The 144,179-nt window shown below is 38.5% G+C and overlaps 2 protein-coding genes, 1 long non-coding RNA gene, 1 other non-coding gene and 1 pseudogene across 6 annotated transcripts in view; 3 read left to right on the top strand and 2 right to left on the bottom strand.

Annotated features, from left to right (window-relative positions):
• Positions 1-3,506, top strand: part of Kctd12b (potassium channel tetramerisation domain containing 12b) — an 11,233-nt gene extending 7,727 nt beyond the window's left edge. For both annotated transcript variants that reach the window (XM_006528778.2, NM_175429.4), the window contains one exon: positions 1-3,506. This exon is cut by the window's left edge and continues 1,038 nt beyond it. The gene's annotated coding sequence lies outside the window, so the exon portion shown is untranslated.
• A 27,777-nt stretch (positions 3,507-31,283) lies between these two features.
• Gm8534 lies at positions 31,284-32,053 on the bottom strand (annotated as a pseudogene).
• A 33,315-nt stretch (positions 32,054-65,368) lies between these two features.
• Positions 65,369-120,646, top strand: Gm39543. The gene is made up of 3 exons (XR_878282.1): positions 65,369-65,424; positions 65,890-66,053; positions 120,570-120,646. It is a non-coding gene; the product is annotated as a predicted gene, 39543 (long non-coding RNA).
• Gm25793 lies at positions 112,066-112,172 on the top strand. The gene has a single exon (XR_003953243.1). It is a non-coding gene; the product is annotated as a U6 spliceosomal RNA (small nuclear RNA).
• An 8,578-nt stretch (positions 120,647-129,224) lies between the features above and the next one.
• Cypt3 (cysteine-rich perinuclear theca 3) lies at positions 129,225-130,067 on the bottom strand. 2 transcript variants are annotated; one of them, NM_001310716.1, is made up of 2 exons: positions 129,778-130,067; positions 129,225-129,615 (listed from the first exon to the last, which is right to left on the bottom strand). In NM_001310716.1, the coding sequence occupies exons 1-2, from the start codon at positions 130,045-130,047 to the stop codon at positions 129,361-129,363; spliced, it is 525 nt and encodes a 174-aa protein (NP_001297645.1). In that variant the 5' UTR covers positions 130,048-130,067; the 3' UTR covers positions 129,225-129,360. The 2 variants fall into 2 exon arrangements, with proteins under 2 accessions (NP_001297645.1, NP_775543.2); NM_173367.3 differs by having other exon boundaries at positions 129,225-129,606.
• Between the last annotated feature and the right edge of the window lie 14,112 nt (positions 130,068-144,179).

Genomic DNA, 144,179 nt, shown 5'->3' with positions numbered 1-144,179 from the left:
ACTTGAACCTTTGTTGGTTTTGTTCTTATACATCATTGCAGTCCATCTGTCTATCTTTTTTGGACTGTGGAGTGAAAGCTGTGCATCAGTATAGATAGTAGAGGTAAATTTCTGGAGTGAATGCTATTAAATATAACCACTAAATTACATGTTTTGAGAACTATTAAGCTATGACTTCCAAGTTGTTTCTCAGTAATAACCCACACTGAACTTGATTATGTACCTTGCTATCTGTATTTGTCTACATAAAATCCTGTATAGCTGGGCTGAGATTATAATAGGTAGTGTGAATGTGCTTTGCAGATGTTTTACCATGCTTAGTGGAAAAACTTGACAGCACTCCTCTAGGAGGTTCATAGAAAGGTGGACCAATTCAAGAATTATTAAGGACTTTTGATAGATGCTAGACAAACAATTGTATGACTATTATTCTCAGTAATAAAAGGCTTAGCACTCAATTTGCTTTTGCATGAAAAAGATAGTAAGGAAGTATTTCATAGCTATTACCTCAGTCATAAGTAGCTGTGCCATTAAAAAAAAAAACTGTCCTAAAATACCTTTCACTAGAATTAAATGCAAATAATGTAGGGAAGAAAACAATGGATAACCTTGCTTTGTGTAAGTATATACATGTATTATAGTGTAGTTTCACTAGTCAAATAATTAGCTGTATTTATCCATTGTTAACTTGTTTGTGTTGGTTGATGCTGTGAGTGTGTGTTTTGCTTTTCTAGAGGTGGGGATGGGAGAAGAGGAGAAGAAAGAAGAAAATAACTATAACAAAACAAAACACCTGAGATTTATCATCTGACTCCCTGCCAATGTCTTTGTAATCAATCAGGTTGGAAGCAAGAATTTATTCTTAGATGAGAACATTGGGGACCTAAGTGAAGGAATTATAAAAGACCACGAACTAGTCAAGAAAAAGGGTTTTAGGGCTCATTTTAGAGGATCGTCCTCACCTCTGTAAAAGCTTTTAGCAATCAGGTGGTCAGGCAGCCTTGTCTTTTCTTTCTTCTGTCCTTAACATGCGCCATGCGCCTTTATTGCTTGCATTGTCTTTTAACGCCTTTTCTAATCAGGTCTTTTTAAGTTTCAAAGAACTAAAACTCACGTAAAATGGCTTGAGAAAGAAAAAACTGTTCATATGTCAGTGATGTGACTGTGTGAGCATTTTAAGCTCACCTTTTATTTAATCTTTTTTTCTGTTGAGTTTAAAGGAAATATAAACAAATTAAGTCTCAGAGGATCTGGGGAGCTGTCAATAATTGATATTCTATCTTCTCTTTCAACGGCTGTATGATTTTCTTGTGGTCATCTTCAAACCTCATTGATTCCATATTTCTCCATGCCATTCACATTCTTTCTCACAATTTATAGGAGACCTAAACAGTATGCTAGCCTTTCAGTGAACGTCAACTCCCAGGCATATTCTCCATATTTAACTTCTTTTGTTGTTAATCCCATTTTCTAAATCCAAATTATCTCTGGTCTAAGACAGAAAGGCTGAGTGGTTGGTAGCTCTGTGGCTTGGACAGACAGTTATTCACATTACTACATGGATTATCACATAGTAGGCATACAATCAGTACAGCACTTCAGATACCCTCTGGTCACTAAGTCCTTTAGAGATCAGTTGAATACAGAAATTAAGATGCAGCACATTTTAGATGCTCTTAAAGAGATGTTCCACATTTTATTTTTGTACTATTCTCATGGTTGTTGTCATTTCCATGCTCTCCCTATGAAGTGAAATCTTTATATTAGCTTACCTTTCTGTAGGTACATTTACTAGCCTTAGCTCCTCTGGCATGTTTCAAGTATTACCAAAGTCTCAATTGCCCCATCTGCCCAGTAGATAAGTGGTCACCATTTATTTAAAGTGGTGAGTTAATATATTCCATAATACCGAAAGTGAAGTAGCTGTGCCCTGGTGACTTACTATGTGATGTAGTTGTCTACAGTTTGATCTTTCAGAAATATGGCTAACTTTTTAAAATAGAGGACTTATAATACCATTTTTATTTTTTACTCTGTCATCAATTTCCATTATTCTTGGTTCAAGATTATTTCTGAAACACTAGTCATTTGCTATTCAAATGACTTTCTTTTCCACTCACAAATAATTTAATGGAGGAAATAATGAAAAGAAATATAAATTCTCTGGGGTTTGCTGTGTTAAGTGCTAAGAAGGCATAAAACAGAAAAATTCATAGACTAAACAGGAGGCAGCTAAGAATGTGACTGAATATTTGAGCTCAGCTGCCTTAGGTTTTTAGTGAGAGAGGTGCTCATCAATAATCACACTTAGAGTTGCTAAGTTTCTTGTTGGCAAAAGAAGAAACTGACTTTTTTAAGAAAAAAAAAAGCCGTAATTGGTTCAAAAAGTTCTGAAAGTATAGAGAACCATATCTGATGTTACACAGCCATGAGCAATATCCAGAATTATTGCTTGTTAGTGGTAATCTGCTATGATTCTTGGGTATTTGCTTGCTGCAGCTTGTACTATCTACATTAATGGAATTGTACACAAATGCTGAAACCTCTAAAACCTCTCTCTCTCTCTCTCTCTCTCTCTCTCTCTCTCTCTCTCTCTCTCTCTCTCTCTCTCCTCTCTCTGCCCTAGAGATGTTGTACTCAGAAGCAAATTGCTGTAGGTTCAGAATACCAATACTCTTTAGCTAGACTTGTGGCTCCCAAACTTTAGTTTAGCTCCTTAACCGTAGGTGACTCTGTCAACCTTTTGTTACCATGCTTTTCAGCCCCTAGAGTCTCAACTCCTATCTTCAACTTATCAGAGTCTCTTGCTGCCTCAATACATCTGCCTTCCTTCATAGTGATACACTATCACACTGTCTACCTTCACTTTCTCTATGGAACTCTTAGTTGCCTCTTGATATTACAATTCCAATCTTTGGGAACCAGGGTTCTTAGTTAAGGGTGACTCTCTAGAATGTTGCTATCACCTCTTACTTGTCATTGCCACTGCCAAGGCTAAAAAGCAAAATATAAATACAACCTGTTCAGCCTTCTCTATGAGTACAAAATACCACAAGCTGGTATATAGACTAATCACTGTATGGCTACACTCATGAAATTTCAACAACGTGAACAGCTGAACAAGCTCAACACAATGACAATACCAGTTGCCATGCCTGACTGGATTGGGGAAATCTTACAAGGCTCATCACCAGATGAAGAACTACAGGCAATTAATGGCTGCTAAGAGAGGCAGAACTAGTCTTCTTCAGGGACAGAGCCCTGATGGGTTATTCAATCCCAAATACTAAACACAAATACATACGACCAATACTAAATGGACAGCAGAGTGTATTTCTTTAAACACATGTGTATGTAAATAAATATATATGTAACAATCATAATTAAAAAAGACATTGTGAATTTGAGAGGGAGTTGGGAGGAATTGGAGGAAGAGGGGTGGAAATGATGTAAATACAGTACTCATGTATGAAAAAAATCAGAATAATAAAAAGTATATAAACCCAGTCTATTTAGAAGTCATTACTGAGCCTAATGTTGTAATACTGGAATGGGAATGTACAGTATACAATAAGAAACCTGTCAGGCTGTCAGAGTAATCTAATATATATAGACTGAGTGCTCTACTGTGACAAGACAACCAGTGACAAGGGAAGGGTCTGGGTGCTGTCAATTGAGATCAAATCCCACCCCTCAGCTTATTGAAAGAAGTTAAAAATATCTGGGCATTGTGTCACACGCCTTTAGCCTATGCACTGGGGAAACAGAGGCAGGTGGATTTCTGTGAGACCAGCCTGGTCTATTTAGTGAGTTCCAGGACAGCCAGAACCTGTCTCAAACAAACAAACAAACAAACATGCTACAATAAAGACCCAACACAAAAATAAATTCTTCACAGTATCGAATAATGTTTGTCTATCTACCTACCATCCAAGTGTCCTTATAGATGGAATTGATTCCTGAGCTCGGTCTCTACTTTCATTTTTTAAAGTATTTCTTTTTTCTTTTTTTCTTTGTTGTTGACAGGACCTCACCATGTAGTCCTGGCCGTCCTGGAACTTACTATGTAGACTAGGCTGGCTTCAAACTCACAGAGATCCACTTGCCTCTGCCTCTTAATGTAAGAGTCCAAAAATTACTGAAGGAAGACCCCAAACTCAGATAGTATGCAAAAAACAAAGACTTTATTCTGCAGAAACAACCAGCATGTGGGATTAACCATTCTCTAAAATGGCAACCCCAGACAAAGGCATGCAGGCCTTCTTATAGGAAACCAAGGGAACTCTCTAGAAGGATTAGGTAATCTAAAGTTTCATTGGTGGATACTAGGGGTCATAGGTGGTCAGTGGTCTACATTCCTATGTTATGAGCATTCAACCCATCTGATAAGATAGGGCTGCCCAGCGCAGATGGTCCATTCTAAGGTAAGATATCTCCCCATTTTTTGTGATTGTCCCCAGGATGTTCTTTGAGAGAGGGTTTTATGATCTTGTTTTAGATTTTATGGTCAGTCCCTGAAGCTAGTGTCTTATGACTTAGTTTCTGGGACTTATGATCTATTCCTAAAGCTGTTGCCTTACAGCCTTTTTTTGAAATCAGGCTTCATTCTTAAAATGGAGATAAATGGGATCCTTAAATGAAGACAAATGGGGTTTATATTGTCCTTTCACCAAATGATGAGATTAAAAGTGTGAGCTACCACATCTGGCTAGATTATTTTTAATTGCCATACAAACTATCAGGTTTCACTATGGCATTTCTTTGTTTAAGATTTATTTACTTATTTATTTATTTATTTACTTACTTACTTATTATGAATGAATTAATCTATATGTACACCTGAATGCCAGGTGAGGGCATCAGATCCCAGGATAGATGGTTGTGAGCCACCATGTGGTTAATGGGAATTGAACTCAAGACCTCTGGAAGAGCAAACAGTGCCCTTAACCATTGAGCCACCTCTCCAGCCCCTCACTATGGTATTTTCAAGCATAATTTGTTTTTCTTGATTCTCGCCTTCTTTCCCCCGCCCCTGCTCTTTCTTGCACCCTTTTGCCCTCGGGAACCTCCTTTCTACTTCCATGTAAAATGTGTTCTATCATTCTTCCCATCTCCTCCCAAAAGAGGAAAAATCTATAAAAGAAGAAAGACTGTTAAAGGGCTAAACAGTCCTGAAAGTGACAAATGTCTTTGCCTTAGACCCTTCAGAGAAAGTTAACTGGAGTAGAAAAGGCCAAAGAAACCCACTTGCTAGCTCATCCCTAGAATGTGAGCACCAACATCTACTTTTACTGTTAATGGAGGAAACTGTTTTCCAGTTCTCTCCCTCTTTGTCTTCATTCCTTCCTTCTTTTCTTTCTTTTTCTTTTCCTTCCTTCCTTCCTTCCTTCCTTCCTTCCTTCCTTCCTTCCTTCCTTCCTTCTTTCCTTTCTTTCTGTACTCATGCATGCATTTGTGCATGTGTGCATGTTACTGTGGATTGACCCCAGGTTCTGGTCTTGCATATTAGTTTCAAATTTTACCATAGATTCAGGAAAAAGAAAAAGAAAAGAAAAATGGAGGCAGAATTAGTGTTGCTTTACCACAATAGCAGTTTTGCTCTTTTGAGCAGAAATCCTGTAGGCCTCATTGTTTGGTTTTAAGTTAGTGGGTCTCAAACTTTCATTAGTGAAAATCTAAAAGTAAAACATTTTTGTTTATTTTACAAACCACCAAGAAACATGTATGGGCTACTCCATTTATATAGAGTGCCATATCTATGACTATAGAATCCCTGAAAAACTTTGAGAATCATATGAGCCTATGGAACATAGTTTGGGGTTGCTTTGAAGACTAATGATATGTGTTCTAAGAGGGCAAAAGTGCTGATTTGAGAGAAAATGCATGCTCAGTTTAATGAAATATGTTTTTTTTAAAAGCCACAAGTTTTACTTCTTTCAATGAAAAGGAATTTGGTAGTTGAAACAACTGACATATTAGAGTCTCAAGGAGAAAAGAATCGGTTTTACAGACAATAATTTGACCTAATGTGTATCTTTGATTTAATATCAATTCTTAAGTGTTGGGCACTGTCTCGAGTACTTGTGCTATTTCATTCAACCTCAGAAAGAATCATGAGAACCTGGTGCTTGATTGAAGTACCATTTGTGGTGTAGCATTTTTTATTGAACTCTGATTTGGTGCTCTAAGCTTTTGTCTATCATTTAATTTTAGTGCTTACAAAATACCTTGCTATTTGAATTCTTGATATGTCTTCACACCTCATGATCCCCCTGTGAATCAGTTGAAAGCTAAACCTTCAGTCTAGGCAAGGAGACTATGAAAACACCCATTTTATTATTGTTAAAGCTGACTCAGGGAATGCCTTTCATACATATGGCCACAGTGCAAATTTTTAATTCTTCCCCCTAAAATTCAGTGTTTGTGCTCAGGTTTAGGCATAACAACTAGTTCTGTGGTCTTGTAGTGTGGGCAAATTAATTTTGGCACTGCATAGACAGGATGTTTTGAGAAAGAAAACAAATAGGCCATATAGTGATCATCTTTTCTCCACTATCCAAACCTATAATCATCTCTTTCCTTATGAGGAGGGGTGGCTGAGGGAGTGGAAGAGAATCCCTTCTAAAAGAGGATTCGAAAAACTGTTTTAAACATACTAGTAGGAATTCTAGTAGAAGGAGAGATTGGTTACCTCTTATAACTATGAATCATATATTTTAATTTCCATTTCCCCATTGAGGAAATTGTCCAAGCTACTTGTTGAAGGTCATAGAACTTATGTGAAAGATGTAAGATGGCATGCCTACTTATTCCAAAGCCACATGATTTTACAATGTGTTGCAAGTGAAAACTAAATGAGTTTAAATTAGCATGTATAGGATTCATATGATTCATAGATTCATCTGCACATGAGAGAAAGTCCAAAATAATAGTTTAAGATAGAAGTATCTCTCAGTTGTAAAAATTTAAAGTCAACTCTAAACTGGAATATTACTCAGTTCAACAAAGAGGCCAAGAGCTAGAGCATCTTTTGTCTCATTGATCTACTACAACTGTGGCATTTTCTTCCCCCTCCCTGGCCCAAGATAACTACATCGGAACTTAAGTCCATAGGAATGTGAAAAAATAATTCCTGGAAAGGAGCTGTGGCTGATTAGCTGGTTCAATGATTGGAGGTAGTTTGGAATGTTACAAGTTCAGAGTAAAACTATCTTGAGTTCTCTTTACTCTCCCCTCCTCCCTCTCAGTAGCCAGTTATTGCCCTTCTTTATATCTTACCTAACATCTTTATGACTATTAGGTAAATATTTTGGAATGTACAAAAAGCACTAGTTTCCTCTGAGCAAAAACCTAACAATGCTCTCCGATAGTATCTGACGCCTGTAGTAGAGCTTTTCCTGCTTTTCTGATGGCTTACCTCCCAGATATAATCTAAAAATGCGTTTGGTAAATACCTTGATTCATATTTTCTTATTTTAAAAACTGCATGAAACTCTTACCAAGATATAACATGACATCACCTGAATCTGTCTCTGAGCATTAGTCATTCATATTAGACTCCAGAATAAACTATCCCTTTGTCCCTTTTGAGGCAAGAGTTCTAGTTTTACATTGTCAGGAAGGAGGAAGAAGGGTCTCTTGATCTTTAAGAACAAATTTTTGAAATGAGAATGGTGCCATATTTCTATGATCCCAACAACTAGAAAGGCAGAATCAAGAATCAAGGTGAGTTTGAAATATGTAGCCAAATGCTACCACAAAATAGGAAGTGATACTCTCAAGAATATATGATTTTGAGATTCTACACATCATAGATGCTGCATACAATATTGTCAAGAATCTTGTTGTCTCAGACTACAGGGGAATCTTGGAAGTGTAGTCTTGGGTAAAATGTCTATTTTTTTTTACATTTTTTCATTTATTAGGTATTTTCTTCATTTTCATTTCCAATGCTATCCCAAAAGTCCCCCATACCCTCCCCCACCCACTCGCCTACACACTGACTCCCACTTCTTGGCCCTGACATTCAGGCATATAAAGTTTGCAAGACCAATGGGCCTCTCTTTCCAATAATGGCCGAATAGTAGGCCATCTTCTGATACATATGCAGCTAGAGACACGAGCTCCGGGGGTACTGTTTAGTTCATATTGTTGTTCCACCTATAGGGTTGCAGACCCCTTTAGTTCCTTGGGTACTTTCTCTAGCTCCTATACTGGGGACCCTGTGATCCATCCAATAGCTGACTGTGAGCATCCACTTCTGTGTTTGCTAGGCCCCGGCATAGCCTCACAAGAGACAGCTATATCTGGGTCCTTTCAGCAAAATCTTGCTGGTGTATGCAATGGTGTCAGCGTTTGGAGGTTGATTATGGGATGGATCCCTGGGTATGGCAGTCTCTAGATGGTCCATCCTTTAGTCTCAGTTCCAAAATTTGTCTCTGTAACTTCTTCCATGGGTGTTTTGTTCCCAATTCCAAGAAGAGGCAAAGTGTCCACACTTTGGTCTTCCTCTTGAGTTTCATGTGTTTTGCAAATTGTATCTTGTATCTTGGCTATTCTAACTTTCCGAGCTAATATCCAGTCAAAATGACTAAGATAAAAAAATTCAGGTGACAGCAGATACGGGTGAAGATGTGGAGAAAGAGGAACACTCCTCCATTGTTTGTGGGAGTACAAGCTTGTACAACCACTCTGGAAATCAGTCTGGCACTTCCTCAGAAAATTGGACATAGTACTACCCGAGGATCCCACAATACCTCTCCTGGGCATATAATCAGAAGATGTTTCAACTGGTAATAAGGACACATGCTCCACTATGTTCATAGCAGCCTTATTTATAATAGCCAGAAGCTGGAAAGAACCCAGATGTCCCTCAACAGAGGAATGGATACAGAAAATGTAGTACATTTACACAATGGAGTACTACTCCACTATTAAAAAGAATGAATTTATGAAATTCCTAGGCAAATGGATGGACCTGGAGGGCATCATCCTGAGTAAGGTAACCCAATCACAAAAGAACTCACGTGATATGTACTCACTGATAAGTGGATATTAGCCCAGAAACTTAGAATACCCAAAATGTCTATTCTTACAGGACAGACTAGTCTGAGAAGACTAGAAGTCTTTTTCTGGTTTTTTTTTTTTTTTTTTGGTTTTTGTTTTCATTCTTTTGGGGGGGGGGCTTTCTTTTTGTCCCAATTTTTTATTAGGTATTTTCTTCATTTACATTTCAAATGCTATCTCGAAAGTCCCCCATAGCCCCCCTGCTCTCCTACCCACCCACTCCCACTTCTTGGCTCTGGTGTTACCCTGTACTGGGGCATATAAAGTTTGCAAGACCAAGGGGTCTCTCTTCCCAATGATGGCCGACTAGGCCATCTTCTGATACATATACAGCTAGAGACACGAGCTCTGGGGGTACTGGTTAGCTCATATTGTTGTTCCACCTATAGGGTTGCAGACCCCTTTAGCTCCTTGGGTACTTTCTCTAGCTCCTCCTTTTGGGGGCCCTCTGTTCCATCCAATAGTTGACTATGAGCATCTACTTCTGTGTTTGCCAGGCACCAGCATAGCCTCACAAGAGACAGCTATATCTGGGTCCTTTCAGCAAAATCTTGATGGCGTATGCAATGGTGTCCGTGTTTGGAGGCTGATTATGGGATAGATTCCCAGGTACAGCAGTCTCTAGATGGTTCATCCTTTCATCTCAGTTCCAAACTTTGTCTCTGTAACTCCTTCCATGGGTGTTTTGTTCCCAATTCTAAGAAGGGGTGAAGTGTCCACACTTTGGTCTCCGTTCTTCTTGAGTTTCAGAATGGCTAAGACCAAAAATTCAGGTGACAGCAGATGCTGGCAAGGATGTGGAAAAAGAGGAACACTCCTCCATTGTTCGTGGGAGTACAAGCTTGTACAACCACTCTGGAAATCAGTATGGCGGTTCCTCAGAAAATTGGACATAGTACTACCAGAGAATCCCACAATACCTCTCCTGGGCATATATCCAGAAAAATTTCCAGCTGGTAATAAGAACACATGCTCCACTACATTCGTAGCAGCCTTATTTATAATAGTCAGAAGCTGGAAAGAACCCAGATGTCCCTCAACAGAGGAATGGACACAGAAAATGTGGTACATGTTCTCAATGGAGAACTACTCAGCTACTAAAATCAATGAATTTATGAAATTCCTTTGCAAATGGATGGATCTGGAGGGTATCATCCTGAGTGAGGTAACCCAATCACAAAAGAACTCACATGATATGTACTCACTGATAAGCTGATATTAACCCAGAAACTTAGAATACCCAAGATTACAGTTTGCAAAACGCATGAAACTGTTTTTTTTATTTTTAAAGTTTTATTTATTTATTTTATGTATGTGAGTACACTGTAGCTGTACAGATCGTTGTGAGCCTTCATTTGGTTGTTGGGGATTGAATTTTTAGGACCTCTGCTTGCTCCAGTCAACCTTGCTCGCTCTGGTTGGCCCTGCTCGCTCAGTCCCTGCTTGCTCCAGCCCAAAGATTTATTTATTATTATTATATAAGTAAACTGTAGCTGACTGCAGACGCATCAGAATAGGGCATCAGATTTCGTTACGGGTGGCTGTGAGCCACCATGTGGTTGCTGGGATTTGAACTCAGGACCTTCAGGAAGAGCAGTCAGTGCTCTTACCTGCTGAGCCATCTCACCAGCCCCAAGGCTAGAAGTCTTAAACACACACAGGTGAAATTTCTATTCTTATAGAAGAACAGACTAGTTAGTTAGAGAAGACTAGAAGTCTTAGACACAGTTGTCAGAGCATGAATTCAATGAAATTATGATTAGTCAAATATTTAATCATTTATTCATTCTTTCAAAAATTCCCACCAAATACCTAACATCCAATCATGTAGAACAGGTCATGATCTTCTAATCACTTCTTATAACTTCTAGGGTCTTCTTGTTACTATTCAGTAATAACACAATTTTGAATTTTATTGAACTTTATTTCTCTCACAAGACCACTGTAAGCTCCATGAGAGTAGTAGTTCATTATGTAAGGTCTATACAAAAGAGATATACATAAGGGATTGCAAAAGGGATAATAAATTCCCTACCTAAATGCCTGAGTCTCTTCCATCAGGACTGGGGACTACGTGATAAAAAAAAAGGCAAAATATTAATTACATTCTACACACTTCTATGCTTAGCAACATCTGACACTAGAGCCAAGCTTCTGTAGGAGTTAATATGTTGATAACAGTATTTGTTTTTCTGGGCTGAAATCAAATTAAGGATTTACTCTTTCTGGATAGGAAACATACAACTATGCATGACCAAACACAGAGCATGGAGTTACTGTACAAGCAAAGAAAAAAAAGTGCCCATAGATTAAAAACTAGCAGAAACATTAGACATAGGATAAGATTGATTATACATATCCATATGAATGTGAGAAGCTTTGGGCATTAATTTATAATGAGATAACTAATCAGAAAAGACTACAGAGTCTATAATTTTATTAAATCTAAATGGAAATATTAAATGTAAATAGCATTCTGTGGAAAATTTTACATCTGATCTTATTATAATTTCATAGGTCTCTGCTGTCAAAGAATAATTAAATTGTGACTCAAATTACTTCATGATGGTTGAAAGTTTAAAAGAAGATGTATGCCTCATTTAAAATGTTACCAGAAGAATCCTATTAGGCATTATTAAAAGGCCTGAAGTGACATTTGAGTGCTTAATTCATTATAGTGTAAAAATCTATGTTTGAGCCTAAAACATGATGCTATATAGAAGATAAGCTCTCAATAGTTTGATTATGCCTATCCATCTGAATGTGAAAAGCTTTGGACATTAATTTATAATGAGATAACTACTTAAACAAGATTATGAATTCTATCACTTTATTTAGATCTGAATGGAAAACAACATTATAGTACAGGATTGCATGGCTATAGAATTTGGGTTCAAGATTTACTGTGGCTTAAAGACTGCTGGATCTTTATGCTTTGTATAGCGCAGATCTGACCATTTTAAGTTAATTATTATAGTGCCTTTCAAAGAATCCTCTTATTTCCTATTATTTTTATTGTTTGCTTTTATCTTGCCACGTGACCCCTGCTATTTCTGTCCCTGATTCCCTCACATAGTCTGAATCTTGGTGTGTAATTGATTTTTAAATGATTTGATATTTTATGAATTCTTTGAGGATTTCATATACTGTATTTTGATCATACTCATTGCAATTTGTCTTGTTAATTCCTCCCAAATATGCCACCACAACATTATTCAACCAACTTCATGTCCTCTTTCTAAAAATTCAGTAACCCCATTGTCTTAGTTAGGGTCTCTATTGTTGTGATGAAACACTATAACCAAAAGGCAAGTTGAGGAGGAAAGGGTTTATTTGGATTGCACTTCCACATTGCTGTCCATCATTGATGGAAGCCAGGGCAGAAACGCAAACAGTGCAGGAACCTGGAGGCAAGAGCTGATGCAGAGGCCATGGAGGGATCATGCTTACTGGCTTGTTAGCTCATGGCTTACACAATCTAATTTCTTATAGAACCCAGGACCTCCAGCCCAGGAATGTCCCCTCCTACATAGAACTGGACTCTCTGACATCAATCACTAATTAAGAAAATTCTGTACAGGTTTTCCTACAACCTGGTCTTATGGAGGCATTTTCTCAGTTTTTTCCTCTCAGGTGCCTATAGCTTTTGTCAAATTACCATAAAACTAGACAGCATACTCATCAACTCTTTGTAACCTTCACATACTTCTTGCTGTGGGGCTATCCACTAGAGAATGGTGAGCCTACCAGGAGCCACACCCTTAAAGAAAACTGACTCTCCTGCCCCAGAACCCATCAATTGTTCATAGCTCCTCAGCTAGGAGTGGGGCTCATTATCCCCTTCCTAATCTGTGCTGGAATGTTGACTACCTTGATTGTATGCAGACAGTCACAGCTATTATGAATTTTTTTGTGTGTCTTGTCATGTTCAGAAGACACTGTTTCAGTAAGGTCCTCCAAGACCTCTGCCTCTATCTAGCTCCTCTTTAGAAATAGTCCCTGAGCCTTGGGGTTATATGTGACATTAATGTCCTATTTGTGGCAGAGCATTCCTCAGTCATGTACCATCTGTGTTTTGACCAGTTGTGAGTTTCTGCCTAGTCACCATCTACTGTACAATGAATCTTTTTGATTAGGCCCAGGACCTGCACTAAACTACACACAGAGTGATTAAAATTTAGAGGACTCTTTGACATATCACTATTAGTTTTCTAAACATATGTCTGTTTAGAAATATTACCAATAGTAATATCCTCACTCCAGGGGCTCATGAACTCCCAAACCTTGGGTTTGTGGCCACATTTGTAATACCAGCCATGTATTCCTCCTATAGAATGGCCTCTAAATCCAATCATAAGGTGGTCAGCTTCCCTCATAACATTTTTACAACTATTTCACTCATGGACATGTCTTGTCATGCTGGTCATTATTCTGGCTCACAGGGTTCACAGCTAAGTAAGAGTGTTCATGATTTTTCTCTGACAGCCCAGCAGCATGCATAGCACCTTCCAGTCCTATGAAAGCTAGTCAGAAAGGAGGAAGCTTCCTTGTCAGTACAACATGTGCTGTAACCATTGTGTATGGTGTCTTCAGCAACAGGGCATTATAATCAAGTTCTGCTGGACAAAAAGAACAATGACAATAGCCTGTGTTGTTTTGGGGATCTCTGGAACAACTATGAACAACTCAAGGGGAAATATGTATGCTACTTCTGACCATGGGATTTTTGCTTGGCACCATATTACTTTGGGAATGATCAGTGGCCTGCTCTTCACTTTTCAAATCAAAGTACAATTCTGGCTATGTAATCCTGGGGTTATTAGCATGTATGAATGTTATGGCCAGGGAAAGAGTGTTTCTGCAACTAGAATTATAGGATGAAGTGAATATAGAAATGACATATATGAGCATGAGAAAAATGTCAATGCTGGTTCACAGCACTCTCAAGTAGCTATTTGGTTTGGATTTATAAGACATGATGTTAAATTTGACTGAGAAAATAAGACTGGCCCAAGTGGGTCAAAAATCTTTGCCAAGATGATTACATTCTTTCCTTCTAAAGCTCAGGCTGAGAATGAGTCTGGAACACAAATGAATACACTACAGAGTAAGGTGCAGGACAGCCAGGGTCACACAAGGAAACCCTGTCTCGAAGAACAAAACAAAACAAAATTCTGAATATAAAGCTTAAAGATAGTTTGAGCACGCTGTCTGAGGGTAGAGATGATGGCAGGTTTTTAGCTCTTTCTCCCTCTGGGAAAGTTTTGATCTGAGAACCAGGTTATCTAGGGATGTGTAAGTAACTTCAAATTCTTTGATTTAGAAGGAAATTTGAATTGAGACAGGACAAACTGCCTGTGCCTTCTCACAGTCAAATCTTGGTGTGGACGAACTTCAATGTATTGTAATGAATTTAAATTCCATTGCCAAATGCAAAATTATCTCTCTATTTTCTCAGTTACTTTCAGCTAGGAAAGCTGAAGGGTATTATTATCTTGGGGAACTGGATAATTTGTTATGAAACTGTCAATGTCTCACAGAATGTCAAAACTCAAATTTAAAGTAAACTTAGACATGATCTAACTCAACACCCTTACTTTACTTAGAAAACTATGGTTTCCCGGAAGGTAAAATTGATAGAGCTATTGGTAAAGCTGGGACTAGAATCTAGCCTTAAGCTCATCTAGATCGATCCCCCATCCATCACCTTGCAAATATTTCATGACAATAATAGAAAGAATGCTATCTGTAGTCCAGGATCATTTAGTTACTTTTAAGCTATTATTCCTTAGAAATTACATTTATATTTTCATAAATACAACTCATTATTTCCTGCTCTTGTATAGGCTGTAGCAGAGGACTTTAATTCATTCCTAGTATCCATGTCTGGTGACCCACAAATGCCTTTAACTCCAGTTTTCCAAGGGATCCATCACCTCTGGCCTCCTCAAATACTTGTAGTCACATGCACATATCCACAAAATGATATACGTGCACATATACATAATTAAAAATAACAAAATGAAAAATAAAAAAAGAACTTAAGGATCTAATGGGTTAGTATTAAAACAGCCCATTTGAGACCTTCCAAATTTTTACATATACCTTTTGATTTTAAGAACACTTTCATGTTCATGGGAAAATGAAGTGTAAATACTTGTCCCTTGTGTACACATACAGCTTTTCCTGTCACCACTGTACTGCACCAGAAAGATGTACTTGCTACAGTCAATAAACCAGCCCTGATTCATCAGTATTACTCAAAGTCCATAGACCACATTAGAGGTAAGGTATTTTCTATAGGCTTTGACAGATGCATAATTTGTGACAATAGTATCACATACAGCAGTTCTCCTGCCATACAAAACTATCTCATGCTCCAGGTAATTTATTTCTCCTTCCTCCACAACACTCTGGAAACCATCATTAAGTATATATATGTGTGTGTGTGTGTGTGTGTGTGTGTGTGTGTGTGTGTGTGTATCATATATCACCATGTTTATTTCTTATAGATTGTCAAATAATTGGAATCGTATGACTAAAAGCCTTTTTAGATTGGCTTCTTTCCTCTGGCACTATGTATTTACAGTCCCCCACCTCACCCCTACACCATTTCACAGCCTGACAGTCTATTTCTTTGTGACATTCTCCATATTGCGATGAGGACGCTAAGTAATTATGTGAGCCAGGCAAGAGACAATTGCAGTTCCATCCTTCTTTTAAAGGTCCAGCCTCACCTTTCAGGTTGTTTGAAAAATATCTTGCTCATGTACACATATTTCAAATTCAATGTTTTCACAGCTGAGCTTTTACACTTTATGCCACTAAAGGTCTCTCTTCCTCCAAGCCAGAATTGTTTACTTTGAATTTCCTGTTTCTGTTGTTGACAGATTTCTCTCCAAAGTTCTCTTTAGCTTTCCTTGTACCCTTATCAACTGCAGCTTTTAAGTGATTGGTGTTTGCTGATTGTGTCTCCAGAATGCCTCTCTTTGTTTCTTTCTTCCCACCATCACAGCAGACATTTGAACACACTCTTTGTTGCGGATAGTTATACCAGCACAGCTACCAGTTTTCCTATTTCCTGTTTAGTCCTCCATTCTTTCAGCCTTTAACTCATCTTCCAGCTGTCTAAGAATAGTGTTCCTGAAATCTCACTCTTCTGTGTCATCTTCCAGCTCAAAACATTTTTTCAACATAGAAACTGTTTCATGTTGTTCCATTGAGTACAAGCGTGTTTGGTTTATTCATATTCTTATTGTTATATATCCTCCATTATATTGCTATTTCTGCTTTGGTTTGTCCCCTGTTTAACTTAGTAATTATATTTATTATAATAAACAATCAAGATCTTAAGAAACATTCAAATCCCTACAGCATTCTTGTGCCTTTCATAGATCAAGTCATAAAATTCCTCAAATTAGTAATCTCTTGTTTCATAGATCAAGGAAGCAATCAGGGACTAAAAAACCCACTGCCATTTAGCAAAGCTGTTTGTGTTTACCAGAGCAAGATAACCATGAAAGTCTTCATCATTTTCACCACTCATAAGTGTACAATTCAGTGACATTAACTGTGTTTACAATGCTGTGTAGCCACCATTATTATCTGTAACAAAACATTTCCATTAGACTCAACAACACAACAACAACAAAAAAAATCCCATGCCCCATTAAATATTAACTCCACTTCCTCCATCTTATCTTCTCAAACTTACATACTGTCTACATGCATCTGCCTATTTTATATGGCTCCCTTAAGTAGAATTATACAATTAAATTTTCATGGATTACACCAATAAGCAGTCTCAAGTATTGCTGATGCGTATCTCAAACACATTTCAGGAGTTTACAAAAAAGTAAAGCATGAAACTATCATATAAAACAGAACATTCCATGCCTGGGTTTATGTCCAAAAAAGAACTGAGGTACAGATTCAAATATCTGTTCAACAAGGTTTCCCCCATACCCATGTCTTTCTGTTTATTTTTCAATTTGTATTATTACTATTACCATTATTGTTATTATTATTATTATTAACATTGTAATGAATGTGAAGAAGTATCTCATTATGGTTCTCATTTGCAATTCCTAAATGATTGGTGACGTTAACCATGTCTCCATGTGCTTCTTGTCCATCTGTGTTTCTTATTTTTCTTTCTAAAATTCACATGTATTATTTGAGAAGTTTATATATGCATACAATCTATTTTATCATACTTGTCTCAACTACTCCCAGACCTCCTGCCATGCCCTACTCAATCCAATTAGTGCTTCCTATACGTGTAAGGATGTAAAGCTTTGCAGTAGGCAGGGGTATTTTCTATATGTCCTTTTAAGGGAAATGTCGATTTCATTTTTAACTAAGGCTTTTGTTGCTGGTTGAGGGAAGAGAAATTTTACATATTCTAGGTATTAATCCTCTAGCAAATATAACTTATAAAATGCTTTCTCTGGGAGTGGGTGGGTAGGGGAGTGGGGGGAGGGTATGGGGGACTTTTGTGATAGCATTGGAAATGTAAATGAGGAATATACCTAATTAAAAAAATTTTTTAAAAATGCTTTCTCCCCTTTAGTGTTTTTGGTGTCATTCTTTAAAAGCATATTTTGATGCATAAAAGTTCCTAATTTTAATGAAGTCTAACTTTACTTGTGTGTGTGTGTGTGTGTGTGTGTGTGTGTGTGTGTGTATGTTTCCTGTTGTTGCTTGGGATTTTGGTATTGCAGTCCCTTTTTAAAACAAAACAAAGTATTTTTACTGTAATCTTCCCTTTCTTTATATACTCACAATAGATTAGTTTGGCTCCAGAGACCTAAGGAAGGATAAAGGTCAAACAGTATTCTATGTTGAAGTGGCACTTCCTGGAGTAAAAAACACTGAAACTAAAAATAGAGAAGAAAGGCAATGAAACAGAACACTAAAAACTTACATCCAAAAGCTAGGAAGACTTAAGGTTAGTTTCTTACCCTCTAACATTCGGAGAGCAGAACATCATTGCACATATTTTCAGATAAAATTAACAATGCCTGGAAATGATTGCTTGAATTCAATAAACATAATTTGAATTTTGCCTCTCTTTAAGGTATTTTGCTTGGTAAAGAGCTAAGTGAATCACCAAAAGGCCACATGGCTGTTATACTAGGAGACCAGGAAGTTGTTTGAAAACCTTTGACAATTTTCCAGGAAAAAATTAGTAATGGACTCCAATATTATCTTAAAGTATATAACATCCTGATGAAGTGCAGTGTTCTTCCTATTGGTTCTGTAATTTAATTTTAGATGCAACTACCATCTTGCATTAAAGACCTCATCCTAGTGTCTCATCTGGAAAATTTCTAACAGTTACTTTAAACTTGTCTTAACAATCTGAGGTTAGAAATTCTTTTCCTTAACTACAAAGTCACATTGCTATCTTTTCTTCTTGCTATTTGATCCAACCATTTCATTACTAAATGGCAAATAAACAGGTTTTAAACCTGGATCTACCTGAACTTGTGCGTGATAACCTCTCCACTTTATTTTAGTGCCTGTTACTTGGTTTCTTTGTTTCTAAGCATTCCTGATGAAACTGTGAAGCCAAATTAAGTACTATTTTTTCACAATCACTCTTGGGACTGTTTTCCAGCCTGACATGTAAGTAGTTTCTGAGTGTCATTTCCATTCTCTTTCCCTCTCTCTCCTTCTCCTTCCCTCTCCTCCCCCCACCCACATTTTTTTTTCTTCTGAAACTGGTTTTTCTGTGTAGCCCTAGCTGTCCTGGATCTCACTCTGTAGACCAGGCTGGCCTCAAACTCACAGAGATCTGCCTGCCTCCATCTTCTGAGTGCTGGGATTAAAGGGGTGTACCACCACCACCTGGCATACATTCTCATAACATTTTATAACAGCTGAACAGACAGAAAATAAAAATTTAAAAATCCATCAGACAATTAAAATCACAGTGTTCTCCCTAAATTTGGAGAATAGGCAAATTTAAATAACAACTACTATAATGAAAACCTCTGCAAGAAAACAAATCCCTGAGTGGGAAAAACTGAATTGTGAGCAAGTTGGAGAAAGGCTGTAGGGAGTACTATATTCATGTGAGATCCATGATTAGTTTTAACTTCAGGTGGCTGACCAGGAAGTTCTCCAGGAAAGAACAGATTTGATTTTTACCAGAGGAAGGGAGCAATAGTCATTTGATACAGGTTAAAAGCATTATTTTCACCCGGACAAGGCCCCAAGAATAGCTCATCCAAATCCTAGCAAACTTGGAAGAAGAAAAAGACAATTTCCTGTCTTATGCAACTGCGGGGGGCGGGGGGAGTAGGAGGAGTTGGGAATGTGACAGCCTGAACCAGATCACTAAAAGATTGAGAAAGGAAATGAAGAATCCACATGTGTGTTAAAGGTTCTGAAAGCTGAGTGACTGAGTTAAACTTGGGGATTGTGAAATGGTATGGATATAGTGCCAGAACTATTTGGGGGTACATTTATTACTACTTTTAATAAACATTTACTACCAGTATTGATATTTGTTCTATCTCTGTATCCTATTAAGTAAAAATTTTGGCATATGTTGTTCTCTTTAGCAGGCCACTAGCTTCTACTAACTCTAAAGTCAAGGATGTTTTAAAATAAAAAACTAAACCAATAGAAGAGGTATCTTCATTCTACTATAATAAATTCAATTTAATTTATTCTGTGACTATCAAAGTTCATTGCCACAGACCCTTTTGGTCCCTGTTTGCGTAGAACAGGTCTCTGGTTGCAGGTGGACAAGGAGTTGGCGAATAAATGACAGACAGACACGCAACACAGGAGATTGTGTGGAATCTGAATGTAACTGTCAAGTCGAGCATCAAAACTTTTTATACAGAAGAATAACAAGAAACCAGGCGAGATACATCCTCCGAGTTACAGTGACACAAAACCTAAGGAATGTATACATCAAAAGAAGGCGGGGACCAAGCTGCTGCCACTAAGAAAGGAGCCAGGTGTAATGCTAGTTTATTGTTAAGCCCACCACCAGGGGTTCTTAGTAAATGCCTGATTTATGCTGTTTCTTTGGGCCTAGTGAAGAAACCTGTCTCAGGGGGATTCCCTAACTCTTTCATGGTAAACCCACCTATTCGCTAGGCCATTGTCTGGGTAAGACTGGCTATTGTCTCAAGTAAACACTGCAGACCAGCCCTGAGCTATTCCGGCTCTGTTCTTTGTAATACCTAATTAGTTTCACCATCTCTACTAGAAGTAAATTTGAATGTTACTGAATAGATAACCTTCTCACTGAATTCCTACTGAATTCCAAGTTTGTCAGCTTCAAGGATTTTCTAGGATGTTGGAACACTGGTGAAGGCTTAGCTATGTCAAAATTCAATCTTTAAAGGCACTTATAATAAAATAATACTAAAAGAGAGTATTAATAAATTTAGTATAATAAAATAATACTAAAAGAGAGCACATGAATCCATCCACCAGACTAACTCGGGGATAGGGTATGAGTATACGGGTTATGAGAACGCCAAGGTTCCAGGAGGTGAGTTTCTCTGGAACTCTTTGCCTAATGAGTGCTTCCAGGCTTCTCGGCCTGCCAAACAGACTACACTTGAGTGTGCGTTGCATTCCACGTAATCTCTTCTATAGTAGAAGATGCCATTTCAGGGTAACATAAATATATATTCCACACCCATGGTTGTTTATATATATATGGCTGCAAATAAACTATCTCATATTTGCTTTGAAGTAACAGCTGTGGTTTACATTTACAAACCTAATAATAGGACTACAGAATGTTTCTCCTATATATGTCTATATAGCCAATATATCAACAATACTCCAGTATTACAAGAGTGAAATACAACTAGAACAACTGGATAACTTGGACCTTATTTAAAAAGCATGCTACAGTCTTATGTCAGATAAATATAGAATTGTTCCAGGAGACTCTGCCACAATAGCCCATTAAAACTGTAAAATCTTTTTAAAATTATATATAGGGGTAAAAGCTCATAAGGAGAGCATTATTTTTGCTTCCTTTTACATTAGTTTATGTGTCATGTGAATCATGCATGTTATGATTTTAATATCAGAAAAAATAATGAAAATATTTTAAGTCTGTTAAAATAGAATTTACGTGTAACAATCATCACAGAACATGTTCCATGTTTCAAGAATTGTGTTTTACACATATTACCAATTGATTGGATTTAAAAACTCTATTAAGTAATCCTAATACTATTTCTTCATAAAATAATTGAAGAAATTAAAATACAAAGAGATTAGCCAGTCTTCTCAAGTATGCATAGCTATTAAATACTTTCTAAGTATTTATAGTTTGCTATATTGTCAAGAGGAAGTATTTATATAAACATAAACATATAGATATTAGCAAATGAAGATATATATTAGAAGAAGAGGACAGGAATAGAAAGTATTACGTTTACACATTGTATTCTATGAGGGGTACTTGGGGTAGAAAACAAGGCACACAAGTCAGGGTTCTCTAAAGGAACAGAATTGAAAAAAAAAAACACTGAAGGAACTCTAGCCAGCCCTGACATGGCCAGCATGGCTCTCTCAGGCCTTGCCCTTCTCCCCCATTCCTTCTGCCTTGCTAAAAACCATTAGATTACATTCCTGATGCTAGCCACCAAGGTCTGTTCCCTTATTTGGCCACTTCCTCCTACTGAGGCTGACTTCCAGGGTCCAGCTACCAAAGTATTGAAATCCAGCAATCAAAAAAAAAAAAATTAACATGCCCAATTAAAATGAAGCACTTCACTGGAACATGGGGTTTCCCATTTTACCTTTATAAACTGCCATTTGCCTATGAGCCTGTTGGTTTCTTCTCTATTTAAAGACAGTCTTTTGTCCTCTGGAACAAATACCCTTCCTCCCTCTCCCTTGTTCCCTTCCCCTTCTCCCCTGTCCTCTACCTCCTGTCTTTGTCTCTTATTCCTTGTCCTTTGTCTCTCTGGGCAAATAAATCTCCTTTGTGCTATGAACTTGGCCTTGGGGTGTTTTGTGCCTATAGCAACCCCTTTAAGATTTACTTATTTATTTTATATATGAATGCTCTATCTGCATGTATGTTTGCATGACAGAAGAGGGCATCAGAGCCCATTACAGATGGTTGTGAGCCACCATGTTGTTTCTGAGAGTTGAACTCAGGACCTCAGGAAAAGCAGCCAGTGTTCTTAACTGCTGAGCCAGATCTCCAGCCACCACCAGTCCTTTAAAAAAAACACCACACATGCATGTGTGCTGGTGTGTGTGTGTGTGTGTGTGTGTGTGTGTGAGAGAGAGAGAGAGAGAGAGAGAGAGAGAGAGAGAGAGAGAGAGAGAGAAAGAATTAAGAGGAGATTTATTATAATGACGTATAGGCTGTGGTCTTGGTAGTCCAACCCAACAATGGCTGTTACAGAAATAACACTAATCGTTATCCGCTAATTATTTTCCATTTGTTGCCAATTTCTGCAAAGAGATCCTATTGAGTCATTCTTTTTTTTTTTTTTTCATTTTCCCTTCTATTGAAAATAGTTTTTCTCACACAACATATCCTGATTACCGTTTCCCCTCCTCCTACTCCTCCCAGTAGGTCCTCGCCACTTCTCCCTTCTGGATCCACTCACTTTCTCTCTTTCATTAGGAAACAAGCAAGCATCTTGGGGATGATAATAATAATAAAAGGAAATAAAACAGAATAAGATAAAATATAACTAACACATTGGAATAGGACAAAACAAACAATCAGAAGGAAAAGAGCCCAAGAAAGGGCACAAGAAGCAGATGTAGACTCAATCACTCACTTGTTCATATACTCAAAGAATTCCATAAAAACATTAAACTGGAAGCCATAATATATACATAAAAGATCTGTAAGGTGAAATCAAAGGGGTGTGTGTGTGTGTGTGTGTGTTTGTGTGTGTGTGTGTGTTTGTGTATGTGTGTGTGTGTGTGTAAAATAAAATATAGGGGAGCAGCAACATGGCAGACTTTTAGAGCCGGTGTCCCTCTGGAGGCTAAAAATGGGAATATGCCCTGTTGGCTTAGTGCATCAACCCATCATGGGAGGAATTGATCCCTGCTAAACTGCAGTTTATGTTGCAGGTGCAACTTTTTCAATGGCAGAAAACACTGCCACAGTGATGGACCCAGAACATCTGTATTGGTGCCCTGGTATTAGCTATTACTCATTGGCCCTGGAACATTTCCTTGATGAACTAGCAGATGAGGCCAAAGTTGCTAGAGCCCTCTTGAGAGGGAGAAAGTTTCAGGAACCTAAGTATATGGACCATCTTCAAACTGCTGGAGCCCCAGTACATGTTGAATGATGCCTGGTGATCTCACAGCATTACTGCCTTACTAACTTTGGACTATAATTGAACCCAAGAAGCCGGAGACTGTGTATTTGGGCACTGCCAAAGGCAGTGCTCATTTCTTCAGCAGTTTGTACAGTTACTCAGCCCTTCTTAGTTCCTTGTTTGAGAGGGATGCAATCTTGCCTTTCTGCAAACTTTGTGGTTTACCCCTTCACCTCCCAGAGGTCCAAATGTAAAGAGGAAGTTATGGCATATTTGCAGAGTTGGAACCTAAAGTGGATGGAGTTCTCAGGGTCACTTGTATATATTATCGTATCATCTGCAAATAAAGATAAGTGGTTTCTATCTTGATCTTACTCAGTCGTCTTATTCTAGCTAGGAAGCTAAAACTTAGAATACTATATTGAATAAGTATGGAAAGAGATGTCTCATTTCTGATTTTAGTGGAATTGCTTTGAGTGACTCTCCGTTTAATTTGATGTTGGCTGTGGGCTTGTTTTAAATCACCTTTAGTATGGTAAGGTGTGCCCTTTGTATCTCTAATATTTCCAGAACTTTAACATGAAGGGGTGTTGCATTTTGACAAAGGCATTTTCTGTATTGAATGAGGTAATCATGTGGTTTGTTTCTTTTAGTTTGTTTATGTGGTGGATTACATTTACTTATTTTCATATATTGAACATCCATGCATCTCTAAGATGAAACTTACTTGATCGTGGTGGATAAACTTTTAGATGTGTTCTTAGATTTGGTTTACAAGTATTTTAATGAGTATTTTTGTACACATGTTCATAAGGGAACTTAGTCTGCAATTTTCTTTCTTTGTTAGGCCTTTATGTGATTTGAGTATCAGGGTAACTTTGGCATTGTGAAATGAGTTTGGCAGTGTTCCTTCTGTTTGCACTTTGTGAAACAATATGAAGAGTATTGGAATGAGTTCTTTGAAAGTCTGGTAGAATTCTAAGCTAAAACCATCTGGCTCTGGGCTTCTTTTGGTTAGGAGAATTTTAATGACTGCTTTCACCAGGGGTTATAGATCTGTGTAAATGGCTTATCCAATTATGATTTAACTTTGATAATGGTAACTAATGAAAAATTGTCCCTTTCTTTTAGATTTTTCAATTTGATGGAGCACAGGTTTTTAAAGAATGTCCTTATAGTTCTCAGGATTTCCTCAGTTTTCGTTATTGTGTACTCCTTTTCATTTCTTATTTTGTTGATTTGGATATTCCCTCTCACCCTTTTAGTTAATTTAGATATTGATTTGTCAATGTTATTGATTTTCTCAAAGAAACAACTCTCTGCATCATTGATTCTTTGTATTGTTTTTATTGATTGATTGATTGATTATTCTATTAATTTCAGCCCAGGGTTTGATGATTTCTTGTCATCTATCCCTTTTAGGTGTGATTTATTCCTTTGGTTCTAGAGCCTTCAGTTGTACTGTTATGTTGCTAGCATGAGGTCTCTCCATTCCTCTTTTCTTTTATGTAGGCACTAAGTGCTTTGAACTTGCCTCTTAAAACAACCTTCATATTGTGTTCCATAAGTTTTACATTTGTGTTGATTCACTTCTACAAAGCTTTAAATTTATTTTTCATTTATCTCATGCCACCATTTTTTTTTCCATTCAGTTGTGAGATGCTCAGCTTCTGTATGGTTTTAAGGTTTCAATTATTACTGTAATTTTTGATACCCAGCTTTAATCTGTTGATACCTGTCCTATCTGCATGCCAGATAGGATGCATGATGTTATTTTGATTTTCTTGTGTCTGGTGAGATTTGTTCTGTTTCTATGCATGTGATCAGTTTTATCTAAAGTTCCAGGAGTTGCAGAGAATGTATATTATTTTGTGTTTGGGTGAAATGTTCTGTAAATATCTCTTAAGCCCATTTGGTTTATAAGGTCTGTTAGCGCCTACATTTCTGTATAGTTAGTTAGTTAGTTAGTTAGCTAGCTAGTTATTTAGTTAGTTTTCTAGATGACCTGCCTAATGGCAAGAGTGGAGTTTTGAAGTCTTCCACTATCAATGCATAAAGGTCAAAATATGATTTAAAGTGTAGTAGTTTTTTTCTTTATAAACTTGGGTGCCCCTGTGTTTGATGCATAGATGTGATAATTGCAATATTCTCTTACTGGATTTTTTTCCTTTGATGAATATGTAGTATCCTTCCCATCTTTTTCCTATCTGTGATTTGAAGTCTATTTAATTAGATTTTAAAATGGATCCACAAGCTGGTTTTTTAGGTCCATTTACTCAGAATATATTTCTTGATCCTTTTACCTTGAGGTGATATCTATCCTTGATATTGAGGTTTATTTCATGGTACAATTGGAAAATGGATCCTATTTTCACATGCATTTTGTTAATCTGTTTCTTTCTATTGGGGAATTGAGACCATTGATGTTGAGAGATATTAATTAGCAGCTTTTGTTGATTCCTGTTATTTTGTAACTCTTTTTTTCTCTCTCTCTCCCTGACCTCACTCCTCTCTCTCTCTTTGTGTGTGTGCATTTGTGTATTTTTAATAGTATCCCAGATTTCCTAGATGTATTGTGCCAGGAGGTGTGTGTGTGTGTGTGTGTGTGTGTGTGTGTGTGTGTGTGTGTATATATATATATATATATATATATATATATATATATATATATATATAAAACACATTTTCTTTAACCAAGTTATCCATTTCTTCTATTGTATTCTATTGTATCTTCAGTGCCTGAGACTCTCTCTACCATCCTTTCTATTCTATTTCTAATTCTATTCTTGCCTCTGAGGTTACTGTTCAAATTCCTAATTTTTTCATTTCCAGATTCTTCTCCGTTTCTATTTTCTTTATTAACTCTAGTTCTGCTTTCAGGTCTTAAATGGTTTTCTTCATTTCTTTCCACTGTTTGTGTTTTCATACATTTCTTTAAAGGATTTACTTGTTTCCTCCTTAAAGAGCTCTATCATATTCATAAAGGCTATTTTAAGACCTTTCCGTTGTGCTCCAACTATATATGGATCACTCAGGGCTTGCTGTGTTTTGTTCTCTGGTTTATGTTGCTCTCCTTGTTTTTTAGGAGGGTATGGACCACTGTGCTTTCCTGGTAAACTATGTTTCTATCTATTGGGGTCTGACACTTAGACTTTGGGATAGGCTTGGAGAGGGGGCTGATGGAGTCCACAGGAGGGAGAAAAGTAGGGTCTACAAGGATCTGCCTGGCCCCATGGGAATGGGAACAGAGAGTAAGAAGAAACCACAGAATGTAATCTGCTACAGAGTTGATGAGGAGAGTGGGGGGACTGGTTGTGGAGGAGAGGAAGGAGGGTGAAGATCTGAAGCTTGCCTGCCTGCTAACTTGCTTTTCTGGACAGGCTCAGCTGGTGTGTTCCCAGGAAATTCCTGCTGGAGTTGGGGGATGGGATGACAGGATGAATGAGGAGAACGGTTGGAGGAAGAGACATGCTTGATCTGTTGGAAATGGGGGCAGAGATCACGGGGAGGGTGCAGCAGGTTCTCTGCTATAGAACTGTGGGTGAGACAGGGTGGGTGGATTTGGAGGAGAGGAGAGAGAGGTGAGGATCTGCCATTAGCCTACCTATTTCCTTGCTACCCAAATCACTCATTTTTCTTTAAGATTTAGTCTTGTTTATGTATATGTATGCGTGTCTGAGTGAGTGTATGCCACATGTGTTCTGGTGTCTGCCCAGGCCATCTGAGGGCTTTGGATCTCTTGGAACTGGCATTATAAGTGGTCATGAACCTCTTGAAGCGGGCTCAGAGAACCAAACTGAGGTCCTCCATAAGGGTAACAATCATAACCACTCAGCCCTGCCAGTTGAGCCATACTTCATGTGTACCTGTGGTTTGAGAACAATGATTTATGTTGTGTGAAGCCGCCAAATTAGTGGCAATTTGTGGAATAAAAAATCAGTATCTTTAACATAAAAGTCTGTTCAAACATTAGTTTGTTAAGTTGTAGCCACATATTGCTAATATTCCTAGCAAACAAATCTTAATCGAAACCATTTAACTGCTGGGCAGTGAATTGCTGAGTTTGAGGCCAGTCTGGTCTACAGAGTGAGTTATAGGACAGCCAAGGCTACACAGAGAAACCCGGTCTCAAAAAACAAAAACAAACAAACAAACAAACAAACAAACAAACATTTAACGGATTTTAAATGTTTCAATTGTTTTAAAAATAGTATTGTCTTTGTTTGGAGAGAGAAAGAGACAGAACATAAAATTGGGTGGATAGAGATGTGAGAAGAATAAGGGAGGATTTGGGCTTTTAAGACAATTCTGTCTATTCTGTCAACCTATCTGAATATAATGCACAGTTCACAATTGCTTAGTAGCTACTCTTCAGTACAAACTAAGTTATCTAGTTACAATTCTAATTAGCGTAAAGCTGTTGGAAATCACCAAACAAAATGACCCTGTATGCAAAGTATATAGAGAATGATAAGATGTATGTTAACAAGGTAAGTTTCCAGGTTTATGTTTTGTTCAGCAAAAAATTGAATAGTTTTAAAAAAAGAATTATTGGTTACCTAGGAACAAAAATCAAACATACAGAATAAGAATAAAAATGAAGGTTGTACAAAGGTTTTCAAGAGAAGGAAATTGGAAAATTTTCTTTCACAGTTAAAGTTACTTAAGATAAAATGAATTCATTTATAAGATTTTTGCAAAGTTAGCCTTAGTTGCAAGGTTGCACACACACAGGTATATTTCCTAGTTAACTTTCAGAAGAATCATCCACCCCACAGAGAATGCTAAACATGTACCTTTGCAGCATTTGTCTTCACTTCTTGGTAATTCCACGCCTGAGCTATTACTCCAGATAACTATCCACTAAGGCTTATAAGGATCAATTTGACTTTTAAAGTTGTGATAAATGACTAGAATCTCAGGTTTCTTTTTGAAGTTTCTTCATAGGCTGGAAGTTTTTTCCTGACTTCTTGTACTCTACAGATTATTCTCTAAGTTCCCTGGCTTGAAGTATTTTTTTTCCTTGCTGGCTGTGATGTCTCTCTTCTCTATTACTTCCTAATTCTCTTTATTAAAATAAAAATTGTGATGACAAGTTTAAAAATAGAGACACTGTTTTAATAAAGAGAATTGTAGAGTACACAGATAATCTTAGCCCCTTAGAGGTTGTCATAGGAGGGTTGTGAATTCAGGCTCAGCCTGGGCTGCATAAAAGACTCTAATAAAAACAAACAAACAAAAGGTCTTAACATCAATGATACTGTTTTCTGTTGTTGCCTTAAAACACTGACTAAAAACAATACCGGAAGGAAAAGGGTTTTTAGTGTCCAGATTGTAGTCCGTCATGGAGGAAAACCAAAGCAGGAATTCAGGCAGAAACCAGAAGGTGGGGGCTAAAGCAGAATTAATTCATGGGGGAAAAATCCTGTTTATTGGCCTGTTCCACCTGGCATGCTCATCTACCTGTCTTACAAAGCCCAGGTCCACCTTCTTAGGGATGGTACCACCTACAGAAGACTAGACTTTCCTACATCAGTTAGCAATAAAAGAAATGTGCCACAGCCATAGCCACAGGCTAATGAGAAGAAGGCAAGTCCTTAAGTAATGTTCTCTTCCCAAGTGACTCTAGGTTTGTGTCACTCTGAAGTCTGAATCTAATTCTGACATTCTGTATCTTATCAGTGTTGACACACAAACATGTCATTCGAGATCATAACCTTTCCATCCTTGTTTGTTTCCAAGAACAACCTTTCCAAACAAATACTATATACATTCCTCTCCAGGGTCTAACCTAGTGAGTCTGCCTGACCCTCCTTTCCATACACTCTCCCCAACACCCCAGATCTAGCCCAGGTTGCACATCCAGTTTCCCAGCCTAATCTGGCCACACCTGCCTGTACCATAACCAACTTCTAAGAATCTGCCAGTACCTGCTCTATCTACTCACCAACTCACAGGATCCTCCCATGCTACATTCACCCTCTCTACCCAGCCAGATCTACCCCCACACTCCAGGCTTTGACAAGGACTCACAATTTGTAAACCATCTCAGTCTTCCCTGCTTCTGCCCAATGCCAATAGCCAGCTTTGTGACCCATGAGGTGAGTAAACTGAGACAGGCAGTCAACAGGGGAGCCACTGACAGGGCTCGGTCCAGATACTGACAGGAGCTGCTGCCTGTGGCAGCCAGTAATTAGAGAAATTATTAAGCAAACTTTTCTCTGATGGAACAAAGCCTAATTTACAGGGCCTGGCACTCTCTGTGGCCAGCAAAAACTCTGAACTCCTTTAAAATAAAAGGAAAGAAAAAAATTCATCCAGACAATACACATACATACACACTGAGTAAATGAAGCAAAAGGCAGACTCCAATAACTTCATACATACATACATACATACATACATACATACATATATGCATAGACAGACAGACAGATATATACACATTCACACATAGAATGAATGTAGCAAAATTCCAGCAAGCAGGCTCCAAGCATTTCACATATACACATATATACATATACACATATGCACATATACACACATTCCTGGTGGGTGAATGGAACAAAGTTCCAATAAACAGGTTCCAAGCATTTCACATATACATATACATTGTACATTATACATATTATACACAATTGGTGGATGGGACAAACTACAACATATACTCAGACAAGCTTTACATACATACAGATTTTATGGATGGAACAAATTCGCAACATACTCTCACACAAACTTTATACATACACATATACATACAAAAATGCATATATGCATATATATATACATATACATACATGCATATATACATACACATGTACACACATACAAACATACATATACACACACATATATATGTGTGTATGTATGTGTGTGTATATATATACATATACATACATATATACACACACACACACATATATATATATATATATATATATTACAGTCTCACTTGGAGGGTGGAAGGAACAAAGTTCCAAAATGATCTCACATAAACTTTACATATATACATACACATAGTTAAACTTTGTGTGTGTGTGTGTGTGTAGTTGATGGATGGAAGGAACAATGTTCCAACAACTTTATTCTTTCTCCTATGGTTTATATATCCCAGGAAAATCTTTCAAGTAGCATAAAATTGCAACATGATTACATTCTAGTTTTCTTCTAGTGAATAACTATGAAAAACAGTATGTGGCCCAATACTTTTACAAGAAATAATATTATATAGTACAAGTAAAGAAAACAAATTATTCCCAAGAACCCACATCCATTTGTAACTAAGCAACTTGTTATAGATTAACAAAGTGTGAGCAATCGAAGTCGTTTTCTCAGCCAGTTTCTCTTACTGGCAGGTGGCAATTTGTAGAAAGGATTAATTATTTCAGAAAGGATTAATTATTATCTATATGTTAAACTAATCTTATGGGTGGGTATGGGGGACTTTTGGTATAGCATTGGAAATGTAAATGAGCTAAATACCTAATAAAAAATGGAAAAAAAAAGAATCTTAAAAGAATCACAAATCTTAAAAATATATAAAATATAAAAATCAGTCATATATTCTTTAAATCCTCAGAATGCATATCTATTTATCAGCAATTCTTATTAAATCATATCAGGAAGCTGAGGGCAAAAATGGATATTAGAAATCAATCATCACCAGTCCAGCTTCGGTGAAAGTCACATCAGTCAATACTACCATTGTTTTTGTTCCCTGACCATAAATTGTCTGTAGCTTAATTAAGAGTGTGCCTTTCTGAACTTCAAATTGTTCCCTATAGTTTTCTACATTAGAGCCAGTAGCAAAACCATCTTAACCTAGCTTCACTAACAATTTATTTTTCCAAATGCTTTCTTTTTATTTTTTAATATGCCAAGCTGTGACTGTTTACTAACTGACCAGATTACAAAAATACCATGGGTGACACCTTAGTTCATCTGTCTAATAAGCATGTTTATCTGGTATTCCATGTTGCCAGCATCTCAACCTTCCACAAAGTGAGTTGTCTTTTTCTTCATTCCACCTCGTGGAGAAGATAATTTGAAGGACCACAGGAAATTATTCACTTCCTTGAAGCATTTCCCAACTGTATAGATCTCATGACCTAGATCCTCCATGCAGATGATGCCAAATTTACCAAGAGGTTGAGCAATCAAAGAATCATCTGTCAAGGCAACCCACTTCTTATTGATTTTGCCATAGCCTCACTTGTAGATGAGCTCATTTACTGACTTCAGGTTAGGGTACCCCCATGCAGTGTACGGTTTCACAATCTGCAGCATGTTATTTGAAGCCTTGTTGAGCTTAACAAAGGTGCCATTGAAGATCTGTCGAAGACAAAGAAGCTGCAATACTTTGCGGACCTTTGGCTCCATTGATACCTTGGATTGTGATGACAAACGCCAATTTTGGTTCTGTAGACACATAGAAGTTCCCAGCTTTCCTTGCCATCCTGGCCATCTGAATCTCAGTGCGGTACATCTGCCTGTACTCCTTGTTGCTTTGCCTTCTCATAGCTGAGCTTCCTCCTTGCCTTTCACAGTGTCTTCAGGACAAACTTCTTCCTCAGGTGCTTCACCTTCAACTCTGCGAAATTCCTTTGATTTTTCTTACGGGTTTCTGACACAGCAGGAAGCTTTTTCTTAAGGGTTTCTGGCACATTGGCAACCTTCTTTTTCTTCTCTAGGACAGCCTCCATGGTTCTAATCGGAAAAGAAGAGAGCTTCCAAATGCTTTCTAAGGGTAGTGGTCATAACTGAACATAGAAATAACATTTCTAAGTTCTTTCCTAGGGTGATGATTGAAGCATTAATCTGTTCCAGCAGCAGTACCTGAAAGAGATCAAGCATTATTACTGTGAGTGCTAGAGATACTGCCCAGTGTGGGGCTGGAAGCCCCCTTAGAGTGTTCATACAATTCTTAGAGGGATGTGAGGGTAACAAGTAGAGCAGAAGTCCATAACAGCATGAAGTCCTCAGGGCACATCGTTCTCGGGGCCATGTCTCAACCAAGCAGCACCCATCATGGCTATGTCAAGCAGTGGGCTGTATCTCATAAGTTCTAAAGCCATTTTCATTTCTTCTGCATGACCATGGCTAAGCCATTTCCAAACTATAAGCCCAGCCCACCCACACATTCTTTTTAATTCTTCAACCTGTTCTGTCCACACCAAACATAAAACTAACAAACGAAGTCTACATGCCCAGATCTCATTGCAAAAATACAAATAATATGAAAGATCAACCCAGTATCTCTGCTCCAAAACCTGCCTGTCCTGTAGAAATGTTTGCCAATGAGAATTACCAAGATGAATATCAGTACACAGAATTTAAAGGAGCAATCATAAATTTCATTTAAAAATTCATGAAGTTTAAAGAAGACACAAAGAAGCACCTCAGTGAAATTAAGGAGAAGGAACTAAAGGAGAAAAAAAGAAAAAAAAAAAAAAAAGACCTGAGTGGTGCCCAAGAAAATATAAGACTGATGGAAAGGACTACAACAATCCAGGGCTTGAGAATGGAATTCAATAAAGAGATAGAAACATCAAAGAATACTATACATAAATAAAGATCAAACTGAAAAACGAATTACTATCACAATAAAAAGTACAGTATAACTTTCAAAGTTCAAATCGTTAAGAATGTCAACACTTTAAGATCCATTGGGCTTGGTGGCACATGCCTTTAACTCCAGCACAGCATTCAGGAGAAAGAGGCAGACAGAGCTCTGTGAGTTCAAAGTTAACCTGGTCTACAGAAACAGTTCAAAGACAGCCAGGAATAAACAGAAAAACCCTGTCTTGGAAATAAAATAAAATAAATAGAAGTTCAATGTCTCTATACAACTACAAAATCTTTTAACTGTGAGCAAAATCAAAAGCAAGTTACTAGCCAGGCATGGTGGCACACACCTTTAATCCCAGCACTCGGGAGGCAGAGGCAGGTAGATTTCTGAGTTTGAGGCCAGCCTGGTCTACAAAGTGAGTTCCAGGACATCCAGGGATATACAGATAAACCCTGTCTCAAAAAACAAAACAAAAAAAAAGCAAGTTACATGCTTTGTTGTTCCAAAAAGGAAGAAACCGGGCACAGTTAAAAATCAAAGCAAAGCAAAATGAACACCTGAAATGTAAATAAAATCCTATAGCCAATGGCTTAGTTGGCCATCAATGGGAGGAGAGGCCTTTGGTATTGTGAAGATCATATGCCCCAGTACAGGGGAATGCCAGGGCCAGGAAGCAGGAGTGGGTGGGTTGGAGAGCAGTGTGGGGGGAGGGTATAGGGTATAGGGCTTTGGGGATAGCATTTGAAATGTAAATGAAGAAAATATCTAATAAAAATGCTTTAATTAAAAAAAATCCTATAGCCCATTGTCGAGCATCTTGAACTCATGATCTTTTGGATTCGAAAGGGCTTGAGCAACTCTACTTCTCCAGCTCTGCCATCTGCAGCACACAACTTGTATCATAAAGTCAGGCCTGCTACACTCACAACACCAGCCTTTGTCCTTCATGGTGGTCCCATGGTCTTAGCATCTTCACTATTCTAGAGTCTGTACTGCAATAGAGGCTGCCCCTTCATGAAAGACCTTAACTATCTTCCTCAGGAACTCTGACTTAACTAGATGGTACCATGATTCAACTTCTATTCATGATCCTTTCAACCCTGCAGTTTCCAAACCAAAACCAGTAACATAGAAGAATCCTACACATTAAAAAATGTGGTTGCCAACTTGAGATGCAACCTTAGTTCCTCTGGTGCATAGCTTCTTTGTACTGAGCCTGAGGAAACAATTCTGAGAAGATTTCAACTCAAATATGCTATCTTTTATTAATCACAGATAACTAATTTTAGCTCCAGCTAACCAGAATCCAATAAAACTAGTAAAGCAATGGTTCCATTTCCACAGGCTTTTAATTCAAAATATCACACAAATGGTCCTCAGTCTTTCTTCTGAAACTCCACAGGTCAAACCTCCATTGTCTACATTTTTCTCAATATCATTATCTTCCAAACTCTCATAGAACCACCTTGTAAGCTCTAGTAACTCAATGGCTTTTCCAGCTTAATGTTCCAAATACTCCCATAATCTTCTCTAGAGCAATGTGACAAAGTCTATCACAGCAAGACCCCATTCCTTGTACCAGTTTGATTTCTGTTGTTGTCATAAAACACTGTCAAAAGCCAAGATTGGGAAAAAGGATTTGGTTTAGCTCACATGTTAAAGTCCATCATTGAGGAAAGCCAAAGAAAGAACTTAAGCAATGAATTGGAGGTAAGGACTAAAGCAGAGACTGCTGAGAACACGGATTACTGGCTCCTCCTTGCTTATGCAGCTATCTTTCTTATAAACCCTGGGCCTACCTGCCTATGAATGGCATTATCTACAGAGAGCTATACCTTCCTACATCAATTATGAACTAAGAAAATGCTCTATAGGCACAGCCATGGCCAATAAGATGGTGACAATTCCTTAACTGATGTTCTTTCTTTCCAGGTTATTCTCGGCTTGTGTCAGGTTGACAACTGAAGTAAACTATGACACAATTCAATAGGTTTCTGCCTGTCCTTTTTTTGGCAGAATACCATGTCACTAAGTTTTATGAGAGTCATTAAATTTTTCTTAAGTAGTATTAATGGAAAGAGGTAAAACAAATACCTAAAGAAAACAGTGGCCAATGAAACCATGGTAATTGCATTTTCTCCATTTAAAAATTTATTGTTGTTGTTGTGTGCATATATGTATAATGAGAGAAACCTTAGCTCAAAGCAATGTTGAAGAAATGAACCAACTCCTTCAAAGTCCTCTGATTTCCACACATCCACATATGCACCTCACACCTGCTCTGTCTCTGTCTGTCTGTCTGTCTGCCTGTCTCTGTCTCTCTCTGTCTCTGTCTTTTTCACTGTCTCTCTGTCTATGTCTCTCTCCCTGTGTCTCTCTGTTTCTGTCTTTTTCTCTGTCTCTATTTCTCTGTCTCTCTCAAATAAATAAATATTTTAATAATAGGAGCATTTGTACAAACTGGGATAAGAAAAGGAACCCTTTGCAGGGAATAAGGTGTCCTGAGGGAGAAGGAAATGGTTGTAGGCAAAGATGCTGTGATGAAATTCATTACTTTGTACTTTCCTAAAATGTTAATTTTCAAAAGGAAACATCTATGAAGGCTTAATGGTGAGAATCTCTAAGCAACTGCACTGTGAAAGGGGTTTGTGAATTTTATAAGTGTGCATCTCATTAATATTGTTTCTCTTATCTTCTTTACGTGTTTTCAGGCATGCCGTGTTCATTAGTGTTTCTGGAACAAACAGGTTTCTGAGAGATGTTTACCTGTCTAGGAACTGATAGACCCATCTGAATTAACTATTACCAAAAGAACAAAAGTATGCCTTGGGAATCCTATAATCTTTGGGGAAATTAATACGTCATGCTTCCACCCAGGGCCAGAAATATAATGGAGATCCCATTCTTCTGACCAAAAATGATGTAGCAGCAGAGCTGAAAAAGAATGATAGAAAAATGAAAACCTCCTGAAATAGCCATGATTTAAGGAGAAAATATCATCAACAAAGCCCTGGTACTTTCACATTCTTCCCTTTCATATGGTATTTCAAGTCCTTTGAAAAATGATTACATATACAATTCATTGTGGAATTTCCATCTATTACTTTTTCAGATCCCCTTCCCCACTCTTTTCCCACAAAACATCTTCATCTGTCTTGTCCCTTTCCTCTCACCACTGGCTCTAATTCTACTTTTATATATTTTGGTACTCTCCGATTTTTCCTCTCCCCAGCTCATCCTTAAGACCACTGGTTTCTCCTCCCAATACTCCCTTTCTTGTCTTATGACACATACACACACACACACACACACACACACACACACACACACACACATCTAGGGTGAGCATATTAAAGGAAATGCATGGCATTGTATTTATTTCTTCTTTTGATGTTTTTGTTGCATTTGTTTACTTTTTATTTTCATGTGTGTGCCACTGTATGCATCTGAGGATCAGAAGACAAGCACAAGACTTGGTGCTGTCTACTATGTGGGTTCTGGGGATCAAACTCAGGTTGTCAGGCTTAAGCAGAAAACTATTTTACCAATTGAGCAGTCTTGCAAGGCCATTTGTCTGTTTTTCTGATTCTGAGATTATCTACGTAAGATAATTTCTAGTCCTACACACTTTTTTCTGCAAATGTCATGACTTATTTTCTTTATGATGGAATAAAATACCAACATGCATATGTATCATGTTATCTTTATTGATTAGTTTGCTTATGGACACTTAGGCTGTTTGTATTCCTAGTTATTGTGAAGAGTAGAGCATTAAGCATAAATGTGCAAATTTCTCTAGGGTAGAGAAGTCCAAGAGTGATATAGCTTAGTTGTCTTTTTAGATTTTTGAGAAAACTCCATACTGATTTTCATACTGAGTGAACTAATTTACAGTCTCACAAGTAGTGACTGAGGCTTCTCTTTCCATACATCTTTGCCAGCATTTGCTGCTGTTTTTGTGATGTTAGCCAGTCTGACTCAATAGTTTTCATTCCTATATTCTTGGTGGCTAAGGTTGTTGAATGCTTCTTTAAAATGTTTATCGGCCAATATGTGTTTCTTCACTTGTTTACTTTTCTCCTTTTCTCTAGGTTTGTCCATTCATTTCATTAGCCCATTTACCAATAGCTGATTTTAGGGTGTTATTTTTAGAGTTCTTCATGTTATCTGGATACTCGTCTTCTCACTGAGGGGTAGCTGGCAAAGATGCTCTTCTCCTCTATATGCTGGCTTTTCACTCTGCTGAGTTTCCCTTGCTGTGTAGAAGCTTTTGGATTTTGTATACTATCATTTGCTATTTCCCCTGCTAGTACATTTCTTTCTGGAAAGTTCTTGAATATACTTATATCTTGAGGGTTTTCCCTATTGTTTCCTCTAATATTTTCAGAATTTCATATCTTACATTGAAATCTTAGGTCTTTGAATTGATGTTTATAAATGGTAAGGACTATGAATCTAATTTAACTATTCTGCATGTGAATATTCAGTTTTTGAGCACCATTTGTAGAAACAATAATCTTTTTTGTCCCCAATGTATGTTTTTGTCAAAACTTAGGTTGTTAAAGCTACATGTATTTATTTCAGGGCCATATATTCAGTTCCATTTAGTATATATGTCTGCTAAGCCAGCACGATGTTGTCATTATCACTCTAGATCTGTAGTATACTTTGAAGTTAGGGATTATAATCCCTTCATGGTTATTCATTCTGGTTAAGTATTTTTGGCTATTAATCTCTTTTGCATTTCCATATGAATTTCTGGAATGTATTTTTCTTGTTCTGTGAAGAATATTATTAGAATCTTCATGGTAGATGTAGTGGTAGATAGGACATGTACTCAGTACTGAGCTACCTGAAAATAGAACACCTATGGGGGAAGTCCTATGGTACTGGTACTCTATGTGGTATGGAGTGCCTTGGTGGGTGAGGTTTAATGTGTGTGTATGGAGATGCCCTGAAAATGGGGGCAAGACTAGAAAAAGCATTACCATTCTTGAAAGTAATACATACATATAGAGTGTGATCATAAGCAGATAGTAGCATGGTGTGCTTTTGACTCCTCCTTAATTTTTTAATCTAGATTTCTTAGTTTTTCTATGATGTCCATTTTGGGGGTATCAGAAACAATGAGCCCAAGGTGCAGGATTAAAATGATTTATCACAATAGAATTGATATGAACTTTTAAATTTAACTTAAAACAATTTTTGGTTCATTGTGAATTTCACATCATGTACCCCAATCTAAGTCATTTCCCCCTCCCCTCATATCCACCCTCCACCTTTGCAACCTCCCCCAAAACAGAGAAAAAATTCCATCAAGAAAGCTATAGCATGTCACAGTGTGTCTCACAGTAAACCCTTCTGTTCACACTTCTTTGCTTGCAAATGTTCATTGCAATGAATCATTGGTCTGATTCAAGGCCTCTGGCTTCTGCTACACTATCAATACTAGAACCTCACTGGACTCCTCTCTGATATTCTGTTGTTGCCCTTTGTCAAGGAGATCCTGTAGTTTTAGATCTCTAGGGTTGGCCCATTCATGCACTCCAGCAGTTCATCAATGGAGTAGATGTTGGGGTGGGCCAATTAAAAGTCCTGGATCTGGACCTGGGGGAGATCTGAGCTAGTCAGTAGTCCTCAGACTAGCTCTACTATGCTCCCCCAGTGAGGTGGTGGGCCTGCTGTTCCAAGGGCTGCAGCAGTTGACTGGCAGGGACCTCCTGTTCTCATGAACCCAGGGCGCTTTTCTCACATGTCATAGGTGGCAAGGGTCAAGGGTAGAGGAGTGCATCTCTCCCTCACCCATGCTGCCTCATGGCAAACAAGTTGCAAGGCCAATTCTTACCCTCTGGGTTCAGCTCACTTGTGCCCTCACCATCAGGATCACCTCTACTGTGTTGCTCAGACAAACATTCTCCTGAGTGCTGCAGCAGGTGAGGGGCAGAACCAGCTCTCCTTTTCTCATAACCCCAGGGCCAAGTCCCCAGGTCTCCCACCTGCTGCAGTTTGGGAGGGGGAGTAGAGAAGAAGGGTATCTCTCCACTCAGCAGATGAGTGGTAGCATCTCTCATGCTCATGATATGAACATTTTGATGAAGAATATACACTGTGGTTGGAAAGAGTGTGGGCAAATTTTGAGGCGGAGAGAATGAGTTAGCATGAGAGCAAGAGTGAATGAATGAGCTAGCAAGTCAGTGAGAGACCTTGAAAGAGAATGGAGTTAAGTTACCTAGTCTTGTCACACAGAGCATATTTAGAGAGTTGTGTTTAAATAGCTAAGAAGAATGCAACATACCATCTTGCTGATCAGAAAATTTCATGGCACCATTTGTACTTTCTAAGACTATGCAATTTGTGTAAAGTACCAAGGATGTTTAAGAGTTAAGCTTCAAATGTAAATAAAGAAAATGTCTAATAAAAAATAAAATTAAAAAAAGAAAAAGAAAAAAAAAGAGTTAAGCTTCAATTATTTGTAGAAGACACCAATTAGTCATCATAGAAGTCAACATTGTAAGTCACTGTGTTATGTTCTACCAGTGGTTCTCAACCTGTGGTTCCTGAGCCATTTGGGAGTCACATATCAGATATCCTGAATATCAGATATTTACATTATGACTCATACCAGTAGCAAAGTTAGTTATGAAGTAGCAATGGTACTGCATTAAAGGGATGCAGTGTTAGGAAGGTTGGGAACCATTGTAAATGGTTAGGGTCTGAATATTGGAGTGTAGGGCATTTGGGTTTTTAGTTTTGGCATTTGTGTCTTTCTTCATTTGTGTATTCCAAGATCCCACATTACATTTGTTTACTATATCTCCTTAGGTTTCTCTTCCATGTGGAAGATCAATATTTTTTGATATTTAAATATTTTAATGTGATTGCTTTTATAATGACTATATTTTATATTTATGACTGACTATAGATGAAAATCAGTACTTTTCTAAGTTTTTCAGTCAGTTGACAGTATTAAGTAAGAAAGATCCCTGTTTTTAAAAAAAACAGAAATGAATGAGCAAGAGATTATTGAAAATTCACCATGGCAACAACCCTTTCTCTTGCATTTGCTATTAAAAGCTTTCAGAGGCATTCATGCATACCAAATAGGCAATAAATTTTGGTTGAAAAAGATGACCCTAGCTTTGAACTTAGCTGGAATATGCCTTTTTTTTTCAGCTGGAATATTCTTGAAGCAATGCCTATGCCTGCTACTACATTGGTGGTATACTGAGAAAGGAAAGTGCTTCTATTGCAGATATCTTTGTACTTATATTTCAAGATGCTCCTTCAGTCCAGCTTTCTCACACACAAACATCAGCATGCATCTTTTGTGTCATAATTTATAAGACTAACCTTGGTTGGGACTTTTATGAATGAGACAGACTTGTGAGAGAGGGCCTTAATTGCTCCAAGAAGAAGCTAAGATTTGGCTTGGCAATGGCTTAGTTTGAAAGCATTGTCCAGGAATCAAAATCAATTAGCTATGAGCAATAAAATGTCAGGTTCGGTGGCACACACCTATGATCTTGGAAGGTGGATGTAGATGGGACGACAAGGAGTTCAAGTCCATCCCCCGACCCAGGGTGAGAAAAACAAGACAGAAATTACAAGCTTATACACTAAATTAGCATATGCTATCATAACTTAAGAACAGTATTTACAAAGGTAAACTACAGCTATATGTTTGTTTTTTATTTTTTACTGATTAATTTTGTTATCTGACAAGATCATAAATTAATATAATATAATATAATATAATATAATATAATATATTCTAATTACTTTTTCCCCCATCTACCCTCTCTTATTAGCCTCCCATTCCTATAAATCTCCCTCATCTCTGCCTGTCCATTTTCAAGGTTCATAGCTTTTGGTTTGGTTTCGTGATCCATGAAGTTTTATCAGGGATGTCTGCATGGCCATTGGATTTGAGCTATTCAGAGTACACTACTGGAAGCAATTATTCCTTCTCTCCTTGAATATATCAGTAGCAAATAGTTCAGCAGTGAGGCAGAAAGTCCCTTAAGCTTCTCCTCCATTCATTTCTGGCTGCAGATAGGTACATTCTTCTGAAGATCCACCGAAGCTATCCTCAGCTGTTGCAAGTGCATGATTATAACGGTGTGTCTCGCCCAGAAGATTGCTTTTTCCAGCCCATTCGTGTAATCTGAAATTCTCTCTACAACTGGCTAGTGATCAAAAACAAGTTTCAATAAACTGCAATTTCTTCTTATGTTTGTGACAATACTGCAAAGTGAATTTAAACATGATTTTCTGTAGGAAATGGGGTCTTCTGTCTACGGATAGATGATAGGTGACTTCTATATAACAGTTTTGGGTTTAAGTTTATTTTGGAAGACATGATTCGAATTCAAATGCCCTCATATCCAACCTTCATCTGACTTTAGGAACACCATAACCATTGGTGATAGTCATATTTTCCTTATCCAGGTAAATGGCTGAATGCGCAGGAGAATTAGAGGTTTCAGGATCCTTTTTGATGCTTTTTGGTGGTCCCTGTGTTTTCCCCTTTCTTCTACCTGCATCTCTAGTCCTGACTTTGGAAAACATTGCTGCTATTTCTTGCTAGACTATTTGTGAAATCTCTGTCAATTCTCAATATGATAATAAACAATTAGTTCCTATCCTAAAAAACAAAATGAACAAAAAACAAGAGAGATAAGCTTGCCTATAGTAGTACGAAGAAAATGTCTCTAAACAGGTTTCCATGAGAAACCAATAGCTAATGGCAAGAATTTTGAATTTCCTTTTATGGACAAGAATTCACAACTCAATGAGCTGTTATTCTCTCATAACACCTTTTAAAAATTGTTCATAGCAGCCATATTTATAATAGCCAGAAGCTGGAGGCAACCCAGATGTACCTCAACAGGAATGGATACAGAAAATGTGATACATTTATACAATGGAGTACTACTCAACAATGACTCCGTGAAATTTTCAGGCAAATGGATGGAACTTGAGAATATCATCCTGAGTGAGTTGACTCAGGCATAAAAGAACAAACACGGTATGTACTCACTGATAAGTGGATATTAGCCCAGACACTTAGAATACCCAAGATTCAATTCACAGATCATATGAAGCCTAAGAAGGAAGACCAAAATATGGATGTGTCAGTGCTTTTTAGAAGGGTGAACAAAACACTCACAGGAGGAAATATGGAGACAAAGTGTGGAGCAGAGACTGAAGAAAAGGCCATCCAGAGACAGGATCCATCCAATATACAGTCACCAAACCCAGACACTATTGTGGATGGCAACAAGTGCTTTCTGGCAGGAGCCTGATATAGCTGTCTCCTAAGGGGCTCTGCTAAAGCCTGACACATACAGAAGAGGAAGGTCGCAGCCAACCATTGGACTGAGCTCAGAAGTCCCTTATGGAGGAGTTGGAGAAGGGACTGAAGGAGTTGAGGGGGTTTGCAGCCCCATGGAAGGATCAACAGTGTCAACAGGCCAGACCCCCGCCCAGAGCTCCCAGGCACTGGACAACCAACCAAAGAACACACATGGAGTGACCCATGGCGCTGGCCACATATGTGCCAGAGGATAGCCTTGGTGGACATCTGTGGAAGGAGAGGCCCTTGGGCCTGAGGGTGTTCAACTCCCCGGTGTAAGGGAAATGACAGGACAGGAGGATGGGAGTGGATGGGTGGGGGAGCACCCTCATCGAGGCAGGGATAGGGGAGATGGGATGGAGGTTTCCAAAAGGGAGATCTGGAAAGGGGGAAACCTTTGAAATGTAAATAAAGAAAATATCCAAGAAAAAAATTCTCTCTCCACCCAGCATCACTGGGTTCTTCATCCCTTAGGGATAAACCATGTACACACTTTAAAATTCCTCTGTTCTGTGGTCATTAATTGAGACTATCTTTGAAAAGCAATAGTTACAGCTGGTTAAAGTCCATAAAATACCTTCCATCTGTGATTGGATGCATTCTTGCACTGAAGGTAAAGATTGACATTTAGGACATTTAAATACTTTCATAAATCCAGAATTTCTTCCTGGCAGCTGTCAATTTCTCATTCTTAGGAGCTTGGTGACATGCAAAAGGAAACTGATTGAAGAGCCCCTTGCCTACTCTTGCAAAGTGGCACTTCTGTAATACTGTGCTGCAAATATTATATGAAAACTTCAGAGAATCTGTCATTGATTGGAAAGCAGAGATGCACAGAAGAAGACATGAGAAGTTGCAGAAAAGAAACAGACAGTAGGTACTGGGGGAAGACAAAAAAAGAGAAAGGAGACAAAAAGGGATGATAATTAGAAGCAGAAAAAGTTAAAGTGCTCCTCGCTGGTGAAATCGGTGTTCATCAGCATGCAAATTCTTATTTTCAGAGGGAAGGAAGCCAGAACATGGCTGTTGTTACCAAGGACACCTGGTATAGGGGATGAGTCACAAACTAATAAAAACAAAGAATCTCAAATGGATTTTTAAATGAAAAGCTTTTAGTCTCTTAGCTAAAGTACACTATGTTAGCTGGCAGACACATTTTCAGGATGAACAAATCTAATAGCATGCAAAAAATTGGCAAGAGGCGCTGACAGCTCCACACACAAACTACTGAATTAATGTTGACCCATGGTTATTGCACTTATTATTGCAGCTTGGTTTTGAAGTTCTGTGTTGAAACTGTTCAAAGAATATTGGAAAAGAAGTCTGTGCCAACCAAACAGCATTCCCTAAAACAAATTAATAGAAGGACTTGCTCATGTGAGAAAGCAATGAGGGCACACAGATAAGTGTCAGAACTGTGGGAGAAATTAAGAAGTCACCTTGGCTTTGCTGAGAAGGTGATTAATGAATTCCCTACAGGTGGAATTATCTGCTATCCATTTTAAGAATATTGATGATGATCAGGAAAGGAAAAGAGCTTGCTTTTACTTGCACCAATAGAAAATTATTATACAGCTGTGTCCTATCTAAATTTTACTGCATTTGGCTTCTGTTCCTAGAATAAAAGGCATCCTACTGTTGCGCGCTCAACTGGCCAGGAAGAACGACGCTGCTACAGGATCCTTCTGCACACGTTTATTCAGTCCTGATTCTTCTTGTTTATATCTCTCTTGTTTATATCTCCCTTGTTTATATATCTCCCTTGTTTTTATATCTCCCTTGTTTTTATATCTCCCTTGTTTATATCTCCCCCACTAATAGTAATCCTCTCTCGAATAATAATCCTCCCTCTAACCCGGGCCTCTCACTCTTATATACTCTCAGTTCCCATCCACGCACAGCAGGCCACGCCACTTCACCAGGCACGCAGCTTCAGCTAATCAGGGCATCAGGGGCAAATCTCCACCAAATTGGATTCACCTGTATCCTGGTACACCTGCGCAGCACTCAAGATGTTTGTGTCTTATATGAGGAAGTCAGGTGCAAGTCATATGACTTAGCTGCAGTCCCTGGCGCCTTTGGGACTGCCGCCACACCCGCTCCCCACAATTCCCCCTTTTTTCTTTTTTGGCAGAGAGAATGTCTGTAGATAGCCCCCCGCAGCCATGCCCCTTACCCGTCCTTGGGTGACAAACAGCATTGGTTTGATCCCTGTCTTAGGTTGGTGACATGCCCAGGGAGTCTTATCACTGACTATCTCTCTATTATGCCAAGCCACACCTGGGGAGATTGTGTTTTGCTTGCGGCAGGTGCATCAAAAGGCCAGGATGTTGATTAATCTATGGCCAGATCTTAATTGCTGCAAGCAAGCCTCATGGGTGAAGGTAGAGGTCTGATCCCCAGTGTGCAAGCATAGGGGCCCTACACAAAACCATCCCTTAGGCTCATCACCCAGAGAGGTCTTGGCCAGCTCCCGTGTCGTTTTTCCTGGGGGAAGGGAACTAGGACACTGAACCTTCATGCAATCAGACATGCCTTCCACAGGATGCCAACAGCAAGCTATCCTCTGTGCAGTGCTTAGCCTCGCAACCCATGGCATAACGCAGCATAATTTCTTTTAGAGCGGCAAACCGAATCTGAGGAGATTGCCCCGCCTCCACTGCAGCAAAAGCCTACGCTACCATGGCGAAAGTGCGGGCCGCACACTCTGCACCTAACACTTGTGCCAAACACAAAACACACACACACTATAACAAGCATACATCCCAGGGCTCTCATCCCCGCTCATCTTCCCTGAAGCAAGGGATAGATAGCCAGAGGGGCTATCTCTTTAAGGGGAATTCAGGGATCAAAAAGGCATGGAAAAATTTGAACGTCATGTCGAGCTGGTATCGGCTTCTGGAATACCAAAAGGATCTCCCATCTCGGCTCCATCCTTTGTGCTTGTGGGATCATCCACCACATCCACAGGGGCAACTGGATCAGGAGCCTCATTCTTGCAGCGTCTCACCAATCTCTCCGGCACCCAAAGAGGTTCCATCTGGTCCTGTGGAAACACACAAACAGACCCTCTCACCCACATCAACACCTGATCTACTCGATCCCCAGGGGGATGGACACAATACCTCGTGGTGATGAGACCATAACCTCAATCACCTGTGTGTCCATCTGGGGAGTCAATACGAGAGTCAAGTTTTCACTAGCTTCCCCTCTGTTGGGCAATGATTTCCATGCCCTTATAGCAATCTGATTCACCTGCTCAAACACCTGCAGTGGATATCCTGTTTGTTGTTGTGCAAATCGACCTTGACCAAGCAGCATATCCCTATCCTCTCTGCCCTGCTTGGTCGGTGAAAATAGGACATCCCAGCAAGATTGTCTAACCTCTCTCCAAATCTCCGGACAGAAGGTCCGTCTATATGCGGCTGCTGAGGAGGCATAGGGAGGAGGCGCAGAAGCTAATTCGCCTTCCTCTTCCACCTCGGCTTTTTTATTTTGTCCTTTCTGTCCACCTGATAACACTGTGTCTCCTTTCTTTTTCCTTTTTCTTTTTAAGCCCTTCTCCTTTTCCGACATACTTTCTTGTTGCTCTGTAAGGATTTTCTGACCTGTCTTGACTGCCTCTACACACAGTTTCAAACAGTAACAGAGTCCATATATCAGAACAAGCAAGACCAAAACTATCAGACCTACCCACAAAGGGTCAACGGGAGAAAAAAGCATAACTACACAGCGAGGATCTATTGATCACTACACTGAGCTTATCATAGTTCCTTAACTTGTCCCAAAGCCGGGAACCTTTCGTTACCTTGTGCCTGCTTCCTGGCAACTTTATGCTCGCCTCTATTTTATCCGAGGTCCTTCCCAAACTCCTGGGTTACTTTTTGCCTACTTCCTGGCAACTTTATGCTCACCTCTATTTTATCCGAGGTCCTTCCTAAACTCCTGGGGTCGCAAGTTTCACTCACCGTGAACTTACCCTGCCGGCAACCACTGACTGCTGAAAGTTCTGAACTCGGCGGGGGAGTCGGTTCCCCGTACGGGCCACCAATTGTCGCGCCCACTCTCGACCAGCAAGAACGACGTGACCACCAGTCCTTCTAACAGCAGTTTATTCAGTCTTCATCTTTCTTCTTTCTCTTCATCAGTACCGTTCCCCAGCTGAAGAGTTCTGAATCCACGCCAGATCCTTCTCAACAGTCTGTTTTACAGGAACCTTTATTAACCCCTTCTTCCCCGTTATGCAGTTCTGAATCCTCCCTGTAGCAGGGGGTCTTCACTCTTGCCTGAAGATGTTTCTTTTCCCGGGTTTCAGCACCACTTGTTGCGCGCTCAACTGGCCAGGAAGAACGACGCTGCTACAGGATCCTTCTGCACACGTTTATTCAGTCCTGATTCTTCTTGTTTATATCTCTCTTGTTTATATCTCCCTTGTTTATATATCTCCCTTGTTTTTATATCTCCCTTGTTTTTATATCTCCCTTGTTTATATCTCCCCCACTAATAGTAATCCTCTCTCGAATAATAATCCTCCCTCTAACCCGGGCCTCTCACTCTTATATACTCTCAGTTCCCATCCACGCACAGCAGGCCACGCCACTTCACCAGGCACGCAGCTTCAGCTAATCAGGGCATCAGGGGCAAATCTCCACCAAATTGGATTCACCTGTATCCTGGTACACCTGCGCAGCACTCAAGATGTTTGTGTCTTATATGAGGAAGTCAGGTGCAAGTCATATGACTTAGCTGCAGTCCCTGGCGCCTTTGGGACTGCCGCCACACCCGCTCCCCACATCCTACTGAAGCTTTTGAATCCAAGCCAACTCAGAGATGCATTTACTTACTGTTTATAGTGAAAAAGCCAGACTCGGGGAGAAAAATAACATATATTTTATATTCAGAATCTAGATTTAAACACATGCACACACATTTGTGTGTGTGTGTGTGTGTGTGTGTGTGTGTGTGTGTGTGTGTAAAGAGCATGAAAGTAGAAAGGAGACTATGAGAGGAAAGAGGATGTATAAATGGCATACTGGAGGACCTTCAAAAACCCTTCAATATACCCCTCCTGGTATCCCTTAATTTCATGGCTAAATGGAATATATATATATTGTGTGTGTGAAGAGAGAATGAGGGAATATATATATGAGAGAGGATGAGAGGGGGGAAGAGGAGGTCTAAATAAGGTAATGGGAATACACACACACACACACACACACACACACACACACCATCAAAACAGAAGAAGGGAAGTGCTTGTAGGGAAAAGGGGACCGGCTAGACAGGAGCTTGGGACACAGCAGGAGACAATAAGGGGAAGAATAAGGACAGTGATACGTGTGTATGATTGTGACAGTGAAACTTAACCTTGGTGAAGGCTGAAAAAAACTTAAAGAATTTAAAGAATGGTATAACATTGAATTATTCAAAAGTCTCTTTAAAAATAACTATCTCTGAAAAAGTAGGGCCATTCCTTTTAAATAATTTCCATTTTCCAGTTTATTTATGTTCTGTGTATTTTCCTTGCATGTGTGTCTGTGCACCATGTTCATGCAGTGCCCGTGTAGGCCGCCAGGGGGCATTGGATTCTCAAGGACTGGTGTTACCTAAGGGAACATACCCAAGCTGCCATATTAGCACCAAGAATTGAATGTGGGTCTTCTGTTAGAGCAGCCAGAACTCTAAGCCACGGGGTGATCTCTCTAGACCCAAGACACACATACTTTCCTATAATTGTTTTACTGTTGTTTCTTAATTTTTAAGATTATGACTATAATATTCCTTCCTAGCTTTTCCTTTCTTCAAACTCTCCAACATACCTTTCCTACTCTCTTTCAATTTCATGGCTTCTTCTTTCATTGCTACTGCATGCATATGTATTTACATTTACATATATATATACACACAAATATATATATTCCCAAATAAAACTTGTCCAGCCTGTAAAATGTTACTTGTATGTATTTTTCCAGGGCTGGCCATTTGGCACTGGACAACCAAACTGGGGTGCTCTTCTCTGGTGAAGGCCACCCCTCCTGCTCCCAGCTTTCCTCACTTGCCCATAGTTCTGATTTCCTGAAAGCTGATCCTTTGGAAGGGAACATTCTGATCCATTCCAGGGCTTCCTTAGCCCTATTTCTAAAGTGCATGGTGCCTTTGGCAATAGGGACTTTATTTCCACCTCCAGGAGGCAACTAAAGGAAACAGCAATAGGCTGTATGTTTTGGGAGTCTCTTGCACGACCTTGGCCAATAACTGAAAAGAGAACTTTTTATGTTCAATATTGGGGATTTTGTTAGGTGGCCTTTGGCTCTTGGAGAGACCACCATCAGCCCAGATACGAAAAGTTCATTAAAATTGTATATATGTATTTATACACAGGATTATGTGCATTGCGGACTTTTAAAGGTAAATAGTGAATAGTGAATAGTATGTATATATATATATATATATATATATATATATAGTATGTATATATATATAGTATGTGTATGTATATATATATATATATATATATATATATATATATATATATATATATCATGGCTTTTATATACATGATTATTGGTGTTTTACCTCCTTCCTCATTCTTCTGTGTTTAACTCCTTCCTGTTCTCTAAGGACATCCTTTATTCCCATTTCCCTCATCAGATCTCTCAAATCCTATTATTGCTTCTCTGTTGCTCCCCAACCCCCTTAGCCTGTCAATCATCCCTATTTACTTTCCTGATTTCTTTGTTACTACGGGCTTTAAAAGCACATCTAAGGATTTGGGGCTAGGAGCCTCTAATGAGAGAGAACATGAGACACTTTTCTTTCTGCGTCTGGGTTACCTCGCACAACACAATCTTTTCTAATTATATTTATTCATCTGCAAATTTTGTGGTTTCATTTTTCTTTACAGCTAAAATAGTGTTCTGTGGTGTATATATACATTGTCATTACCGATTCTCCACTTCAAGGACATTGAGGTTGTTTCCATTTCCCAGTTATTGTGAATAAAAAAGCAATGCATGTGGCTCAGTGTCTGTGGATTGGAATGTTGAGTTCTTTGGATTTTGAGGTAGATCTACTCCCAGATTTCTGAAGACTGCAGCACTTATTTCCATAGTGGCTGTACAAGTTCATACCTCTACCTGCAATGGATAAGTGTTCCCCTTTCCCCACAACCTCTCCAGTATGAACTGTAACTTGTTTTATTGAACTTAGTCATACTAACTGGTGTGTTTCTCAGACATTTGGGTTTCATCTTTTGTGAACTCTCTGTGTAGTTCTAGACTCCATTTTTTTATTTGGTTTTCTTGTTTTCTTGATATCCATGTGTTTAGTTCTTTATGGTTTAGGTGCTAACTTCTGGGTTCTCTAATCTTTGGCTGCTGTTACCTCAGTCTGACAGGTTAAAAGCAGAAGAAGAAGAAGAAGAAGAAGAAGAAGAAGAAGAAGAAGAAGAAGAAGAACAAGAAGAAGAACAAGAAGAAGAACAAGAAGAAGAACAAGAAGAAGAACAAGAAGAAGAAGAAGAACAAGAAGAAGAAGAAGAACAAGAAGAGAAGAAGAACAAGAAGAAGAAGAAGAAGAAGAAGAAGAAGAAGAAGAAGAAGAAGAAGAAGAACAAGAACAAGAACAAGAACAAGAAGAAGAAGAAGAACAAGAAGAAGAACAAGAAGAAGAACAAGAAGAAGAAGAAGAACAAGAAGAAGAAGAAGAACAAGAAGAGAAGAAGAAGAAGAAGAAGAAGAGGAAGAAGAAGAAGAAGAAGAAGAAGAAGAAGAAGAAGAAGAAGAAGAAGAAGAAGAATGATGCTTTGTTTTCAGTCTTAGGGCTACTCTGTGTTTTAAGGTTCAAACTCCAGGGATCCTTGGAGTAGGTAATAGGCTAGCAGTCAGGGAAGAGGGACTGCTTTAGAAGTCTCTTAAATAGAACTTGGGGTCCTACTGCACAAATGATGGCAGAGGTGGAACTACGGATGCACTGGATTAAGCCATTCATTGGGACAGGTCCAAAGGTAATCAAGATAGACTGAGAGAAGGGTCTAAAACATGCAGCTGTGGCCAGAGTAGGAGTATCCTAGAGCAAAGAGAGTAGGTTCTTATCTGATTCTTGTGGCTGTGGAATCCATCGTAGGAAGCAGTTAGTTCTGTGGGTCACAAAGGAACGGACTACATCTAGGAGGAATGGTTGAAGTGGTTGACAAGAAAGAACAAAGGGCATCCCGGAGCTTCAGCAAAAGACTCAATTCCAAGTAGATGGAGACAGGCTGGAAGGAGAAGCAGAGGCTACAGCAGAGGCAAATCTCTGCTTTTAAATTTTAAACTGATTCTTCAAACGCAAGAATAGTACATATTAGTGGGGTACCACATAATGTTCAATGTATTGCACAATGTTTAACTCACATTAAACTATATTTCAAATATTCATTAATATTTTATTATTAAAAATTTCAAAATCCATTCTTCTAGATTTTTGAAATGCATGAAGCACATTTATTATTTTTAATCACATGCTGTTCAAGAGTAACTTCAAAATACTTTTGTTTTCCATCTAACTATGATTTGTACCTATTAGTCAGGCATTTGCTCTTGAGTTCCATTTTACTCCTAGGCTTTAATAGTCACTGTGTTTTCCCCAGCTTTTCTAAGTCCCATGTGTTTTAGATTCCCAAATCTGAGCTAGTTTGTGTGTAGCACTTGTCTTTCTGTGCCTGGTTATCATGTAACATAATGGTCTCCAGTTCCATGCATGTTATCCAAAATGACAAGATTTCATTCATCTTCTATGGCTGAGTAATATTCCATTGTTTATCTATACGATAGTTTGTATTCATCATTTGAGGGACATTTTGGTAGTTTCCATTTCCTGGACCTTGATGAGGGCAGCATGCTTTAGTCTATCTGCTGATTTAGATGATAATCTCATCTCAAAGCACCCTCATGTTAACATCCAGGACACCTTTTGAATAATATTTGGGCTCCCCATGGCCCAGTCAAAGTTATGCATATAATTGCTCATCACATATCTACCCTTCATAAATGTGGTGCCCATGAGATCTCCCTAGACACATTTAATCGTCAAGTAAAGACAATCCATGCTCCCCATTCTCTTCAGTGTGACACAGTTATCTGGTACAAAACTGAAAATATGCTGGTGAAAAAGTCGTTTGAAAGTTCATTTTCCTTGATATCCTGTAACTTAATTTACACAACATAAGCTTGCTTAACAGCACTCAGATACTATGTTGTAAGGTTGATTGTGTTATGTTATCTGATAAGGGAGTGAGATGGAAGAAAGACGATCTGTACTCACACAAAGCATACATACCAAGCTTAGGGGAAAATATGACAATTTTATTCTTTACTTCTGTACATTGTCACATGGGATTATAACTACCTTCTTTTATTACCCATTCCAAATTTCTTTGGCCTTCAGTGTACACCTCAGCTGGCCATGGCTCTTTACCTGTTGATATGAACGAATCTATCATTCTTGAAATACCTAGCCCATTATTAACTTTGCCTTGATTGTGTTGCTGAAGGTATAAATTGAATTCAATCACAGTGCAGATCAATAAGGGATCTCTTACATTCCAGATGTACTTTACCTACATTGTGGTATAGTAATACAATTTCTCATAACCCAATTCTACAAGTCAGTACAGTGACTCAAAGGTGTGACAAGGAGTCTAAAGTGGTTGAATCACAATTTTAACTTCCATTTAAATGGAAAAGTTGTAGTGTTTCGAAGGGGAAGAATTCCATTTGTGGCAACTAAAGTCTCTACATCAAAAGAGTATACAACTTATGGATAAAGAATAATTTTTTACAAGTGCATCATTGTGGGCAACAATGAATACTATCAGATAAATAGCATTCTATATTGAGCAGTGGTTCAGAGCATATCAAACCTTCTGGAAAGCTTTGCACCTGGTTTGCAAAATATCGCCACCTAGTGTGTCCAAAAGTTTACTGCACTGTTAAAGCAATTGAATTAAGATAAAGGAGAGAATGGTAAGGCCATTCAGGGCCTTACATAATTTCCTGAGAAATAATTCCACCAAAACAATGGTCTTTAGAGTATTAGTGGGTAGACATGTCAGAATGAACAAAAGCAAAATTTTTAAAAAGTATTTTTCACACTTAATCTCTTGTAAATTCATTCATACAATGATTTTGAATTCTTTGCAAAGCATTATACCACATGATGTAAACATGAATACAACCGTGGCATTGTTTTAACTCTCGAGCGATATTTACATAGACCATGTGTTCACTAGTATTTTAGAGAATAATAGGGAAAGATGCCAAATATATAAGCTTATATCAGTAGAAAAGAACCAACATGAATTGAGTCTTACACAATTAATAGAATCACTTTTACAAACTCTGGCACTGGAATTTACAGAAGAGAAAGACTCAACTAAAGCTTTAGTTAAGACTTAATGGACACTTGAATGGAAACATCTCCATTTACTCTCAACCAAAAGTTGGCTGCTGTATAGGAAATTATAGATAAGAACACTAGAGAGATGTCATTCTTCTCAGAAGACCTCAAAGTTTCATTTTGAACAACTCTAATAAGAAATAAATGTCGAACACTATTTGGTTTTTATCCCCTCCTTTTAAAGAGTAAAAGAAAGCCTGAAATCTCTTTGTATACATTCAGCTTTCAAAAATCTCCAAAAGAGGATGGACTTGTTTCAGCAAAGCCAGGGCAGACAATGTGAGTCTTCTTCAACCTTCTACTTCAATGCATCTTTAGTCCAGACTTAGTTGAAAGATAAATTTTTATTGGTGGTTTATGCATAGCTAATTGGCTAAGTTTGGTGTATGTCAAAGGTCTTCTGCCTGGCGGAAGGAAAAGAACAGCAAGTTCTCATCCATATTCTGCTTGCAGATTTTTTTTATTGGCCATAAGAGATCTTGCTTTCCTGAGTAGAAAGCTTGTACAAACAGGATTTCTGTCCTTGAGTCATCTGCGGAGCTGCTTCCTCTTCATCCCCACCCCCATATCACATGCATTGTCCATGTTTTTTTTTTTTTTTTTTTTTTTTGGCAGACATCCTTTGGGGAAAAAAACAATTAGTACAAATTTAAAGTTGTCACTCAAAATAGCAAAAGAAACAACGTTGGATCTAAAACAACAAGCTTGTAAGTGTCAGGACACATCACTGAAGCATGACAGTTACCCATAAAGGAAATAAAGATAGAATGAACCTCATTTGGGTTTTCCTCAAAATGCTGCAAGAATATACATCTTCCATTACTTTTATTTTCTCTTATTTTTAGTACTAAAATCATGACTTGAGTCTTTTTTCTTTTAAAAATTATTAAATATTTCATACAGTATATTTTGATCACATCACTTCCTCTCTGTCAACTCCTCCCAAATCCTCCTCACCTCACTCATCTCACTTGATGTTCTCTCATCTCTCTGCCTCTGTCTCTGCCTCTGCCTCTGCCTCTGCCTCTGCCTCTGCCTCTGCCACTGCCACTGCCACTGCCACTGCCACTGCCACTGCCACTGCCACTGCCACTGCCTCTCTTCTCTCTTCACTCAGCACACAAAATTAGGGATCTGTTCTGTGTTGGCCAACTCCTTCTAGGCATGGGTCGTGAACTGGAGTGTGGTTGATATACCCAACATCACTTTACTAGAGATAACTTATTTTTCCTACCTCAGTTGCAAATAGCTTTCTGGCTTGGGGTGGGACTTTGTTTTACTTTCTCTTCTCAGTGCTGAGATTGTGTCTGGTTTGAACTTGTGCAGGTCATGTGTATGCTGTCACCTTCCCTTTGAACTCATCTAGGTGTCAGCCCTGTTTTTGAAGTTGTCCATCACCTTTGATTGTTGCAAGCTTTCTACATCATCTTCCACACAGATCCCTAAGTATTGAGAGGTAGGGCTTGACAAAGGCATCTCATTTAAAGCTAAGTGCTCCAAAGTCTCTCACTCCCTGTACATTGTCCAGTTGTGGGTCTCTGCGTTAATTACCATCAACAGATAGAAGCTTCTCTGATGAGGGTTGAGCAAAGCAATTTTTATGGGTACAGCAATATGTCATTAAGAGTCATTTTATACTCAAGAAGAAGGAAGATCAAAGTGTGGACACTTCGTTCCTTCTTAGAATGGGGAACAAAATACCCATGGAGGGAGTTACAGAGACAAAGTTTGGAGCTGAGACGGAAGAAAGGACCATCCAGAGACTGCCCCACCTGGGGATCCATCCCATATACAACTATCAAACCCAGCCACTATTGCATATGCCAACAAGATTTAGATGACAGGACCATGATATAGCTATCTTTTGTGAAGCTATGCCAGTTTCTGGCAAATACAGAAGTGGATGCTCACAGTCATCTACTGGATGGGACACAGGGCCCTGAAATAAGGAGCTAGAGAAAGTAATCAAGGAGCTAAAGGGGTCTGCAACCCTATAGGATAATCAACAATATGAACTAACCAGTATCCTCCAGAACTGTGTCTCTAGTTGCATATGTAGCAGAGGATGGCCTAGTCAGCCATCAATGGGAGGAGATGCCATTGGTCTTGAGAAGATTATATGCCCCAGTACAGGGGAATGTCAGAGCCAGGAAGGTGGGTTGGGGAGCAGGGCGGGGGCAGGGTATAGGGGACTTTGGGGATAACATTTGAAATGTAAATGAAGAAAATATCTAATAAAAATATAATATTGACTTCATAATAAAAATAATTAAAAATGAAAAAGAGTCATTTTATAGCTATGTTCCTTTAACAGAGTGATAGTATAAGGTTTTCTCCTAAGACCCATGATCCATCTAGTCTCAGGTTCCTGGCCACTTTGTTGGTGTCCATCTCATGAAATGGGCCTTGTGTGTTGTGGGCATGTCATTGATGGAGACTGCGGGATTTGTAACTGAGTTATATCTTTGTCCTTTGAAAATGTGAAAAATACTTCCTGGCACCATGAATGCTAGTCTATAAGAGTAAAGCTTATATTTGGACACCAGCTCAATTTCTCCATTTTTAATGACACAGGTAAACGTCTCTTCAGCAACAGGGACTTAACATCAGGTTGTGGAAGTTAATTAATAGCCTTGGCAATAGCTGGTGATATTTTGAGGGTGGTGGTGATCTATGGGACCCCTTTGGGTAGTGATTCAAGAAAATGTAGTCTATACTGCTTTCAACAGAAAACATGCTGAAAGGAGATCACAGAAATGCCCCCATTTAGAATAGCTTCAGGAATGATAAAAATATTTTCTAGTAAATCTAACCAAGGAAATGAAAGACCCCCACAATATAAATTTCAAATCTCTGAAGAATGAGATAAAGACACTAGAAAATGGGAAGGCATCCTGTGTTAATGGTAGAATTAATTTTGTGAAAATGGTCATCCTACAAAAATCAATTTACAGAGTCTGCATAATCCCATCCAAACCATCTACAATATTATTCACATGCATATAAACAATTCTACAATTCATATAGAACCAGGAAAGATCCCAGATAGACAAAGCAATCCTCTGTACAAAGACATCAAGTTATAATATAGTGCTATAATAATAAAAACACAATATGGAACTGGAACAGAAACAGACATGTAGACCAATAAAATAAAATAAAAGGTACAAATATTAGTACTCATAGCTAAAGCCATCTTTTAGTTGACAAAGAGGCAAACAAGTAGAGAAAATATAGCATCTTCAACAAATGGTGCTGAGAAAACTGAATGCAGAAGAATGAATTAGACCCACATCTATCACATTTATTTCTAAGTAGATCAAAGACCTAACTTTGAAATCTGAAACACAAACCTGTTAGAAGAAAATATGGAAAACTCTCTCTATATACTATATAGGTTCAGAAAAGATTTCCTGAAAAAGACCTGGAATAAAGAAGAAGCCCACAGAATGAGAGGGATTCTTTGTCAGCTACATATCTGACTGGGAATTAATATCAAGAATATTGGAAAAAATACTCAAAAAATAAAAGAACCAATGAAAGAAGTTACTCCATTAAAATGAGCTAGTGAACTAAAAGAGAGTTCTTGATAAAAGGAATAGAAATGGCTAAGCATTATCTCAAAAGTGTTCATCATCCTTAGCAACTAAGGAAATTCAAATTAAAGCAACTTTGTGATTTCCCCTTAACCCAGTCAGAATAGCTAAGATCAACTGACAAGAGATGATCCTAATGCTATAGGAAAGGACTACTTATTTACTGGTGGAGGAAATGCAAACTGGTGCAGCCACTCTGGAATTCAATGTGGAGCATTCTCAAAAGCCTCAAAACTATCTACCAGATGACCCAGATACATTTCTTTTTGGCATATGCTCAAGTATCTACTCCAAAGATACTTGCTCAGCAATGTTTGTTGCCCTATTCTCAGCAACCAGTAAATGAAAACAACAACAACAACAACATAAAATGTCTTTCTAAAGACGAATGGATAATGGAAATGGTGTATATATACAATGAAATGCTATTCAGTTACAAAGAAAAGTGAAATTTTCAGCTAGATGAATGGAGCTAGAAGAGATCATATTGAGTGAGATAACCCATACTCAGAAGAACAAATGCCATGTGTTCTCTCTCATTGGTGGTTCATTGCTCTAATTCTTCAGATGTTGGGTATAAACCGTAGAGTAACTGGAGGAACCAGAAAAATATAAAGGACTAGAGGGATGAGAGGGGAATCACAGGATGTAGGTGATATGAAATGGGAAATAAAATGGTGGGGCTATAACTGGGGAGGGCTGTGAAGGTTAATACAGAAGGAGGAGGAAGAAAGAGGAACAAGTAATATTAAGATTGTTTGATAAGGCATCAAGTAATCTTGCTATTTTACCTAAAATCATACACAATGTGTGTGAGAGAGAGAAGAGACAGGCAGAGGCAGAGGCAGAGGCAGAGGCAGAGGCAGAGGCAGAGGCAGAGGCAGAGGCAGAGGCAGAGGCAGAGGCAGAGGCAGAGGCAGAGGCAGAGGCAGAGGCAGACAGAATTGTGTATACACCTTAAACTATATATCTTAAAGGAAGGTTTGTCAAGCTGACATGAATCATCATTTCAGACACAAGAAGTCTTATGAATGAATGATTGGTGAGGGTAGTTCAAGTGACTTCCATAACAATATAGACTGTTATTGCCCTTTGTTGTCCCTAATGATGAAGACACTGCACTTAGGTCACAGGACTCAGATGATTTGAGCTGGATCTAATCTGAAACCTCTTTCCTACAGTCTAAGTTCCACAGTACCAAAACCAACCAAACAAACAAAATGATCAAACCTATGTAAGCTGCCAAGGGAGAGAAACAATGAACAGTTCTATCTGACAGCAGTGCCTAGGATTTTATAACTTTTAAATACAATATACTAAAATTAAAAGATACAAAATTGATGCCTTCTGTAATTTACCATGTTTAATTGGTGTTGGTATGCTTATTATGTTTCTTTTAATAATAATAAATAATTTGCAACCTATATTTTAATGTTTTTATGAACCATTAATGGATTTGACTCATATTGGAAAGCTTATAGCTTAGTAAGGCTTCTAAAAAAGGAAAACCAATCAGTCAACTGTCACTAGGTAACTGGGGAGGGGTTTAGTCTGAAGGTCAGAAGCTTGGGCCATTTTTTACATGACTATTGGCCATGCTTCTCTTATGTGGGCTGTGGGAGGTGGTACCTTAGGCAGGGGCCAGAGTTCCAGGAGCATGAGGGAACGCCTACCGTGTCATGTAGGTGAATTATGACCATCAGGGTTTAGACCTCAGCTCGACTCGATACCAGCCTGCAATTCCCCACAAACTGGTGTGAAAAAGCTGGCCTCATGGGAGGTGCAATAGTATAAAAACTAAAACATGGGCTATTGATCTAGGTATACCAGAGTTTGAAAACTGAGTCCACTACTTAGTAGTTTCATATCCATGTCCATGATATGTTACCTATAAAGATTTTGATATCTTCCTTGGTACTGTATTTCCTACTTTTTGAGTTAGCCAAAAGGATTAGATACAAAATTTTGTAAATTACTCCCATGGAGTCATTTTTACTACCTACTATCCTAGAAAATGAGTTAAAGAATACACTAGGGTCTGTGTTCCTTCAAAACAGTGAGGCTCACTGCATTTTCTGTACAGAGCTGTGGGTTTTTTTTTTTTTATTATTGTTGTTTTTGTTTTGGTTTGGTTTTCCTTATTACTTGTCCACTTTCATATGTTATAATAATCAGCCCACTTTCTTTACTAATCAGGGGAGTTTCATGCAAGGAAGCCTGAATTGATAAAACTAGTCCAGCAAGACTGTGGTTCAGTGAGAGTTTAGCTACGTGTCTAGGTAAGGTTTTAGAAGTCAGGCAGTTTATCAATTGAGGTAAATACAGGAAGTAGACTGCACTGTCTTGGTGTTGCAATGCCCTTTCTCCATGTGTGTACAGAACATAGCCAAAGAACATGTTCTTCCTGACACTCCCTTTCCATGGTTACGTGTGAGGTTCAAGGCAACTCTAGACTTTCCCTTGTTCTTTATCATCTCATCCTGGTAACTGTCCTATACTCTCCTTAGCCTCCTTCATCTCATCTCAGCAGATTAATTTACAGAAAATCTTACTTTGCTAGAAATGAGTCCCAGTACTCTCCCATACAGGTTTTCCATGTGTGAGATGAAATATGTGTGTGTCCTGGGTTTTTTAGCTAAATATAGTTGACTTTTTATACCTTTCTACTATTTTCTGCTAGTATGATAGTGAAAAAATACCTTAAAATCATAGGTTTTCATTTAAAAATAGTGATCACAAGTCAAGTGTACTTATACATACCAGTAATATCAGTACCTAGGAGACGGAGGCAGTCAAATCATGGTTATGAGTTTGAGGCTAGTCTGGACTAGGTAGCAATTTATAGGCTAACTGGTGCTAGATGGTGTTTCAAAAATTGGTCAAAGTAACATGTACCAAGCAAGATCTTTCACTGAGACTAAGTGATAAGGATGTTCACAAACACAAAAACACCAAAATAAGACTGGAAAGGTGGTTCAGTGCATAAAGATATTTGTTACACAGGCCTGATGATCTTGGTTTAATCCCTGGAGTCCAGAGTGGAAGAAAGAATTCCATAGAGCTGTCCTCTGACCTCCATATGTGTCCCATAGCACAAGCAAGCTTCTTCCCTACACATCTCATACACACGAATAATAATGATGATAATAATAATAATAAATACAATTAAAACAGTAATCACAAGCACAGAACCTGACATGAAGCATGTATTCACCAAATGCTACTTTTTACTTGTAAATGTACCCTTTTCTTTATTTCTCTTTATGAAAAAAACAAAAGAATTTCCTCTCCTTTCCAAAACTGAATCTGTCACTCAAGCAGATTTCTTTATATCCTTCTTTATATGCTCTGGAGACTGAACTCTAAAATTACTACATTGTTTCTTTTTTCTTGAATCTCTATCTCTCTAGCTTTAAGAATTTTAAGAAATAAAACACATGCCGATCATGTTTAAAAACAGAAAGACACCCCTGTTAACCTTATTTTTCTGTCAGGAAATGATCCTGTTTCCTTCCTTTATCCATAAATTTTTTTTGGGTCATTGTGTGGCAGGAAGAATTCTAGGGGGGTTGGGGTTCAGCATTGCGCAGGACATGTAACAATCGTCATCATCATGAGGTCAGTATTTGGATGGAGGAAATACGCAACCAAGTTCCTTAAAATAAACTAAATCAACTAAATAGCATCACAAAGGAGACCAAAGCAAGGAAATGAGAAAATGATGGCAGTATTATTCTGTATAGGATAGGCATGGAAGTCCTCTTAGAGTATTGTTCACTAACTTCAATAAAATGAAAGAAGAATTTTTTTAAAAGGGGGCTCTCATTAGATGAAACTCATTAGGTAATCTATGTTAGCCTCAAATTCAGCACAATCCTCCTGTCTTAGTCACTTGAATACTTAGATCACAAATGTATGCCACCTTGTCTAGCTAGTAATGATGATTTTAAAGAGAAGTGCGTTACAGGTAGAATATTTTAAGGAGATGCAAAAGGCCCCGAGGAAGGAATGATGCCTGACATGTTTCTGAAGAATAGGACATAAAGGGGCCAGTTTAATTGGAATGGAGTAAGCCAGAGAAGAGTTGGGGGAAGGCCAAGATAGAGATGCAGTTAGGTAAATGGAGTAGTTAAAGATTGTGTGTGGACTTCAAGGTAATAATAAGAAAATAAATGGGAACCATGGAAGACTTTTAAATTAAGGAATGAAGTTAGACTTTTTAAAATGATAATTCTGGCTTCTATCTGAAAAAGCAGACTACAGAGGATGGAGTCAGAAAAAGGGAGACTGGTACTAAAATCTGTTACTGACACCCTCATTCATCAAACAGTGCATCTCCTGCTCTGAATGAAAGAAGGAACTATTTGGGGGACTAATTTTTTTTATCATAGGCTAGAACCACTCTGATATCCATTTCTTTACCATTTTAGCTCTTCTTAATGAATATTCAGCCCTTCATATGGTGGCCTCTTATTTTGAAATACCTTTGAAGCAGCTAGGAATAGCTTTATATCACTTTCTACTGTTTTCCCAGAGGTACAAAAAGTCAAAATTCTCAGCTTTCCTGTAATGTGTTGAAGGCATAAGCTATTTCCTTGCATAATTCATTGATCCCATTTCTAGCTGTTCAGTTGCCCAGATGAAGGCAGGATCTTGAAGTATCTGCACTCTATGTTGAAGACTGTATTATTTGAAATAGCTGATGTTAATGTTTACCAGTGGACAAAGTTGGTAAAGAAATGTGCTCAATACATATGATTGTGACTCTTATAAAAGGAAGCACTGCCATATGCTACATTATAGTTGACAGCTGAAGATACTGTACCTAGGGAACAAAAGTAGGTACAGAAGTACTGCAGAAGAGCAAGTACGTGACATCAGTAATTGTGATGGCTACTCTTTATTGTCAACTTAACCAGATTCTGAATCCCTCAGGATGAACAAACAAACAAAGAAACAAACAAAAACAATAAACAACAACAAACCAAACCTATGGGCAGCATCAGTGAAGGGGTTTTCAGGGAAGTTTAACTGCGTGTAGAGGAATCACCCTAAATGCAGGTGGTACTATTCCATGGGCCAAGGTGCTGGACTGTATAAATAGGCGAGAGGGAGTAAAATGCTACTCTCTTTGGCTTCCTGGCTGTAAGACATTGTATTAGCCTCCTGCAGCATTGGCACCCTCTGAGCCAAACTGTGAACCAGAATAAATCCTGTTTCTTCAAATTACAAACCAAACCCAAAACCCAACCAAACCAAAGTACAACAAAAATCCAACCAGTGTATGACTGAAAAACCTAAACTGTGGTTGATTAATTCTTTGAATTCACAGTATGGACATGTTTGAGGGTTAAAAATTTCAGGATGGATATTGAGGTTTTGGAGGGAATACATACATCTTACCAGTTTTAACTTGTAACAAACTCAGCAAGTTGGTTAGTTTACTTGATCTTGTAATCTGAGAGTGACACCTACCTTCCTAATATCCTGACTTATATTTTGCCTCTTAAAGTTTGTACTAGCAGAGAAGACCTCTCCTAATAAAGAATGAGATTTTTTTAATTGCATGTGATAATGATTTCTCTACCAAACTAATTACAAAAAAACCATTTGAACCAATTACGTTTTTAGCATCTATATCACTTCAAACAAGGAAACTAAATGATCTTGCCTTTACATCAGTTCAAAGGTGAAAAGTGCTTTTGCTCAAGGCTACCTTCTTGTGTGTAGTAACAGGAGCTGCCAAGGTAATATCCCCTCTCGAAGACTGGGCTTACTTCCCATCCAGCTCACCCTGGTGAGTACTACAGAGCAGAACTGCATAGAGTGCTTTCAAACAAATGGGTTAAATCTTCCATAAAATTGCCATTTGCCCACCCAAGATGTGCAAGTTCTTTACCTTTAGGTTTCATTATTCTGACATCAGTACTAACATATGAACTGCATCTGAAATCAGGAGAGTAAGCCGATTGCAGAGTTTTTACTCTACAGTGGCTAAGGTTTATTAATTTCTTTCAAATTACTGTTGATAGATTTACTCACACTCTGTTCACCATATAGCAAAGCAGCAGGCATGTTTAAGTAGTGGATTTTCACACACAGAAAGACAAATATGATATGTATTCACTTATAGGTGGATGTTAGCTGTTAAGTCATTAATGCTACAACTCATATAACCAAGGAGTTTAGGTATAGAGTTAAGGACTGGGAGGGAGGGAGGGAGGGAGGGAGGGAGGGAGGGAGGGAGGGAGGGAGGGAGGGAGGGATAATTCTAGGAAGGAGAAATAGAATAATTATAAATGAACAAGGTGGGGGGACTGGAAAAATGGAGTGAGGAAGAGGTGGCAAGGGAGGGGATATGGGGAGAACCAATTAAAACTAAGGTCCATTTGAGGAGTTGTATTTGAAAACTAATACAGTAGAAGCTTCATAAAATGTATACATATATGGGTGTGAGCTAAATAAAGTTGCAAATAAAAAGAGGATAGAGCCCCTAACTGGACATCTCTTATCACCAAATGAAGCTTGCAATACTGGGAAAGGGATAGATTTAATCAACTTGTCAACTAAAGGGCTCCCAGAGGAACCCCCAAACAACACAGCTTATTGGTTGCTCTCCACAAACTGATGGTAAGGTCATATTGCTGAAGACAGCAGCTACACAACTCATTGAACAAGGAGAAGTCAAGCTGTTCCTGCATAATACTTAACCCCCACAGGCTAGTGTTCATGGTACTGGAAGGCATTCTGCTTGCTACCAAAGAAGAAAGGTAAACACCAATCCGCCTACAAGCCCATCAATACACATTAGGGACCTTCCTGCAAGATAAGCTGGTTCAATAGAGGCACAAAGCTTATGGGAGTAATCAACCAATATTTGCTCTTATTTAAAGCTCACTCCATGAACCCATCCCTGATACTGTTTGGGTAGCCAAGTACCTGAGACCGGATAAACCAGGGACCCAGAAAGACAAATACTGCTAAAGGAAAGTACATTATACTATACTAATAGATTAGTGTGACTTGCTCAGCAACTATCAGAAAAGCTTCCTCCTGCAGCAGATGGAAACAAACACAGAGCCCCACAGGCAGACATTTGGAGAATAAGACACCTTGGAACACTCAGCACTAAAAGGGGATGTCTCCATCAAATCCCTCCCCTCGGAGCTCAGTGAACCCTATGGAAAAGGAGACAGGAAGAGTTTAAGAGCCAGATGGAGGACACCAGGAGAACAAGGCCCTCTAAATCAACATGAGTAAAGTTCATACAAACTCACAGAGACTGAGGCAGTATACACAAGGCCTGCACAGGTCTGCACCAGGTCATCAACTTACATATTATACCTTTCAGTTTAGTGTTTTTATGGAGTTCCTGAGTGTGTGAATGACAGGGTCTCAGTTTCTTATGCCTTCTCTTAGACTCTTCCTTCTGTTAGTTTGTCTTTTCCAATATCCATGTGATAGTTTTTTGTCTTATATAATTATATTTTATTTTGTTATATTTAAAAAGAACTTAACGGGTGGATGGATGGATCAATGGATGGACGGATGGATGAAAACTTAGCCACTATTGCAAAGGCTATAAACTGTCATTTATACTTGCTAGGAGAGGAGAATGAGTTTTCTCCAACAGAGTATAAAACTGGATATATCAACCACTCCAGGACAGGCCTCATTTTCAGGAGTACTTGACCAACAAATAATGGACTCACAGTTTCTGTGCGTGCTTTTATTTAGTTACAGTTTGGTGGGGAGTTTTGTTGGTACTTTTTTTTTCTTTTGGAGTGTATTTGGGGTGGTTGGATTGGGTTTTTGGTTTGTTTTGGAGAAAGATCTTAAAGTCGGGTGAGTACAGAGGAGGAGAGGATCTGGAAGGACTTAGAGTAGGGGACAAATATATCAAAATATTCTTCAATTTAAAACTTGTCTTAAATAATAAAAATATGATGAAAAAGAAAGGTTCCATTCACGAGAATCAGTTGCTTCCTTCACAGATCAAGGTTGATTATGAAGCAGATAGGAGATGCTAACTTAACCAGCTCCCTGCAATCTTCCATTCTTCTCTCTGAGTCATTATGTTTCCATATCCTGGAGCTCTACCATGGAGCCTTCCTACATTTCTCCACTCCTGATAAACTCAGTGGGCCTGACTTCAATCTTCTCAGACCTTCTACTCTGTCCCCAAGGGGAAAATAGTCTTGCTCTCCTCTGCTGCACCTCTGATTCCCTGGGTCAGACAGGCCCTGGGTTGGTACTATTCAGGAAGCCTCCCTATTCACCATACCTGGCTCTTGCGGGAGGTCCTGACTGGGCAAACCATCTCTACCCCTAGCATCACCTTTTGTTTTTGAAAGAAAATGTACCCTCCTTAACATGGGAGGATAACCTCTCAGACAGGTTTAATCAACTTCAGCTGTATTGTTCTACCATGGATGTCTTCTGGGAACTGCTCTTCAGGCTTTAGAGTCTTACTTAGTTCCTTAGCATACAGTTCGTTGTTCTATCAATCCTGCCCCCAACCCTTAGAAACTGCACGACCCAAAACTTGCTCAAGTAACCCAGGCAGACCTCTTCCTTGGCTTTATCTTCTTACTCTTGCCTTTAAGTTGCTTCCTCACTTTTTAAGATCTCCTTACATGCCAGTCTAAATCACTGAGCTATGACAACGCCCTTCAAAGAACAATGAACCCAGCAAAGCCATCAAAGCTCCATACCAGCCTTTCGGGCTGCCTAGATTAACCTTTTCTTCAACTTCTCTGTGAATGTACTTCTATCTGGCCAGTGAACCTGGTTTCCATCACAGCTTCACTTGTTCCTAATGCCCCTGATAGCATCTGTTCCCCCTATTGTTTTCCATAACTAGACATTTATGGGGACTTCAGACACAGATAATCAAGTGTTCCTGATGGCTCTGATAAGCCAGTCAGTCAGAGAGGAAGTAAGTTCCATCATGCCATCTCAGCCTTTATGAGGATGGGAAGTTACATACTCAGTTTTTCTGTCCCCACAGCAGTCCGACTGATTACATCTGCTCCCATGACCCTGGCCTCACAAGTCAGGCTGAGAGAGGTTCTTTCCTTGCTTGTTTAAACATCTCTCACAATTCCAGCAGCTCAGGTACTGAACATTCCCTGACTACCATAGTTTCTTATACTGGTCCATTTTAAAGGCTCCTATCTGTATGTGTATGCTGAGTCACAGGTCTACCCACTTTTTCTACCAAAGGTCAAAGTTGAGGGGTATCTTCTACTGTTTTTCCCACCCCTCTTTCATCCTCTTGTTTATCTATTTACTTGCCAAATCAGAGGCTAACCTAGAGTATGCTACTGCATCTTCTTTTATTTAATTGCTCCATTACACACACAGCTTCTGGCCAGGCTACTATCTTAGCCTCAGACACATTTCTAACTACACAGAATAGTGGCCAGGCAACCTCAACTGCTGCTTGCTGACAGTCTTGATGCTTGTGTGCTAACCTCAAAGATTGCAAAATTTTCTCTAAACCATTTATCAGTGTTCAGGGCATCTTCATAATCACCTGGTGGACCTCACTCATTAAGCAAACATGCCACTCCGTACCAGATAGATCAAGACTGCCGTCCTGGGATTCCTCCAACATATACTCGTAATCCTGACTGCTCATGAGAGAACTATGCAACTGCTGCCAGCACGCGGGCACACCAACATGCACCATACAGGAAAAGGACAACTCTACCAGAATTTCCTCCCTGGATGCTTGGCCTCAGGTGCGTATGCCTTGCTACCTATAGCCAGGAACAATCTTTCCCAATTCCTCTTTAGTTCTGTCATGTCTCTGCTCAGGAGTAAATCATGTTGTGTGATAAAACCTTTCCTGGGGACACACAACATACACATCAACTCACATGACACACCAAAGTATTACCGAAATCCAATTTGGTCTTATTGGGGCTATTTACTGGAATATGGGTAGGGGTTAATTACAGGAGCAGAAACGACTCAAAGACAGCTCCATCACTAAAGTTTACCCCAGCACAGTGACAGCTCACAAAGCTGGGGACAAGGAGCACACTGCACAGCCTGCAGGCAGCTCAACAAGTTTGAAAGTGTCCTTTACCAGGTGTCTTGGTTGGTCTAAAGCTCTTCCAGGCACCTCCACTGGTTTATGCTTCTTTCAGGCATTTAGTTGGTATAATCCAGTTGCAGTTTACAATCCCTTAGTCACAACCAAGAGTTTATATGGGCTATATAGTAATAATCACCTCTATTATACTTGTTTACATCCACTTCTCATTTTAAAACACACACACACACACAGCTGTGTGTGTGCACATATGCACACATGCACACAACCCACAGTTTCTTTATCCATTAACCTATTTATGGGCACATAAGCTGATTCCATAACTGGGCTAATGCCAATAGTTACTGGAAGGAACATGGATGTGCGTCTCTGGTGTGCTCACTTTAGATTCCTTTGGGTACATACTCAGGAATGCTATATCTGGAATTATCTGTCTCTTTATTCTTTGTAAAAAATTTTGTCAAATTTGGTACAGAGAAAATCAGCATATATTGTTATTATATCTTGTTGATAGATTATTTTTTATTAGTATGTAGTGAACTATTTCCCTTCTGACATCTTTTGGCTTGATGTCTGTCTTTCAAGTATTACTATTTCTAATTGTTTTGCCTCCTTTAATTGGTGTATCCTTTTGTTCTTGTCAGTTTTAATCTGAGTGTGATGTTTTTGCTAGTAAGATTGAAAGTTTTAGGTTATTCATATTTAGAGTTCTGTTTGAGAATATTTTGATGATTCTTTTCATTTTGCTGTTATTAATTTTTCCAAGTTGATTTGATAACTGCTTGTTCTTTCTTCAGCCCAGGCAATTACTGACTTACTAGACTGAATATATTTCATTTTCTACCCCATTTTTCATTTGTTTCTTGTGGTCCTCCAATGAAATGTATTGCTTCATAGATTCAATATTTCTTTCATCTCCAAAACCTAGTATTCTTTCTTCTTCTTTATCTCATCTATCGGTGAGGTTCACTTTGATTTTTATGTAACTTATTGATTTTTTAAAAAGATTTATTTTTATTTTTAATCATGTGTATGTGTGTTGTAGGGTATGCACATGTGATTGAAGCACTCCCCAGAGGCCAAAAGAGTGCATTCAATCCCCTGGAACTGGAGTTGCAGGCACTTGTGAGCTCCCTGACATGGGTACTGGAAATCAAACTCAGGTCCCCTGTAAAAAAGCCTTGTTTATTGGGAACTCATTATCTCTAATGGTATCTCATTTCCCTTTCTTATTCACTTATCTGTTCTGATTTGGACCTCTGTTGGCATTTACATGTGTTTCAAGATTACCTTTATGCCTCTGTCCTTTATGTGTTATTATTTCACAGACCTCTCTTGGGGTTATGATCCCCATTGCCACTCAGAGCGGTTAAAGTAGACAGCCAAAATTACAACAGAAAAACATCAATTTGTAAATAATACAGAAATTAAGATTTTGTAAGAAGCAATTGGAAACATCACTATGTCCCCAGTGATATTAGTAAGGAAAAGAACTAGAAAATGCAGAAGATAAACTAGACACTAAAAAATTATTAAACCTGGATACTGTAGTGTAAGTTGACCTTCCTGGTCTTTAAGAACTTGGAGTATCTCCCCAGGCTCTTCTGATTTTAAAGTTTCAATTGAGAATTCAGTTGTTATTCTAATAGATTTCTTTTACAGGTGGTTTGTGTTGTTGTTATTGTTTTTTTTTTCCTCTCACAACATTGGATATCCTTTGTTCTGCATATTCAGAGTTTTAATTATGATATGCAATGGGGATTTTCTTCTCTGGTCCTATATGGTATTCTCTGTGTATCTTGTATTTGAATGGGTGTGCCCTTCCTTAATTTGGAGGGTGTTTTTTTCCTATGATCTTTTGGATAATCTGGACTATTCCCTTGTCCTGTGATCTCTTTCCTCATCTATGCCTATAATAAGGAGATTTGGTCTTTTCAAGGTGGTCCACCATTCCTACGTATATCTTTCAAAAATACAAAAAATGTTAAATCTAAGCATACTAATAAGTAATATAAAGAAGAGGTGATGTTGTGTGACAGACTTCTGGGAAGATGCAACACACATCTACTCACCCTAAATAGGGAACCCACAACAGATCAGAGTATAGATACCACCAAAGTCCAACTTGGTGTTCCTATGAGTTTTGTTGGAGTTATTTGCAGGAGTATGGATTAGGGGTTATGCACAGAAGCAGAAATGACTCAAGACAGCTGCATCCCCAAAGCCCACCCCAGCGTTGGTGACAACTCACAAAAGCTAAGAACCTGGAGCTCACTGCACAGCCTAAAGCAGCTCTGGTCTTAAACCTGTTTCATGCAGCCAATCTTCATTTCTTCCAGGCAGATGGCCTGGTTGCAAAGTCTTTTATGCAACTGAGCTTGGTTTTTATTTTTGTTTTTTGTTTGTTTGGGGGGCTGTTTGTTTGTTTTTGTCATTTTGTTTTGTTTTGTTTTGCACCTCTTTCAGGGAGGGGCCTAGAGAATCTGGTCGATTTCAGGGACTTCCTGAAGCTATTTTGAACTGTTTTCTTCTTGAGTAAAGCGCTTCCCTGCAAGGTGGAATGTTTCAATTTGGAGGAAACTGTTATACACATATGGACATCAGGGATATGATTCTGTCCTTTTGGGTTGTTTTTGTCTTTACCTTGTTTGGTTACTAGAACTTGCATTTATAGACTGAGTTTAGGGGTGGTCTTTCTGTTTCTATTTTTGAAGCATTTAAGAAGGATTGGTTATATTTTTGTTTTTCCTTGTTGTCTGCTGGTTTGGAGTTCGGTTTGTACTTGTATTGTTTTCCAAGTTCTTGATTTGCATCCCTAAGTCATTACTAGTGGTCTTCCTGATTTTTTAATGTAGACACTTAGGACTACAGGCCTCCCCTTACTGTGTGTTTTAATGCATCCCACAGGTTTTGTTATGTTGTTTTCATTTTCATTTAATTTGAGAAATATCTTCCTTTCTTTCATGATTTCTTCTTTTACCTATTGCTCATTCCGCAATGAGTTGTTTAATCTCCATGAGTTTATACACTTAACAGGAGTTTTGTTTCCTGTTGATTTTAAGTTAGATTGCATTATGTTTGGCCATGATACATACATAAGATTATTTTAATTTTTCTATATTTGATAAGGTTTGTTTTGTGTCTTAGCATGTGGTCTATCTAGAGACACTTTTGTGTGCTACTGAATAGAATGTACATTCTTTGGTGTTTGGAGGGGATAGTCTACAGATATCTTTTAGGTGTAATTTAATTCTTAGGTTCCTCTATTTTTGTCTTGATGATCTTTCTGTTGGAGAAAGTGGGGTTGCAATTATACACAATTATTGGGTTTGTGTTAGTAGCTACGTGTTTAATTGCATTAGTATGTGTTTTAGGAAATCATGTAAATCAGGGGTTGTTGCATATATATTTAGTGTTGTGATATTATGATTAATTGATCACTTGATTAAGATACAGTGTTCTTTGTATCTTCTGATTAGTTTTAGTTGGAAATATAATTTGTCAGATATAAGGATGGCACTGCCTGCATACTTCCTGACCCCTTTTTTTCAGTATTATTTTTTGTCTTTTCACTTTAAGGTCTGCCTGTTTTTAAAGCTAAGATGATTTTCTTGTACACAACAGATACATGCAGTTTGTTTCTTAACCCATTCATCTAGCCTGTGTCTTTTGAATGGAGACTTGAAGCCACTAAGAGAAATAATATTAAAAGGTATATGCAGCTTATAGTCATTTGGATGCCTTTGCTGGTCTGTGTTCTTAGTTGTGCTTTTACCTTGTTAAATTATAGCTTCATTTGTTTTATTTCTAGAATCTGTTGGCTGTGCTTATTTAGACCTTTCTCTAGTTTGAGTGCTTGCTTCTAGTATTCTATCTAGTGTGTGTGTGGAAGGGGTTGCATGTAAATTTTTCATTAACTTGTTTATTTATTCATTTTACATCCTGATTGCAGTCCTCCCATCCTCCCCCTCCCCTTCTCCTCTGAGAATGGGGAGGTCCCCTGGATACCAACCCAAGCTGGCACATCAAGTCACTGCAGGACTAGGCATATCCTCTCCCAATGAGCAGGGGGCTGTCCCTCACTCTTTTGCCTGCCTGTGTATGTGAAATTTTTTAGGCTGTTTTATCATAAAAAGTTTTTCTTTTTCCTCTGATTATGCTGCATAGTTTTTCTTGGTACAGCAATCTAGGTTGGCAGTCACGCTGTTTTAGAACTTAGATAGTATTACTTCAGGATCTTCTGGCTTTCAATGTGTTCACTATGAAATTGACTATTATTCTAATGACTTTTCCTCTATATGTCACTTCTGTTTTTTCTCTAGTAGGTTTCAAAAATTTTTTAAGAGTGTAAAACAGAGCTTATTTAGGGCATGGAAAGGAAAGTGAGAGGGGAGAGGAGAGAGAGAGAGAGAGAGAGAGAGAGAGAGAGAGAGAGAGAGAGAGAGAGAGAGATGGGGGAGAGGGAGAGAGGAAGAGGAAAAAGAAGAGGAGGAGCAGGAGGAGAAGGAGGAGAAAAGGCCATCCAGGAACATGTGGAGAGAAGACGGGAAGGGGGAAGGAGGGAAAGGAAGAAAGGGATCAAGGAGACAAGAGAGTCAGAGAGAAGGGACAGAGAGAGGGAGGAGGGAGGTTTCAATGTTTTTAAATTGTTCCATATATTTAGTATTTTAACTATGATAGGTCATAGGTGTTTCTTTTTTTTATCTTATCTAGTTCAGGTTCTTTGTGATTCTTGTATCTGTATAGTTATGCCTTTCCTTAATTTGGGGAAGTTTTCTTCTATGAAGAAAATTACTTATATAGCAGAGGTGGCTGACAAACAAAAAGAGTTTGGAGGCCACAGGCCTGAAGCAAGGCATGCTTTAAAAAGCTTTATCATTAATAGTGTAAGTATATGTGTATGTGTATGTATATGTAGCTGCCCACAGAGGCCAGAAAAGTGAATCCGATCCCTGGAGCTGAAATTATGAGTGATTGTGATCTGATATGTATGCTAGGTACCAAAGGCGGGCCCTCTGCAAGAACAATACACACTCTTAAACACTGAAGGCAACACTATTGTTGTATTGAGATCATTCAGTGGTATTATATTCAGTAGTATTTGTTTTATGGAATTAGGAGTTTCAGTGTTTGATGTGTGTACATAAAGAATTGTTTTTGTGGATTGTTTCCTTAATAAATAAGAAGTGTCTTTTTAAAACATGTTTATTTGGGGGCAAGTGTTGACTATGGTGTACATGTGGAAATTAGAGGACAATTTGCAGGGTTCTCTTCTATCCTTCCATGGTGTTGGTCATAGGGTTCAAACTCAGGTTTTCATACGGTGACAGTGCCTTTGCTTTTTGAGCCATATTGATAATCTTCTCAGTCCAGAAAGTGACCTTCTTTATCTCTTTTGAGTAAAAGTGATTTGAAGTCTATTTTGCTGAATATTAGTAAAACTATACCCACTTGCTTGTGAAGTTCATTTCTTTGAAATATCTTTTTTATAATACTATTCTAAGGTTGTGTTTGTCTTTGCCAGTAATGTGATTTTTTTTGTACACAACAAATAGATGAATCTTCTTTATATGAAGTCAGATAGTCTGCATCTTTTGTTTGGGAGAGTCTATTGGAAAATATGTATTGATTTTTTTTCTCCCCGTTTTCTTGTTTAAAATTCAAGTCTTTTTTTCATACAATATATTTTGAATGTGTTTTCCCTGCCACTGAACTCTTCCCAGATCCTTCCCACCTCCTAACCCACCTAACTTTATGTTCTTTATCCTCTCAAAAGATAAAACAAATAAATGAAACCTCCCAATACACACACACAAAGAGAATTTGTTTTGTGTTAACCAACTACTTCTGGTTCTTGCTACTTTGTTATTTCTGCAATGTCTGGTACCTTTCTAATACTTACTTGTTTATACATTATTTTAATGCAGTTTGTATTTTCAAGTGACCTAAAAGATGTAGGTTTTTTTCTTTGCAGTTTGCTGAAAAGTTTCATGCATTTTTACAGAGCTGGCTGAGTGGTCATAAATTCCTTAATTTATGTTTATAATGTAAGATTTTTCTTCATCCTTCAATTATGAAAGATAGCTTCCTTAGATATAACAATCTGTGCTGACAGTAATTGTGTTTCATAAAGACTGGTGTACATTACTCCATGAACTTCTTCCTTTTAGAGTTTCTGAGAAACCTCCTATATTCTGATACGTTTGCTTTATATTTGACTTTGTGTTTCTGTCAGCTCTCAATATTATTTTCTTCTGTGTACTTGGTGTCTTCACTATAAAAATATAATATAATATAATATAATATAATATAACATAATATAATTAGGATATTCTTTTGTGGTCTTGTATATTTAATATTCTAAACACTCCCTGTTTCTCGATGCTCATCTTTTTCTCTAAATGAGAGAAAACATTTACAAACATTTATGATTTTATTAAATACATTCTGTAGGTCTTGAGTCTATACTTCTTTTATTCCCATATCTTGTAAATTTGATCTTTGAAATATCTCATCAATTTTGCATATTCTGTTCACATTTTCTTATCATGTTATTATTATCTATGTAATTTATCAACCTTGTCTCTGAGCCCTGATGTTCTTCCATCTGATTCATCCTATTGTTGAAGCTTGCCACTAAGTTTCATGTTAGATTTATTGAGCATTTCATTTTTAAAAATTCAACTTGAATTTTCTATCTATTTCTTTTTGAAATTTCTCATTCCTATCCTATATTGACTTCCTTATTTGCTACAGTTCTTTGTTACTTATCCCTTGAGTTCATTCACGAGTTTGTTTTCTTTGACTTTTCTGAACATCTTTACAATCATCTTTTTTAAGTACTTTGGGGTTTTGTCTAATCTCTTCCCACTTGGCTCCATTATTGTAGAACTAGTCATTTTTAAGGATTTGATTTGCCTTGATTTTTTTCATGTTTCTTGATTTTCTGCATTGAGCCTTACACATCTGGGATCAGTTCAGTGATTGGACTTATGTCCACCACCCATATTATTTTAATTCAGTTATTTGTAAAGTTCAAGTGAGACTAGTCTGTAGCAGGTCTTCATGTTGTTCCTCCTCACTGATCTAAGCATGTGACTTGGAGGCCAGTGCACTGAGTTGTCTTTCTCTAGGCATAAGTAAGCAATAAGCTGCCATGAACTAAATCCTAGCTTTTAGACACTTGCCTTTGCTTTTCTTCTTATGGAAAGCTCCCAACTATTAGCCAGATTCAACCAGGTGGAACACTGTATTTTTCTGAATCAAAAAAATCCAAGGGAAAAACTTCTCTATCTAGAGGTGTTCTGCAAGCCTATAAGAGTATGATCCCATGACACTTGTCCTGAGTTCTAGAGTGGATGATGCAGAGTGGGACTTTTGCCTCTGTCCTTTGGTTCAGTCCTCCAGCACAGTAATGGACTTTAAAAAAAAAAACAAATGAGATTTGTGATCAACTCTGTAAATCTATCATCTCGCCCAATCATAAAGAACCAACTAGGAATTAGGAATTGGCAGCTTATTTCCCAGAGCTGAGTGGTAGAACAAATCAGCTGATGGCTAGGAAGTGGGAGTGGGTGTGTTGGTGAGCAGGGGGAAGGGATAGGAGATAGAGGGTTTTTGAAGAGGAAACCAGGAAAGGGGATAACATTTGAAATGTAAATAAAGATAATATCTAATGAAAAAGGAGAGCAATTTTTGCCAGGAAAAAAAAAAAAAAAAAGAACAACCAGAATAATGTTCACAAAAAATCAGATAAAAATCTAAAAGCCTCTTTTCTTTTACTAAGTCAGCAATATGTGTTTGTAGACAACAAACACACAAGGATCAGGAGAAGTAGGACAAGACTTGGAGAAGTTAGAAATGATCTGGCAGTTTAACAAGTGGTACCCATTAGCCAAGCATTTGCCTCCTGCCTGCCTTCAGCAAAGCAGTTACTAGGCACTTAGTTCCATGAACCTACTTCCTACTTTCCCCCTATTTTAAAGAAAGCTGGAAAATGGAAATTGGTAGAGAATAACGAGCTTGCTTACAATTAGACCAAATTGAGTAGAGAGCGTATTTTCTGACTTTCCTATAGCAGTTACAATTTTATAGAAAAGTGGAAAACAAAAATCATGAAAGATGCAAATGCATCTGTTAATTTAACTGGGACATAAACTGGTAAAACGATGGGCATGATTCTCCTCTTGTTAGCTTGGGGTTTCGAGCCTTTCCCTTTGCTCAGGATGGGGTTCCTGGGAAATGGTCAGTTCTCTGGGAGCACAGTACTTTAATGATCTGATAGTCTAAGGAAGAGGTAAAAGGCATGTTTGTTTGTTTGTTTAGGTTCCTGATGGATGTTTACTGATGATTCTGGATTTAGTACCAGTAATAAGTTATGTTTTTATGAGATATTTTCTTTATTTACATTTCAAATGTTATCCTCTTTCCTGGTTTCCTCTCCGAAAATCCCCTCTCCCCTCCCCCTCCCCCCTCCCCCTGTTCACCAACCCTCCCACCATGGCTCCCACCCAGTATCCATTGTGGGGTTTGAGTCTCTACTACCTTTTCCCCCCTCTCTCCTTCTGTTTCTACCCCATACCAGCCTGTTCTCTGTGTTTTCTCTTTTTGACAATATGCTGCATTTTCAGAACCTTTGTCTTTGAAGTTGGTTCCTGCCCTCTGCAGTTGCATTCGCTATGTAGATGAGGCTGAGTTGTCCCCATTTAGGACCTAGTCCCCCATGATGAAGTCTTTCTTTTTCTGTTCTATTTTCTAGAGCTTTCATTCTTTGCTAGTGAAATTTCTTCCAGTTTCTGATAACATCTACCTCAGATAGTGCCTGCTCTCCAGCTGTTTCTGGCTTATTTCCTGGAAATTCCAGCAGTTAATATGTGAGTATCACTTGCCATTTTCTTAAAATCTCCGGAGATCATTAATTCTAATGTTTTCAATTTTATGATCTCTCTGCTCAATTTCTCACTTATATCACAAGTGGTATTTATTATTTCTGATGTTATAAGCGTGGATACACATTAATTATACAGATGTTTCACTAGGACTTTTTATGCATGTTATCAACATGCTTTACTAACGCTTCATTTTCTTTCTCTTGCCCATCCTTCCCAACCCCTTCCCGTTTTCCTTTCCCTTTCCATAATCATTCCTATGTACTTTTAAGACACAGTTGAAATGTCTTATTACAGCACCTAGATTTGTGGCAACACCTCTGTGAAAGTCAGGGAAAAACTTTTTTTACTCAGTTCACTACTTCCATCATACAGGTTTGGGGGCTCATACTTAGATCGTCAGATTTGGTGGCAAGTGTCTTACCCCCTAAGCCATCTCACTGGCTTCTTTAGACAAAATTTCATTAATTTGTTTCCTCATAAAATAGAAAAATTGTGATAATGTTTTTCTGTGTATGGCTTGCTTTGCTTAAATTAAGATGTCTACTTGTATTCATTTACCTATGAATTACATAACTTAGTGCTTCCTTGTGACTGAATGGTGGCTGTGATGGTTAATTGTAACTGTCAAATAGACTGCCTGGGGAGATATTAGTGAAGTGGTCACTAAACATAAAAGAAGAGAAGACCAACATAAAGAGATGTACAAGGGCTGGAGAGATGGCTCAGCAGTTACGAGCTCTTTCAGAGGTCTTGAGTTCAACTCCCAGCAACCACATGGTGGCTCACAACCTTCTGTAATAAGATCCAATGCCCTTTTCTGGTGTGTCTGAAGACAGCTACAGTGTACTCATATAAATAAAACAAATTTTAGAAGAGATTTTTAGTGAAACATAACACTGTGTCTGTCTGTGGCGATGCATCAAAAGACAATTAGATACAGAATGTTTGGGTCTAGTGAATGAGCTGATGTCTTGATAAATTCACATTATTATAGAATTGTTGAAAGATGGTGGCAAGTGTAAGGTAAAATCTCATTGGAGGAAGGTCAGAGGCACTGTAGTTTGAGACTTATAGCTTGCCCTGAAACTTCCTTATACCCTCTTCTTCTGTTTCATGTCCACTGTCATGTGAACTGTTCTGTTCCCTTCCCTGGCATGATGGGCTAAGCCCTATGAAACTATGAGTCAAATTATTCTTTCTTCTTTTGAAGTTGTTCTATCATATATTTTGTCACAATGATGAGAAAATAAAGAACAGTAGTACTTAATGGTATAATAATGTGGATTCTATTAAATATACATATATTTATATTATAAATAATATATACATTATATATTATATATGTCATTAATTCTTCTGGGTTATTTTTAGACATTCTTTATTTCAGATACTGTGAATAGTGCAATAACAGATTTGAGTATGTAGTTGAATTGTTTTGCATACTAATGTCATTCTCTTTGGATAAATATCCAGGATTGGTTTATGTGGATTAGATACTGGTTATACTTTAATTCTTATGAGCCTCTGTTGTGTCCGGCCAGCAGATCACAGCCTGGGTTCTAGCCTGGAAAGGCATTTTGGAAACCTGGAAGAGAAGAGGGGCTAGGCGACGAGAGAAAGAAATGTAGCTAAGACAGGCATTCTGATATAAGCTCAATTTTACTGTTCCGCACGCAGTTATGAAGCAGGGGAAGGGGGCCCGATTCCCGCCAGATAATCTTGGAGTCCAGTAGCAGGGTGACCACGTGATGGTTTAGGAACAGCAAAGCGGCAGGGCTCCAGCAGTGGGCGTGGCAGAACGATTGAGCGGGCAAGCTCCATCCAGGTGTAAACAGTGGAACCCTTAAGGCTGGGGGAGGGGAGGCTACAAGCCTCCATAGTGTTTTCCATCATGGCTGGTTTTGTACTGATTTACATTCTCACCAAATTTGCGTGAGATTGTTTTTTCTTCAGACTCTCACTTTTTTTAATTTTCTTTTTATGATAAACAGTTCTGACTGAGGCAAACAGTATCTTATAGTTTTGAGTGCTGGTTGTAAATTGAACTGAGCATTTTTAAATATATTTATTTGCTATTTACATTGCTTCTTTCCAAACGTATCTACCCAGATCATTTGCTAAGTTTTTATTGTATTATTTGTTATTTTAAGGTATTTTGAGGTTTTATGAATTAGAGATATTAATTCTTTCAGATGAACCATGGGAAGATTTTTTCCCACTGTGCTATTTTCTTCCTGTTTAGATGATTTTTGTAAATGGGTGTAATCTCATTTGTTAATTATTTCTTTAATTTTCTGAGCTTTTCATTTCCAAGACTTGAATTTATTTTTTCAAGATCTGTCTTCTTATTAGAATTGCTCTTTCATATCTTGTATTGTCTTTCTTAATTTATTCAGCTGTTTTCATTAGTATCCTCATTGAGTTCAATTATCATTTTTATAGCATCTTTTGAATTATCTGGCCTGCAATCTATGTCATAGTGCTTGGCATTTGTCAATAGGGAGTTCTGAACTTTTGCAGGACTCATGTTCCCTTTGTATCTATGGTGTTTTGTTTTGTTTTGTTTTGTTTTGTTTTGTTTTGTTTTGTTTTGTAGCATGACCCCAGTCAATTCTGAGACTGAATGCAGGTTTAATTCTTCCCAGTCTGCTTTTATACCATTTTAATTACATGCAAGTATTAAGTGTGAGCAGTACAATAAGGAATTAGCAAAGCAGTAAGCAAAGTCCTGTGATCACTCCTGTGACAGTTGTTTCCAAGGGCTTATCAAAATGACCAAAATACCTGAGCCCACTTTCTTGCCCAAGCCCAAAATCTTGCCTGAAGCCTACTTCTTTTGTTCTATGATAAAATCAGATTCTCACTTCCTTGACCTTGGCCAATGTCAGGTCCCTACCTGAACTTACTTCTCTGTCATGGCCTAATGTCAGATTGTATCTGGACTTTCTTCTTTGTCATGGTCAGATACCTGGCAAGCGGCCCATTTGAGATGTATGCTTCTAGTATGATGGGCTTCTCTTCTACTCATATATAAAAGATACCATCTTTTTTTCATGTTTTCTGTAGTTTATTCTCCTTTAATGTGGAACATAAAATCTAAGATATCATCAGTGCCTTGGGACCAATTCTGGGGAGGCATGTTGCCCCTTCCACCCTTCGGATGAAAGTCCCAAAGAGATGCATGCCTTTTCGAGATGTCTTGTGAACCAAAGGTACACTATGTCAATGTTAAACTTAAATCTGATTATACTCCAGGTGTTAGTTTCCTGTACCTTGTTTGACTTTATCTACTACTTTTGACACGATTTTACTGTGTCAGAGTTTTGGAATCTTGCTTTTTTGTAGGTCTTACAAGAGTGATGGCTTTCCAGTAGTTCTGAGAAATGTAGTGTAGATGGAAGAACATATACTGTATTTTCTCCATGCTTATGTCTCCAAATTTTTGAATGGTGTACGAACTGAAAGAATATGGGGAGGTCTCTTATAAAAGCAGTGTCTACCACAGTAGTGTTATTTTGCTCTGTTGTCAATGAAGTAGATAGATGGCCTTGGAGTCAATCCTGGGTGTATTCCTTCTCTATCTAGTTGTGGTTATGGGCCTTTCTACCTTCTTGTATTCTTTAAGTTGAAGGCTTTGCTAAAGTTTGAGTGAGATTCATCCTAAAAGGAAAAAAGTTAAGGTTTTCTCCACTGGGCTGCGGGTGTAGCTTTAGTGCCAGAGCATTGACCTAATATGTTTGAAATGGTTGGTTTGATATCTCATGGCACATAAGAGAAAGACAATACAGAACACATAAAGACAAATCAAGGAAAGAAACAAATGAAAAGAATAACATCCAGAATACCAGTACCAACAAAATCAGGAAGGAAAAAAAAAGTAAGTGTCACAAAGAACAATGTAAAGGGCTAAAAAATAGAAAATAAGCACCATGGAACCTGTATCATGCCGCCTCCTCCCGTCCTCAGTTAGGACTCAAAAAAGCATATCCTTTAAAAACAAAACAAAACAAATCCTTTTCTTTGTCTGGGAGCAAGGTGGGTTCTGGACAAAGGCTTAGGATACATTTCCTAGCACTCTGGGCCTTTTTGCTTTTTCCTGAGTCCCAGCTCTCCATTTGTCATGTGGATAATTGGATAATTGGAGAGCTCCCCACTGCAAACAACAAGGCTCTCTCCTCTATCTTCCTTCTCCTGGCAGCCACCAACGGTTATTCTCCCCTGCTCCACTGTCCATTGTTTTTGTCAGAACTCCAATAGCATCATCCTCAGATTTGAAAGAAGAAAGAAGGAAAGAAGGAAAGAAGGAAAGAAGGAGAGAAAGAAAGAAAGAAAGAAAGAAAGAAAGAAAGAAAGAAAGGAAGGAAGGAAGGAAGAAAAGAGGAAAGGAGATCTAGAGGAAAGAAAGGAAAAGAAAAAGAAAGGAAGAAAGAAAATGTAATGAAAATAAAAAGTTTATAAGAAAGAACATGATGAATAATCAATAAAACAAACAATAGCAAAGCAGAGAGGTGTGTGTGTGTCTGGTGCACAGTGGCATCACTGGAATGTGTACCTCTGAGTTCATGTTAAAGGGCACGTGATAGAGGTTATTCCCTGGTGTGGTAGACATATCTAGCCATAGCCATTTAGTTGTATTCTTACATAAGTATGCAGCCTAAGAAGCCACTATACTAGAACACCACAGAAATCTACAAATTGATCTGGTATATTGCAGTGCCTTCTGTCCCCTTCTAGCCAACATGCTCATAGGCTTTGGAGCTTTTGTAGTAACCACTGCTATCTGGTTTGCCATGACCCCCACACACACATACTAAATCCATCATGAAACTTTCAGTCAGTAGAAGTAGCAGTAGTTATGGTGCCAAGAAATACATGCTCCCTGACAGCAATGAGCTGCTGGTATATTTCTGTATCCCACCACCAAGCTTTAATATGAAGAGGTAAATTCAAGAAATAGCATCATAATTCCACAATCACTTCTGCCAATACCCTTTACATTGACAACTCTCCAACAAGCACAGGGTAGGAAACCTGAGTTGTCCTTTTGCAGTCTTACCACATAATACTAAAAGAAATGTAATAGGGCTGGAGAGATGGCTCAGCAGGTAAGAGTGCTGACTGCTCTTCTGGAGGTCATGAGTTCAAATCCCAGCAACCACATGGTGGCTCATAACCATCTGTAATGAGATCTGACACCCTCTTTTGGAGTGTCTGAAGACAACAACAGTGTACTTACACATAATAAATAAATAAATAAATAAATAAATAAATCTTAAAAAAAGAAGAAATGTAATAGTGCCTTACAGTCACTTCATGTTGCTGATTATGTTCATGGTGATATACAATTCCAAAATGAGACTTTAGAATTAGAAACTGCTAGATCACTTGAGACATATTCAATTAATAAGATCAGTATTAAAACTCTATCTCCCTATTTTTGCAAGCAAGAGATTCGGATTTTACTGTCTCTGATATGTCTGCTCCTTGCTGCAAAGTCTATCCTTGTCTGCTGCACTTAGGAGTAAGGTACACCAAAATTGTCTCTTCAAAAGCAAGAACAAAAAAAAAAAAAGCAAGAACAATGGAGCTCGGCAGTTAAGAGCATTAGCTGCTCTGATCAAGAACCCAAGTTTGACTCCCAGCACCCACATTGGTCAACTCATAACTCCCTGTGATTGTGGCTCCAGGAGATGTGACACTCTCCTCTGGCTTCCATGCAAAACAGCTTACATGTTCTGTACTCACTCAGGCAACACACACACACACAGACACACACACACCCACACACACACCATCCAAACAGCTTACATGTTCTGTACTCACTCAGGCAATACACACAAACACGTGTACACACATAAAGTCAATCAATCAATTAATTAATTAACTCTTTTTTAAAACATCAAACAAGGATGTCACAAGTAGACAAGTGATTTTTTTTCTAATCCCTGCCACCTTTCTTCCCCATCTCACAAGTACTCACAAGTTTTGAAATGTCACTTATTGTCAAAACAGTCACTTATTGTTTCTGCTGGGACAGTAAATCTAATAACAAATTTTCTTCTGAAAAATGTGGAAGTTGAGTCTCAGAAAAAAGATAAATCATTAGAGTTCCCTCAAGTCTCCTCTCCAGCCTAAGCCCCCCCCCCATCCCACTGGGTCCACCTTTCCCAGGGGAGTATCAAAACTATGAAGATAGCATTTCAAAGAGTAGTTGTTTGAATCTCACCTGCTCAGTTGTGATGCTAAAATAATTGCTCATTTCTCTGTGTAGTCTGGGCTGTCTTGGAATTTGCTCTGTAGACCAGGCTGGCCTCTAACTCAGAGAGTTCTACTTGCCTTTCCCTTCCAACTGCTGAGGTTAAAGTTATATGGTTTTAATTGCACAAAATTCAATAATTTGTTATGTTATGAGTCTTTGCATGTTTACTTTAAGGGTTAGCCATTTCTGTTTTATAAACCAAATAAAATTTCAAAGATGAAAAAAATCACTATTTTCGAATCATAATAAAAATGAAAAAGGATAAAACAAAGTAGTAGTCAAAACAACTAAAGGTCAAAATGATGTGAAATAAGTGGATTTCTGAGTTCGAGGCCAGCCTGGTCTACAAGGTGAGTTCCAGGACAGCCAGAGCTATACAGAGAAACCCTGTCTCGAAAAAAAGAAAAAAGAAAAAAGAAAAAAAGAAAAAAATCTATGAAAAAATTAAATATCCAGTCAAGTCAATCATGACAAATAACTCAACAAAATTTATGTAAAAATAATTTTTTTAAAAAAATATTGAATGTGGTCTACATACATGCTATCTCAGCACTCAACTGTCTGGAGGCAGAAGCAGAAGGATAACTTACTTGAGACAAATCATAGTGAGTTCCTGCTTCAAAATGTTGATGGGTTGAGTGAGGTAACCCAATCACAAAAAATACCCATGGTATGCACCCACTGATAACTGGATATTAGCCCAGAAGCTCATAATACCCAAGATATAATTCATAGACCACATGAAGTTCAAGAAGAAGGAAGAGCAAAGTGTAGATACTTCAGTTCTTCTTACAAGGGAGACCAAAATACCCATGGGAGGAGATGCTGAGACAATGTGTGGAGCAGAGACCGAAGTAAAGGCCATTTAGAGACTGCTCCACCTGAAGATCCATCCCATATAGAGTCACCAAACCCAGACACTATTGTGGATGCCAACAAATGCTTGCTAACAGGAGCCTGATATAGCTGTCTCCTGAGAGGCTCTGCCAGTGCCTGGCAAATACCGAGGTAGATGCTCTCAGCCAGCCAACCACTGGTCTGAGCACAGGGTCCCCAATGGAGGAACTAGAGAAAGGACCCAAGGAGCTGAAGGGGTTTGCAGCCCCATAGAAGGAACAACAATATGAACTAGCCAGTATCCCCTGAGCTCCCAGGGACTAAATCACCAACCAAAGAGGGACCCATGGCTCCAACAGGATATGTAGCAGAAGATGACCTTGTCGGTCATCAATGGGAAGAGAGGCCCTTGGTCCTCTGGAAGGCCCAATGCCCCAGTGTAGGGGAATACCAGGACAGGGATGTGGGAGTGGGTGGCTTGGTGAACAGGGGGAGAGGAGATGGGGTAAGGGGTTTTCAGAGGGAAACCAGGAGAGGGGGTAACATTCAAAATGTAAATAAAGTGTCTAATAAAAAATGTTGATGGGTATGGAAAAAGTGAAAATGAAAAAAAATGAATAGAAGGATAAAAGTTAACAAGTAAAAGGGGGAAACAGTACAGAAAAAAAGAAAATTTGGACCAGTAGTTATTTCACAACACTACCCCACCTAGTCACCCAGTTCTTTATGTCACTAATTGCCTGGTGGAAGTTGTTTGTAGTTGAAGCTCTTTGGACTTTCATTCACCTCCTTTGCACATTGGACACTTGTGTGGTGCCCACCAGTCAATAATTATGTGTTTAATTATTTGTGATTGTTGCTCCATAGTAGTTTGTTGTCTGCTTTATGGTGTATTAATGAATAAACTTAGGATGCAAAACTCTCTGGGCAGTATCTGGAGTTTGGGTGGGATGCACATACCAAAGACATGTAAAGTGATGACATTGTTCTATAGCTAGGTTGGAATGAAATGTTCTCTAAACAGAGACTCTCTCAGGAGTTCCTCCAGGGAAGCTTGTTTTGAGGGTATGGGGAATTTTGGAGTGTATCCCTGGCTGTGCCTACAATTCAATATCCCACGTAAAATCATACATGTTGGTTCTCCACAGCCTCTAACAGAAAAATGCCCCTCAGCACCATTTTTTAACATTTTATTTTTAGATTAAATTATAATTATATTCCCCCTTCCTATGCCATCCTTCATCCTTTTTCATGTCTTCCCAAATCCTCAAATTCATAGCCTCTTTTTCTCTGATTGGCATTATGTAAATACAGAGACACACACATACGTTCATAAACACAACCCAGGTTTACTGGAAACATTCAAAGGGTCTTTACGGGTTTTCTTTTCCTATAAATGAGACCATAGGTTCTTTCCTAGTCTCTATTCTATGAGAGTATGGACTGATGAGATAAAAGGATCAAAGGAATTCTTACTATACTAGGTCACATGGAAGTTGAAACATATTTTACTTATAAACAAAGCTGCAACCTTTTCAGATTTTTAGAAAACTAAAGTGAGAGGAGTTATAGCTGAGAAAATGATAAATTTAAACTCTAAATTTATTCATGTTTATGCCTTGCACATGTCTCATTGATATTGTATTGTTCTCATTTGAAATGTGCTTATGAACCCTCAACAAGGCAAAGGGAAGGGAGAATAGGGTGGGGATTTCACAGAGGGGAAACCAGGAAGGGAGATATCATTTGAAATGTAAACAAATAAACCAAATGATTTATAAAAGTAAATAAATAAAACTACTGAGTGATAAAAAAGAAAAAACAAATGTGTTTATGAGATGTATATTGTCTTTGTATAGGAAGGTTTTACAGAGAAGTTTGTTAGCTGTCGGTATAATTGTATTTTAAATTTTATTTTATTCCCATGTGTGGGTGTGTTCCTGTAGTATGTGCATGCATTTGTAGGCCTGCACATAATCAGGAATGTCTGTGGAGGTCCGAAAACAACTTTATGGAGTCAGTTCTTTCCTTCTACTTTTATGTGTGTTCTGGGGATCAAACTGAGATCAGCAGGCTGCTGTGGAATGTGCCATACTAGTTGAGCCATTTTGTTGGCCCCAGTTGTCAATATTCTTGACCCTCAGTGGACAAGACACTTCAACCAGGGTCCAGAGCAAGAACTTCCCATCCCTTCCTATGTTCTCTTATTTTCCATGATTTCTAGCCAGCGAAGGGTTGACCCTGTCTTACAATAGTAATAAGTAGATGCGGGAACTCTGCCTGACCAGTGGCATGGGTTCCTTCCAGGCCAGTTCCCTAAGCAGACCTTGGGTCCGATCTCCAAAGCCAGTCCCACAACACCCAGAGGAAGCTCCACTCCCTGGGGCTCTAATATACTAGGATCACAGGATCACAAGATCCCAAGAGTTTGGCCACACCAGGATCTCAGGGTCCCAGAGGCATCTTGACTCCCAAGGGCTCTGACACACCCAGAAGCTCAGGATCACAGGATCCCAGAATCACAGAATCACAGAGACAGCTGAATTCTGAGGATAACAGAAAGGACAGACTCCAGTCAGATATAACGAGGGCAGGAAACACTAGAGATAACCAGATGAGAGGAGGCAAGTGAAAGAACATAAGCAACAGAAACCAAGGTTACTTGGCATCATCAGAACCCAATTCTCCCACCATAGCAAGTCCTGGATACACCATCACACCAGAAAAACAAGATCTGGATCTACAATCACTTCTCATGATGGTGATAGATGACTCTAAGAAGGACATAAATAACACCCTTAAAGAAATACAGGAGAACACAAGTAAACAGGTAGAAGCCCATAAAGAGGAAACACAAAAATCCCTTAAAGAATTACCGGAAAACACAATCAAGCAGGCAAAGGAAATTAACAAAACCATACAGAATCTAAAAGTGGAAATAGAAACATTAAAAATCACAAAGTGAGACAACCCTCCAGTTAGAAAACCTAGGAAAGAGATTAGGAGTCATAGGTTCAAGCATCACTAACAGAATAGAAGAGATAATCTCAGATGCAGAAGATACCATAGAAAACATTGACACAACAGTCAAAGAAAATGCATAAAGCAAAAAGCAACTAACCCAAAACATCCAGCTAATCCAGGACATAGTGAGAAGACCAAACGTAGAGATAAAATATAGAAGAGAGTGAGTGAGGAGTCCAAACTTAAAGGGCCAGTAATTATCTTCAACAAAATTATGGAAGAAAACTTCCCTAACCTAAAGAAAGAGATGCCCATGAACATACAAGAAGCCTGCAGAACTCCAAAATAGACTGGACCAGAAAAGAAATTCCTCTCATCACACAAGAATCAAAACACAAAATGCACTAAATAAAAAATATTAAAAGCAGTAAGGGAAAAAAGGTCAAGTAACATATAAAGGCAGACCTATCAGAATTACACCAGACTTCTAACCAGAGACTAGGAAAGCCAGAAGATCCTGGACAGATGTCATATGGACCCTAAGAGAACACAAATGCCAGCCCAGGCTACTATACCCAGCAAAATGCTCAATTACCATGAATGGAGAAAACAAGATATTCCATTAAAAAAAACAAACTTAACAATATCTTTCGACAAATCTAGTCCTACAAAGGATAATAGGTGGAAAACACCAACATAAGGAGGGAAACTACACCCTAGAAAAAGCAAGTAAGTAATCTTTCAACAAACCCAAAAGAAGATAGCTATATAAACATAATTCCATCTCTAACAACAAAAATAACAGGAAGTAACAATTACTTTTCTTTAATATCTCTTAACATCAATGGACTCAAGTTCCCAAAAAAGACATAGACTAACAGGCTGGATACGTAAACAGGACTCAGCATTTTACTGCATACAGGAAACGTACGTCGGTGACAAAGATAGACACTACCTCAGAGTGAAAGGTTGGGAAACAATTTTCTAAGCAAATCATCCAAAGAGTAACTATTCTAATATCAAATAAAATCAACATTCAACCAAAAGATAAGGAAGGAAACTTCATACTGGTAAAAGGAAAAAGTCTACCAAGATGAACTCTCAATCCTGAATATCTATGCTCCAAATGCAAGGGCACCCACATTCATAAAAGAAACTTTACTAAAGCTCAAAACATACATCTCACCCCACACAATAATAGTGGGAGACTTCAACACCCCACTCTCAGCAATTGACAGATCATGAAAACAGAAACTAAACAGAGAAACAGTGAAACTAACAGAAGTTATGAAACAAATGAATCTAGCAGATATTTATAGAACATTTCATCCTAAAGCAAAAGAATATACCTTCTTCCCAGCATCTCACAGTACCTTCTCCAAAACTGACCATACAATTGGTCACAAAACAGACCTCAATAGATACAAGAAGATTGAAATAATGCCATGCATCCTATCAGATCACAATGGACTAAGGTTGGTCTTCAATACCAAGAAAAACAAGGGAAAGCACACATATATATGGAAGCTGAACAACGCTCTACTCAATGATAACTTGCTCAAGAGAGAAATAAAGAAAGAAATTAAAGACTTTGTAGAATTTAATGAAAATGAAGACATATCATACCAAAATTTATAGGACACAATGAAAACAGTGGTAAGAGGAAAACTCATAGCTCTGAGTGCCTCTAAAAAGAAACTGGAGAAAGCTTACACTAGCAGCTAGACAGCACACCTGAAAGCTCTAGAACAAAAAGAAGCAAATACACCCAAGAGGAGTAGATGGCAGGAAACAATCAAACTCAGGGCTGAAATCAACCAAGTAGAAACAAAAAGAACTGTACAAAGAATCAACCAAACAAGGAACTGGTTCTTTGAGAAAATCAACAAAATAGATAAACGCTTAGCCAGACTAACCAGAGGGCACAGAGGAAGTATCCAAATTAATAAAATCAGAAATGAAAAGTGAGACATAACAATGGAAACTGTGGAAATTCAAAAGATCATCAGATCCTACTACAAAAGCCTATACTCAACAAAATTGGAAAACCTGATTCATTGAGCAATTTTCTAGACAGATACCAGGTGCCAAAGTTAAACAGGATCGATCAGATAAACCATCTAAACAGTCCCGTAACTCCTAAAGAAATAGAAGCAGTCATTAAAAGTCTCCCAACCTAAAAAGCCCAAGACCAGATGGGCTTAGTGGGGAATTCTATCAGACCTTCAAAGAAAACCTAATTCCAAAACTCTTCAAACTCTTCCACAAAATAGAAAGAGAAGGAGCACTATCCAATTCATTCTATGAAGCCACAGTTACACTGTGCATTCTCCCTTGGAGATGGAATGGTTTCTGTCTAACCAGGAACTTGTCCCAATTCCCTTTCATAGAGGACTTCATAAGAACTTTTTTCTACTTCTGTCATGTTTAATGTTCCAAATAGATTTTAAAAACTGGCTGAGTGCATATTACTTTTAGCTTCAGAAGATATCATGTATATTTAAGAGGCATTTAACAATTAAAAATTATTGAATGACTTAAAATTTTTAATACTGAATTATATATTTTAAAACAAAATTTATTAGTTTAAAATAAAAATAAACAGTAATAAGTAGGAATATAATTATTAAATGATGATCCTGGGCCTTGACTCAGCTGATACCCTATTATTTATAATGACAAATTGAAACATACAAGTTTATTTGACCAAATGTTTCCCCTTTGGTTAAAGCATGTATCAGCAATGGGCCAAGGCAGATAACCACTTTCTACTCCAAAGCAAAATTCCAGACAATTCTGCAGTATATACAACAAATTGGAGTAGATTAAAGATAAAAATTCAGGAGTGGTTCATATTTCTTTACCATTACTCCCCAAAGAAAAGAGAAATAAAAGCAGAGAGCCAGAGGTAGGGGAGGCTGAGGAAGCTGCAGGGAATGCCCACTGTTTACTCGTTCCATGAACGTTAGTGATACCCTAGGGCTCCTTTTGATGGGGGAACTCTGGCAGCTTTATTTAACAATGTGCACTCTGCTGCAGTTTCAGAAGGTATCACAAATACTCCAGACATCATGAAGTTGCCTGGAATTCTAGATAAAGCTCCTGAGCAGCTTACCTATTTGAAGACTAGAGCCACTGATGAGGTAACTTGCTCCCAAGTTTACTAACTTTCTGCTCAAAAACGTTTTACCTTATGTTTAGTTTATTTTCCTTTAGGATATGATGTCAACTTCAGATGGAGGTCCTGCTCTTAGTAAGTCCTCTGACTCAGTCAGTGTTTCTCAACCTTCCTACAGCTGTGAGACCCTTTAATACAGTTCCTCATGTTTTGGTGAACCCTCACCATAAAATTATTTTCATTGCTACTTTATAACAGTGATTTTGGTGCTGCTATGACTCGTAAATATCTGATATGCCAGATATCTGATATGCAACACCTGTGAAAGGAGTCTCGCCCCCACAGGTTGAGTATCACTGGTCTAAGGTATCTAATAGTATTTCCTAAGCCAGGAGACAGCCAGTACAGCAAATGGCTGTTGACTGCTCTGTGCTGCCATCTCTTGGCTACACTTAGCCACTTCTGATTGATTGACTTCTGTTGCTAATAGCACTGTATAGAATGGATAAGCCTAATGTGGTTCCTTCATTAATGCAACATATTTATTGCTACAGCAGAGAATTCTGATAATCTACCTAGGTGCACACTGATTTTGATAAGTCTAGTTCATGAAGGCTCACTCAGATTTGTGTTGTGTTGTCTTACTGTCCCCAACACCAATCCATGTGTTTACCACATGACATACATGTATCATTTATCCACCATGACAGGAAGTATTGAAAATAGACCAAACTCTACTTGTAAGAACTATAAAGCTTCTTCCTCTTAAGTGCCTGATAGTCCATCATAGCCTTGACACCTGTATCTAAGTTGGTAATGTTTACTTCTTAGTGAAATGTTGGTCCTAGTTTAGGTCATGGTGGATATGTTGGTCTTACAGAATGTTACCGTGTGTACCATCTTCATCAATTGTTTCTTGTCCAAATCTATATTCGTTGGAAATAATTTCAATGGCAATCACTTATTTTATAGTCCACAATTCTCAAGATCCTGTATTTTGGGATGCATGTTACCAATTTTATACAGAACTTACCCACATGATGAAAATTTTGTGAGCAGAAGTTACAACATGCGCAAATTGTTCCTTCCCTCCCAACTACTTCCTGCTTCGTGTTTCAAGTAGCAGAAAAAAAGACCATTCAGCCCCAAATCATTCTTGAGAGTCTGGGAATATACTAGCTCCAAAAGATCACCTTCATCCAATGTAACTGAAGTATTGCTTTTTGCCTCTGTGTACTTTTGTGTTCACTATGACTTTTCAACTATCCCAATTTTTATCCTGGTGTACTATTAGGCTACACACAACTCTCATACATTAGGCATATTTTTATATAGCATAGCATTATGTATGATAATTAAGACTCAAAAATATCTTGTATAATTGGGAAACATAAAGGGACCAGATATACCTGAATAATGATAATATCATTTATAAATTTTTAAAAATTGGGGGCTCAGTCTTGGGTACTGACTCTTATTGCAGTTTTTGCCCTTTGTTCCAGTATGAAAATAGTTTGATTGCTTATTTTTAATAATCAAAATTAAACACATATTCATTTGTTTAAATTTTCCTGAAACAGAGATAAGCAAAGGTTAAATAAGTGAAACTTAGCTGAAGTCTGATCATCCAAACAGAACTGGTGTTTTGGTGCATAGTCTGATGTTTGAATATCCTTAAGGTCTTGAATTTCATAGAGTCACCCGTTTCAACAACATTAAAAGACTCCATCTTCCATGATCTATAGAGTATTTAAAAAGCACTTATCTTCTTTAGCTCTGTGTCCATAGGTGGATAGGTGTATATGAATACTGGCAAGCACATTCCCAAGGAGGGCAGGGGCACTGAATCCCCCTGGAGCTGAAGTTCCAGGCAGTGGTGAACTGATGTAGGTGCTAGAGCCTGAGCTCAGTAGAACAAAACAGTACTCTTAACAGATAACCCATCTCCAGCCCGTTTCAGGATTTCTATTTAGAAGTAAAGGAAGACAAGTCTTGATTTATCTGATTATTAAATCTGTACTCCGTGCTTTACCTCTTGTATATGTTTTTCAGTTTGATTCAAAGCTGGGACAGGTCCATTCAGTGTTTCTCTGCAAATACTTTTTATTATCAGTGCATTCTTTGTAGAGACTTACTGAGGTTTTGAAATAATGGAGTAGTGGTAGATTACAGAAGGGCAGAGTACAAACCTCCAGAATAGAATCATCACTCATTTACATGTTGGCCATTGCTGCAATAAGGACTCTTTCACAGGCTATATTTTCCTATTAGACTTTCTGTTCTCCAGCCACACATAATTTACCATTTCTCTTCTGAAACGACCTGCAAAAATACAAATTCTATTTCATCATATCTGGCTTATTATTCTAAATTCCTTCAATATACTTTATCATAGAAAGATGTTTTATGTCTCCTTCAATTTTAATAGTTTCTCTAGGTATAATAGTCTGGATTGGCAGTTGTAGTCTTTTGGAACTTGGAATATATCTTTCCAGGCTCTTCTGGATTTAGAGGTTACTGTCAAAGAACCAAGTATTATTGTACTAGGCTTGCCTTTTGAGGTGACTTTTTTTTATTTGCTTTGTGTGGTTAATATATCATGGAAAATTTCTTTTCTGGTCTTGTCTATTTGGTAGGTTTCTTCTATCTGAAAGGCCATCTCTTTCTCTAAGTTTGGGATATTTTCATCTATGATTTTATTAAAGATAGTCTCATTACTATTGCTTCAGTTTTTTTCTTGTACTCCTATAATTCAAAGGTTAGGAAATTTTTTTCTCCTCCTCCTCTTCCTTCTAGTTCTCCTTCTTTGTGTGTATGTGTGTGGGTGTGTGTGTGTGTTTCAAGTTTCAAGGCAGGGTTTCTCTGTGTAGCTTTTTTTAAATTTTTTTTAATTAGGTATTTTCCTCGTTTACATTTTCAATGCTTTCCCAAAAGTCCGCCATACCCACCCCCCCAATCCCCTATCCACCCACTCCCCCTTTTTGGCCCTGGGGTTCCCCTGTACTGGAGCATATAAAGTTTGCAAGTCCAATGGGCCTCTCTTTGCAGTGATGGCCGACTAGGCCATCTTTTGATGCATATGAAGCTAGAGTCAAGAGCTCCGGGGTACTGGTTAGTTCATATTGTTGTTCTACCTATAGGGTTGCAGTTCCCTTTAGCTCCTTGGGTAATTTCTCTAGCTCCTCCATTGGGGGTCGGGTGACCCATCCAATAGCTGACTGTGATCATCCACTTCTGTGTTTGCTAGGCCCCGGCATAGTCTCAGAAGAGACAGCTATATCTGGGTCCTTTCAGCAAAATCTTGCTAGTGTATGCAATGGTGTCAGCATTTGGAAGCTGATTATGGGATGGATCCCTGCATATGGTAATCACTAGATAGTCCATCCTTTCATCACAGCTCCAAATTTTGTCACTGTAACTCCTTCCATGGGTGTTTTGTTCCCATTTCTAAGAAGGGGCAAAGTGTCCACACTTTGGTCTTCGTTCTTCTTGAATTTCATGCGTTTAGCAAATTGTATCTTATATCTTGGGTATCCTAAGTTTCTGGGCTAATATCCACTTATCAGTGAGTACATATTGTGTGAGTTCCTTTGTGATTGGGTTACCTCACTCAGGATGATGGCCTCCAGGTCCATCCATTTGCCTAGGAATTTCATAAATTCATTTTTTAAATAGCAGAGTAGTATTCCGTTGTGTAAATGTACCACATTTTCTGTATCCATTCCTCTGTTGAGGAGCATCTGGGTTCTTTCCTGCTTCTGGCTATTATAAATAAGGCTGCTATGAACATAGTGGAGCATGTGTCCTTCTTATCGGTTGGGACATCTTCTGGATATATGCCCAGGAGAGGTATTGCGGGTTCCTCCGGTAGTACTGTGTCCAATTTTCTGAGGAACCGCCAGACTGATTTCCAGAGTGGTTGTACAAGCTTGCAATCCCACCAACAGTGGAGGAGTGTTCCTCTTTCTCCACATCCTCGCCAGCATCTGCTGTCACCTGAATTTTTGATCTTAGCCATTCTGACTGGAGTGAAGTGGAATCTCAGGGTTGTTTTGATTTGCATTTCCCTGATGATTAAGGATGCTGAACATTTTTTCAGGTGCTTCTCAGCCATTCGGTATTCCTCAGGTGAGAATTCTTTGTTCAGCTCTGAGCCCCATTTTTTAATGGGGTTATTTGATTTTCTGGAGTCCACCTTCTTGAGTTCTTTATATATACTGGATATTAGTCCCCTATCCGATTTGGGATAGGTAAATATCCTTTCCCAATCTGTTGGTGGCCTTTTTGTCTTATTGACGGTGTCTTTTGACTTGCAGAAGCTTTGCAATTTTATGAGGTCCCATTTATCGATTCTTGATCTTACAGCACAAGCCATTGCTGTTCTATTTAGGAATTTTTCCCCTGTACCCATATCTTTGAGGCTTTTCCCTACTTTCTCCTCTATAAGTTTCAGTGTCTCTGGTTTTATGTGGAGTTCCTTAATCCACTTAGATTTGACCTTAGTACAAGGAGATAGGAATGGATCAATTCGCATTTTTCTACATAATAACCACCAGTTGTGCCAGCACCATTTGTTGAAAATGCTGTCTTTTTTCCACTGGATGGTTTTAGCTCCCTTGTCAAAGACCAAGTGACCATAGGTGTGTGGGTTCATCTCTGGGTCTTCAATTCTGTTCCATTGGTCTACTTGTCTGTCACTATACCAATACCATGCAGTTTTTATCACAATTGCTCTGTAGTACAGCTTTAGGTCTGGCATGGTGATTCCACCAGAGGTTCTTTTATCCTTGAGAAGAGTTTTTGATATCCTAGGTTTTTTGTTATTCCAGATGAATCTGCTGATTGCCCTTTCTAATTCGTTAAAAAATTGAGTTGGAATTTTGATGGGGATTGCATTGAATCTGTAGATTGCTTTTGGCAAGATAGCCATTTTTACAATGTTGATCCTGCCAATCCATGAGCATGGGAGATCTTTCCATCATCTGAGATCTTCTTTAATTTCTTTCTTCAGAGACTTGAAGTTCTTATCATACAGATCTTTCACTTCCTTAGTTAGAGTCACGCCAAGGTATTTTATATTATTTGTGACTATTGAGAAGGGTGTTGTTTCCCTAATTTCTTTCTCAGCCTGTTTATCCTTTGTGTACAGAAAGGCCATTGACTTGTTTGAGTTAATTTTATATCCAGCTACTTCATTGAAGCTGTTTATCAGGCTTAGGAGTTCTCTGGTGGAATTTTTAGGGTCACTTATATATTCTATCATATCATCTGCAAAAAGTGATATTTTGACTTCTTCCTTTCCAATTTGTATCCCCTTGATCTCCTTTTGTTGTATAATTGCTCTGGCTTGGACTTCCAGTACAATGTTGAATAGGTAGGGAGAGAGTGGACAGCCTTGTCTATTCCCTGATTTTAGTGGGATTGCTTCCAGCTTCTCACCATTTACTTTGATGTTGGCTACTGGTTTGCTGTAGATTGCTTTTATCATGTTTAGGTATGGGCCTTGAATTCCTGATCTTTCCAAGACTTTTATCATGAAAGGGTGTTGGATTTTGTCAAATGCTTTCTCAGCATCTAACGAGATGATCATATGGTTTTTGTCTTTGTTTATATACTGGATTACGCTGATGGATTTCCGTATATTGAACCATCCCTGCATTCCTGGGATGAAACCTACTTGGTCAGGATGGATGATTGTTTTGATGTGTTCTTGGATTCGGTTAGCAAGAACTTTATTGAGGATTTTTGCATCGATATTCATAAGGGAAATTGGTCTGAAGTTCTCTATCTTTGTTGGATCTTTCTATGATTTAGGTATCAGAGTAATTGTGGCTTCATGGAATGAGTTGGGTAGAGTACCTTCCGTTTCTATTTTGTGGAATAGTTTGTGAAGAAGTGGAATTAGGTCTTCTTTGAAGGTCTGATAGAACTCTGCACTAAACCCATCTGATCCTGGGCTTTTTTTTGGTTGGGAGACTATTAATGACTGCTTCTATTTCTTTAGGGGATATAGGACTGTTTAGATCATTAACCTGATCTTGATTTAGCTTTGGTACCTGGTATCTGTCTAGAAACTTGTCCATTTCATCCAGGTTTTCCAGTTTTGTTGAGTATAGCCTTTTGTAGAAGGATCTGATGGTGTTTTGGATTTCTTCAGGATCTGTTGTTATGTCTCCCTTTTCATTTCTGATTTTGTTAATTAGGATGCTGTCCCTGTGCCCTCTAGTTAGTCTGGCTAAGGGTTTATCTATCTTGTTGATTTTCTCAAAGAACCAGCACCTTGATTGGCTGATTCCTTGAATAGTTCTTCTTGTTTCCACTTGGTTGATTTCGCCCCTGAGTTTGATTATTTCCTGCCTTCTAATCCTCTTGGGTGAATTTGCTTCCTTTTGTTCTAGAGCTTTTAGGTGTGTTGTCAAGCTGCTAATGTGTGCTCTCTCTAGTTTCTTTTTGGAGGCACTCAGAGCTATGAGTTTTCCTCTTAGAAATGCTTTCATTGTGTTCCATAAGTTTGGGTATGTTGTGGCTTCATTTTCATTAAACTCCAAAAAGTCCTTAATTTCTTTCTTTATTCCTTCCTTGACCAAGTAATCATTGAGAAGAGTGTTGTTCAGTTTCCACGTGAATGTTGGCTTTCTATTATTTATTTTGTTATTGAAGATCAGCCTTAGTCCATGGTGATCTGATAGGATGCATGGGACAATTTCAATATTTTTGTATATGTTGAGGCGTGTTTTGTGACCAATTATGTGGTCAATTTTGGAGAAGGTACCAAGGGGTGCTGAGAAGAAGGTATATCCTTTTGTTTTAGGATAAAATGTTCTGTAGATATCTGTTAAATCCATTTGTTTCATCACTTCTGTTAGTTTCACTGTGTCCCTGTTTAGTTTCTGTTTCCATGATCTGTCCATTGGTGAAAGTGGTGTGTTGAAGTCTCCCACTATTATTGTGTGAGGTGCAATGTGTGCTTTGAGCTTTACTAAAGTTTCTTTAATGAATGTGGCTGCCCTTGTATTTGGAGCATAGATATTCAGAATTGAGAGTTCCCCTTGGAGGATTTTATCTTTGATGAGTATGAAGTGCCCCTCCTTGTCTTTTTTGATTATTTTGGGTTGGAAATCGATTTTGTTAGATATTAGAATGGCTACTCCAGCTTGTTTCTTCAGACCATTTGCTTGGAAAATTGTTTTCCAGCCTTTCATTCTGAGGTAGTGTCTATCTTTTTCTCTGAGATGAGTTTCCTGTAAGCAGCAAAATGTTGGGTCTTGTTTGTGTAGCCAGTTTGTTAGTCTATGTCTTTTTATTGGGGAGTTGAGTCCATTGATATTAAGAGATATTAAGGAAAAGTAATTGTTGCTTCCTGTTAATTTTGTTGTTGAAGTTGGCATTCTGTTCTTGTGGCTGTCTTCTTTTAGGTTTGTTGAGGGATTACCTTCTTGTTTTTTCTAGGGCATGGTTCCCGTCCTTGTATTGTTTTTTTTTTTTTTTTTCTGTTATTATCCTTTGAAGGGCTGGATTCGTGGAGAGATAATGGGTGAATTTGGTTTTGTCGTGGAATACTTTGGCTTCTCCATCTATGGTAATTGAGAGTTTGGCTGGGTATAGTAGCCTGGGCTGGAATTTGTGTTCTCTTAGTGTCTGTATAATCTGTCCAGGCTCTTCTGGCTTTCATAGTCTCTGGTGAAAAATCTGGTGTAATTCTGATAGGCTTGCCCTTATAAGTTACTTGACCTTTTTCCCTTACTGCTTTTAGTATTCTATCTTTATTTAGTGCATTTGTTGTTCTGATTATTATGTGTTGGGAGGAATTTCTTTTCTGGTCCAGTCTATTTGGAGTTCTGTAGGCTTCTTGTATGTTCATGGGCATCTCTTTCTTTACATTTGGGAAGTTTTCTTCAATAATTTTGTTGAAGATGTTTTCTGGTTCTTTGAGTTGAAAATCTTTATTCTCATCCACTCCTATTATCTGTAGGTTTGGTCTTCTCATTGTGTTCTGGATTTCCTGAATGTTTTGAGTTAGGATCTTTTTGCATTTTCCATTTTCTTTGATTGTTGTGCCGATGTTCTCTATGGAATCTTCTGCACCTGAAATTCTCTCTTCCATCTCTTGTATTCTGTTGCTGATGCTCACATCTATGGTTCCAGATTTCTTTCCTAGGGTTTCTATCTCCAGCGTTGCCTCACTTTAGGTTTTCTTTATTGTGTCTACTTCCCTTTTAAGGTCTTGGATGGTTTTCTTCAATTCCATCACCTGTTTGGTTGTGTTTTCCTGCAATTCTTTAAGGGATTTTTGTGTTTCCTCTTTAATGTCTTCTACATGTTTGGTTATGTTTTCCTCCAATTCTTTAAGGGATTTTTGTGTTTCCTCTTTAATGTCTTCTACTTGTTTAGCAGTGTTCTCCTGTATTTCTTTAAGTGAGTTATTTAAGTCCTTCTTGATGTCCTCTACCATCATCATGAGATATGCTTTTAAATCCAGGTCTAGCTTTTCAGGTGTGTTGGGGTGCCCTGGACTGGGCGAAGTGGGAGTGCTGCGTTCTGATGATGGTGAGTGGTCCTGGTTTCTGTTAGTAAGATTCTTACGTTTACCTTTCGCCATCTGGTAATCTCTGGAGTTAGTTGTTATAGTTGTCTCTGTTTAGAGATTGTTCCTCTGGTGATTTTGTTACCGTCTATCAGCAGATGTGGGACACTAGCTCTCTCCCCTGAGTTTCAGTGGTCAGAGCAGTCTCTGCAGGCAAGGTCTCCTCTTTCAGGGAGGTGCAGAGTTATCTGGTGTTTGGACCTCCTCCTGGCTGAAGATGAAGGCCCAAAACAGGATCTTTCCTAGAAGTTGCTTTGGCCTGTCCCAGAAGCCGTTGTTTCAGTAGTCCACACTCTCACCTGTGTAGACTACTTTCCTCGGAGTCCTGGAACCAAGGTGGCTCCCGCAGAACCTGAGGCAGAACCTACCGGGCCGGGTAGACACCTGTGCTCTGACCAGGAAGGTGGCCGGTTGTCTGGAGCCAAAAATGGCACCGCCTCAGAGGCTCTGTGGCTCTCGCCTGTCCCAGAAACTGCTGGCCTCTGTATTCCACACCCTCACCCGTGCAGCCTGCCCTTTGAGGAGTCCCGGAACCAAGGTGGCTCCCACGGAACATGAGGCAGAAGCCTCTCGGGCTGGGTGGACACCTGTGCTCTGACCAGGAAGGTGGCCGGTTGTCTGGAGCCGAAAATGGCACCACCTCAGAGGCTCTGTGGTTCTCGCCTTTCCCAGAAGCTGCTGGCCTCTGTGTTCCACACTCTCACCTGTAGACTGCCCACCGCGGAGTCCTGGAACCAAGGTGGCTCCCGCAGTACGTGAGGCAGAAACCTCTCTGCCGGGCGGACACCTGTGCTCTGACCCGGCAGGTGGCCGGTTGTCTGGAGCCCAAAATGGCACCACCTCAGAGACTCTGTGGCTCTCGCCTGTCCCAGAAGCTGCTGGCCCTTGTGTTCCACACTCTATCCTGCAGGCTGACCGCCACGGAGTCCCGGAACCCCTCTGTGTAGTTTTGACTTGCTCTGTAGACCAAGCTGGCCTTGAACTCAGATGAGCCACCTACCCCTGCTTCCCAAGTGCTGGGATCAAACAGCTGGTGTGGCTAGGTCTTTTTATAGTGTCCCAAAAGTCTTCCATGTCCTTTTTCAAGATTTTCCCATTGACCTTTATTGAAAAAGCCAATTCCTTTATTCTTTTTTTTTTTTTTCATCCCTGATTCTTTGTTTTCAACGTGATCCAACAGGCTGGCCACTTAGGTTTTTTATTGACTTGCTGCGTCAATTTCCAGCATTGTTTCACTTTGGGCTTTTTAAAATATATTTCAAACTCTGTTTTTATGTCTTGTATTAACTTCCTTGTTTCTGTAATCTCTGTTTAGTCCTCATTGTGTTGTTTGACCATAGTTATAATCATACTCCTTTTTAAACTCTTTACCTGGAGGTTGTTTAGGATCATTTTTATTGGAGGCTATTACTATGGCTTCTGTACTTTTTAGAGTGATATGTTAGTTGAGTTTTATTTTGTCCTTGTTTCTGTGTTGGGATTTGCACATCTGGGATTAGTTTGTTGGCTGATGTTTTCCTTCTTTTTAGTGCAAGCCACCTTTGTTCTTTCAGCAGAAGTGTTTGCATTATTCTGGTGGGTTCAAGTTCATAGTAGGGTTGAAATGTCTATTTCTTCTGTTTGGCTGGTATTTTAAGATACAACCTCTATCCAGATCTTCTGGGTCTCTGCTGCAGTCTGGTGCCTTAAGCAGTTTGGTCAAGGAGTCTGGAACAAATTTCCTCTGGCATTGTGAAATGGTCTAGGGTCTCAGGGGAAAAAAGGCAACAGGAGAGTTCCAGTAGAACAGCAGACAGGGATCTGTCTCCCTGAGTCACACATGGTGGCCAGAGGGTCCCTGGAAGAGAGCAGGCTGGGATTTCTTGAGCTCTGAAGAGAAGGAGCTAGGCCTTTTTAGGCTTCTTCTCTGAAGAGAAGGAGACTGTTGTTCCTGGCAAGGCAAATGAGAGGGAGTGGCCAGGAAGGAGACTGCAAGTAACCTGACTGCTGAGTCCACATCATTTGTTTTGGCTATAGAGTTTGTAGTTCAAGGTTTTGAATAGGTAATACAGTTACATAAACATGAATGGATATACAGTTACATATACATGAATGGATATATAAATGGATATATGTTTGTATATATAATTGGTAATGCACATTCAAATAGAAAAAATACATGAGTATAAAAAGTATCCTTATCTTTTTACTCTATTAAAAAGGTATGCATAGTGTTCCCTTATATAAACTAAAGTAACTTTAGTTTTCACCTGTGAATTTGTTACAAAAATGACTACTTTATGCAGTCATTGTGGTTATCAGAAATCAAATGTGTGAAAAACATTCACCATTAGTAGAAATCCAACATATTTTAGAGTTTGGGGGGTTTGTTTTTGTTTTTGTTTGCTTGTTTGTTTGTTTTAGTATTTGGTTTCCTTTCCCATTCCTTGTTTTGTTAGATTTCAGTCAAATAAAACTAAGTACGAAAGGGTTTGAATACCCAAGATACAATTTGCAAAACACATGAAACTCGAGAAGGAAGAACAAAGTGTGGATATTGTTCCTTCTTAGAATGGGGAACAAAATACCCATGGAAGGAGTTACAGAGACTAAGTTTGGAGCTGAGACAGAAGGAAGGACCATCCACAGACTGCCCCACCTGGGGATCAATCCCATAAACAACCACCAAACCCAGACACTATTGCAAATGCCAGAAAGATTTTGCTGACAGGACCCTGATATAGCTGTCTCCTGAGAGGCTATGCCAGTGCCTGGCAAATACAGAAGTGGATGCTCACAGACAGCTATTGGATGGAGTACAAGGCCTCCAATGAAGGAGCTAGAGAAAGTACCCAAGGAGCTGAAGGGGTCTGCAACCCTATAGGAAGAACAACAATATGAACTAACCAGTACCCCCCACCCCAAGAGCTTGTGTCTCTAGTTGCATATGTAGCAGAGGATGGCCTAGTAGGCCATCGATGGGAGGAGAGGCCCTTGGTCTTGCAAAGATTATATGCCCCAGTACAGGGGCAGGGCCAGGAAGTGGGAGTGGGTGGGTTGGGGAGCAGGGCTGGGGGAGGGTATAGGGGACTTTCAGAATAGCATTTGAAATGTAAATGAAGAAAATATCCAATTAATAAAAAATAAAGAAAAGAGAAGGGGCTGGAGAGATGGTTCAGTGGTTAAAAACACTGACTCTTCTCCCAGAGGTCCTGAGTTCAATTCCCAGCAACTACATGGTGGCTCACAACCATCTGTAATGGGATCCAATGTCCTCTTCTCGTGTGTCTGAAGACAGCGACTATGTACTCATATGCATAAAAAATAAAATTTTAGCGCCTTATTGATTGATTGCTTGGTTTCTCTGGGTAGCCCTGGCTGTCCTGGAACTTGCTCTGTAGACTAGGCTGCCTTGAACTCACAAAAATCTGCCTGTCTTTGACTCAGGAGTACTGGAGTTAAAGGTGTGTACCATCACTGCCCAGAAATAAGACTGCTTTTCATTGTGGTGCTTAACAAATGGAAGAAAGACAAACAGGACTTCAGGCAAAGTAGTCTGGGTTTCAAGACTATGAGACTGTGTCAGCAAATAACTGAACTTTGGTTGCCCTCACTAGAACCATCTCTCCCCAAATGGCACAAAGTAGAGACAGATTTTAATACCATGGCAAAGGTATACTTTTTAAAAAATCACTCCAGGGCTGGAGAGATGTCTCAGCAATTAAGAGCACTTTCAGAGGTCCTGACTTCAATTCCCAGCAACCACATGGCAGCTTACAACCATCTGTAATGAAATCTGATACCCTCTTCTCCTGTGTCTGAAGACAGCAACTGTGTATTCACATACATAAAGTAACTAAATAAATCTTTAAAAAATCACTCCAGATGCCAGATGTCTCCATAACTCTACAACTGTGCTGCCTAATAACTACACCGTAGTAACACATGACTACTGAGCACATGAAATAATATATATGTATGTATATGTATGTATATGTATGTATGTATATATGTATAAATACATATATATATATATATCCTTTAATAATAAGAAAAATAAATCTTTTTTAAAAGAAGAAGGAAAAGAGAAAGAACTATCACAAGACTTATATCTGGAAATTGTAATAAAAGTATCTTATGGTGATTCAATAATTCTGAAACCAGGTATGTCGCTGTGAGATAGCTACAGATGGGCTTGCTTTTCAGTGTTACCATGGTCACGATTCCGATAATTTCATTCCAAGTTACAAGAGGATGACAGATGGGCTCTGTTGGAACTGAAAAGGTAAAGGAAGAGCATCGACAGAGTAATGATAAAGGCATACTAATGAGTTTATCATGAAATGAATTAGAGATTACAGAGGTTCAATGGTCAATAACGATCATGTGTGCAATAATTCTAAAAGGTGTTTAATTCATTGAAAGTTTTCTGCCAGGGCAGGAGAGATGGCTCAGAGGTTAAGAGCACCGGCTGCTTTTCCAGAGAACTTGAATCCAATTCCCAGCAAGCATCTATAATGACATCTGATGCCCTCTTCTGGCCTGCAGGCCTGTATATATATATATATATATATATATATATATATATATATATATATATATATGTATATATATATATATATGTGTATATATATATATATATATATATATATATGCAGAACACTGTATACATAATAAACAAATCCTTTAAAAAAGAAAAGGAAAAAGGGGAAGTTTTCAGCCTATCTTAATATGACAATACCATTTTTTAATGTTTTATTTTGTGCAGTATTGCAGGGTTTGTGTATTGAGAATTGAGTCCACAGTCTCTGGAATGCTAAGCAAGTGCTGTACCACTGAGCTACATTCCCAGCACCAACATGAATTGATTTTCATTTCAGACTTTTGTCTCTATATTTAGAAAACATATTGGTTCCAAGTTTTCTTGTGTGTCTTTGGTTTGGGTGTCAGAGTAATGCTTGCCCCATACAATAGATTAGAATGCTTTCCTTTTCTTGCTTCTGGAAGTGTTTGGGACACATTGGAGGTAGAGATCCATAGTGAAATAAACTTGTTCTGAACTATTTTAGATCTGGGGGCTTTGGAAAATTAATGGTCCTGTCTTTTCTTCTTTTTTTTTTTTTTTGTAGTTGCTTTTTTAATTAATTTATTTTTTTACACTCCATATTCCATTCCCTGCCCCACCAACCACCATTTATCTGCTCCATATCCCACACCTCTTCTCTACCCCACCCCATCTCCACATTGATGGCCCCATCTCCAACCCACCTGACCTCTAAACTCCCCAGGGCCTCCAGTCTCTTGAGGGTTAGGTGCATCATCTCTGAATGAACACAGACCCAGAAGTCTTCTACTATATGTGTGTTGGGGGGCTCATATCCACTATATATCTGTTAAGGTTTTCCATTTCCATTCTTTCTTAGGTTAGATTTGGTAACTTGTATTTTTTGAGGCATTTATATACTCACCTAGATAATGGCATTTCTAGTATGTAGTTGTGCACAATACTATCCTGTAATCACCTTTGTCAATTAAGCTCAGCAATAGTATCTCTCCTTTCCATTCTTATTTAAATGATTGCTTTTGTGCTATTGGGGATTGATTCAATTATTCTTGTATACACCATTTCTACATCCAAACAAGAAATCTGCTCTTAAACAAAAAATTGTCACCGAATGGCTGAGAAGCACCTAAAAAATGTTCAGCATCCTTAATCATCAGGAAAATGCAAATCAAAACAATCCTGAGATTCCACCTCACACCAGTCAGAATGGCTAAGATCAAAAACTCAGGTGACAGCAGATGCTGGCGAGGATGTGGAGAAAGGGGAACACTCCTCCATTGTTGGTGGGATTGCAAGCTTGTACAATCACTCTGGAAATCAGTCTGGCGGTTCCTCAGAAAATTGGACATAGTACTACCGGAGGATCCCGCAATACCTCTCCTGGGCATATATCCAGAACATGTCCCAACCGGTAAGAAGAAAACATGCTCCACTATGTTCATAGCAGCCTTGTTTATAATAGCCAGAAGCTGGAAAGAACACAGATGCCCCTCAACAGAGGAATGGATACAGAAAATGTGGTACATTTACACAATGGAATACTACTCTGCTATTAAAAAAATGAATTTATGAAATTCCTAGGCAAATGGATGGACCTGGAGGGTATCATCCTGAGTGAAGTAACCCAATCACAAAGGAACTCACACAATATGTACTCACTGATAAGTGGATATTAGCCCAGAAACTTAGGATACCCAAGATATAAGATACAACTTGCCAAACACATGAAATTCAAGAAGAATGAAGACCAAAGTGTGGACACTTTACCCTTTCTTAGAAATTGAAACAAAACACCCATGGAAGGAGTTACAGAGACAAAATTTGGAGCTGTGACGAAAGGATGGACCATCTAGTGATTACCATATGCAGGGATCCATCCCATAATCATCTTCCAAATGCTGACACCATTGCATACACTAGCAAGATTTTGCTGAAAGGACCCAGATATAGCTGTCTCTTGTGAGACTATGCCGGGGCCTAGCAAACACAAAAATGGATGGGTCACACGGCCCCCAATGGAGGAGCTAGAGAAATTACCCAAGGAGCTAAAGGGAACTGCAACCCTATAGGTGGAACAACGATATGAACTAACTAGTACCCAGGAGCTCTTGTCTTTAGCTGCATATGTATCAAAAGATGGCCTAGTCGGCCATCACTGCAAAGAGAGGCCCATTGGACTTGCAAACTTTATATGCCCCAGTACAGGGAAACGCCAGGGCCAAAAAGGGGGAGTGGGTGGGTAGGGGATTGGGGGGGGGTATGGCGGACTTTTGGGATAGCATTGAAAATGTAAACGAGGAAAATACCTAATAATTAAAAAAGAAAAAAGAAAAAAATTTCAGGTGACAGCAGATGCTGGTGAGGATGTGGAGAAAGAGGGACACTCCTCCATTGCTGGTGGGATTGCAAGCTGGTACAACCACTCTGGAAATCAGTCTGGTGGTTCCTCAGAAAATATATCCAGAAGATGTTCCAACTTGTCATAAGGACACATGCTCCACTATGTTCATAGCAGCCTTGTTTATCATAGCCAGAAGCTGGAAAGAAACCACTGGATTTCTTCCACTGGATGGTTTTAGCTCCCTTGTCGAAGATCAAGTGACCATAGGTGTGTGGGTTCATTTCTGGGTCTTCAATTCTATTCCATTGACCTACCTGTCTGTCATTGTACCAGTACCATGAAGTTTTTATCACAATTGCTCTGTAGTACAGCTAAATGTCAGGCATGGTGATTCCACCAGAGGTTCTTTTATTGTTGAGAATAATTTTTGCTATCCTAGGTTTTTTTATTATTCCATATGAATTTGCAAATTGCCCTGTCTATCTCAGTGAAAAATTGAGTTGGAATTTTGATGGGGATTGCATTGAATCTGTAGATTGCTTTCGGCAGGATATCCATTCTTCCTTTATTTATCCTGCCAATCCATGAGCATGGGAGATCTTTCCATCTTCTGAGATCTTCTTTAATTTCTTTCTTCAGGGACTTGAAGTTTTTATCATACAGATCTTTCACTTCCTTAGTTAGAGTCACGCCAAGATATTTTATATTATTTGTGATTATTGAGAAGGGTGTTGTTTCCCTAATTTCTTTCTCAGCCTGTTTATTCTTTGTGTAGAGAAGGACCATTGACTTGTTTGAGTTAATTTTATATCCAGCTACTTCACTGAAGCTGTTTATCAGGTTTAAGAGTTCTCTGGTGGAATTTTTGGGGTCACTTATATATACTATCATCTTCAAATAGTGATATTTTTTACTTCTTCCTTTCCAATTTGTATCCCCTTGATCTCCTTTTGTTGTTAAATTGCTCTGGCTAGAACTTCAAGTACTATATTGAACAGGTAGGGAGAAAGTGGGCAGCCTTGTCTAGTCCCTGATTTTATTAGGATTGCTTCGAGTTTCTCTCCATATAGTTTGATGCTGGCTACTGGTTTGCTGTAGATTGCTTTTATTATGTTTAGGTATCGCCTTGAATTCCTGATCTTTCCAAGACTTTTATTTTGAAGGGGTGTTGGATTTTGTCAAATGCTTTCTCTGCATCTAACAAGATGATCATGTGGTTTTTGTCTTTGAGTTTGTGTATATAATAGATTATATTGATGGGTTTCTGTATATTAAACCATCCGTGAATCCCTGGGATGAAACCTACTTTGTCATGATGGATGATAGTTTTGATGTGTTCTTGGATTCGGTTTGCGAGAATTTTATTGAGTAATTTTGCATCGATATACATAAGGAAATTGGTCTGAAGTACTCTTTGTTGGATCTTTGTGTGGTTTAGGTATCAGAGTAATTGTGGCTTCATAGAATTAATTGGGTGGAGTACTTTCTGTTTCTATTTTGTGGAATAGTTTGAGAAGAGTTGGAATTAGTTCTTCTTTGACTGTCTGATAGAACTCTGCACTAAACCCATCTGGTTCTTTGCATTTTTTTGTTGGGAGACTATTGATGACTGCTTCTATTTCTTTAGGGGAAATATTACTGTCTAGATCATTAATCTAATCCTGATTTAACTTTGATACCTGGCATCTGTCTAGGAAGTTGTCCATTTCATCCGTTTTCTAGTTTTGTTGTGAAGAGCCTATTGTAGTAGGATCTGATGATGTTTTGGATTTCCTCAGGTTCTGTTGTTATGTCTCCTTTTCATGTTTAAGTTTGTTAACTGTCCCTGTGTCCTCTAGTTAGTCTGGCTAAGGGTTTATCTATCTTGTTGATTTTCTCAAAAAAAAAAAAAAAAAAAAAAAAAAAACAGCTCCTGGTTTAGTTGATTCTTTGAATAGTTCTTTTTGTTTCCACTTGGTTGATTTCAGTCATGAGTTTGATTATTTCCTGCCATCTACTCCTGTTGGGTGAATTTGCTTCCTTTAGTTCTAGAGCTTCTAGGACTTCTGTCAGGCTGCTAGTGTATGCTCTCTCTAGTTTCCTTTTGGAGGCACTCAGGGCCATGAGTTTTCCTCTTAGGCCTGCCTACATAGTGCCCCATACGTTTTTGTATGTTGTGGCTTCATTTTCATTAAACTATAAAAAGTCTTTAATTTCTTTACTTTTTTCATCTTTGACCAAGGAATCATTGAGTAGAGTGTTCAGTTTCCACATGAATGTTGGCTTTCTATTATTTATGTTGTTATTGAATATCAGCCTTAGTCCATGGTGATCAGATACGATGCATAGGATAATTTCAATATTTTTGTATCTGTGGAGGCCTGTTTTGTGGCCAATTATATGGTCAATTTTGGAGGAGGTACCATGTGGCGCTGAGAAGAATGTATAGCCTTTTGTTTTAGGATAAAATGTTCTGTAGATATCTATTAAATCCATTTGCTTCATAACTTCGGTTGTGTCCATGTGTCTCTGTTTAGTTTCTGTTTCCAGGATCTGGACATTGGTGAGAGTGGGGTTTTGAAGTCTCCCACTATTATTGTGTGAGGTGCAATATGTGCTTTGAGCTTTACTATAGTTTCTTTAATGACTGTGGCTGCCCTTGCATTTGGAGCATAGCTATGCAGAATTGAGAGTTCATCTGGAAGATTTTAGCTTTGATGAATATAAAGTGTCCCTCCTTGTCTTTTTTGATAACTTTGGGTTGGAAGTCGATATTTTTCGATATTAGAATGGAATGGTTACCCAGCTTGTTTCTTTGGACCATTTGATATGAAAATTGTTTTCCAGCCTTTTACCCTGAGATAGTGTCTGTCTTTTTCCCTGATCTGGGTTTCCTGTAAGCAGCAAAAAGTTGGGTCCTGTTTATGTAGCCAGTCTGTTAGTCTATGTCTTTTTATTTGGAAATTGAGTCCATTGATATTAAGAGATATTAAGGAAAAGTAATTGTCGCTTCCTGTTATTTTTCTTGTTATAGTTGGGATTCTGTTCTTGCGGCTGTTTTCTTTTAGGTTTGTTGAAGGATTACTTTCTTGCTTTTTCTAGAGTATAGTTTCTGTCCTTGTGTTGGTGTTTTCCCTTTATTATCCTTTGAAGGACTGTATTGGTGGAAAGATATTGTGTGAATCTGGTTTTGTCATAGAATACTTTGGTTTCTCCATCTATGGTAATTGAGAATTTTGCTGGGTATAGTAGCCTGGGCTGGCATTTGTCTTCTCTTAGTGTCTGTATAACTTTTGTCCAGGATCTTCTGACTTTCATAGTCTCTGCTGAGAAAGCTGGTGTAATTCTAATAGGTCTGCCTTTATATGTTACTTGACCTTTTTCCCTAACTGCTTTTAATATCTCTTTATTTAGTGCATTTGTTGTTCTGATTATTGTATGTTGGGAGGAATTTCTTTTCTGGTCCAGTCTATTTGGAGTTCTATAGTCTTCTTGTATGTTCATGGGCATCTCTTTCTTTAGGTTTGGGAAGTTTTCTCCTATAATTTTGTTGAAGATATTTACTGGCCCTTTAAGGTGAAAATCTTCATTCTCATCTACACCTATTATCCTTAGGTTTGGTCTTCTCATTGTGTCCTGGACTTCCCAGATATTTTGAGTTAGGATCTTTTTGCATTTTGCATTGTCTTTGATTGTTTTGTCCATGTTTTCTGTGGAATCGTCTGTACCTGAGATTCTCTCTTCCATCTCTTGTATTCTATTGCTCTTGTATATATATGTGTATTGCTCTTGTATGTATATATATATTCTATCTTGTATTATATATATATCTTGTATTCTATCTTGTATTCTATCTTGTATTCTATTGCTGATTCTATAATTCCTGATTTAGTTCTTTGGGTTTCTATCTCCAGAGTTGTCTCCCTTTGTGATTTCTTTGTTGTTCTACGTCCATTTTTAGATCCTTGATGATTTTGTTCAATTCTTTCTCCTGTTTGGTAGTGTTTTTCTGTAACTTTCTAAGGAATTTTTTTGTTTCCTCTTTAAGGGCTTCTAGATGTTTACCTGTATTTTATGTATTTCCTTCTTAAAGTCTTCCATCATTGTCATGAGAAGTGACTTTAAATCTATGTCTTGCTTTTCTGGTGTGATGGTATATCCAGGACTTGCTGTGGTGGGAGAGTTTGGTTCTTATGATGCCAAGTAACCTTGGTTTCTGTTGCTTCTGGTCTTATGCTTGCCTCCTGCCATCTGATTATCTCAAGTGCTTGCTTCCCTCAGTATATGATTTCAGCCTGTTTTTCCTATAATCCCGGTTGATTCAGGACTCCTCAGAGTCCAGCTTTCTCTGTGCTCCTGTGATTCCAGACTCCTGTGAACCTGAGATTCTTGGTGTGTCAGAGTTCTTGGCAGTCAAGCTTCCTCTGAGACCCTGAAATCCTGATGTGACAAAGCTTCTGTTATCCTGGGATCCTGGAATCCTAAGATCCTGGGCGTTTTATAGCACCTGGAAATGGTGTCTCCTCTGAGGACTGTGGAGCTGTCTGGTGTGTTCGAAACCAGGGTATACCAGTAGCGATCAGAAGGAACCCAAGCCTCTAATCAGTCAGGGCTCCCGTGTCCTTGCTCCTGCTGTCACAGGCCTGGCACAAGTGGTTTGAAACAGATGTTGTGTTTCACTCACCAGTGATCCTAAGATTGAGTGAAGAGTCCTCTGGGGACTGTGGGACCTCCCGCCAGTTTGCACCCAAAATGCCTCAGAAGGGACTTGTGCCCTGGCCATTTTAACCAAATAGCTAAAGCCTGAGGAATTGGAAATAAGTTCAAATTAACACAGCCATTTACTAGAGTGATTTTTAAATCTTACAAATGTTGAAATGTCTGAGGAAGTAAAGCAAAATATGTTGACGTTGTACTTATTCGTAGATTGAGTTCTTTGACATATCATAGAACTAAGGGATAGGAATTAAATTGGACCTCAGGGAGTAACAACAATAACCAGAGAGAAAAAAAACAAACAAAGATGAAAGTGTGGGGGGGGGAGGGTGTGTTTGTGTGTATGTACAACCATGCATGCACATGTACTTATATATATGTGTATATATATATATATATATATATATACATATATATACACACATATATATGTGTGTGTTTATGTATGTATATGTGTGTACATATATACATATATATGTATATATATACTTATATCTATGTATAGATATACATAGATAAATGTATAAACACACAGATTATATATATATTATATTATATATATATATATATAGAGAGAGAGAGAGAGAGGGGGGAGGGAGGGAAAGGGAGAGGGAGAGGGAGAGGGAGAGAGAGAGAGAATAGACACTTTGCCCCTTCTTAGAATTGGGATCTGTGATGGTTTGTATATCCTTGGACCAGGGAGTGGCACCATCTGAAGGTGTGGCCTTGTTGGAATAGGTGTGACCTGGTTGGAATGGGTGTGTCACTGTGGGTGTGGGTATAAGATCCTCAGCCTAGTTGCCTGGAAGTCAGTCTCCCACTAGCAGCCTTGGATGAAGACATAGAACTCTCAGCTCTGCCTGTGCTATGCCTGCCTGGATACTGCCATGCTCTCACCTTGATGATAATGGACTGAACCTCTGAACGTGTAAGCCAGCCCCAATTAAATGCTGTTTTTATAAGACTTGCCTTGGTCATGGTATCTGTTCACAGCAGTAAAACCCTAACTAAGACAGGAACAAAACACACATATAAGTAACATTATACAAACTGAGAAGGGGTAGAAAAGAAATAATAGGAAGTAAGGCAGTTTTGAGTTGTTATCAATGGCTCTTGCTTTGGTATACCTGTGGTATATACCTCAGTTCTGAAATAGAGTTGAAAAGGTTGAGCCCTTTGAGAGGGTCCTATCCTAGAGAATATATGCAGGCCTCATATATGCTCTTTTTCTCTAGTACTCTCAATATAAAGTTAGAGCAATATGAAATCACTCTTGTAGGGTTTTTCTCCTGTAGATAAATGGATCTCATTGCCCACTATTTCCCCAGCAATTCCCACTTAGATATTTGTCCTTGTGCTACAATAGATGTCTTGGTAAATTTTGTTCATAAATGTAAATCTCTCATGAGAGACTTAAGAGCTAAAGGGATTTGCAACCCTATAGGTAGAGCAACAATATGAACTAACCAGTACCCCCCAGAGTTCATGTCTCTAGCTGCATATGTATCAGTAGATGGCCTAGTCAGCCATCAGTGGAAAGAGAGGCCCATTGGTCGTGCAAACTTTATATGCCTCAGTACAGGGGAACGTCAGGGCCAAGAAGTAGGAGTGGGTGGGTAGGGGAGTGGGGAGGGAGGGTATGGGAGATTTTTGGGATAGCATTGGAAATGTAAATGAGGAAAATACCTAATAAAAAAATTTAAAAAGAGAGATATGAATATTCAAGACAGATTTTGATTCTCTCATTAAAGGAAAAATTTTACATTCACTTTGGATGCAAGTAGAATTACACCTTTGGAAAAATACCTATCACATTCTTATGGAATTTGTGCTTTGAAATATTCAAAGGAGAAATAGTAATAAACAGCATAATAAAATTGACTCTCTTCCTTGCTGAACAGGTGATTTTAACATAATAGCTTTAACAGCTTTAGGATTGGCAGCATAATTTTAAAATCACCATTAATTGCAATAAAATATACATAGAATTCAGAATCTTAATCACCTTTAAGGGTACAGTTCAGTGGCATTAGGTACATTCACATTATTCTGCAGCCATTATCATCATCAATCTCTAAAACTCTTTTCAGCTTGTAAGACTCAAATTCATACACACTAAATATACTAGCCACTTCTCATTTCCTAGTCACAATGAAACTTCCAATGGATTTTCTGTCTCTATGAATTTGCTAAAATTCTTTGAAATGATTAAATGAATAAATGCAAACCAAGTGGAACGTTAAGCCAGCATAATGAATATATACCTACGAACAAATTGAAGGAAGCTAGAAAAGATGTATGAGTAGGCAATTTACCAAAGCTAGAAGCAAGGCTGACGCCAATGTCATTCTAAATGATATTACTGCTAAGTAATGTTGCCTAACATAATCTCATCTTCCCACACTATCTTATTTCTCACCTAGTAGTAAATGGCTTCTGTAACATTCATATTCTTAGACTTAAACAGTCTAGCAATCCATAAATATAGCAGAATGCTAATGTAGTATAACGCCTTTTATTCTTTTCTTTTCTTATCATCTTTGAAACTCTAAAATCACTGAATATTCTGAGTAGGATCATGTATATAAGAAAGAAAAGAAAACACTAGACGAAGGCCAAGATAACTCAGGCTAAATTTTTAAGGTCATAGCACAGGAGTGAGCTAACATTCCTCTGGATGCCTAGATACAGAGTTCAAAGAAAAAAAATCTAGCACTCTATAAGGTTTGTAAATCTCCAGCCAAAGGTACATGATGCAGGAAATTGATAATCTCTGAGTGACATCTGATGAGTCCTTTCAAAAGCATTTGCCTCCACCTAGCTGTAACCATTGACCTACAGCACTTGCCTTGCAAAATAAATGAGACCCATCTCAGGAACTTTTTATTAAGTCTTGGCTTCTCTGTCTAAGCAGGAACCTTGAAAACATCAGATAATCAATTTAAGGCTTTTGGAAAAGTAGAATACTTTTCATCCTTCAGCTTTATAGTATTGATTTTAGAGCAGTTTCCTTTAAGGGAAAAACGAGTTCAAAAGAATGCAAAATAATATTTGATGAGCCCAAATTGCATTTTACATTTGAATTCTGTGATTATTTCTCTGTAAAATATAGATTGCATTATTACTGATAATACTCAGCACAAAGTGAAAATTTTTTGGCATTTATAAATGTATTCTTGAAAGCTTAGCTCTGGAATTAGATTTTGTGATGCACTGTAGAAAAAGGGGAAATACTAAGATGGTGCTAAGAAGCAAAACCTGGTATTTGTTGAGTCCCTATCATGGGCTGGAAAGACTGCTAAATCACATGTTTGACCTCAGTTAGCAAAACTGCCAAAAGAGCTGTACAGTTCTCATTTGTCTGATGAGTAATGCATTTTTTCTCACACACTTCATAAACTAGCAGTCAGAATTAAACTTTGTACAAAATTACACAGTAGACCTCCATGAAAGGTTATAGAGAGTGCTCACTTAGGCAGCATATATACTAAAATTGGAACTATACAGAGAAGATTAGCATGGCCCCTGCACAAGGATGACACACAAATTTGTGAAGTGTTCCATATTTTTAGAACAACAAATGCACTAAATAAAGACAGAATATTAAAAGCAGTAAGGGAAAAAGGTCAAGTAACATTTAAAGGCAGGCCTATTAGAATTACTCCAGACTTCTCATCAGAGACTATAAAATCCAGAAGATCCTGGACAAAAGTTATACAGACACTAAGAGAACACAAATGCCAGCCCAGGCTACTATACCCATCAAAACTCTCAATTACCATAGATGGAGAAACCAAAGTATTCCATGACAAAACCAAATTCACACAATACCTTTCCATGAATCCAGTCCTTCAAAGGATAATAATGGGAAAACACAAATACAAGGACAGAAACTATGCCCTAGAAAAAACAAGAAGGTAATCCCTCAATAAACCTAAAAGAAGACAGCCACAAGAACAGAATCCTAACTCTAACAACAAAAATGACAGGAAGCAACAATTACTTTTCCTTAATATCTCTTAACATCAATGGACTCAATTCCCAAATAAAAAGACATAGACTAACAGACTGGCTACACAAACAGGACCCAACATTTTGCTGCTTATAGGAAAACCATCTCAGGGAAAAAGACAGACACTACCTCAGAGTGAAAGGCTGGAAAACAATTTTCCAAGCAAACGGTTTGAAGAAACAAGCTGGAGTAGCCATTCTAATATCGAATAAAATCGACTTCCACCCCAAAGTTATCAAAAAAGACAGAATGGCACTTCATACTCATCAAAGGTAAAATCTTCCAAGATGATCTGTCAATTTGATATCTATGCTCCAAATGCAAGGGCAGCCACATTCATTAAAGAAACTTTAGTAAAGCTCAAACTACACATTGCACCTCACACAATAATAGTGGGAGACTTCAACACACCACTCTCATCAATGGACAGATCCTGGAAACAGAAACTAAACAGAGACACAGTGAAACTAACAGAAGTTATGAAACAAATGGATTTAACAGATGTCTATAGAACATTTTATCCTAAAACAAAAGGATATACCTTCTCAGCACCTCATGGCACCTTCTCCAAAGTTGACCACATAATTGGTCACAAAACAGGCCTCAACAGATTCAAAAATATTGAAATTGTCCCATGCATCCTATCAGATCACCATGGACTAAGGCTGATCTTTAATAACAACATAAATAATAGAAAGCCAACATTCACGTGGAAACTGAACAATACTCACTCTCCTCAATGATACGTTGGTCAAGGAAGAAATAAAGAAAGAAATTAAAGACTTTTTAGAGTTTAATGAAAATGAAGCCACAACATACCCAAACTTATGGGACACAATGAAATCATTCCCGAGAGGAAAACTCTGACTGCCTCCAAAAAGAAACTAGAGAAAGCATACACTAGCAGCTTGACAGCACACCTAAAAGCTCTAGAACAAAAAGAAGCAAATTCACCCAAGAGGATTAGAAGGCAGGAAATAATCAAACTCAGGGCCGAAATCATCCAAGCGGAAACAAAAAGAACTATTCAAAGAATCAACCAAAACAGGAGCTGGTTCTTTGAGAAAATCAACAAGATAGATAAACCCTTAGCCAGACTCAATAGAGGGCACAGGGACAGCATCCTAATTAACAAAATCAGAAATGAAAAGGGAGACATAACAACAGATCCTGAAGAAATCCAAAACACCATCAGATCCTTCTACAAAAGGCTATACTCAACAAAACTGGAAAACCTGGATGAAATGGACAAGTTTCTAGACAGATACCAGGTACCAAAGCTAAATCAAGATCAGATTAATGATCTAAACAGGCCTATATCCCCTAAAGTAATAGAAGCAGTCATTAATAGTCTCCCAACCAAAAAAAGCCCAGGACCAGATGGGTTTAGTGCAGAGTTCTATCAGACCTTCAAAGAAGGCCTAATGCCAGTTCTTCTCAAACTATTCCACAAAATAGAAACAGAAGGTACTCTACCCAATTCATTCTATGAAGCCACAATTACTCTGATACCTAAACCACAAAAAGACCCAACAAAGATAGAGAACTTCAGACCAATTTCCCTTATACATATCAATGCAAAAATATTCAGTAAAATCCTGGCAAACCGAATCCAAGAACACATCAAAATGATCATCCATCATGACCAAGAAGGCTTCATCCCAGGGATTCAGAGATGGTTAATATATGGAAACCCATCAATGTAATCCACTACATACACAAACTCAAAGACAAAAACCACATGATCATCTCATTAGATGCAGAGAAAGCATTTGATAAAATCCAACACCCCTTCAAAATAAAAGTCTTGGAACGATCAGGAAATCAAGGCCCATACCTAAACATAATAAAAGCAATCTACAGCAAACCAGTAGCCAACATCAAAGTAAATGGAGAGAAGCTGGAAGCAATCCCACTAAAATCTGGAACTAGACAAGGCTGCCCACTTTTTCCCTACTTATTCAATATAGTACTTGAAGTCCTAGCTAGAGCAATTGGACAACAAAAGAAGGTCAAGGGGATACGAATTGGAAAGGACGAAGTCAAAAGATCACTATTTGCAGATGATATGATAGTATATATAAGTGACCCTAAAAATTCCATCAGGGGACTCCTAAACCTGATCAACAGCTTCAGTGAAGTAGCTGGATATAAAATTAACTCAAACAAATCAGTGGCCTTTCTCTACACAAAGGATAAACAGGCTGAGAAAGAAATTAGGGAAACAACACCTTTCACAATAGTCACAATATAAAATACCTTGGTGTGACTCTAACTAAGGAAGTGAAAGATCTGTATGATAAGAACTTCAAGTCTCTGAAGAAAGAAATCAAAGAAGATCCCAGAAGATGGAAAGATCTCCCATGCTTATGAATTGGCAGGATCAATATAGTGAAAATGGCTATCCTGCCGAAAGCAATCTACAGATTTAATGCAATCTCCATCAAAATTCCAACTCAATTCTTCAACGAATTAGAAAGGGCAATCTGCAAATTCATCCGGAATAACAAGAAACCTAGGATAGCAATAACTCTTCTCAAGGATAAAAGAACCTCTGGGGGAATCACCATGCCTGACCTAAAGCTGTACTACAGAGCAATTGTGATAAAAAAAAAAAAAACTGCATGGTACTGGTACAATGACAGACAGGTAGGTCAATGGAATAGAATTGAAGACCCAGAAATGAACCCACACACCTATGGTCACTTGATCTTTGACAAGGGAGTTAAAACAATCCAGTGAAAAAAAGACAGCATTTTCAACAAATGGTCCTGGCCCGACTGGCGGTTATCCTGTAGAAGAATGCGAATTGATCCATTCCTATCTCCTTGTACTAAGGTCAAATCTAAGTGGATCAAGGAAATCCTCATAAAACCAGAGACAGTGAAACTTATTCAGGAGAAAGTGGGGAAAAGCCTCGAAGATATGGGCACAGGGGGGAAATTCCTGAATAGAACAGCAATGGCTTGTGCTGTAAGATTGAGAATTGACAAATGGGACCTCATAAAATTACAAAGCTTCTGCAAGGCAAAAGACACTGTCAATAAGACAAAAAGGCCACCAACATATTGGGAAAGGATCTTTCCCTCCTAAATCAGATAGGGTACTAATATCCAATATATATAAAGAACTCAAGGAGATGGACTTCAGAAAACCAAATAACTCCATTTAAAAATGGGGCATAGAGGTAAACAAAGAATTCCCAACTGAAGAATACTGAATGGCTGAGAGGCACCTGAAAAATGTTCAACATCCTTAATCATCAGGGAAATGCAAATCAAAACAACCCTGAGATTCCTTTTCACACCAATCAGAATGGCTAAGATCAAAAATTCAGGTGACAGCAGATGCTGGCAAGGATGTGGAGGAAGAGGAACACTCCTCCATTGTTGGTGGGATTGCAAGATTGTACAACCACTCTGGAAATCAGTCTGGCAGTTCCTCAGAAAATTGGACATAGTACTACTGGAGGATCCCGCAATACCTCTCCTGGGCATATATCCAGAAGATATTCCAACTGGTACTAAGAACACATGCTCCACTATGTTCTTAGCAGCCTTTTTTATAATAGCCTGAAGCTGGAAAGAACCCAGATGTCCCTCAGCAGAGGAATGGATACAGAAAATGTGATACATTTACACAATGGAGTACTACTCAGCTTTTAAAAACAATGAATTTATGTAATTCCTAGGCAAATGGATGGATCTGGAGGTTATCATCCTGAGTGAGGTAACCCAATCACAGAAGAACTCACATGATATGCACTCACTCATAAGTGGATTTTATCCCGGAACCTTAGAATGCTCAAGATACAACTTGCAAAACACATGAAACTCAAGAAGAAGGTAGAGCCAAGTGTGGACAATCGCCCCTTTTTAGAATAGGGAACAAAACACCCATAGAAGGAGTTACAGAGACAAACTTTGGATCTGAGAGGAAAGGACGGACCATCCAGACACTGCCCCACCCGGGGGTCCGTCCCATAATCAGTCACCAAATGCAGACACTACTGCATACGCTAGCAAGATTTTGCTGACAGGACCCTGATATAGCTGTCTCTTGTGAGGCTAAGCCAGTCTCTGGCAAACACAGAAGTGGATGCTCACAGTCAGCTATTGGATGGAACACAGTGCCCCCAGTGGAGGAGCTAGAGAAAGTACCCAAGGAGCTAAAGGGGTTGGCAACCCTATAGGTTTAACAACAATATGAACTAACCAGTACTCCCAGAGCTCATGTCTCTGGCTGCATTTTTAGCAGAAGATGGCCTAGTCGGCCATCATTGGGAAGAGAGGCCCCTTGTTCTTGCAAACTTGATATGCTCCAGTACAGGGAAAACACCACGGCCAAGAATTGGGAGTGGGTGTTCTGGAGTGGGGGGGGGGGAGAGGATAGCATTTGAAATGTAAATGAACTAAATACCTAATAAAAATTGGAGGGGAAAAAAGAAAGGTTATAGAGAGGGGAAAAAAGAAAGGTTATAGAGAGAGGATTCCAGCATTGTTTTTCATGGAAGTACTAATGTATGCAATACAGTCCATTTTACAAATTATCCAGTGTCCTCATGGCAACATTAATACTCAGGTGATAGCGTTTTTTCTTTATATTTGCTACTTTGCTTTTGGGTTGTTCATGAGTTATTCTTTTAACTACCTCTTAACCATATCTTCTTTGGCCTTCTCCTGTTTCAACTGTCACCAACTGTCTTTTCTCACTTTATTCTGAGCCTACTCTTTTTGTCTCCTGGAACACTCCTCTTAGTTACCTCTGAATCATACTCCCAGCTCTCAGCCCCTGATGACATTTTTTTTCTTTCTTTTTTCTTTTTTTTTATTAGGTATTTATTTCATTTACATTTCCAATGCTATCCTAAAAGTCCCCCACCCACTCCCACTTCTTGGCCCTGGTGTTCCCCTGTACTGAGGCATATAAAGTTTGCATGTCCAATGGGCCTCTCTTTCCAGTGATGGCCGACTAGGCCATCTTTTGATACATATGCAGCTAGAGTCAAGAGTTCCAGGGTACTGGTTAGTTCATAATGTTGATCCACCTATAGGGTTGCAGATCTCTTTAGCTCCTTGGATACTTTCTCTAGCTCCTCCATTGGGAGCCCTGTGATCCATCCATTAGCTGACTGTGAGCATCCACTTCTGTGTTTGCTAGGCCCCGGCCTAGTCTCACAAGAGACAGCTATATCAGGGTCCTTTCAATAAAATCTTGCTAGTGTATGCAATGGTGTCAGCGTTTGGAGGCTGATTATGCGATGGATCCCCGGGTATGGCAGTCTCTAGATGGTCCATCCTTTCGTCTCAGCTCCAAACTGTGTCTCTGTAACTCCTGCTGACATTTTTATATCCTCTCCTGTTCCCAGAATTCCAAGAAACAACCGACACTGAAGAGCATAAGATCCTTTAAGGGTCAGACACACAAAATCAATCATGCTACAGTCTGTTCATTATATTACCTATGGAAACCAAAACAATGATTGTCCAAATACACACAGGTAGTAACAGAGCTATGTCTTGAATCTGGGTTTATTTGATTAAAAGTGGTGGTTCTTGGAATTGTACTGTCATTTACTTCTCTGTTATAGATTGTATGCTTGAGTCCCTCCCAAATTCACATGCTGAGATTCAGTGTCCTGATAGAATAATATTAGGAGGTAGGGTATTTGTGAAATAACTGGGATACGATTGAAGCCTACATAAGTGTAACTGGAGCCTTTTTAAGAGTGATGAGGCAATTGTTTCTATTCTGCACTCTTCACCATATGAAGACACAAGCAGAAGATGACTTTCTACAAACTAAAAAGTAAGCTCTCACCAAATAGCACTTGATAGTGAAATTCTTTGGCCTAGAATTGTGAGAAATTTCTGTTGTTTTAACCACCCAGTCTATGGTGTTTTGTGGTAGTATCTCAAATTGACTAAGACATTCTTTGAGCCTTAGTTCCTCTCTCTGTAGGATGGGATTCGAAACAACTGTACCCACAAAAACCAAACAGTAGAAACAAGCGCATTATCTATCAAGATAAGCATGCATAAACAAAATATGTTGTAGACATATAATGAAATATGATATGGCTATAAATAATAGCTTTATGAATATATTTTAAAACTTTAATGTGTATTTTACATTTGCTCTTGTTTTTCTTTATTTGTCGTTACTTGCATGTTCTTGGTTGTTTGTGTTTGTCTGATTTTGAGACCTCTTGCTGTGCTGCCCTGCTGGACTTAAACCACGGATTCTCCTACCTCACCCGCCTTGGTTCTAAAATCACAGATACTCTACTTCCCTGACATTTTTTTATACTTTAAAGTGGTAAATTTCATTGGATTATATCTACAAAACAAACACATAAATAAACAGTAAGCATTCCCTGTCTCCACACCAGCCAATCTCCTTTCCTCAGTGAGAGGAAACCAGGACCCACCGCTGTATATTCTTCATTCTAGCATGTAGTCCACTCAGCACAACCTCACATACTACTGACAAGCACACATATACCTGGAATACATGTATAGCTCAGAAATATTCAGTGAATGAGCACTTCTTCACAAATGACTAAAGAGCAGAAGAAAGCTCAGGGATTTGTCTTAGGTTAGGGAATGTGGAAGTACAAGCTATATCAACAACTGTGAGGAAGCGAAATGGCATTAGGTCACCAGATGCTCAGAAAGAGAAAAAAGGAAAAGAAAAGAGTAAAATGAAATGGTGAGGAAACTTCTAGGCCACACTGTGATATTGAACTTCATCCTGAATATGAACATCTTTCTGAAGAAATTGATGAGGAAACACCATGGTCACATTTCTGTTTTAGGAAAAATATTCCTGTATACTAGAACAAGTAATGAGATCACGAGCAAAGAGATGAAATTCAAACATAGCACTTGTAAGAAAAGAGGTTGGACAATGCTAAGTCAAAGAGCATCATTGTGATTTGAATGTGCTTATAGGACTAGAGGCAGAGTTTTCCAGAAGCAAGTTAGTGGGTAAATTTGGAGCATCAGAAGGAACTGGTGGACAGAAAATCCTAACACCAGCATGGTGCTAGAGGACACAGAGGACAGCTGAAATCTCAATAGTGAAGGACGGAGGGAGACATGAAATGGATGGTGTAAAGAATTCCAATGAGTGTCATTGGAAGCTAACGAGAATGAAGCAAGGTCTCTGCACAGAGTATATTGTACTCTTGTAGGTATGTGGTTCAAATCCCAGTGCTTCTTTCCATCTTGAGAACTGTTCTTCAAGATTTGCACTTCACTTTCAGTTCTATCTTTTGATCACAAAATGCTGACAGCATTGCCACTTTTCAAAATGAGCAAAGTGGACTTAAGCAGTGGGCTCAGAGTGACATAATAAAATAACCTAGCTAGTTCTGCCAGTTGAGGCCACCAAGACTTGCACGAATGTTGTTCTTTCTTACTTTTAATTTTGAAAATTTGTCATTTTTACACTGGTGTAGAGCATACCATACAGGTAATGCAGACTATGACATGCTACCTATACTTGTGATGGTCCTATATAAATTTAGGGATAAAATATTTTCACTTCCATGAAGCTGAATGCAGAACATAGGCATCCCAAGCTTAGATATGAAATAAATAATTTTAAATAATATATAGTCTAATGTAGAAGTTAGGAATCGTGGCTTGAGAGAACAAATAAGGATCTACTTTGTGAAGCAAATGAAATATTTGTAGCAAATAAGCATTGATTTCTTATGTTATCAAGAGAGATCTGTTATACCATACTGTTATTGCATGCAAGTGATTTAAGGACATATATCCTGGAAAATCTGGATCCAATCTGTCTTCAAGTGTAGATGAAACTGGGGATAGAGTAAATCATGTGAGTAGGGGCGTCTTGATTCTTATCAGTTATTTTGAACTACTTTGAGCCTGCTCCTTCCCCTCCCCTCATTTTGTTTCTTCTTGTTCACTTCTCCTCTTTCCCAGATAACCCAATTTATGGAACTGCCTCAATATGTGTTGCTGGACATAACAGTCTGAGTGAAGAAGAATGCCAGAAAGACCTGCTGTAACTTGTTGATTTATGGTCAGTCTGCCTCACTATCACTCTGATTTAACATCAAAAGAATGGATTCTGAATGTAATAATGCTGGGCAAACAAATCTATGATTGACAATGACTTTGTAACATTTTTTCTGTCCATTAAAAAACTTTTGTGTTCCTTATATCATATGTTTCCTATGTTTTCTTTTATCACGTGTGATTTTGTATTTTAGTACACAGCAATTCTAAAGGGGAACCAGCTGGCTCTGTACTTCCCAGTTCAGGATTTTCAATTTGGAGCTCTGTTAGATTCTGGTGAAACTTACAGACCATGAGAGGTGATAATCAAAGATATTTAAGCACTCACATGATTTACTCTATCCCCAGTTTCATCTACACTTGAAGACAGATTGGATCCAGATTTTCCAGGATATATGTCCTTAAATCACTTGCATGCAATAACAGTATGGTATAACAGATCTATCTTGATAACATAAGAAATCAATGCTTACTTGCTACAAATATTTCATTTGCTTCACAAAGTAAATCCTTATTTGTTCTCTCAAGCCACGATTCCTAACTTAAACATTAGACTATATTTTATGTAAAATTATTTATTTTCTATCTAAGCTATTCTAGGTATGTTTTAAAGGCTTGCAAGTACATAGATCATGTAATGTGTGCCTGCTGCCATGGTCCCTGACACTATGCTCATGGAACTTCTAACTCTTTGAAACAATTAACTTCCAAATAAATCCTGGCCTTTATAAGTTGCATTGGTGATTGTATCTCTTCACAGCAATAGAAAAATAACTAAGATGTTGGGACAATGACAAGTTGAAATAATAATAGAATATGTCTTCAGAAGATGGAAAGACCTCCCATGCTCATGGGTCAGTAGAATTAACATAGTAAAAGTGGGCATCTTAGCAACAGCAATCTACAGATTTAATGCAATCCCCATCAAAATTCCAATTCAACTCTTCACAGAGATAGAAAAAGCAAGTCTCACCTTCATCTAGAATAACAAAAAAAAAAAAAAAAAAAAACAGAGGTTAGGGGAAAAAAATCTCAACAGTAAAAGAACTTCTGAGTGAATCGGAATCTCTATCTCTGAATTCAAGCTGTACTACAGAGCAATAGTGATTTTGATCAAAGCTGCATGGTATTAGTACAAAGACAGACAGGTCAATCAATGAAATAGAATTGAAGACCCAGAAATAAGCCCACACACTTACTTACATTTGATCTTTGACAAAGAAGCCAAAAACATATGATGGAATAAAGAAGTCATCTTCAATATATGGTGCTTTTCGAACTGGTGGTCTGTATGTAGAAAAATGGAAATAGATCCATATTTTTGACCTTGCACAAAACTCAAGTCCAAGTGGATCAAGGACTTCAAAATAAAACTAGAAACACTGAATCGAACAGGGAGAAATTTCCTAAACAGAACACCATGGGTCAGGCTTGAAGATAAACAATTGATAAATGGGATCTCACGAAACTGAAAAGCATCTGTAAGGCAAAAAGTAGAGTCAGCAGGACAAATTGGCAACTTACAAATTAGAAAAACACTTCACTAATCCCACATCCGATAAAGAACTAATATCCAAAACAAGTAACCCAATTAAAAATTGGGGTGCAGTGGTAAACAAGGAATTCCCAACTGAGGAATCTCAAATGCCCAAGAAGCACTTAAAGAAATATGGTCAAAGTCCTTAGTGATCAGAGATATGCAAATCAAAAAGACCCTGAGATTTTACCTTACACCAGTCAAAATGGCTACGATCAAAAACTCAGGTGACCGCACATGTTGGGAGGACGTAGAAAAAATGGAACATTCCTCCATTGCTGGTGGACGACCTAGACTGACCTCAGTGGGAGAAGATGTGCCTAATCGTAAAGAGACTTGAGGCCCCAGGGAGGGGGAGGCCTGCTGGGGGGAAAGCATCCTCTCAGAGACAAAGAGGAGGAGGAATGGGATGAGGAACTTTGGGAGGGGCATTAGGAGGGGACAAAGTCTTGATTATAAATAAATATAATAATGATGATTATAATAATATGATAATAAGTAGAAATGCAGCAAACTGATAAAATACAACTAAATGCTGAAAAATTTTAAAAAACATCAGAAATAAAAACAGCTGCAGTAGTATTACTATATCACCCAACAACTGCATACTTGGCCATTTGTCCCAGAGAAATAAGAACTGATAGTCACAAAAATACTTAATACAGGTGTTGGGCATAGAGGGACATGCTTATAATCTATACTACTCTGGAGGATCATTGAAGGATTAATGGCTATGTGGATGAATTAAAATGACCATGTCTCAACATGAAAATGTGTTAAAAGTCTAGGAATAGCTCAGTAGTAGAGTTCTTCCTCTTTGACTCCAAAATAGTACCACACAATGAAAAGAAAAACATACCAAGCAATGTTGAGTTTTAATAGATTTGTCTAAATGTACCCCGGAAGGTATCTGTGGAAGCAGATTCAAGGTGTCGTGTTGACTGTTCTGCTTTCATGGAAATAAAGTGTTACTTTGTCTCTCCCTGTATTGTAACATATTAGCCACTACAATTATTTAAGAAGGCAGTTCTGCTAAACATCTTTTCCAATCTCACTCTGCGACTTTCGTTCCTTGCAATTGACAATGGAATCATGCAAGTATCTATCATTACTGGACATCCATTCTTCTATGATCCAGTTTTTTTCATTATCTTCCAATCTACCTATCGAGAACTTCAATGCTGCCTCTGTTGAGAAATGATGAAAGAGAGTGCAATGACATGTGTTTCTAATCCCATCTCAAGGGTGAAGGGGGAGGGTTTGGTTCTTGATTGTCCTGGGATATATAATGACACCTGTCCTAAAAAATAAAAGACACAACTCTATCTGGGCCTACTGCTGCAGGATTCAAGGAACATAGAGAAAGTGATGGAGGAAAGAGTGTAAGAGGATGGGGTGATGTACAATTAAGGAGTTTTTTCTGACATGGTATAGCCCTCACACTGATGAACACACTGTTGCTGTACATATTAGCACAACAATTCAGAAATTGAATCTTTAACATTTCTTCAGGAATGAGAGAGGCCAATGTAGACCCACCCCTCTTCCCTGGGGAGCCTATTGACAGTTAACAGTTAATGAGGAGAAGCCCAAGAGTCTTGGCAGTTAACAGTTAATGAGGAGAAGCCCAAGAGTCTAAGCCCCTCCCTGAGGAAATGCTGTCAGTTAACTGTTTAAAGAATTGCCCTTGCTCCCCACCCCCAACCATAAGTTGCCAAGAAGTTCTTAATTAAACTCAGTGGCTCACACAAAAGTAGAAAGTCCAAAAGAAATGAGGAGATGTTAGGAAGAGGGTTTCAGCAGAAGCGTGGATGATGGGGAAAACAGTTTGGCAAAAGAGTTTATTTATAATCTATGAACATGTTAAACAAAGAAAGAGTAGAGAAACAAATGTGTGAGTGATGAATAGGTTTTACACCAATAGAGTGGAATATTATATGCTGGAAGCAAAAACAGTGCTTTACAACAAGCTAGTTTTACATACAACTTGACTAAATCTTAGAAGAGTTTTCTGAGGAGAAGCATGTGGGTGGAGCCCTTTAGGTACATGCTAAGAAGTGGTATAGAGATATCTCTCAGCCATTTTCTTTACTTTTTAAAACTTTCTGTTCTTGTCCCAGGTCATAGAATGTTTTATTTTTGACTCCTTGTGTTTTCAGTGTGAGATACATATTCCTTTCTATCAACATCCCTTAATTCCAATTAGACTACTGCTAGATACTTCTGAGACAAGTCCTGTTATCACATCCTTGAGTACGTCTTGCCATGCTCATCACTACTGTAGTTCATTGGTTTTACATCTGGCTATGACTACTGATTGCTGTTCTCCTCTGACAACTTAAAAAGCATTTGTATAACGATGAGACAGAGCTAATCCTCTTACCTGAGACTTCCAGAAGAGTTCCAGTCAACTTCTCTAAGTCCTATGTCTACCATTTATATTATCCTTAGGAATGGGGGCTTATTTCTAACTCTGGGAGTAAATAAAGAGCAATGGCATTAGCTTGCCTTGTCTCTGAAGTCCCTTGGATCAATAAGAAAAAGGTAGGATTCTTATGCCAGCTACTAGGGTTATTGTTAGCTAGGCTATGACTTTTGGGGAGGTGCACCTCTGTATGTCAAGATACTTTAAACCAGGTGCTGGCACAGAAGTAAACAGGGAAGATCAATAGGACAAAGTCAATTCCTAAATATAAGTGCATGTAAATATAGCTATTTGATATTTGACAAACACCCATTGGAGAAGAGACAGCATCTTCAAAAAATGATGCCGAGAAAACTAAATTGCTGCTGTCCTGGAGCTTACTCTGTAGACCAGGCTGGTCTCCAACTCAGAGATCTGCCTGCTTCTGCCTCCCAAGTGCTCTGATTAAAGGCATTTGCTGTACTTTCAGGGATGATGTCTATAGTTCCTTCCTACGGACTACACTCAGGAAAAAAATGAACCTCTCCCCCCTCCCCCCCAAAAAAAACTGTTGAAAGAGAAAAAAACTGTTGAAAGAAGAAAACTAAAATATATACAGAACAAAAAAATTAGCAAAATATTAACCCATACAGTTGCTAAAATACTGTCATGTGATTTTAAACAATGAAAATACAAAGGACATGCTTTTAGCATAAAGATATAATTCCATTTCATTACAGACATTTGGTGAAAAATCTAAATGTGACTAGAGACATAACTCAGTGTTAAAGAGCACTGGCTGCTCTCCCAGAGAACACACATGGTGGCTCACAAGCTCTCTCACTACAGTACCAAGGGATCTGACACCCTCTCCTAGACTCTGTGGGCATAAAATACACATATATTTCACAGACAACAAACACAAATATATACAATTTTCGAAAATTCAAATAAAGTGTAGATATTTTCCAAATTTTCCCCTTATCATTTATACATTGCTTCAATAATTTGATAAATTAGCTGGCCTATAAGGTAACAAAATGAGAGCACACAGGAAAGTAACATAGTTTAGCCCATTTTATTAGCACTCACCATGTTAACACTGGTTATTTGAATATTGGAATACATATTTAATAGATATTACAACACAAGAAATAATCCTTGGAAAAATGTTTTGTTTATTTTTGAAATGGCCTCACCATACAATTAGGGATGTTCTGGAACTCCCTGTGTAGACCAGGTTAGCCTTGAACTCACAGAAACTCACCTACATCTCCTTCCCAAGTGCTGGGATCAAAGACTTGGGTCATCATGTTTAGCTTGATCATCATTTATAAAAGCCCAATGCCAAGAATATCGGACGAAAGAATGATGATTTTATGAGGATGGAGAAAATGGAGCTAAGAGGCCAGACATAAAAGTGTGCATATTTTAATATTTTGTAGTTGGTTTTAATTGTCTGCTTGAAACAGCCTAGAGTCATCTGAGATGAAAGCCTCATTTGAGGGCACATCTAGATGGGCACATCTGAGTGTGGTTTGCCCTCATTGAACCTCTTAAGTTCAGTCCATAATATCACCTGCCTAAAGATACAGGGAACGCTCTTCAAAAGATAGGGCTCTTGGAGGGTGGTGATACGCACAAGGACACCAAAGTTCAAGTTTACATCTGATGGTGTCCTGGTAGTGAAGCTTTTAACAGAACACTTCTGACCCATCCCCACTTTCTTGAATCTCTTGACTTGTGATTTTTTCCCAACCCCCCAGTTTTGGTCCCATGTCCAGCATATTGAAGCCATTACATGTGCTATACCACTGGAAAAGTCTTTAACTTACCTGCTATTATTGTAACATTGGTTATATCTAGCCACCTAGTCATTATTGGAGCTAGCATGATTCACAGCTTTGGATGACATTTCTAGCCTAGTGGCCTTGCATACAGTTTTCTGATTGAATTTAAGGCTACTCCACAGGAAAGAAATCATAATGGGCATAGTAAACCTCGCAAAGAACTAACGGCTTGGAAGGTCATATGCTCAATGGGAGGCCTTATGCCCTACTACTACCATTTTGCTAAATTAACCTAGTTTCAAACTCCCCTCTAAATATCTAAATCAAGTGGAGGAGTCTATGGATAAAGGCACTTGATGCCAAGCCTAACAACCTAAGTTCAGTTGCTGGGACTCTGGTGATAGGAAAGTATCAACAACTAAGGCCTTCATGGGTATATGTGCATGAGTGAATACACACACACACACACATACACACACACACACACACACAGCTACACACAGAGGCACACACACACACAAATTAAGCTAACAAAAGTAAATAAAATGGTTAATTTTTTACCCATATATTAGTGCAGCTTTCAACCCTCAGCAGAGAAGCTTCTTGCAATGCACAGCAGTCAACAAACACCGAGACTCACAGCTACTACAAATCCAGAGCATAAATGACAGTGGCATGCTCAACCCCAACTGGAACATCTATGTCACTTCCCATGCCTTTAAGGCTCAGGGAAGATTAAGAGGTGGCAGAAAGACTTTAAGAACTAAACATTGGGGAGGACAAGAACACAGTAGTGTTTTCTGGGTATAACAAGACCACTGCAGTGATGAACTCACAGCAGTTGTGGTTGCCTACACAAGACTGGCAAGAGGTCAATCCAGTAAGCATTCTAGCATGCAAATAAGAGGGGATCCTGAAACCCAATCTGTAGCTGAATGGTATTGGCTGTTGATGGTTATAGAGAAAAGGAGTGTCTGTTTTCTTCTCTGGTAGGTTGCCCATAATCTGGTGGATAGCCTTACACTCATGGACATATTGACAGTGCTGATATCAGAGGGGTATAAATAAAGAGGTTGCCAAGTTGAGAGGGAACCACACACATGTCTAGGAAATGTTAGGAGGTATAGCAGTGGATATGTTTAAAATATACTGTATGTATATTTAATTCTGAAAGAATAGATAAAATTAAAAATTTGGAGAACCTTAGAAGAGAGCAACAAAATGAAGTTATGCAACCACAACCAATTTCTCCCCAAACTCAGTGCCACATGAACCTCTGCTTTATGAAGTATCCAAAGTTTAATATTTCACAACAGCAACACAAAAGGGGTACTCTAAACTAAAAAAAAAATTGTAGTGACTTGTGGGCACACTCATTCTTGTAGTGAAGACTACATAAGTGTATGCATATGTAAAGGCATCAAAATGCATATTAGCATTTTATTGTCTATGTGTGTATGTTTGTGTATATGCATGTATTCTTTTGAGTCTGGATGCATGCATGAAGGATGGATGTATATACTCATGTGTTTGTTTGTGTTTGTCTGTGTGTGTGTGTTTGTGTAGCAAAGGGCAACTTTTCTGTAGATTCTCTGGTGCTACCCACCTTAAAAATCTTAAAATCAGAAGAACAAAAACAAAACAAAACAAAAAAGTATCAGCAAAGTGTCTCACTGGCCTGGGACATACCAATAGTGTATACAGGCTAGCTGGCCAACAAGTGTCAAGGATACACACTTTTCCACATCCTCAGTGCAGTAAATAAGAGTTTCCAACATCACACACTGGTTTCTTTCTTTTTTGAAACAGTGTCTCACCATGTAGCCTCATAGTGATCTGCCTGTCTCTGCCTTGAGTGCCAAGAGTAAATGCCTATGCCACCATGCCACCATGCCAAGCTGATGGGGTTGCTTTTTTTTTTTTTTTTTTTTTTTTTTTTGGTTTTTCGAGACAGGATTTCTCTGTGTAGCCTTGGCTGTCCTGGAACTCACTCTGTAGACCAGGCTGGCCTCGAACACAGAAATCTGCCCGCCTCTGCCTCCCAAGTGCTGGGATTAAAGGTGTGCACCACCACTGCCGGGCTAGGGTTTCATTTTTTAATTGTGAGTTCTGGGGATCAAACTCAGGTCCCCCATGCATGTGAGGAATCAACTGAGTCATCTCTCCAGCCCCACTTTACGCTTTGAAAAACTTGTTTCACAATATGTCCTCAAGGGATTAAAAAAGTGTTAGCAAATATACAGTAAAGCTATCTGGAAAGGCATAGTTGTTTTAAAACATGCTGTAGACATTACTACCTGTTTCATGACCAGCACTGGTTGGCAGACCCGTTCTCACTGTCCTATTCCTCCTCCAATTTCTGAAGAGGTAGGCTAAATCAGTGCTGCACTTGCAGATTCCAGTCAAAATCACTGGTGCCTTTCGATGGGGTGAATGAAGTGTTTGGCCCTTCTGAGGGTCTTAGCACAAGAGATCATAATGAGGACTGTAAGAAACACCACAATGAGGTAGGGGTCCTAAAGTTGATGTGCTGCCTAAGATAGGACTGGAACTGCCACTACACCTCAGTTCATATCGATGTAACACCCTGAAACCATGCAGAAGTCCTAGCCAGTGACATTTAGGAAGACCCTGGGCTCTCCCTGTTGCCCAGTGAAATAAAGCTTCAGGGGGACATTTGTGCTAGCTCAGTTCTGACCCTCCTGTGTCTGCCGATCAGGGGGTTGTTCACACCACTCCCAACCTTCTAGAAACTGATGTTCCTTCTCATCATATTCCCCAGTCTTCCCTACCCCACCCCTCTCCCTTGACACCATCAGAGACAGAGTGACACATATTTTCACATCTTATTATTTTCACCATCATACAAATTAGTTTGTGGTGAAAAGTGGCCTTGACAGGACCACAGCTCAGCTCCCAGACCCGTTCACTGATGTTTCATGGGTCTTTGGACCTGTTCAGGGTCTAGGAGCTGGCCAAGTCTCCATTCGGAACCTGGTCACTGTCAATGCATGGTGGAACTTCCTCCGGCTCAGACACATTGGCATTCTCATGAGAGAACAATGCCACTGTAATCTCACTTGGCTCCAAAGCCATAGTCGGTTCCGGTTCGATCAGCTCCAGTTGGCTCCGCATCAATCGAAGTTCAGTAGCACTCTTGATTCGTCTCCTAATTCTCCTTCTAAGTGATTGTTCCCCCTTCTTCGTAATCTGAAAGAACTACAGTCATAAGGGCACTGGTTTGGGGAAAAGATAGAACGTGGATGAGGATTCATGTAAAGGGGTAGAGGTAGATGGGAAGTTTATTGTAGGCCTGAGAAAGTCTTAGGGGAAAGAATGACTGAAGAAGGGAGGGAATGAGCTTAGCTTGGGATCTCTCACCTTAAATGTAATTCTGCTACGAGAAGGACGAGAACGATAACAGCAAAAACCACAGCAACAACGACAGCAACCACAGGAACGAGACTGAAAAAGAGAACGAATTAAGGAACGATGAGATCTCTTGGGAAGCTTAGATCTAGGGTTTCGCTTCTTATTAAGCTTGAATCTTTTGGCGGCGGTCTTAGGCTTCGATCTTTTGGCTTTGGCAGCGGCGGCTGCTGCTGCTGCCGCAGCTCTAGACCCGTGGACTTTCTTGGCCACCTGAGCCATAGCGGAGCTCGCCAGGGACTGGCCCCAGAGCTCTGAGCACCCTGCTTATCACCCTGTCAGAACAATGGTGGGCCACACCCCTCAGCCCTGATTGGTCAGCAAAGCTCTCCCTAGCCAAAGGCAGCTAAGGAGTGGCTGAGACCTCACAAAGCCTTACCTCTGACCCTTTTGAAGATATCTAACCTATGCCAGCCAGGTATAGTGTAAAAGTTTGGAAGTCCATGCAATGTGTGCCTGCTGCCATGGCCCCTTAATCTATGCTTATCGATCCTCTAACTCTTTTAAACTATAATCTCCCAATTAAATCTTTTCTTTTATAAATTGTACATGGTATCTCTTCACAACAAACAAAAATAGCTAAGACTGATCAGCAATGGGAAGTTGATATGATAAAAATATGTCTTACATGTGTGTGCGTAAAATTATCACAGAGTGAATTTTTAAGGGAAAAAAAACATTGCTGAATTAGGTATTGTGCAGAATGAAAATGACAAAGAATCAGTGAACTTTGAGAACACATCAACAAAATCTGTCCTTAATCTAAGATATTCTGTATTTTATGTTATTTGTGTAGGGGTCGTGTCTGCATGTTTGTCTATGGACCTATTCATGCAGAGCTTCATCAGGGATTATTATTTTTATTATTATTATTGCATATATGTCTCTAAACATAACCTGATTGGTTCATATAATGGTACCTGCACTTAACGTTTTTAGGGCTGACACTTTGCCACTGGACAGTCAAGTGTTGTGCTCTTCATTGGGGAAAACGATTTCTCCTTTCTTCATGCCTCAGTTCCCTAGAGTTGTTTGTGTAAACTTAGGCCCCATGGGCATTTCTTTGTCCACTTTGGCATGCCTGTTTGTGACATCCTTGTTAAGCTCACATTTGAGCAGTGATGTTGGTGAGAGTTTATGGGTTTAGCTTTAGCCGTGAAAAAGAGATGCAATCTTACAGCAAATTCCCTGATCTCTGGCTCTTACAACTCTTTCCTCTGTTTTTTCAAACAAACTCTATATAATTAATTTACTGTATATATCATCAAATTTAGACTTCCCTCTTTCTCTTGAGTCTGAGGTTTGTGCTTTTTAGCGGAATATAGTTTCCCATCTGTGTCTAAGGTACTGATAATATAAAAGTTAGTTCTTTCTTTATAATCTCTTAAGATCCCATGTTTGCATTTTGAATGGATAATTTTCTCTTTGAAACTGGGTGTTATTCCCAGCACACACGTGAAAGCTCACAGATATCTATAATTACAGTTTCATGAGATCTATCATTCTATTCTGCCCGCATGGGGCATTACAAAAATTTTAACACCAAAAAAGTCAGGTACCTTTATGGTATTCTCCTATAAATTAACTAGAAACTAGTGGTTATTTCTGTGCCACAGACCTATGACTGATTTGTGTTTATATTTTTCTTTTATAGTTTTTCCACATTTCATAGAAATCTGATATGTTACTTTTATAAAGTCAAAGAAAATATTTAAAAAAATAACAAACACAAAACAAAGGCAATTCCTGTGTTTCTTCTCTGCCATTGTGGCTTAGCTCCTGCCAGAGGCCTGCCAGTTGCTATTCTAGCTTCTCATGCTGCTTCTTTGCAGAGAAGAACAGATGTTCTTTAAGCTAGTGCTGATTAAAGATTCAGAAAGGTAGGCTGTCTGTTACCATTGCTCCTTTGTACTCTTTCCACCGTCTGAAGCTAATAGGATTGTATAGAAGAAAAGATGGTGGTCACCTCCTACTGCTCTTACAGACAAGCTCTATAGAGCTCCTTCTCTTATTGTTTGGAGGGAGCAGACTGTATAAACCTTTAAAGACTGAAGTCCTAGTGTTTGTGCATGCGTGCACAAGTGTATGCATGAGAGGAGGGATGAAAGAGTGGTGGTGGGGGAGCATAACCTACTGAGGGGTCTATGTCTGTTTATATTGTTCTCTACTTCTATAAGTGATTCTTTACCACTTATAATTTATAGTGTTAGAATACATATAACCTTGAAGATTATTCCATTTTTCATCTTGCTGGTGACAATCTTTGTGTAAAGAAGATGGCACATAATCAGTCTAAATTACCACAGCTTGTTATTGATTCTGGCTTTTGTGTTGCCGAGGTTTTTGAGTAAGCTTTCCCTCATAAGATGTTGAGTTTTGGTCCTCCTTTATTGGCATATGCCAATCTCAGATAAACATCTTTGATATATTTATTTTCCTAAATTAGTGCTAATTTATCTATGATTTTAGGTTAAACCCAACATTTAGCTCATCATTAGGGAACTTTTATGATCTTTCTCTATTTTCTTCCCTCCTTCCTTGTTTCTTGAATTTATTTATTCAGAAAATATTTATTAAGCCAAGCATTTATCATTATACAGCAGATATTACACCTACTATAGTAGTATGAATGTGGGCACATATGGCTCTTACTGTCCAAAGACATGACAGAGTATTTAAAAATAAATCTTAATACATGTCATAATACTCTTACTGAGGGAGACATTAACTTAGAATATCCTAAGTAGATGTTTTTAAACATTCTTTTTTGTAATGGAGATGTTTTTGGCAGTCTGGTGGTATCTGCAATTTTTTTTTCAGAATAAGTTTTATATTTGTTTTGGATTTACTGTTTTATTTTAGGTGCATGGAATTTTGCCTGCATGTGTGCATATGCACTACATGCAAGCCTGGTGCCCACAGAGGTCAGAGAAGATTGTGGAAGCCCATGGAATTTGAGTTACAGATGATTGTGAGCCACCATGTGAGTATCACAAATCAAAACTGGGTCCTCCACAAGAGGACAGTTTATGTGTTCTAAACTGTGCAATCTTTTCTCCAGTCCTAAAAATAAGGTTTTAAATAAGCACAACAAAAATAAACGAGATTACTAATGTACAAAAATCCATACTGAAAAACAAAACAAGAAAGTAACCTCCTCCATAATAGCCTCAAAATAATACATAGAAATAAACTTAACAAAAGTGTCAACAACTTCTGAAATAGAGCTTTGAAACATTGAAAACAGAAACTGAGAAATTGAAGAAGACATTGGGAGATGGGAAGAGAAGATTGTTTTTACTTGTGGATTAGTAAGTAGATTTAATTTCAGGGTAATGGCCACTTTACTGAGAGTTATATATAATACTAATGAAATGTCCAGGTATGTTCATTGAAAATTATAGAAACTAACCCTAAAATCTGTATGCCTACCAAGACAAGACTACAGTGATGCAAACAATCATAGAATGGGAATGGAAGCATTTATTTTCACTTGGTTTGCAGTTTTCTTATCCTTCGATTTCCATCCTTCTTTAAGATATAAAATAACATTTTTATTTAATGTGATTCTAATAATTATACATTAATTCGGTGGGTAAATGAAGTGCTACTATGTGATTTAGGGAAATAAACATGGTTTCTTATCAGTGAATTTATCGTTTATAGAGTTCATGAGTGCACACACATGTGAACACATGTGCACACACAGACACAAGGAAATCACTGACATTTGTATTACAGAAAACTAAGTATGCAAGTGTCAAAACATCTTGTATTGATGGAAATAAAGAATAGTGATGAAATTTTTAAAGGTGATTTTATATTGTTTGAAAAACAAACATTAGGATTGGGTAGAACACTTCAGACCATTGTAGGCAACTATTCGGTTAATGTAAATATGTGCTTTGACCTATACTGAGAGATCAGCTATGGTCTCTGAGTGAGAAGACAGATATGAAGGTAGAAGATAGATGCCAGTTAGCTTCATTTCAGATGAGTTCATTTTCAAGTTTACTCATGACAGAACCACAGTCTTGTTAACTTCAGCAGTTTGAGTTCTGGCGTATTGCAAAGAAGAAAGCAAATTGCACATCTTTGGCATGTGGTAGATTTTTAGGCATGAGCAAAAGTTATAATGGTTGTCTCATGATGTCTTTTTTTTCTTTTTTTTTAATTAGGTATTTTCTTCATTTACGTTTCCAGTGCTATGCCAAAAGTCCCCCATACCCTCTCCCACCCACTACCCTACCCACCCACTCCCACTTCTTGGCCCTGGCATTCCCCTATACTGAGGCATATAAAGTTTGCATGACCAATGGGACTCTTTTTCCACTGATGGCCGACTAGGCCATCTTCTGATACATATGCAGCTAGAGACACGAGCTCTGGGGGGTACTGGGTAGTTCATATTGTTGTTCCACCTATAGGGTTACAGACACCCCCCCCAGCTCCTTGGGTACTTTCTCTAGCTCCTCCATTGGGGGCTCTGTGATCCATCCAATAGCTGACTGTGACCATCCACTTCTGTGTTTGCTAGGCCCCGGCATAGTCTCACAAAAGACAACTATATCAGAGTCCTTTCAGCAAAATCTTGCTAGTGTATGCAATGGTGTCAGCGTTTGGAGGCTGATAATGGGATGGATCCCTGGATATGGCAGTCTCTAGATGGTACGTGCTTTCGTCACAGCTCCAAACTTTGTCTCTGTAACTCCTTCCATGAGTGTTTTGTTCCCAATTCTAAGAAGGGGCAAAGTGTCCACACTTTGGTCTTCGTTATTCCTGAGTTTCATGAGTTTCACAAATTGTATCTTATATCTTGGGTATTCTAAGTATCTGGGCTAATATCCACTTATCAGTGAGTACATATCATGTGAGTTCTTTTGTGATTGGGTTACCTCACTCAGGATGATGGCCTCCAGGTCCATCCATTTGCCTAGGAATTTCATAAATTCATTCCTTTTAATAGCTGAGTAGTACTCCATTGTGTAAATGTACCACATTGTCTGTATCCATTCCTCTGTTGAGGGGCATCTGGGTTCTTTCCAGCTTCTGGGTATTATAAATAAGGCTGCTATGAACATAGTGGAGCATGTATCCTTCTTACCAGTTGGAACATCTTCTGGATATATGCCCAGGAGAGGTATTGTGGGATCCTCTGGTAATACTATGTCCAATTTTCTGAGGAACTGCCAGACTGATTTCCAGAGTGGTTGTACAAGCTTGCAATCCCACCAACAATGGAGGAGTGTTCCTCTTTCTCCACATCCTCGCCAAGAACAGAATGCCAACTCTAACAACAATATTAACAGGAAGCAACGATAACTTTTCCTTAATATCTCTTAATATCAATGGACTCAACTCCACAATAAAAAGACATAGACTAACAGACTGGGTCTTTTTTTTCTTGATCAGTATTTTAATTTAATAAAGCTTGCTTTACATTTAGCCCAAAATAATAGAATTGGTTTTTTATTTCTAAAGTGAATCTCAATATCACATAACTAAAAATAGGATAAATCAATTTCCTTACAGAGGAAATGTGTGCTGAAACTAGGTGCTCCCAGAAATAAAAGACTGTATTGAACTATATACACAGGTGTGCTTGCCCTAGGAGTAATCAAAGTAGAAAACTGTAAGGACTTAAGCAAACATCTCAAATAGAAGAGATCAGTGCATGCCTCAGTAGCATGACTGTTATTTCCGTAAAATTTTAAAGGTTACCAGGTCAAAACTGATTCACTTATCTAAATAAATCATCCAGTCTTAGAAGTTTTGTTTTACAATCTTAAAACTTCAATGATCAAAGTGGGTTATTAGAATGAAATGTTCCATAAATACCTGTTAGATCCATTTGGTACATAACTTCTGTTAGTTTCACTGTTTAGTTTCTGTTTCCATGATCTGTCCATTGCTGAGAGTAGAGTGTTGAAGTCTCCCACTGTTATTGTTTGGCATGCCTTTATATGTTACTTGACCTGTTTCCCTTACTGCTTTTAATATTCTTTCTTTGTTTCATGCATTTGGTGTTTTGATTCTTATGTGACAGGAGGAATTTCTTTTCTGATCCAGTCTATTTGGAGTTCTGTATGCTTCTTGTATGTTCATAGGCATCTCTTTCTTTAGGTTAGGGGAGTTGTCTTCTATAAATTTGTTGAAGATATTTACTGGCCCTTTAAGTTGGGAATCTTTGCTCTCTTCTATACCTATTATCCTTAGGTTTGGTCTTCTCATTGTGTCCTGGATTTCCTGGATGCTTTGGGTTAGGAGCTTTTTGCTTTTTGCTTTTATTTGACTGTTGTGTCAAAGTTTTCTATGGTATCTTCTGCACCTGAAATTCTCTCTTCTATTTCTTGTATTCCGTTGGTGATGCTTGCGTCTATGTATCCTGATCTCTTTCCTCAGTTTTCTCACTCCTGGGTTGTCTCCCTTTGTGATTTCTTTGTTTCTATTTCCATTTTTAGATCTTGGATGGCTTTGTTCGTTTCCTTTGGCTGTTTGATTGTGGTTTTTTTTGTTTTGCTTTGTTTTTTGTTTTTTGGTTTTTTTTTTTTTTTTTTTGCAATTCTTTAAGGGATTTTTGTGTTTCCTCTTTATGGGCTTCTACCTGTTTACCTGTGTTCTCCTGTATTTCTTTAAGGGTGTTATTTATGTCCTTCTTAGAGTCATCTATCACCATCATGAGAAGTGATTGTAGATCCAGATCTTTTTTTTTCTGGTGTGATGGTGTATCCAGGACTTGCTATGGTGGGAGAATTGGGTTCTGATAATGCCAAGTAACCTTGGTTTCTGTTGCTTATGTTCTTAAACTTGACTCCTACCATCTAGTGCTACCTGCCCTCGCTATATCTGACTGGAGTCTGTCCTTCCTGTGAATCTGGTTGTGTCAGAACTTGACAGAGTTCAGCTGTCTGTGTGATCCTGTGATCCTGTGATCTTGAGTTCCTGTGTGTGTCAGAGCCCCTGGGAGTCAAGCTGCCTCTGAGACCCTGAGATCCTGGTGTGAACAAGTTCCTGGGATCCTGTGGTTCTGGGCATGTTAGCGTGCCTGGGAGTAGAGCTTTTCCTGGGTGTTGTAGAACTAGGTGCAGTGTTAGCATCCAAGTTCTGCTCAGGGCACCTCTGATTCTGTGATCCTGGGTGTGTCAGGGCTCCTGGGACCCTGAGATTCTGGTGTGACCATGTTCCTGTGATCCTGTGATCCTGTGATCCTGTGATCCTGGGCATGTTAAAGTGCCTGGGAGTGGAGCATTTTCTGGTGTTGTAGAACTGGCTGCAGAGTTAGCATCCAAGGTCTGCTCAGGGAATCTGTTATTCTGTGATCCTGGAAGTGTTAGAGTGTTTGGGAGTAGATCTTCCTCCTGGTATTGTGGGACTGGCTGCAGAGTTCGCTCCCAAGGTCTGCCTAGGGCACAGGCCCAGACCAGAAGGACAATTTCCATCCTACAAACACCATAGCCAGAAGTGTAATGCTGTCTGTGGATCAAGCTTTTAGTTAATCAAATGGATTCTTTTTATTTATTTATGTCGTATTTTATTTATAATTTAGTGGGCAGCATTGTCTTTAGAGGGATGTTTCCTGTACATGGCCTGATCTCTTTTGCCATAAGATTTGTTGAGCATAGAACAAAGTATTTCTTCTTATGCTATGAACTGTATTTCTTCCAACATTTCTTCATTATACAGATGCTAAATGTCCTGGCTATCTTCAAACCTACAATGTCAGTGAAGATTATTGATACCAGAGGAAAATTTGATAAAACTCAGAGCTTCAAAATTAAATGGAAGTGCTTTGTGTATAAAAACTATTTCTGTTCATTCCATAATTATTTATAGTTTTGCACATTTGTATATGTGCCATATTGAAAAGATTTTTCATACACTTGGGAGACACTATAGTTATTTCAGCAAATCGCAGTCACTTTTAATTAATCAGTGTTTTATAGAATTGAAAGAACAAAGTGATAGTCTTCTAGCATTTAAATGTTTCTTACTTGACTGTTACTATAATAAAAATTACATTATTAATCTTCTCTAATGCTTTAGATTCATCCAGTATTCTTTGTTAATTAACACATGTTGTGCTGATTACTAGAAAGAATTTGTCAGATCTTTGAATATGATATTATTTAGGAAACTGTAAATAACTGTGCATGAGTTATTTTGTATATTCTCTTCTTAGAAAATACAGTTAGATATATTTCATTAATTTTCAATAAGCAAACTAAATGCATTTATAGAAACTTTCTAAGAGAGAGAATGGTTTAGGAATAACTAAGAAAGTGTGGATACAGTTAATAAGCCTTTTAAGTTTTAAGGAATAATACTAGTTTTAAGGATTTTCAAATGAGAAGCTTGAATTTTAGGATTACCCATTTTAGAAGTCTCTACAGGAATATCTTGTAGTAGATATTTATTTCATTTAGAACCAGTTTGATTAATTATCTTTATTTACATTCCAAAGGTTGCCCCCTTCCTGGTCCCCCTCCCCGAGTACTTCACTCCATTCACTCCATCACCTCTCAACCCACGTCACCTCCACCTCACCGCCCCCCACCCCCCATATACAGCATCTCTCTTCCCTTGGGCATCAAGTTTCCACAGGATTAAGCACATAGTCTCTCACTGAGGGCAGACAAGTCAGTCCTCTGCTACACATGTGCCCAGGGCCACAGACCAGTCTATGTATGATCCTTGGTTTTTGTCTTAGTCTCTGGGATCTCTGTGGGGAGGTGGGGTCTGGGTTAGTTGATACTGTTGTTCTTCCTATGGTGTCTCAATCACCTTCAGCTCCTTCAGTCCTTCCTTTGACTTTTCCATACCGTTCCCCGGACTCAGTCCAATGGTTGGCAGTAAGTATCTGCATTTGTCTCAATCAGTTGCTGATAGAGATTCTCAGAGGACAGCTATGCCAGGCTCCTGTCTGCATGCATATATGGCCTCAACAATATGACCTCCATATTAGTGTCAGGTTTTGGTTTACATGCATGGGATGGATCCCAAGTTGGGCCGGTCACTGGGTGGCCTTACTTTCAGTCTCTGCTCCATTTTTCTCCTTGCATTTCCTAGAGACAGAAATAATTCTGGGTTAAAAATCCTGGAGATGTATGGCATTGAAGATGTAAACGATGAAAATACCTAATAATAATAATAATAATAATAATAATAATAATAATAATAAAGGAAAAAAATCCTGGAGATGTATGAGTGCCCCCCTACCTCAACTGGGAGTCATGTCTCTCTACTGGAGGTAGTCTCTTCCAGTTCCATCTCCCCACTTTTGGGCATTTCAGGAAATGTCATCCCCATTGAGTCATAAACCTTAATTTTTCCCAAGAAAATATTCTCATTTATAGTTGTCTTTTTAAAAGCCAATAAAAATGTCTTTCAATACCACTGTAAGAGCTTTCTTTTGATGTTTAATTTGTTAAGTTTAGCAAATAAAATCTCATTCTGTTTAAAGCTCCTTGCTTTTATGATTATAAGATTAAGTTATATGTAGCCCAAATTGAGGTACTCACAATGCCTGTTTTCACATTATGGAAACATATCTGTGGAGTGTGCTTTTATACTCATCAGATACTAGATTTTGCATCTGGCAAATAATTTCATGTCTCATTTGGTTTTCTTTTCATCCACATTTTGGCTTCTGAATGCCACATTAACGATGATGGAAATTACATTATTGTTTAAAATAAAAACACCATTTAATGTAGTTATATAGAACATATAAAATTGATTGTTAGACATTGATTATAACTGAAATGTACATCTACCATTTGGAGCCATTTTTAGTAAAAATTATTATATTTTGTTTATTAAAATCTACATTAAAATTCTATCTCACCCCAGTCAAAGTGCCTATCATAAATTTAAAAAAAAGAAGCATATGTAAGGATATTTGTGAAAAGGAATACTCATGCAATATACAATACTCATGCCAACTGTGTAGCCATATAGTGATAACTATGATGGATCATCAATTAACCAAAAATAGACTGCAGTATGATCCAACTATGTCACTCCTTGGCATATGTCCCAAAAAGTGTGAGTTAGCATACTAAAGACATATCTGTGTCTATGTTCATTATGGCACTATTCACAATAACTAAGATATAGAATAAAACTAGATACTTATCAATAAATGAATAGACTGTGAAATTGTGATATATGTGCACAATAAAATTTTATTCAGCCTAAAAGAAGAATGAAATTATGTCTTTCACAGGAAAATGGATAGAACTGAAGATTATCATGTAAGGCAAATGAGCCAGAGTTAGAAAGACAAATACTACATGTTTTCTCCCATATATGGAACTTGTGTGTGTGTGTGTGTGTGTGTGTGTGTGTGTGTGTGTGTGTGTGTGTGATTGTAATGGTTTTAATGAGATAGGCTTGTATAGCCTCCAGTATTTGAATGTTTGGTCCTCAATTGGTGAAGCTGTTTGGAAAGGATCAGGAGGTGTGTCCTCACTGAATATGTGTCACTGGGGCAGGACTTTGAGGTTTTAAAAGCCATGGCAAGCCCAGTCTCTCTCTCTCTCTCTCTCTCTCTCTCTCTCTCTCTCTCTCTCACTCTCTCCCCTTCCCCTTCCCCTTCCCCTTTCCTCTTACCTTTCCCCCTTCCTGTCCCCCCTTCCCCTCTCTTTCTGCCTCATACTTGTGAGGAAGTAGTTATAAGTTCTCAGCTACTGCCCCAGCGCTATGTCTGCCTGCTTGTTGTCTGCCATTATGGTCATGGATTCACTCTCTGAAGCTGTAAGCAATTTCTCAATTAAATACTCCACTTTATAAGTTTCCTTGGTCATGATTTCTCTTTAACAACAATAGGAAAGTAACATGAAAGTAGAAAAAGGAAGTATTGTCACAAGCAAGGAAATGGGAAGAAAGATAAATATTGAAATACATATTTTAATATATGTATTTTTACATTGCTATCTAATATGATATATTATATATAATAAGTAACTAATTATATATATGCACAAAAGCAGAAACAGGAATATTTAGAGGAAGGGAGGGGAACAGCAGGATGTGGAGAAGGGACAAAAGGAGTGAATGTGAGCAAAGTATAATGATATGCATATATAAAATGTCATAATGAAACCTAATATGTTGTTTGCTAGTTAAAACATTAATTTTTAAAGACAAGACTATACCTTAAACTATTATATTGAAACACTCATGTCAATTTTAAGGAGAAATTTGTAATATAACTTTTTTATATTGTAATAGTATGTTAAATAAAATACCTATACAAGTTTATTAACATGATTTTAAAGTTCTGATAGGCATAAATTATAGTTCAAAATCATTAGCAGCTGAAATATGAAATGGAAAACTGAGATTTCAATTGGTGGCAAACTGATGTTTCCAGTGTGAGAGGAAACATGCAGTCTTTGTCTTTCTAAGTCTGGCTCATTTGCCTTACATGATACCCTCTTTCCGACATTTACCATGAAAAGGAAAAATAAATCTCCTTCATCATTCTTCCATTATTACTGTAATTTATTTCTTATCTATGAACATTTAAAATATGGAATGCATAGAGTTTACATGAACCTCAAGTTAAGAACCTGCTTTAAATAGCTTCGTCTCCCCTCACCCCAGGGCCTTGAGCTATACCACTGAGCTAAATCTCCAACACCTTAAAACTTATTTTTAGAAAAAAATACTCATCTATTTTTATGGGTAGGCATGACTATATGTGCCCCAGGCCAATGAGAATCAGATCTCCTGGAAGTTGAGAGAGCATTAAGCACCCTTTTCTGCTGAACCATCTCCACAGCCCCCTAAAACATCTTTTTAAATGGCTTTAATAAGGTGCTAATGATATACCTTGCATCCCATTTACAATCTGCAATTCAATGGTTTTTGGAACATTCTCAGATTTATGAATTTTATATTTTCTGATTTTAAATACAAACTCCATACATTTAAGCTATTTACCTTCTATATTGCTAAGCAAGCACAGCAATAAATACCTAGTGCCTGAGCATAGAATTACATATTTTATATAGATACGACGCTTTTTTTAATGTGTGTGTATATGTGTATATATGTGTTTATATACGTGTGTGTACCCATATATGTATATGATACTTGTGTGCAGGTGCTCACTGAGGCCAGGAGAGGGCATACCTCCAGCTCCAGGGGACCTAATACCATCTCCTTGTCTCTGTGATCACCCACTAACTTTGGCAGCTTTGGTGAGCTGCCTGATGTGGGTGCCAGGCACCAAACTCAAACCTTTTAGAAATTGAGGATGCACTCCTTTTAAAAATTAATTAATTAACTAATTAATTAATTTGTTTACATCCCAACACTGCTTCCCCTGCTGCCCCCCCCCCACCTCTCACGAGTCCCTCCCTCCTCCCCTACTCTGAGAGTGTGGGACCCCTTGGGTATCCCCCAACCCTGGTGTATTAGTTAGGGTTTTACTGCTGTGAACAGACACCATTACCAAGGCAAGTCTTATAAAAAACATTTACTTGGGGCTGGCCTACAGGTTCAGAGGTTCAGTCCATTATCATCAATGTGGGAGCATGGCGGTATCCAGGCAGGCATGTCGCAGGCAGAGCTGAGAGTTCTACGTCTTCATCCAAAGGCTGTTAGTGGAAGACTGACTTCCAGGCAACGAGGGTGAGGATCTTATGCCCACACTCACAGTGACACACCCATTCCAACCAGGTCACACCTATTCCAACAAGGCCACACCTCCAGATGGTACCACTCCCTGGTCGAAGGATATACAAACCATCACACCTGGCCAGATTAAGCACAGCAGGATGCACTCTGAGCAAATTGAGCAACATATTTAGCCACAGGAAGGATCTCTTGAAGACATTCATCCTGGATCTTCTATCTCTTCTGAGCTCAAATGAAACCACTGAAAAAGGGGTCTTTGATTCCCTCAAAGTACTCTACCACTGTAACAAACCAGGCCTACCACATTTTCCTGTTTTATATCCTTCATGTCTATTATAATCTCATTTTATTTATTTATTTACATATGACCATATATTTATAAATTAAGCTCTCCTGCTTTAATACAGTCAAGTCAATGTTTAATACAAGAAACATTTCACAGTATACCCCTAGAATCGAGAACAATGTGTAATACGTTGTTAAAATCTTGGATAAGTGTTTATGAAATGGATGAATCTATATATAGGGTGACAATTCTGAGGGGACAAGATTTGCAAAGCCAAGCTGTTAGGTTTACTCCCGGGAGAGGGAAGAATGGATGGGCTCAAGAGAGAAAGGCGCAGATTCAAATCATCCTTCAGAAACACGATTTAGCAACACTGCAGCAAACAGTATGGCAGCTATGCCAAGCAACCAGACAAAGCAAGGTGTTCATTGTAAAGGTTTCTGAGTAAAGGCCATTGTGAAGAAGCAGGCTTACTTAATATGTGACCAAAGCTATGTGACCAAGGCAAAGAACTTAGTCTAGATCATTGAGCCTATGTGACAGGTGTCACTTTTCCAGAAAGGTAGTGGGGTTTGGTTAATGTGTGACTCTGCAATGTGACAATAGCAAGGCTATCTTCTACCTCTGGATGATAAGGTCCTGGGTGTGTTCTCACCTTTTTACAGCCCTATCTGCTTAGGGCCTGGGTTTTCTACTGCAGCCATTTAACTGAGGAGAAACTGGGATAAAGAAAAACGTGGTATCCCTTCAGAAGCCCAGCATAGTAAATCATCTATACACTGTTAGTTTCCATATGACAATGAAATTCTGGCAATAGGAATGGGTACAATGGCTCTTTGAAGCTATTGGCATTTAGCAATAGGATGTTAGAATTTTGAATACATCTGTTCACTATTGTGGGAGACCATGCTATCTGTCCTCTGTAAACTGCAAGTCGGGTTTTGCTTCTTAAGGAAAAACAGTACTTCCTACATACTGTAGCAAGTGGGGAAAGACGGAAGGAAACTCAGAACAAGGTTTGATTTTCTGAGCATTTGGACAGCTACATATTTTCTGGGATCTTAAATGATTGTTCGTCTTCTAAAGGATTCCCAGGTTATTCTTAATTGTGTCATATTATATGAACCTTTAATCTTAATTAATTCTGCCAAAGTTAATACTGCATGTCAGAGATGCCATAAAGTTTAATAAGTGATAGAGAATATTGATGTGACTTATAAACTAATAGTTACCCAAACTCATCTTAGTGGGCCATTTTATTAGCTCTACAAGAAAGCAATCTGGATAGTATAGTGGTTTAAGAGTGTAGACTCACATCTTGAGAACTTTGATAAAGATTTTGACTTTTATATCTACTTCTTATATTTTATGTGAAAAATAAAGGCATACCATAAGTCAAATGCCAAGCACTGTACTTAATACA

Source organism: Mus musculus, chromosome X (genome assembly GCF_000001635.26).
Source record: "Mus musculus strain C57BL/6J chromosome X, GRCm38.p6 C57BL/6J".
Lineage (NCBI taxonomy): Eukaryota > Metazoa > Chordata > Mammalia > Rodentia > Muridae > Mus > Mus musculus.
The sequence above is the reverse complement of the archived record's forward strand: the minus strand, read 5'-3'. Positions and strand labels throughout refer to the sequence as shown.

Coding starts and splice junctions, on each gene's coding strand:
- Cypt3 (NM_001310716.1), bottom strand. CDS start 130,047: ATGGCTCAGGTGGCCAAGAAAGTCCACGGGTCTAGAGCTGCGGCAGCA. Junction 129,616..129,777: donor GTAGCAGAATTACATTTAAG/GTGAGAGATCCC, acceptor TTATGACTGTAG/TTCTTTCAGATTACGAAGAA.